This window comes from Jaculus jaculus, chromosome 6 (genome assembly GCF_020740685.1).
Source record: "Jaculus jaculus isolate mJacJac1 chromosome 6, mJacJac1.mat.Y.cur, whole genome shotgun sequence".
NCBI lineage: Eukaryota > Metazoa > Chordata > Mammalia > Rodentia > Dipodidae > Jaculus > Jaculus jaculus.
The window spans coordinates 64271488-64401622 of NC_059107.1; the positions used below are offsets into that span (position 1 = coordinate 64271488).

General features: G+C 45.5%; 4 protein-coding genes and 2 pseudogenes across 7 annotated transcripts; 3 read left to right on the forward strand and 3 right to left on the reverse strand.

Moving 5' to 3' along the window:
- The first annotated feature begins 11342 nt into the window (after positions 1–11342).
- Positions 11343–12941, forward strand: LOC123461717 (annotated as a pseudogene).
- Positions 12942–29034: 16093 nt separating this feature from the next.
- On the forward strand, positions 29035–63235 carry Paip2b (poly(A) binding protein interacting protein 2B). 3 transcript variants are annotated; one of them, XM_045153404.1, is made up of 5 exons: positions 29035–29225; positions 29555–29614; positions 55592–55740; positions 58821–58997; positions 61088–63235. In XM_045153404.1, exons 3-5 carry the CDS (start codon positions 55600–55602, stop codon positions 61142–61144), a joined length of 375 nt encoding a protein of 124 aa, XP_045009339.1. In that variant the 5' UTR covers positions 29035–29225; positions 29555–29614; positions 55592–55599; the 3' UTR covers positions 61145–63235. The 3 variants fall into 3 exon arrangements, with proteins under 3 accessions (XP_045009339.1, XP_045009340.1, XP_045009341.1); XM_045153405.1 differs by lacking the exon at positions 29555–29614; XM_045153406.1 differs by lacking the exons at positions 29035–29225; positions 29555–29614 and adding an exon at positions 49039–49164.
- On the reverse strand, positions 48929–49615 carry LOC101607484 (annotated as a pseudogene).
- Positions 63236–70517: 7282 nt separating the features above from the next.
- On the reverse strand, positions 70518–81431 carry Nagk (N-acetylglucosamine kinase). Of its 2 annotated transcripts, none has more exons than XM_004668307.2 (10): positions 81339–81431; positions 79565–79649; positions 79318–79416; positions 78502–78643; positions 75655–75765; positions 74952–75064; positions 73773–73860; positions 72518–72615; positions 71844–71922; positions 70518–70815 (listed from the first exon to the last, which is right to left on the reverse strand). In XM_004668307.2, exons 1-10 carry the CDS (start codon positions 81365–81367, stop codon positions 70625–70627), a joined length of 1035 nt encoding a protein of 344 aa, XP_004668364.1. In that variant the 5' UTR covers positions 81368–81431; the 3' UTR covers positions 70518–70624. The 2 variants fall into 2 exon arrangements, with proteins under 2 accessions (XP_004668364.1, XP_045008447.1); XM_045152512.1 differs by lacking the exon at positions 81339–81431 and adding an exon at positions 80628–81010.
- Positions 81432–112089: 30658 nt separating this feature from the next.
- On the forward strand, positions 112090–121026 carry Tex261 (testis expressed 261). Its single transcript, XM_045152579.1, has 6 exons — positions 112090–112222; positions 112859–112938; positions 115849–116002; positions 117630–117697; positions 118404–118506; positions 118626–121026. Exons 1-6 carry the CDS (start codon positions 112153–112155, stop codon positions 118739–118741), a joined length of 591 nt encoding a protein of 196 aa, XP_045008514.1. The 5' UTR covers positions 112090–112152; the 3' UTR covers positions 118742–121026.
- A 447-nt stretch (positions 121027–121473) lies between these two features.
- On the reverse strand, positions 121474–126601 carry Ankrd53 (ankyrin repeat domain 53). Its single transcript, XM_012951098.2, has 7 exons — positions 126583–126601; positions 126120–126390; positions 125869–125998; positions 125433–125632; positions 124343–124507; positions 123836–123956; positions 121474–122231 (listed from the first exon to the last, which is right to left on the reverse strand). Exons 1-7 carry the CDS (start codon positions 126599–126601, stop codon positions 121542–121544), a joined length of 1596 nt encoding a protein of 531 aa, XP_012806552.2. The 3' UTR covers positions 121474–121541.
- Between the last annotated feature and the right edge of the window lie 3534 nt (positions 126602–130135).

The window sequence follows — 130135 nt, forward strand, 5'->3', positions numbered from 1 at the left end:
AATTAATGGTAGTAAAGCCTGAGAGTACTCTATATAGTGTGGTTGAAGCAGCCACCACAGTTTCCTATAATAGGGATCTTAGGGCTGATCAAAGAAGGAGGACTCTGGCTCTAATAACTGCTTTACAAAAAAAAAAAAAAAAAACCTGAAAAAAAAGAGCTCTTGGTCAGCCAGGATATTTCAAGAGAAACTTTCTGGAGAGGAGACCTCCACCTGTGTCCCATCCTTTATGCCAAGGAGACTACTGGAAAGCCAACTGTTCCTGAAGGCAGAGACCTCCAAGGCCAGAGCCCATCCCACCAGTGGTCTAAATGGAATAAAGGGGCCCAAGGCTTCGCCTCTGGCTCCCACAACTCAAGCCTCCATCACCTTGCAGGATCCTCAGGAAATTCCAAAGATGGAGGGGAATCCCAGTATGTCCTTCTAGCCACTAGAGCATCAATATCAGTCTTAACTCTCTAACCCTGGCCAGCTCTCTTCCCAAACAGTGACGGTGGCAGGCATTTCTGGCAAAGCCCATGACCAGACACTTCTACTTTTCTCTCAGTTGTAACTAGGAAGAATTACTTTTCTACCATGCTTTTTTTTTTAAATTTATTTAGTTGAGAGTGACAGACACAGAAAGAAAGACAGAGGGAGAGAGAGAGAATGGGCGCGCCAGGGCTTCCAGCTTGAAAACAAACTCCAGACGCGTGCGCCCCCTTGTGCATCTGGCTAACGTGGGACCTAGGGAACCAAGCCTCGAACCGGGGTTTTTAGGCTTCACAGGCAAGCGCTTAATCGCTAAGCCATCTCTCCAGCCTTTCTACCATGCTTTTTAATTATATCAAAATCTTCCCACTACTGGGGTGAGATCTCCTAGCTAGGTCAGAGACTTTTCCTGGCTCCCTGGGGCAATGATATGATTACCTCTAATGGAAGTAAATATAAATTAGAAACTGAGGGCCACTGAGGGAAAAATCAGTCTAGCTAAGACAGCCAAACCTATACAGGTTCATCATAAGACCTAGGCTACTATCAAGAGGCTTCTTATGTAACAAAAAAACTTAAAATTCCTTTCAAACAAGAAAATAAATCTCTCAATAGATATTGTTTCTGATTTCCTTTGCCAAGTTTCCACTTAATCTTCTGCCTTGTTCTAATGGCACAAGACCACTTCCTATTGCCTTGAACCATTATAATGCTATTGTTGTTCCTAAATGGTTTTTTGTTTGTTTGTTTGTTTTTTCAGGGATGGGGAAAAAAAACCTACACATTGATGATGATATCCAACTGGCTCTCAGGTTTCTCTCTTGGGCCTCTAGAATAGTGCCTCCCTCTGAAGGAGACTAACTGCTGCATACATCCTATGGCCCCACTCAGCCTGAAGAAGTTAGTCTGTGTGTTCTGTTCCCTTTAACAGTAGTTAGAGTTTCATGTCAGGATGGGGGAATGAAGGAAGATAGGAGAAAGCTAGCTTTTTTAAGCAGTTTCAGTTAGGGATTAAGGCTCAAAGAGAACCAAGAAATACCACTCCACATGCCATTTCACCCTGACCCAAGCTGTCACAAAAATGGAACACAATGTCTGATCAAGACTGATCTACAGCGCCTCCTGCTACCCAGTCTAACATGTTACCTAGACAGACACGTTAAAAACCTTAATGCATAGAAATCAGTAGCCTTCCTAGATACCAAAAACAAATGTATGGAGGATAAAATCAGGAAAACATTCCTATTCATAATTGTGTCAAAATAAATAAATAAAAAAGTATCTTGGAATAAACCAAACCAAAGAAGCAAAAGGTCTATACAATAAAAACTTTGAAAGACTCAAGAGAGAAATTTGCAGAAGACACTAGGAAATGGAAAGACATCCTGTGTTTATGGGTTGGAAGAATCAATACGGTGAAAATGTCAACCTTCCCAAAAGCAATCTACACATTTAATGCAATCCCTAGCAAAATTCCAATGGGATTTCAATAAAATAGAAAAAAAAATCCTAAAATTCATTAGGAAGCACAAAAGACATCAAGTTGGCAAAGTAATCCTGAGCAATAAAAATAAGGCTGGCAGTATCACCAGAACTGATTTCAAGATACATTACAGAGCCATAGTAACAACAACAGAATGGTACTGACACAAAAACAGACATATAGATCAATGGAACAGAATAGAGAACACAGATGTAAACACAAGCAGCTATAGACACCTGATTTTGACAAAAATGCAACAATCTTCACTGCAGAGATGACAGCATCTTTAACAAATGTTGCTGGGGAAACTAGATATCTATATGTAGAAGGATGAAAATAGACCCCTATTTCTCTCCATGCACAAAAATCAGGTCCAAATGGATCAAAGACCTTCATAACAGACCAGAAACTCTAAAACTGCTAGGAAAAAAGTAGGGGAAGCACTTCAACATATAGGAATAAGCAAGGACTTTCTGAATAGAACCCCAGTTGCTCAGAAAGTAAGATAACTAATCAACCCTTGGGATCTCATAAGATTAAAAATCTTTTGTATTGCTGAAGACTCCACATGTTTGGACTGCAGGTCACTGAAAAATGAAGCTGGAACTGAGCTGAAAACCTCGGCCCTGTGGACCAGCTGACAGAAAACTGAAAAAAGCTATGCCGCATGCAGCTCCATGGGAGAGAGACATCATCAATGGTGATAAACAGCAGTAGACATTGCAAGCCTTAGGACTGGCCAGTAAGGCCAAATGTTCCACCTAGTGCAATAGTGGCACATCTGTTATGGGGAAAACCAACAGCTCTCTGATTGGACTAGAGGCATATACTGAAAACCTAATCAAAAGCCTATGGAAAGGGATATCATGAGCTCTAGGGGAGTAATGCCTGCTGTTGTCTGGCTAAATGCATATATTATGCCCACCAAAATGCCCTGCAATCACTTCTCTTAGAATTCATACCAATATATTAATGCTACTCTCACTTTTGGTTAAATAATCTTCTCTTTTCAGATGGCAGTGACCACTAGGAAAACTCAAAAGCCACCATAGTGCTGAGAAAAAGTGACAGTGGAGTGTTCAGCACTGAGCCATCTTTATCACACCTTCCAAGGCTCAGACTCCATTGTGGAAGAGGTGGTGGAAAGAATGTCAGAGCCAAAGGAAGGGTAATAGTGCTCACACTGCAATCTTCCACACAAAATGGCCTGGATATATATGACCTTGCAGTGACTGATACTACCTACACAAGACCCTCATACTAGGAGGAAAAGATAATGACATCAAATTTAAAGAGAAAGTAATTGAAAGGGGAAGGTGATATGATGGAGGGTGAATTTGTGTGGAGGAAAGTGGGGCAGGGGAGGGACTTAATATGGTTTATTGTCTAGAATTATGGAAGCTGTTGATTAAAAAGTTAAAAAAGGGAGAAAAAAAAAAAAGCTTTTAAGCCAGGTATGGTAGTACACGCCTTTAATCCCAGCACTTGGGAGGCAGAGGTAGGAATATTACCATGACTTCAAGCCTACCCTGAGACTACATAGTGAATGAATTCCAGGTCAGCCTGGGCCAGAGCAAGACCTTACCTTGATTTCCCCCCCCCAAAAAAAGGCATTTTGCTTTTGTACAGCAAAGGGCACTATGATTAGAGCAAAGAGGCAACCGACAAAATGGAATAAAATCTTTGCCAGGTATATATCTGACAGACGATTAATATTTGGGGTGTATAAGGAGCTTAAAAATGAAATATTAAAAAAGCAAACACACAACCCAATAAATAAATAAGTTACAGAACTGAACAGACAGTTCTGAAAAGAAGAAACACAGATGACATATAAACATCTAAAAAAGTGTTCTATATCCTTAGCCATCAAGGAAATGCAAATTAAAACTACTTTGAAATTCCATCTCACTCCTATCAGAATGGCTATCATCAAGAAAACAAATGACAATAAACATTGGCAAGGATGCAGAAAAAGAGGAACCCTTCTATACTGTTGCTGGGAACATAGTCTGGTATGGTAATTGTGGAAATCACTGTGGAGGTTCTTGAGACAGCTAAAAAGAGATTTACCATATGATCCAGCTAAAACACGCCTAGGCATATATCCTAATGACACTTCTCAGTACCTTAGAGATATTTGCACAACAATGTTTATTGCTGCTCTATTCACAATAGCTAGGAAATGGAACCAGCCTAGATGTCCCTCTGCAGATGAATGGATAATAAACATGTGGTGCATTTACACAATGGAGTTCTATTCAGTGCTAAAGAACAATGAAATTATGAAATTTGCAGGAAAATGGATAGATCTGGAAAGGATTATACTAAGTAGGTAACCCAGGCCCGAAAGCCAAATGTCACATGTTCTCCCTCATATGTCAATCCTAGCTACAAATGAGTAGATTGAAATCAGTAGCAGAGGCCAGCCAGCTATAAAAGACTATAAAGGAGGTAGGAGAGGGGAGGATTTGAGGAGATGGCATTGTATATATGTAAATAGAATAACAGATTACAGGGAGTGGAATGGCCTAAGTGAGGCCAGGGGAAGAAATTGAGTAAAAAGAGCGGGGGGCGGGGGGGGGGGAGTGGGATGAGGGTCAATCAAAATTCCAGATATTTAGAATAAGACACATGAAAGCCTACTTTTTTGGATAATAGCACATCCAGAAGCCATAGATTTTTACTAGAAAATTTTCAGTGCCAGAGATGGGATACCTTCCAGTGAGTTGTTGGCTAGGGAGCTCTCTGCTGCCTCCAAGGCCCTTGGTTTCCTACAAGAAACAGATGGTAAGAGCTACATGCCTGGGCAGTAAGATCACTAAGAAATCAAGCTGGGACTGAGCTGAAAACCTCCTCCACCAACTGAAAGCTGGAAAAAGCTGCACTGCCTGCAGTCCTACAGGAGACAGAAGTCATCAGGGTTGTAAACATTGGACACCGGAAGCCTCAAATTTGGCCAACTAGGCCAAATGACCAAATGGATGCAATAGTGGAATGTCTGCTCTAGGGGAAACCACTGCTCTCTAACTGGACTTGAGGCCTGCTCTATGGGTACTGAGAACCTAATGAAAAGCCTATGGCAGAGGAGGTCATGAAACTTAGGAGTATAATGTCTGCTCTTGTCTCATTAAATGTATATATTATGCTCACCAAATTGCCCAGTAAGCACTACACTTGATGACATCAAAATAAAAGAGAGACTAATGAAGAGAGGGAGGGGATGTGGTGAAAAGTGGAGTTGTAAAGGGGAAAGTAAGGGAGGGGAAGGAATTATCATGGTTTATTGTCTGTAAGTATAGAAGTTGTCAATAAGTGCTGTCAGTGTGGGTGGGTGAGGCAGTCTGGAGTGAGTAAGCTGGACCCATTTCTGCCCCATCCCACAGCCCAGGTCTGCACTCCCTGCCCAGTCAGTGTGTAGGCTCCTCCCACCTCCCCTATCTAGGTTGCCATGCACTGGTCCATGTCCTGGAGGGCTCAGCACAAAGTAGGCCAGATCCCTCTTACCTTATTCCTCCTAGTCCCCTGGTCCTAGTAAGTCCCATTGTGCCTTGCTCAGGGAGTCCTGACTCCTGTGTGAGCTGTGGAATCAGGCCTTTTGCTCTGGTATCTTGACTGGACACTAAGTACCAACATCCCTGCTCACCTGAGTCAGAGGGTGAATGGGCCAAAGGACACAAATTTGCTTCCTCCTCAATAAAATGAAGAGTCTTCCTAAAATGGGTAGACAACAACACAAAAAAGCCAACAAAAGTCAGAAAACTGAGAGATATTCCCCAACGATGCCTAGACCTACTATGGAAGCCTCCAGAGAAATCAACAGAAATTCATTCCCAAAATGAAAACAACAACCAATGAGACCCTGATTTAAAAAAAAAAAAAAATCACTGATTTCGTAGTAAACTATCAAAGAACCAACAATTCTATCAATGAAATTGAACAGAATCATCTCCTAGAGCATTCATCTTTTAACAGTAGGCTTAACTTGATGGAAGAAAATATTATAACCCTCCAAAGAGCTATGAATAAATTGAAGGTAAGTCAAGAAATGGAAAACCTCAACAACCAGATGATTAAGCTTAATGAAGACATGATCAAATGCAAGAATGAACTACAAGAAGCATCAAGAAAATCAGAATTTGAACTGAAATCATATCTCAAAAAAGAGATGGACACTATGCAAAACATTACAACAGAAAACAAAAAGCAAATAGAATTTATGAAAACATATCTAGAACCACTCACCAACAGAGTTAGTCATCCTGTGACCTGGCAGATAGGACAGAAGAAATTGATTGGGAGGCCAAAAACTTTGCTAAGTTCAAAAGATCAGGTGAACAGATTATGAAGGAACTATGGGACACTCTAAAACCACCAAATATCCAGATTATGGTCATACCAGAAGGAGAAGAAATCCAGACTGAGGCATAGAAAACATACTCAACAAAATTATTGAAGAAAATTTTCCAAATCTTGCGAAACAGAGACCCACCCAGATACAAGAAGCCCACAGAGATTCCAGTTAAGATGGCGATGTAGGTACCACGCCACAGCAGCCTAGGGGGGAGAAAGAGCAAAAAAACTCAACAAAATACACACTTTTACTAAAAAGTGAGGTGTGTAGGAAATTGAAGCGGCAACGGAGAAGTAGGAGAGATCCAGAGCATCCAGACCCTGCACAGGCCGGAAAAAGCGGCCCCAGGAGCTCTGCCAACCGTGGCTCAGTTCGAGCCACAGGAAAACCCAGGTGCAGGGAGATTCCACTCACACCGGTGCTCTCTACAACTCAAGAAATGTGAAGGGAGAATGGCAGTGAGCAACGGTGGAGAAGACCACAAGGTAGAAGAACACATGGAACAGCGAGAGAACCATAGCAGCTGCGGCTCCCTCCCCTCCCCCACTGCCTGTGCCCAGCTTCAGTGAACAGAGCAGTGGTCCCGGGACCCGGCCACGCCAACTTGAGCCGACAGTGGGACCCAAGCAGGGGCAGAGTACGGCAGCAACATCAGCAGCTCCAGCACCGGTAACAGCGGCCCCAGCAGCAGCAGATCCAGTAGCGGCAGCAGCAGCAGACACAGCAGCAGCAGACACAGCAGCAGTAGCTTCAGTGGCATCAGCGGCAGTGCACCCAGAAGCAGCAGCTTCAGCAGCAGCAGTGGCTCCAGCAGTGGCAGCTACATCAGCAGCAGCACAGGCAGCAGCAGTGGTGGACCAAAAAGCAGCAGCAGTTCCAGCACTGGGGGTGCTGATCTGCAGGGCCACACTTGGCAGGCTTGGTTTGCCCAGCAGGAAAAGCCAGTGCCCAGCTCCAGAAATCAGAAAAGCAGCCCAACAACCCAGATAGAACTTGACTGAGACCAAAATCATCCAAGGTAACTGGGATTGCACCAGGGAAGGGTCTCACTTAGTCACAAGCTGACTTGGATCCCTCAACAGACCAGAAATCTTAACCTCTTTGTTGATAGAGGATCTTGGTTGTTATAATAACTACTCTGGCATACATACTTGGGGCTGTTTTTGATTGAATGTGTACAGTGTTTAGTTAAATTTTAGAATCTACCTGTATTTTATTCCACTCAGCCTACTTGAATATTCCCACAAGCAGGGAAACTCAACCCCTAGGAACACCTTTGTAGATATTCTGAGAGTCTTAAGAGCCACACCAAACACCTTAAGCTCCTACCCTGAAAATATATAACATCAAATCAATTGATACAGCTAAGAATACCCACCTAGCTAGAAAATCCAAGCATTAACTTAATCCAAGATGCAAAAGTATACACTATAACACAAGAAACACTAAAAAGCAAGACGATATAATACCTAACAGTATTAATGCATCAGAAATGACCTCCAGTGAGAACGAGTTAGATGAAATGCCTGAGAAAGATTTCAAAAGGATGATTATAAATATGTTCAAAGAAGTCAGAGTACAAATCAAAGGAATCAAAGAGGAAATCAAAGGCATCAAAGAGGAAATCAATGAAGACGCAGGACAAAAATTTAATGAAATAAAGAAGGCTAGACAAGACATAAATAAGGAAATAGAAATAATAAAGAAAACCAGGTAGAATTACTAGCAATGAAGAATAGAGTTAATGAAATAAAAAACTCTGTAGAAAATCTCACCAGTAGAATGGATGAAGGAGAGGACAGAATATCTAAGCTAGAAGACTAGGTGGCAGATCTAATACAGTCCAACAAAGAGAAAGACAAACTTATAGAAAAGTATGAGTGGGAATTTCAAGATTTCGGGACACTATGAAAAGATCAAATATAAGAATTCAGGGCATAGTAGAAGGAGAAGAATTCCACTCCAAAGGCATAGTAGGCACCTTAAACAAAATAATAGAAGAAAATTTCCCCCAAATTGGGAAAGAGGTGCCAATGCAGATACAGGAAGCCTTTAGAACCCCAGCCAGACAAAACCTGGAAAGAACCTCTCCTCGCCATATTATAATCAAACTACCAAACACACAAACCAAAAAAAAAAAAAAAAAATTGAAAGCAGTTAGAGAGAAAAATCAAGTTACCTACAAAGGCAAGCCCATCAGGATTACAGCAGATTATTCAACACAAACTTTAAAAGCAGAAGGGCTTGGCGTGATATATTCCATGTTCTGAAAGATAACAGCTGTCAACCAAGGTTACTTTATCCTGCAAAGTTATCCATTCAAATAGATGGAGAAATAAGGACATTCCATGACAAAAGCAGGTTAAAGGAGTATTTGAAGACAAAACCAGCTCTACAGAAAATACTCGATAGAATCCTCCATGCTGAAGAAAAGGAAAAGCACACATATAAGGAACCTAGAAAAAACAAGCAATACTCAAAAACTAGTTAACACAAGAAAGCACAGGTAGAACTGGAACCACAAAAAAAAAAAAAAAGGTACAGCCATGTAGCAGGATACAAAATAAATACACAGAAATCAGTAGCCTTCATATATGCTAACAACAAACACACAGAGGGTGAAATCAGAGAATCGCTCCCATTCACAATTGCATCAAAAAAAATAAAGTACCTTGGAATAAACCTAACCAAGGAAGTAAAGAATCTCTACAATGAGAACTTTAAAACACTCAAGCAAGAAATTGTAGAAGATACTAGAAAGTGGAGAAACATTCCCTGTTCCTGGATTGGAAGAATCAATATTGTGAAAATGGCAATCTTACCAAAAGCAATCTACACATTTAATGCAATCCCTATCAAAATTCCAAAAGCATTCTTCATGGAAATAGAAAAAACAATTCAAAAATTCATTTGGAATCACAAAAAACCTCAAATATCTAAAATAATACTGGGCAACAAAAATAAGGCAGGTGGTATCACCATACCTGATTTTAACCTATACTACAGAGCCATAGTAACAAAAACAGCATGGTACTGGGACAAAAACAAACATGTAGATCAGTGGAACAGAATAGAGGACCCAGATGTAAGTCCAGGTAGCTACAGCCACCTGATATTCGATAAAAATGCCAAAAATACTCATTGGAGAAAAGACAGCCTCTTCAGCAAATGGTGTTGGAAAACTGGTTATATATCTGCAGAAGGATGAAAATAGATTCTTCTCTCTCACCATGCACAAGAATTAAGTCCAAATGGATTAAAGACCTTAACATCAGACCTGAAACTCTGAAACTGCTAGAGGAAAAATTAGGGGGAACCCTACAACATATTGGTCTTGGCAAAGACTTTCTGAATACAACCCCAATTGCTCAGGCAATAAAACCACAGATTAATCACTGGGACCTCTTGAAATTACAGTTTTTGCACTGCAAAGGACACAGTGAAAAAAGCAAAGAGGCAACCTACAGAATGGGAAAAAATCTTTGCCAGCTATATATCTGATAGAGGATTAACATCTAGGATATACAAAGAACTCAAAAAGTTAAAAAATAAGGAATCAAACAAGCCAATCAAAAAATGGGCTATGGAGCTAAATAGAGCATTCTCAAAGGAAGAAATATGAATGGCATATAAGCATCTAAAAAAAATGTTCTATGTCACTAGTCATCAGGGAAATGCAGATTAAAATTACATTGAGATTCCATCTCACTCCTGTCATATTGGCCACCATCATGAAAACAAATGATCATAAATGTTGGCAGGGATGTGGAAAAAGAGGAACCCTTCTACACTGCTGGTGGGAATGCAATCTGGTCCAGCCATTGTGGAAATCAGTGTGGAGGTTCCTAAAACAGCTAAAGATTATCTACCATATGACCCAGCTATAGCACACCTAGGCATATATCTGAAGGAATCATCTCATTTCCTTAGAAGTACATGCTCCACCATGTTTATTGCTGCTCAATTTATAATAGCTGGGAAATGGAACCAGCCTAGATGTCCCTCAACTGTTGAGTGGATAATGAAGATGTGGCACATTTATACAATGGAGTTCTACTCAGAGGTAAAGAGAAATGAAGTTATAAAATTTGTAGAAAAAAATAGATGGACCTGGAAAGGATTATAGTAAATGAGGTAACTCAGTCCCAGAAAGCCAAGCGCCACATGTTCTCTCTCATATGTGGATCCTAGCTACAGATGATTGGGCTTCTGCGTGAGAAGGAAAATACTTAGTAGCAGAGGCCCGTAAGTTAAAAAGGAGACATAACGGAAAGGGAAAGGAAGGGAAGAGGGTACTTAATAGGTTGATATTTTATATATGTAAGTACAATGATTGAGATGCGGAGGTAATATGATGGAGAATGGAATTTCAAAGGAGAAAGTGGTGGGGGGGGGGAGAGGGAGGGAATTACCATGGGATATTTTTTATAATCATGAAAATGTTAATGAAAATTTAAAATATTAAAAAAATTTTTAAAAAAACACAGTGAGAAACCAAAAAAAATAAATAAATAAAATAAAAACCCAGATAGGTGTGATGGCACACACCTTTAATTCCAGCACTTAGGAAGCAGAGGTAGGAGGATTGCCATGGTTTTGAGGCCACCCTGAGACTCTATAGTGAATTCCAGGTCAGCCTGGACTAGAGAGAGACCCTACCTCAAAAACCCAAAATAAACAAGTTAATAAATAAATATAAAAAGTCAATAAATAAAACCCAGCCAGACATGACAATAGAAGTTTGTAATCCCAGCACTCCAAGGGCTAAGAAAGGAGGATTGTGAATTCGAGGCCAGCCTGGGTTACACAGTGACAGCCTGTGCTAAAAACTGAAAAATGAGCTTGGTGTGAGATGCCCGCCCTGCGCCCTGTTCTGGCTGCGCTGGACTCCTGGGGGCGCCGTGGCGCCGGCTCGGAGTGGAAACCTACTGCGGTGGCGGCGGGACGCATCGGTGAGGGGACCGCCCGGCTTCCCCCGTGGAAATTCGTGGCAGTCAGACCCTGCGCTTCTACTGGAAGGAGTTTGGGGATGAGATGGATGTCCTGGAGTTTACAGTGGACTCAGGTGACCGGCTGCGGTCACCCTTCGCCCTGCAGGAGCTGCACAAGCTGCTGGACAATGGCCCTGACCTGCCTGTCGTCGAGGTGACCAACAAGCAGGACCTGAGAGAGGCCATGAGGCTGGAGCCTCCTGCTTGCTGCCCAGTACTGGAACCACAGTTTTGAGGCCTGTTGCTTCTTCTCACCGGCCCCGGCCTTGGGCAGGAGCCTTGTACCAACCACACTTCCTTCTCTCCTCCAGAGCGAGGCTGAAACAGTAGGCGCCTTCCTAATGAGATAGATGACAGAGGAGACTGTTCAAGTTTGCAGCTGGATCCAGCCTCTCTTGCCTTTCCCTGCACAGTGAGCTCACTCTTCCCTCCCTGCAGGCTCTAGTGGTTGAAACACCAGAATAGGTGTTACAAGTACTTTTGGAGGCTCCAGGTGTCCCGTTCACAGTTCTCTCCTGGCGACTACATGCATTTCCAGTGTGGGCCGGTACTGGGTGCACAGTAAGTCCTTGCTCCCAGGTCTAAATTGTCCTCCAGCCCCTGCTCTGTCCAACTTAACGTGGCCTTGTCCAGTCTGCTTCGGTGGCCCGTAGTCACCTCTTTTAAAAGGTGAGCCGGGCGCTCGCTGCGCGCCGGCCGTGGGGCTCGGGCTCTCCGAGGGGAGCCGCGGGTCGTGGGCGCCGCCGTCCGTGTGCGCGGGTGCAGCCGCTGCGCTTCCTCGGGCCGCCTCGGCGTCTATGGAGGTGATGGAAGCGCCCCCCCCAACCTGGCTCACCAGAGAGCAGGCAAGCAGACCGGTTGTTAGCTGCAGGGAAGTACGAAGAGGCAATTTCTTTTCACAAAAAGGCTACGGCGTATCTCTCTGAAGCCATGAAGCTGGCCCAGTCTGAGCAGGCTCACTTGTCACTGGAACTGCAAAGGGACAGCCACATGCAACAGCTGCTCCTTATCCAGGCGAGGTGGAAGCGGGCGCAGCGTGAGGAGCGGCTGAAGGCGTCGCAGAGCGCAGACAGAGACGCTGCTGCCGCGTGTCCCAAGCGCTCTGCGGAGGCGGCGGGGGGCCGGGGCCTCCATCTGCCTCAGGAGCACAGCCCTGCCACAGAGCAACACCTCCCTGAAGTCCAGCGGGTCTTCGACAGGGATCCAGCCACACTGCCATTTTTACTTCAGCAAAAGAGTGCGCCAACAGAGCCGCGTACTGGCAGCAAAGCCCCCAAGGAGGAGAAAACCATCATAGAGGAGCAGCCCACCAAGACTGCAGACTTGACGCCATGGAGCTCCTGGTGGCTCAGAATGAAAGGCTAGGGAGCGAGAACAGGCAGCTCAAGGCCAGACTTGTGAGAGGCGCTGTGGAGAAGGAGCTGGACGTGGACGCCGACTGGCTGGAGAAGTCGGAGCTGTGGAGCTGCCCCCCCACTCAGAGCCATCCGCAGCCGCCTCCACGTGGCAGAAGTTCGCCACAAACACCGGGAAGGCCAAGGACATTCCGATCCCCAGTCTTCCCCCACTGGACTTCCCATCTCCAGAACTGCCACTCATGGGACTCTCGGGGGATATGCTGAAAGGATTCATAATCAATTAAAATGGGAGGCGGTTGGAGAAAGAGTTAACAGTTAATCCAGGAAAGAGGAGGGGAAAGCCAGAGGGTCATCCCGGCAGTGCTCACGGCTGCATCACGGCAGTGCTCGGGAGAGGAGGCTGCCAGGACCTGGGAAAGTCACTGTGAAATGCGACGCCACTGAGGCGCCACTCAAGCTAATGACTCCAACCTGGCAGATGATAAACTCTGGGAGGTTTGATTTCTCCTGATGCAAACCAAATGGCTACCTGGAATAATTTTTTCAAACTTATTTTTCTTCAGGGTTAAAACTGTATAAAAGTATGTCATATGTAATTAATCGATAATGCCATGAATGATATAATGCAGAAGCCCACTGAGGTGGCCCTGTAAGGCTGCCTGGGACTCGAACATGCTTTCTATCATGCATTGACTGTGCTGTGCACATTTTGTTTGTTGAAACAAAGGTGTGTCGGAGACCTTTCTAGAAACTACATGTGCCACACTTTGCACTACTCTTAACATAATGATAACCTCAAGACTATCAGGAGAAATATTTAAATTTCCATTTTATGAAGAAAGGAACCAAATTATTAGTTATGCATTTTTGAAAATATTACCAGTTTACATAATTAATCAGGGTGCATATTAGTTCTAACTCTGTGTGTTATATGACGCATCATTTGAAACTACAGAAGTGTCCTGTATTTTAAATGATGCATGAGTGAGAGTAACACTAGCTAGCAACATTTGATTGTAAGATATCAATAAAGTCATTGTGTTTCAAAAAAATAAAAAATAAAATAAAAGGTGAGCCGGGCATGTTGGTGTATGTCGTTAAGCCCAGCACTTGGGAGGGAGAAGTAGGAGGACCACTGTGAGTTCGAGGTCACCCTCAGATTCCATAGTGAATTAGAGGTCAGCCTGGGCTAGAGTGGGACCCTACCTGAAAAAATCAAAAACTAAAAATAAAAAAAAAAAAAGGATGAAGTGGTTGCTTTCTAAATATCAGCACTGGCAATGTAAAGTGAGGATAGACCTGAAGGCCCACCTGGCCAGGAGCTTGCTGGATATCTCTCTGCCTCAGTACCTGAGTATCCCCCTGCTTTGAAGGCCTGGAGTACCCCCCTCTCCTGACCACAAAAGTCCAGTTCCCCAAACAAGGCAAAAGATGGGCTTTCCCTGCATCTGGAAAGCTGTTGCTCTTATAGTAACTGTGCTAGTGTCCATGTTACACAAGTCTGGGGAAGAAAAGAGCCGTGTCTGGGAACAAAACAAGCTGGAGTGCACATCAGGCCTACATTTTATTTATTTATTGATACATTTATCAAAGAAACAGACTAAAGTTCTAGGTTCTGTTTCTAGGTGCTGTCATCAGAACCCCAGGCTGGGGTGATGGCTCAGTGGATAAGAAAGAGTGCTTCCTGAACAAGCATGAGGACATGAGTTCCACTCACATAAAAGCCAAATATGACCACGCGTGCCTGTAACCCCAATGCTGAGCTTGGTGGAGACCCGGGGGGCTTAGTGGTCAGCAGGTCTGACAGAGGCAGGGTGGGGTGGAGCAGGTGATTATCATAGAAAATTGGAAACTTATCATGGAAAATGTTAATAAAAATTAAAAAAAAAAGAAAATTGGAAACTTTAAGGAAAATAGCTGCACTCATGGAGAGAACTCATTCTTACACAACCTGGAGACCAGTACTTTATAAAGACTGACAGGTACTCCATTCTCCACATAGCCCAGTATATTGAGGGGACACAAACCTATCCTGGGCTGTCAACAAGTCACTCTGGAAGAGGAATTCTCTACCGGCTGAATACCAAGGACAGACAGCCATCAGCATGGCCTTAGGCACATCACTGAGCCTTCTGGGACCAATTATTTGCTACTAAAAACAAAATCAGACTGAATTTCTGGAGTTTCCTCCCCTGAACATTCCATGATTCTGTGTGGTGATCAACTCACTTAAGGCCCATCTTCATATTGACAGGCATGGCACAAACAAAAGGAGCTTTAATCTGTCAGAGGCCACTGAAGGATAAGTGAACAACCAGCTACAAATGGACCATTTGTTTCTTTTTTTATATCCCACAATTTTTTTTTTTTTTTTTGAGATGGTCTCACTCTGTAGTCCAGGCTGTCCTTGAACTCATGGTGATCTCCCTGCCTCAACCTCATGGAAGTGTTAGGATTACAGGAGGCATGAACCACCATGCCTGGCTTTCCATTTGCTTTTATAGATTGTATGCTGCTGACGGCTTGATATTTGGTCAAAGGTGCTTTAGTGCCACCCTGTGGCCATGAGAGAAGTCTGGGGGAGGAGAGGGAAGCTTGGAGGTCAACAGAGAGGCCCACTGTGCCCTTGGGCTGCAGGCACATCAAAATAATTGGCACTGAGATGCCAAATCACTGCCTGTGACAAGAAGTGGAATTTCTGCTTTTATGTTATTTAAAGAATGCATCTGGTTTTAAAGTGACGTTTAAATGTTTTAAATTTATTTATTTATTTATTTTTTAATTTTTTTTGTTATTTATTTATTTGAGAGCGACAGACACAGAGAGAAAGAGATAGAGGGAGAGAGAGAGAATGGGCGCGCCAAGGCTTCCAGCCTCTGCAAACGAACTCCAGATGCGTGCGCCCCCTTGTGCATCTGGCTAACTGGGACCTGGGGAACCAAGCCTCGAACCGGGGTCCTTAGGCTTCACAGGCAAGCACTTAACCGCTAAGCCATCTCTCCAGCCCTAAATTTATTTTTTATTAGTATATAAAGAATTAGCTCTCAATTATTGTGTTTTCAAAGTTTTTGTTTCCATTCTGGAATTTTGTTGGCAACTTTTCACTTTATCAAAGGAAAGGTGAGAAGCTGTCTGTTCTGTGAGCCCCTCCTTGATCTCCAATGTTTGAAGGCTACCTTGGAACCATGAGTATCATGTAGTACAAGGGTTTCACTGCCCTACCCTCCCCCAAATGAGGATGAACTTGAATAAAGAGCTCTATTGTGTCTATTGAAAAAAAACCCTGAAAAATGAAAAGAAGTGGCTACACACAGGATAAAATATTTGCATATTAATCGAAAAAGGATTAAAATGCAGACTATATAAAGAATTTCTACAACCCAAACAACCCATTTCAAAAGCAGGCAGAAAGTCAGGCATGGTGGCACACACCTTTAATCCCAGTATTCAGGAGGCTGAGGTACGTCCAATGTTCACACAAGAATTATTCACAGTAGGTAAAAATGGATGAAAGTGCTATATTTATGCAATGGCATACTATTAGCTTTTTTTCCAATTTTTTTTATTAGCAACTTCCATGATTATAAAAAAAATTCCATGGTAATACCCTCCCTCTCCCCACTTTCCCCCTTGAAACTCCATTCTCCCCATCTCAAACAGTCTCTCTTTTATTGTGATGTCAAGATCTTTTCCTCCTATTATGATGGTCTTGTGTAGGTAGTGTCAGGCACTGTGAGGTCATGGTTATCCAGGCCATTTTTGTGTCTGGGGAGAGCATGTTGTAAGGAATCCTACCCTTCCTTTGGCTCTTATATTCTTTCTGTCACCTCTTCTGCAATAGACCCTGAGCCTTGGAAGGTGTGATAGAGATATTGTAGTACTGAGCACTCCCGTCACTTCTTTCCAGAAACATGATGCCTTCTGAGTCATCCCAAGGTCACTGCCATCGGAAAAGAGAATATTCACTACCAAAAGTGAGAGTAGCATTAATATAAGGGTATGAACATTAAGAGAAGTGCTTACGGGGCACTTTGATAAGCATAAGGAATACTGTTAGTTTTTAAAAATGCTGGGCATGGTGACGCACGCCTTTAATCCCAACACTTGGGAGGCAGAGGTAGAAGGATCACCATGAGTTCGAGGCCACCCTGAGACTACATAGTGAATTCCAGGTCAGCCTGAGCCAGAGTAAGACCATACCTCGAAAAACAAAAAAAAGAAAAGAATGAAATTCTGACACATGAACTTTTAAGTTATTAAGATATTAAGTAAAATAAGCCCAATACAAAAGAGCACATGCTACAGTATTCCATTTACATGAGATACCCATAGTACTTGAATTCATAAACAAAAAAAGTAGAATGGTGATTGTCAGGTGGATAGAAGAGGGGAATGGTGAATTGTTAGTGAATAGGATCAGAATTTTAGTTTGGGATGATGCAAATATTCTGGAGATGACCATGGTGACTGCACAATAATGTGACTCTACTAATCTCTATAAATTGCATGCTTAAAAGAGTTAATATGGAGCTAGGTGTGATGGCTCATGTCTTTAGTCCCAGCCCTCAGGGTTAGGGTAGGAAGATCTCCAGGAGTTTGAGGTCAGCCTGGGGCTACAGAGTGAGTTTCAGTTAGCCTTGAGAAATACAAAAAAAAAAAAAAAAAAAAAAGTTGCAGGTGTGGTGGCACATACCTTGAATCCCAGCACTCAGGAGGCGGAGGTAGGAGGACCACCATGGGTTTGAGCCACCCTGAGATTACATAGTGAATTCCAGGTCAGCCTGGGCTAGAGTGAGACCCTTCCTCGAAACCCCCCCCCCGCAAAAAAAAAGCTAAGATGGGGTTGGGAAGATGGCGCTCAATGAGTAAAGTGCTTATGTCCCAAGCATGAGGACTTTAGTTCAATCCCCAGAACCCATGTGAAATCCAAGCAAGGTGACACATGCCTATAATTGCAACACTGAGAAGTCAGAGGACAACAGAACACCCTAGGGCTCACTGCTCAGCTAGTCTAACCCAACACATGAACCAATGAGAGACTCCATCTTGAAAGAAAGGCTTCCTATCTGTGGTCTCTACATGTACATACACTTGTACACCGACACAGCTGTGTTTGCACACACACACAACACACACACGTACATGCAGTTATGAAGGTAAGTTTTGGGGCTGGGCAGATTGTTCAATGGTTAGAGGCACTTGTTTGCAAAACCTGCTTGTCCTGGGTTCACTTCCCTAGTACCCATGTAAAGCCATATGCACAAAGTGACACATGCATCTGGAGTTTGTTTGCAGTGACTAGAGGTCCTGGAGTGTCCATTATCATTCATGCTCATTCTCTCTTCCATTTGAGTACTAACCAGGCCCCACCTTGCTTAGCTTCAGGGAACAGATGAGATCAGGTGCCCTCAGGCTATTTCAGGACCCTGCCTCAAACAAACAAACAAAACTGAATGTACAATGTGAGCAGAGATCCTTAAAATGTGCATGTTAGGGGTCCTGCTTATGTGACCTCTCTCCCTTTCTTCATATTAATTCCATGCTGTTTCCATTCTATGGTCTTTCTTCAACCATTCCACTTAAAATAGCCATTTCCCCAACCATTCATTCTGTGACACACAGTCATAACATAATACTTTATTTATTTATTTAAGAAAGAGAGGGGAAGAGGGAGAGAAAGAGAGAATGGGTTTGCCTGGGCCTCTAGCCACTGGAAACGAACTCCAGATGCATGCACCACTTTATGCATCTGGCTTATGTGGTTCCTGGGAAACTGAACTTGGGTCCTTTGGCTTTGCAGGTAAACACCTTAACTGGTAAGTCATCCCTCCAGCCACATAATACATTAAAATCAACTTATGAGAAAGAGATAGAATTGGCACACCAGGGCCTCTATCCACTGCAATCAAACACCAAACATATGTGCCACCTTATGTGCATGCATGACCTTGTGCACATGTGTCCCTTGTGCATCTGGCTTAAGTGAGGTCTGAGGAGTCAAACCTGGGTCCTTATGCTTTGCAAGCAAGTGCCTTAACCATTAAGCAATCTCTCCAGCCCACAACATAGTTCTTTTAACATCTGTTGTTGTCAGCCATCCTCCATCTCCCACGGAGAAAAAGTCATCAGTACCTTTTCCTTTGTTTTAGTCATATCATGGTCTTAGAGCTTGGAACATCTTAGCAGATGTTAAATAATATTTGGTGAATCAATTACAGAATTATGTATTGATTATGTTAGTTACTACATCAGACAGGTATTTAATACATTTAGGCTTTAGGCTTTTTCTTTTTCTTTTTTTTTTTTTTTGGAACAGTGGTAGTATTTAGACAAGTTAAATCATAGGCAAATTAAGGGGGAACAAAAAGACTTCAGGGTGGATCATTTTACATTTGTCAGAAACTCCACTAGGCTGTTGTAAATATGGTTCTGGGTTGCTTGATTGGGCCACTGTCCTGTAATTATAAATATTGACTCTTAGCCAGGTGTGGTGGTATACTCAGGAGGCAGAGATAGGAGGATTGCTATGAGTTTGAAGCCAGCCTGAGACTACATAGCTAATCCCAGGTCAGCCTGGGCAAGACCCTACCTTAAAAAAAAATAAAAAATAAAAAAAACATAGAAACTGACTCTTGGATTCATTTACCAAAGAGTTGGCCAGCTGTTTATTATTTTTTTTTTTTTTTAAATTTTTATTAACATTTTCCATGATTATAAAATATATCCCATGGTAATTCCCTCCCTCCCCACCCCCACACTTTCCCGTTTGAAATTCCATTCTCAATCATATTACCTCCCCATTACAATCATTGTAATTACATATATACAATATCAACCTATTAAGTATCCTCTTCCCTTCCTTTCTCCACCCTTTATGTCTCCTTTTCAACTTACTGGCCTCTGCTACTAAGTATTTTCATTCTCACACAGAAGCCCAGTCATCTGTAGCTAGGATCCCCATATGAGGGAGAACATGTGGCGCTTGGCTTTCTGGGCCTGGGTTACCTGACTTAGTATAATACTTTCCAGGTCCATCCATTTTTCTGCAAATTTCATAACTTCATTTTTCTTTACCGCTGAGTAGAACTCCATTGTATAAATGTACCACATCTTCATTATCCACTCATCTGTTGAGGGACATCTAGGCTGGTTCCATTTCCCAGCTATTATAAATTGAGCAGCAATAAACATGGTTGAGCGTGTACTTCTAAGGAAATGAGATGAGTCCTTTGGATATATGCCTAGGAGTGCTATAGCTGGGTCATATGGTAGATCAATCTCTAGCTGCTTTAGGAACCTCCACACTGTTTTCCACAATGGCTGGACCAGATTGCATTCCCACCAGCAGTGCAGAAGGGTTCCTTTTTTTCCACATCCCCGCCAACATTTATGATCATTTGTTTTCATGATGGTGGCCAATCTGACAGGAGTGAGATGGAATCTCAATGTAGTTTTAATCTGCATTTCCCTGATGACTAGTGACGTAGAACATTTTTTTAGGTGCTTATATGCCATTCGTATTTCTTCCTTTGAGAACTCTCTATTTAGCTCCTTAGCCCATTTTTTGATTGGCCTGTTTGATTCCTTATTAGTTAACTTTTTGAGTTCTTTGTATATCCTAGATATTAATCCTTTATCAGATATATAGCTGGCGAAGATTTTTTCCCATTCTGTAGGTTGCCTCTTTGCTTTTTTCACTGTGTCCTTTGCGGTGCAAAATCTTTGTAATTTCATTAGGTCCCAGTGGTTAATCTGTGGTTTTATTGCCTGAGCAATTGGGGTTGTATTCAGAAAGTCTTTGCCAAGACCAATATGTTGGAGGGTTTCCCCTACTTTTTCCTCTAGCAGTTTCAAAGTTTCCGGTCTGATGTTAAGGTCTTTAATCCATTTGGACTTAATTCTTGTGCATGGCGAGAGAGAAGAATCTATTTTCATCCTTCTGCAGATATTTATCCAGTTTTCAAAACACCATTTGCTGAAGAGGCTGTCTCTTCTCCAATGAGTATTTTTGGCATTTTTATCGAATATCAGGTGGCTATAGCTACTTGGGCTTACATCTGGGTCCTCTATTCTGTTCCACTGATCTACATGTCTGTTTTTGTGCCAGTACCATGCTGTTTTTGTTACTATGGCTCTGTAGTATAGGTTAAAATCAGGTATGGTGATACCACCAGCCTCTTTTTTGTTGCTCAGTATTATTTTAGATATTCGAGGTTTTTTATGATTCCAAATGAATTTTTGGATTGTTTTTTCTATTTCCATGAAGAAAGCCTTTGGAATTTTGATAGGGATTGCATTAAATGTGTAGATTGCTTTAGGTAAGATTGCCATTTTCACGATATTGATTCTTCCAAGCCAGGAACAAGGGATGTTTCTCCACTTTCTAGTGTCTTCTGCAATTTCTCGCTTGAGTGTCTTAAAGTTCTCATTGTATAGATTCTTTACTTCCTTAGTTAGGTTTATTCCAAGGTATTTTATTTTTTTTGATGCAATTGTGAATGGGAGTGATTCTCTGATTTCATCCTCTGTGTGTTTGTTGTTAGCATATATGAAGGCTACTGATTTCTGTGTGTTTATTTTGTATCCTGCTACATTGCTGTAGGTTTTGATTAGCTCTAACAGCTTGCTAGTAGAGTCTTTAGGGTCCTTTATGTATAGAATCATGTCATCTGCAAATAGTGATAACTTGATTTCTTCCTTTCCAATTTGTATCCCTTTTATGTGTGTCTCTTGCCTTATTGCTATGGCTAAGACTTCCAAAACTATATTAAATAGAAGTGGAGACAGTGGACACCCTTGTCTTGTTCCTGATTTTAGTGGAAAAGCTTCCAGTTTTTCCCCATTTAGTAATATGTTGGCTGTAGGCTTGTCATAAATAGCCTTTATTATATTGAGATATGTTCCTTCTATTCCCAGTCTCTGTAGGACTTTTATCATGAAGGGATGTTGGATTTTGTCAAATGCTTTCTCTGCATCTAATGAGATGATCATGTGGTTTTTGTCCTTCAACCCATTTATGTAATGTATTACATTTATAGATTTGCGTATGTTGAACCATCCCTGCATCTCTGGGATAAAGCCTACTTGGTCAGGGTGAATGATCTTTTTGATATACTCTTGTATTCTGTTTGCCAATATTTTGTTGAGAATTTTTGCATCTATGTTCATGAGGGAGATTGGTCTGTAATTTTCTTTTTTTGTTCTATCTTTGCCTGGTTTTGGTATCAGGGTGATGCTGGCCTCATAGAAGGAGTTTGGTAGGATTCCTTCTTTTTCTATTTCCTGGAAAAGCTTAAGAAGCAATGGTGTTAGCTCTTCCTTAAAAGTCTGGTAAAATTCAGCAGTGAATCCATCCGGGCCTGGGCTTTTTTTAGTTGGGAGATTATTGATAACTGCTCGGATCTCCATGTTTGTTATAGGTCTATTTAAGTGATTAATCTCATTTTGATTTAATTTAGGTAGGTCATATAGATCAAGGAAATCATCCATTTCTTTCAGATTTTCATATTTTGTGGAGTATATGCTTTTATAGTATGTCCCTATAATTTTTTGAATTTCTCTGGAATCTGTTGTGATGTTACCTTGTTCATCTCTGATTTTATTAATTTGTGTCTCTTCTCTCTTTCTTTTGGTCAGATTTGCTAAGGGTTTATCAATCTTGTTTATCCTTTCAAAGAACCAACTCTTTGTTTCATTAATTCTTTGGATTGTTCTTTTTGTTTCTATTTCATTAATTTCTGCCCTAATCTTTATTATTTCTTCCCGTCTACTACTTTTTGGTTTGCCTTGTTCTTCTTTTTCCAAGGCTTTAAGGCGAAGCATTAGGTCGTTTACTTGCGACCTTTCTAATTTCTTAATATAGGCACTTAAGGCTATAAATTTACCTCTTAGAACTGCCTTCATTGTGTCCCAGAGATTTTGGTATGTTGTGTTCTCATTATCATTTGACTCTATAAATTTTTTGATTTCCTTTTTGATTTCTTCATTGACCCACTCATCATTTAGTAGTGTATTGTTTAGCTTCCATGATTTTGTGTATGCTCTGTAGCCTTTCTTGCTACTGATTTGTAGTTTAATTCCATTGTGGTCAGATAGAATGCAAGGAATTATTTCAATTTTCCTGAATTTGTTAAGATTTGCTTTGTGTCCTAATATATGGTCTATTTTAGAGAATGTTCCATGTGCTGCTGAAAAGAATGTATATTCTGTAGCCTTTGGATGAAATGTCCTGTATATATCTGTTAGGTCCATATCTTCTATGACCTCATTTAGTCCAGATGCCTCTCTGTTTATTCTTTCCCTGGATGACCTGTCAATTGATGAGAGTGGGGTGTTAAAGTCACCCACCACCACCGTGTTTGGTGTTATCTGTGACCTTAGTTCTAATAGTGTTTGTTTGACGAATTTGGGAGCCCCCATGTTAGGTGCATATATGTTTAGGATTGTAATGTCCTCCTGTTGGAGTGTGCCCTTAATCAATATAAAGTGACCTTCCTTATCTTTTTTGACTAACTTCGGACTAAAGTCCACCCTGTCTGATATTAGGATAGCAACCCCTGCTTGTTTTCTAGGCCCATTTGCTTGAAACACCGTCTTCCAACCTTTCACCCTAAGATAATGTCTATCCTTTGTAGAAAGGTGAGTTTCTTGAAGACAACAAATTGTAGGATCCTGCTTTTTAACCCAGTCTGCAAATCTATGTCTTTTCGTTGGGGCATTGAGACCGTTGATATTAAGAGATATTATTGAAAGGTGTGTATTTATGGTTGCCATTTGTGTGTGTGTGTGTGTGTGTTACTTGTTCTACCTGTGCTCTCTTCTGTTAACTGGTATTTGAGTATGGCTGGTTTTTTCTAGGTTCCTTATATGTGTGCTTTTCCTTTTGTTCAGCATGGAGGATTCTATCAAGTATTTTCTGTAGAGCTGGTTTTGTCTTCAGATATTCCTTTAACCTGCTTTTGTCATGGAATGTCTTTATTTCTCCATCTATTTGGATGGATAACTTTGCAGGATAAAGTAACCTTGGTTGACAGTTGTTATCTTTCAGAACTTGGAATATATCACTCCAGGCCCTTCTGGCTTTAAAAGTTTGTGTTGAATAATCTGCTGTAATCCTGATGGGCTTGCTTTTGTAGGTAACTTGATTTTTCTCTCTAACTGCTTTCAATATTTTTTCTTTGGTTTGTGTGTTTGGAAGTTTGAGTATAATGTGGCGAGGAGAGTTTCTTTCTGGGTTTTGTCTGGCTGGGGTTCTAAAGGCTTCCTGTATCTGTATTGGCACCTCTTTCCCAATTTGGGGAAAATTTTCCTCTATGATTTTGTTGAAGATGCCTACTATGCCTCTGGAGTGGAATTCTTCTCCTTCTACTATGCCCTGAATTCTTATATTGGATCTTTTCATAGTGTCCCGAATATCTTGAAATTCCCACTCATACTTTTCTATAAGTTTGTCTTTCTCTTTGTTGGACTGCATTAGGTCTGCCACCTGATCTTCTAGCTTAGATATTCTGTCTTCTCCCTCATCCATCCTACTGGCGAGATTTTCTACAGAGTTTTTTATTTCATTAACTGTGTTCTTCATTGCCAGTAATTCTGACTGGTTTTTCTTTATTATTTCTATTTCTCTATTTATGTCTTGTATTGCCTTCTTTATTTCATTAAATTGGTGTCCTGCCTCTTCTTTGATTCCTTTGATTTCCTCTTTGATTTCCTCTTTGATTTCTTCTTTGATTGTTTTCATGTGTTCTTTGACCTCTTTGAACATATTTATAATTATTCTTTTGAACTCTTTCTCAGGCATTTCCTCTAACTCTTTCTCACTGGAGGACATTTCTGATGCATTAATACTTTTAGGTGGATTTATATCGTCTTGCTTTTTAGTGTTTCTTGTGTTATAATGTATATATTTTTGCATCTTGGATTAAGTTAATGCTTGGATTTTCTAGCTAGCTGTGTATTCTTAGCTGTATCAATTGATTTGGTGTAATATATTTTCAGGGTAGGACCTTAAGGTATTAGGTGTGGCTCTTAAGACTTTCAGAGTATCTACAAAGATGTTCTTAGGGGTTGAGTTTCCCTGCTATAGGAGTATTCAAGCAGGCTGAGTGGAATAATATACTGGTAGATTCTAAAATTTAGCTAAACACTGTACCCATTCCATCAAAAACAGCCCCGAGTATGTATGCAAGAGTAGTTATTATAATGACCAGATCCTCTATCAACAAAGAGGTTTAGATTTCTGGTCTGTTGAGGTATCCAAGTCAGCTTGTGACCAAGTGAGACCCTTCCCTGGTGCAATCCCAGTTACCTTGGGTGATTGTGGTCTCAGTCAAGTTGCTGCCTGGGTCGTCGGGCTGCTGTTCTGATTTCTGGAGCTGGGCACTTGCTTTTCCTAAGGGGCAAACTGAGCCGCTGTCGCCGCCTCTGCAGCTGTTGTAGGCGCCACCCCCAGAGCCCCCACCGCTGCTGAAGCTGCCGTTGCCGTGTCCACCGCTGCTGCTCACCCCGAAGCCGCTGCTGCGGGATCTGTCACCGCTGCCGCTCCTGGGTCCGCTGCTGCTGGGGCCACTGGTACTGGTGCTGGAGCCGCTGAAGTTGCTGCCAAATTCTGCTCCTGCTTGGGTCCCGCTGTCAGCCCAAGTTGGCTTGGCCGGGTCCCGGGCCGCTGCTGTCTGTTTATTATTTTTGAAGACTTTAAAGAAATTTTTTTTTAGCCGGGTGAGGTGGCGCATACCTTTAATCCCAGCACTGGGGAGGCAGAGGTAGGAGGATTGCTGTGAGTTCAAGGCCACCCTGAGACTTCATAGTGAATTCCAGGTCAGCCTGAGCTAGAGTGAGACCCTACCTTGAAAAACCAAAAAAAAAAAAAAAAAAAAAAATTTTTTTGTTTATTTATTTTGAGAGCGACAGACAGAGAGAAAAAGAGAGAATGGGCGCTCCAGGGCCTTCAGCCACTGCAAGCGAACTCCAGATGCATGCACCCCCTTGTGCATCTGTTAAGACTTTAAATTGACAACTTCCATAATTATAGACAATAAACCATGATAATTTCCTCCTCCCCTTCCCCTCCCCTTCACAAATCCACTCTCCATCATATCCCCTTTCCCTCTCAATTAATCCCTTATTTTGATGTCATCATCTTTTCATTCTATTATGAGAGTTTTGTGTAGGTAGCAGACACTGCGAGGTCATGGATAATGAGGCCATTTTGTCTGGAAGTGCCTGGAAGACTACATTGTAAGGAGTCCTACCCTTCCTGTGGCTCTTACATTCTTCCTGCCACCTCTTCCACTATGGACCCTGAGCCTTGGAAGATGTGATAGAGATGGTTCAATGCTGAACACACCTCTGTCATTTCTTCTCAGCACTATGATGCCCTTTGAGTCATTCCAGAGGTCATTGCCATCTGAAAAGAGAAGCTTCTCTAACCCTAAAGTGAGAGTACCATTAATATATGAGTATGAACATTAAGAGAAGTGCTTACTGGGTAGTTTGGTGAGCACAATATATCCATTTAGCCAGTCACCAGCAGGTGTTACACCCCTAGGGCTCATGACCTCCCCCATCATAGGTTTTTAGTACCAGGCATGTATTCCCTCCCATTGATCAGGCTTCCAGTCCAATTAGAGAATGGTTGGTTTCCCCCATGATAGAATAGTCATGTCACTATTACACCCATGGGCTCATTTGACCTGGCTTGACCAGCTGTTTTTTAGAACAGAGCGTGAAAGTGAGGTGGGGTACAGTTAGAGTGAATGCCCCCAGAAGGTAAAAAAGGGCAGGAAAGTTTTTATTATCTCTTGCCTCATTCCAAAGAACTGTTTTTCCACAGTCAGGACCCCTCCTGGGACTTTCATAGGATTTAAACACTGTGGTTGGTCAAGTTCAGCCCTAGAACTTGGTGCTAGAGCTAATCTCTTCCTGAGACAGCCCCTAGCCTAACCAACCAGCTGGCCCTCTGGTTCACCTGGGCCAAAAGACAGCCCACCTCCCTAAAGTTATAAATACATTTGCAAGGGGAGGGCAAGTTCTCTGTGATCACTTGGGAACTTCCAGCTGTGAGTGAGAGAGAGAATGGGAATGCCAGCACCTTCAGCTACTGAATATGAACTCCAGATATGTATGCCTCCTTGTGGTTCATGTGCAACATTCTCGCTTGCATCACCGTACATCTGGCTATGTGGGACCTGGTGATTCGAACATGAGTTCTTGGGCTTTGTAGGCAAGCACTTTAACTGCTAAACCATCTCTCCAGCCCATCATTGGTCTTTTTATTGAACAGCAAAAGTTGGGCATGGTAGCACATACCTTTAATCCCAGCACTAAGGAGACAGAGGTAGGAGAATCACTGTGAGTCAGGTCAGTCTGGAGCTACAGAGTGAGTTCCAGGTCAACTTTGGCTAGAGTGAGACCCTACATTAAAAAAAAAAAGCTGGGCGTGGTGGCACATGCCTTTAATCCCAGCACTCAGGAGGCAGAGGTAGGAGGATTGCTGTGAGTTCAAGGCCACCCTGAGACTCCATGGTGAATTCCAGGTCAACCTGGGCTAGATTAAGACCCTACCTCAAAAAAGTAAAAACAAAAACAAAAAAACAGCAATATGTAAGGAATTAGTATTATGTGGGCAGAGGACAGGCCACACATGGGTAACAGCATTACATGAACAAGGAACAAGGAACTTTGATTCTAAAAATTTCTTTAAATATTTCCTCAAAGGAAAGGACTTAGGGGCAGGACTGGTAAACTTTGCTGACCCAGAACTCTGCTCATGTATGCTGTTTCTCTAAGCCCATCCTTTGCTTTCAACATTTCTGTGGTCAATTTGTCACTTTTAACATCTATTGCTTTCAATAGTAGTTAATATATCTCATGCATGCACATTGTTGTAGGCCAGGAGCAAACCAGGTCACTGAAGAAATAGAGCAAAGTGTATAGCTTAAGGTTATATCATCTTGTGTCAATATTGGTCACCTGTGCTGTTCAGGGCAGAAGGTAGAGAGCCCATGTTCTCCTCTTCTCAGGACAGCTGGGCAAGACAAGGGGAAATTCACCAAAACTTGCATGTACAGGAGTGGTCAGGAAGCCTGGAGAGCTTGCCCTCCCCTGACAAACGTATTTATAACCTTACGGTGATGGGCCTACCTTGGAGCTCAGTTGAGCCAGAGAGACAGCTGATTAGTTTGGGCTAGAGGCTGTCTCTGGAAGGGATCACTTTTGGGCTAAAGAGGCGGCTCAGTAGTTAAGGCACTCGCCTGCAAAATGCCTAAGGATGGGAGAACAATCCCCCAGTACCAACATAAAACCAGACGCACAGGTGGTGCATGCATCTGGCTTGTTTGTTGCAGCTAGAGACCCTGGCACGCTCTTTCTTTATCTGCCTCTTTGTATGTCTCTCAAATTAATTAATTAATTGATTATATTTTTTAAATTGCACTGCCTGAAGAATATAATTGAAAGTTCTTCAAGTGAAGATCCTAAAACCAAGGGACAAAACTAGTGGGTTTGTTGTTTATTTCAAATAAAAAAAAATTATAAGCATACAGAGAGAGGGAAGGAGAGAGAGAGAGGGAGGGAGGAGAGAAATAGAGGGCCTCCAGCCGCTGCACACGAACTAACTCCCAAGATGAATGCCCCACTGTGCCTTTGGCTTTCCGTGGGTCCTGGGGAATTGAACCCCGGTCGTTAGGCTTTGCAGGTAAGTGCCTTAATCGCTGAAACATCTCTCCAGCCCGTTTTGTTTTTTGAGACTTGGTGTCACTGTGTCGCCTAGGCAAATTTGATATCCTCCTGCCTCAGCCTCATGAGTGCTGAGACAGTAGGTGTTTGCTAACCATACTTGGCTTAAGTTTTCTTCAAAGCCCTGAAGAAACTAAGTTTGTTTATAAAAACTGGGAAACGTCCTGGTGCTTCCTCTGGTTTCCCAAGGAGTCCAATTCCTTAACTTTTTGCTTCCTTACCTAGAGCAAATTCCCAGTAAATTCTGCTCAGAGATCTTCCCTGAATGGGGGAAATCCCAAAGGCCTGGCCCCAGCCTCCTCCCGCCTCTACTGGCTGTCAGCTCAGCCAATAGACGAGCAGACGTCAAAGCTTTGGAAACAAGCGCGCCCCTCCCCCACGCGGGCTCAACGCGCTCCGGGCCTAGCGCCGCGTCCTCTCTGTCAATCAGAATCTTGAGCAGAAGGACAGACATTAGGACCAATCGCAAGATGGAACTTCTGAAAGGGAGGGCGGGAAACAGTTCACATTTAGACCAATCAATGCCGCATATACCTTGTGGGCCAAAGAGAGGCAGCCGGTCTAGCCCAATAGACCCATGGGGCGGCGCCCAACAGCCAATACCTGAGCCTCGGGGGCGGGGTGGAGCGGCAGGCGAGGAGCCCGTGCGCAGCGGGAGGTAGCCGGGCGAGTTCCGTGGCGCTTCTCCCGGCCGCGGCGCACGCACGTTTTGGTACCTTAGGCCGACACTGTTTGGGTGTCTGCGAGCTCCGCGGTGACAGCTTGGGCTCTGAGCGCGTGGCGGAGTCCGCACTGGAGAAGGAGCTTCTGGGCAGCGGAGCCCCGGATGTGAGGTACCCTACGCCCCTCTCCGCCGTCGTTCTGTCCGCGTGGTCACCGCCTCTTGGGCCCGGCGGGGGCTGGGTCCCTTTCTCTGCGCGCCCAGATCAACCGCGCTCAGGCGCTTCAGCCCCATCCAGCATTCGGGTTCTGGGTGCGAGTCCCTCGTCTCCCGGGATGACCCAGCTCTCTCCTCCTCCTCGTTCTCCAGTGCTGTTTGTCCTACAGACCCCCGTCCGCCACCTCTGTTCTTCCCTGTCTCCGCCAGTGAGCCTGGCACCCACAACCGCCCATCTGTCATCCTCGTCTTGGGAACCTATATTTTCCATTTACCATCTTGCAGGCAGCTGGAAGTTGAACGCAAGAAAGGCCGAAGGGGACGCGGAACGGGCCGTTTGTCAAGGTTGGGAGCTCGAATGGGTTTTGTTAATGGTATACTGTTGCTTTCTTCCTTCAGATGATTTCACCCTTCTAGAATCTTTGCCCCAATAAAGTTTTTGAGGTGATAGCTGCTAAACCTGCAGGATTAAAGGACATGGGCAGCAAGAGACTAGAAATGATATAATAAAGAACTTAACTGAAGCATGAATTTCCACTGTAAGGAAAGACTGGGCCATCCTATATGACCATAGAATATAAGATGTACTTTAACTGGACGGCGTGATCACACAGCCAACTTCTGAATGAACAGTACCAGCACTTGGTGTATTGCAAAGCAGGCTTCGATATTTTCTTTTTACACGAAATTTGTCACCTTTATAGCATAGATGGTACAGGTTTCTAGTAGTAGTGGTTCTAGCCATATGTTTCTAGATAATGCTTCACACTGTTGTGCCAGTTTACCGGAGAGAAACTAATCATTCTTAGTTGTGACAGTTCAGAGGCTTGAGAATATTAATTTAGACACCAGACAGTAAAAGTTTTTTTTTATTTTGGAAGTTAGAGGAAAGTGAGTATAGGAATAAGACGGATAGGTATCTAGTAGGAAGGGGAGGGCAGAGAAAGAGGTAAGTGTATGTGTGTGTACACAAAACCATGTACCTTTTTCTAGTGTCAGTTTCATAACTATATAAGCTAGAATTGTTTTCCCTAGTTTTCAGTGAGGAAATATAAACTGTGAAGTTAGCATATTCACTGTGCTTTGGCCAGATGTTGTAAGCTTTTGTGAAAAAGCCTTATTATTTTCTTAGCCTACTTGTAATATATGCACCAATATGCTCCCCTGTATTTTGTTATGTAAGTTTTTATTTGCAAGCAGAGAGAGCTAGAAGAAGAGAGACAGAGAGAGACACAGTGGGCGCACCAGGGTCTCCAGCTATTGCAAATGAACTCCAGATGCATGTGCCACTTTGAGCATCTGGCTTTACATTGGTATTGGGGAATCAAAACCAGGTTGTTAGGCTTTAAAGGCAAGCATCTTAACCGCTGAGCCATCTCTCCAGTCCTGTTATGTAAGTTTTTTTTTTTTTTTTTTTTTTGAGATAGGGTCTTGCTGTAGCCTAGGCTGACCTGTAGTTCACCATGTAGTCTCAGGCTAGTCTCGAACTCATGGCCCTCCCCCTATCTCTGCCTCCCCCAAGTGCTGGGATTAAAAGCGTGCACCACCATGCCAGCACCTGTTATGTAAGTTTTTATCTTGTTTACATAGAAATAAGTATATCAGAAAGAATTAAAAGCAGTCTTTACCCTGAGGTGACAACATTGTGTAATAGACCATATGTTTGGAACTTATTAATCACACTAAAAAAAGAAAGATCTTAAAAGTGTTCTAAACAATGCCCAGGTATCTGGAATAATAAAAATAGTGTCAGGCTGGGCGTGGTGGCACACACCTTTAATTCCAGCACTTGGGAGGCAGAGGTAGGAGGATCACCATGAGTTTGAGGCTACCCCGAGATTACATAGTGAATTCCAGGTCAGCCTTGGCTAGAGTGAGACCCTACCTCAAAAAAACAAAAACAAAATAATAATATTAATATTAATAATGTCAGTTATATCAGTCATCAAAGTCTTGGCCAAATTGTATATCACTGAGTTGATCATCATTATAAATTAGTATAAAGTCACAGCAGGAAATAATGCCTTCATAGACAGATGCAGAGGGGTTTTCCATGATAATTCGAAACCCATTTCATTTGATAGTGAAGATTAACCATCACCATGAATAACCTCAAAAGCACCACAAATATTAATTTTGGAGTTATGCAGTTACTATAAGCTGTATTCTGCTTTAGATGATAGATGCTAGAGATCAAGATCTACACTATAGGTTTTATATTTTGAGTAAGAAAGACAGCTAAAACCTGGGCGTGGTGGCATTCAGGAGGCAGAGGTAGGAGGATCTGATCCCAGTGAGTTCGAGACCACTCTGTGACTACATAGTGAATTCCAGGTCAGCCTGAGCTAGAGTGAGACCCTACCTCGAAAAATTGAAAAGAAAGACAGCTAAAGACCATAGGTTAACTCATCCAAGCTGAAACGTGATATACTTTCCAATGCTGCATAGTTCCCAAAATACTTCCATTTATTTTATTTTTTAAAAATATTTTATTTAGTTATAGAGGGGAGAGAGAGAGGCAGATAGAGAATGGGTATGCCAGGGCTGCTTTTAGCTGCTACAAGCAAACTCCAGATGCATGTGCCACCTTGTGCATCTGGCTTATGTGGGTCCTGAGGAGTCAAACCTGGGTCCTTTGGCTTTGCAGGCAAGTGTGTTAACTGCTAAGCCATCTCTCCAGCCCAAGGATACTTCTAGAGGGCTGGAGAGATGGCTTAGCGGTTAAGTGCTTGCCTGTGAAGCCTAAGGACCCCGGTTCGAGGCTTGGTTCCCCAGGTCCCACGTTAGCCAGATGCACAAGGGGGCACACGCGTCTGGAGTTCATTTGTGGAGGCTGGAAGCCCTGGCGCGCCCATTCTCTCTCTCCCTCTATCTGTCTTTCTCTGTGTGTCTATCACTCTCAAATTAATAAATAAAAATTAAAAAAAAAAACTTCTAGAACACTCTCTTCTGCTGTTTTCTATACTCTTCCTTTTGTGATTTTCTTCTTGACCTGTGTCAATTTCTGTCACTGATTGATTTATTTCAGAGCGACAGACAGAGAAAGAGGCAGATACATAGAGAGAATGGGCGTGCCAGGGCCTCCAGCCACTGCAAACGAACTGCAGACACATGTGCCCCTTGTGCATCTGGCTAACGTGGGTCCTGGGGAATCGATCCTTGAACCGGGGTCCTTAGGCTTCACAGGCAAGTGCTTAACCACTAAGCCAAATCTCCAGCCCTCATTGATTTTTGAGGCCATTTTCCCAAGTATCTTGTGAACCAAACTATGCTGACCTGATTTTTAAAAAATATTTTATATATTTATTTGAGAGAGAGAGAGTGGGTGCTTCAGGGCCTCTTGCCACTGCAAAGGAACTCCAGATGCATGAATCATCTTGTGCTTCTAGCTTTACATGGGTGCTGGGGAATCGAACCTGAGATCTTCGGCTTTGCTAGGAAGTGCCTAAATTTCCAAGCCATCTCTCCAGCTCCTGAAATTTTGAGTTACTGGCTCTGTTGTCTACCAAGTGAGAAACTGTGTTCTAACTCTTTTTTTTTTTAATTTTTATTAACATTTTCCATGATTATAAAATATATCCCATGGTAATTCCCTCCCTCCCTACCCCCACACTGTGTTCTAACTCTTGGGTCATCATTTGTTTGCCTATAGTTTTGTGAATATCGGAGTGGCCACCTGTGTGCCACAAAATGCATATGTAGGTAAGAGGACAACATCAGGTGTTAGTCTTTACCTTCTTCCTTCTTTGAGACAGGCTGTCTGTTGTTTTGCTGCTGGGGATGCCAGACAAGCTGGTCCACAAGCTTTGGGAGTCTCCTGATTCCTCTTCCCATTGCCATAGACATGTTGGTACTATAGATGTATGTGCCACTATACATTTGGCTTTATGTGAGTGCTAGGGATCTGGAGTCTGTTCTTCAGGCTTGAAAGTAAGCGGCTTGAAAGTAAGCACCTTTAACCACTGAGCAACCTCTTCAACCCCAATAACTCTGGCTTCTGACTGTGCTTCCTAATCTGAAAATTGGTGATTTGGGGCTGGAGAGATGGCTTAGTGGTTAAAGTGTCTGCTTGTATAGCCTAAGAACCCAGGTTCGATTTCCCATGTAAGTATTCATGTGAGCCAGGTACACAAGGGTCGCATGTTCCTGGAGCTTGCAGTGACTAGAGGCTCAGGTGCACCCATTTTCTCTTTCTCTCAAATAATAAATTAAAAATAATTAAAACTATTTTTAAAACAATTAGTGATTTGTGTTAGACATTTTTGAGTTTCTAGGAAGGAAAACACACATAGCCTGTGGTGATGAAGGATAAACATGAGTATGAATGGAAATCATTTAGAGCTGGGTGTGGTGACGCACGCCTTTAATCCCAGCACTCAGGAGGCAGAGGTAGGAGGATTGCCATGAGTTCAAGGCCACCCTGAGATTACATAGTGAATTCCAGGTCAGCCTGGGCTAGAGGGAGACACTACCTCAAAATAAAAACAAACAAGAAAAGGAAGTCATGTGTGTGTGTGTGTGTGTGTGTGTGTATACACATATATGTATATATGTACATATATATGTAAAACATAGGAACCCTAGTGTTTTCAAAACCTTCCATAACAACTTGACAATATTTAGGATAAATACGAGCTCCTGATACCTGCCTTCTTGTACTTTGTCCACCCAACATTCTTTTTGTTTTGTTTTGTTTTTCAAGGTAGAGTCTCACTGTAGCTCAGGCTGACCTGGGATTCACTGTGTGGTCTCAGGGTGGCCTCAAACTCATTTTGATCTTCCTACCTCTGCCTCCCGAGTGCTGAGATTAAAGGCGTGTGCCAACACACCCAGCTTCACCCAACATTCTTATTTCTCAAGGGAAAATGTTTAGCTGGACCAGTTAGTCACTTTTTAAAATGTATGATCCTGCCAAGTGTGGTGGTTGGGTAGAATGGTGCATGCCTTTAATCCCAGCACTTGTTTAGGCAGAGGTAGGAGGATCGCTGTGAATTCAAGGCTAGCCAGGAACTACAGAGTGAGTTCCAGGTCAGCCTGGGCTAATGAAACCCTGCCTGGAAAAAGCTAAAAAATATAAAGATCCATATTGGGCAGGATTTTGAGTCAAGCCAGGCTCTTGGTTAGTGATCTCCCTCAAATTCTCCCTGTGTGCTGCCTTTAGCTGAGGCACTGAGTCCTGGCCTTATCTCTAGTGGCCAAAGAAATAGAGTAGGTCTTATGTATTATTTGTGTCATAGACAAGGGTTTTATGAAAGTAACTCTTTAAAGGAAGTTACTTCACATATGGAGGGGGGTGGCTAGGAAAATGGCTCAGCAGTTAAAGGTGCTTATTGGCTGGGCTGGAGAGAGGGCTTAGCTGTTAAGGCACATGCCTGCAAAGCCTAAAGACCCAGGTTCAATTCTCCAGGTCCCACATAAACCAGATCCGCAAGGTAGTGCCTGCATCTGGAGTTCATTTGCAGTGGCTCTCTCCCCCTTTCTCTGTCATTCATAAATAAATAAATAAGAAAAACAGCAAAGCCAGGTGTTATGACATATGCCTTTAATCCCAGCACTTGGAAGGCAGAGGTAGGAGGATCACCTTGAGTTTGAGGCCACCCTGAGACTACATAGGAATTCCAGGTCAGCCTGAGCTGCAGTGAAACCTTACTTTAAAAAACCAAAAGGAAGAAAAAAGAAAGAAAGAAAGGTGCTTACTGGCAAAGCCTACTGCCCCATGTTCAGTTCTCTGGTACCCACATAAAGCCAGATGCAAAAAGTGACGACACAAGCGTCTGGCATCCATTTGCAGTAGCAAGAGACTCTGGAGCACTCATAGACAGACATCCCCCCCACACACACACAAGTATGAGAGAAAACATTTTAATTCTTATTTATTTGAGAGAAAGAGGTAGAGGCAGACAGAGAGAGTAAGAGTATGGGTGCCCCAGAGCCTCCTGCCACTGCAAACAAACTCCAGATACATATGCCACTCTACGTCTGGCTTTACATGAGCATTGAAGGACTGAACCCAGGCTGTCAGACGTTGCAAGCAAGAGCCTTTAACCTCTGAATTATCTCTCCAGCCCCCCAAATGATTTTTTCCCCATGGTTTTTGAGGTAGGGTCTCACTCTAGCTCAGGCTGACCTGGAATTCACTATGTACTCTCAGGGTGGTCCTGAACTCATGGCAATCCTCTTACCTCTGCCTCACAAGTACTTGGGATTAAAGACATGGCAAGGTTTTTGACTAGGTTTTCAATACCAGGCATATATTCTCTCCCGTGGAGGGGGTATCCCAAAAGGCTGCATGTTGCATAGCTCTTTCCAGCATTCTGACACAGTCAGTGGGGAGGAGATTACCATTTAGTTCTGGTGGGAAACCAATAGCCTTGACAATGGCCTGTAATGTTTTAGAAGCATCAAGGACCTCCCTAGCCAACAACTCTGAAAGATATCTCATCACAGGCACTGACATTTTTCTAATAACCATCTATGGCTTTTGGGCACACCATTATTCATGTCCATAGGATACTTCTGCCAAACCTTTTTTTTGTTTGTTTGTTTTGTTTTTTGAGGGAGGGTCTCACTCTAGCCCAGAATGACCTGGAATTCACTAGGTAGTCTCAGGCTGACCTGAATTCAACATTTGTTTTCTTGATAATAGCCATTCTTTAAGGAGTGAAGTGGAATCTCAAACTGGTGTTAATTTGCATTTCCCTGATGCAAAGGATGTAGAACATGTTTATTAGCCGTCTGTATTCTTTTGACAACTGTATCCAGCTCTATAGCGCAGTTAAAAAATATTTTATTTAATTTATTTATTTATTTGCAAGGAGAGAGAGAGAGAATATGGGGTTGCCAGGGCCTCTTTCCCTGCAAACGAACTCCAAATGCATACACCACTTTGTGCATCTGGCTTTACATGGGTACTGGCGAATTGAACCCAGACCACTAGGCTTTGCAAGCAAGTACCTTTAACTACTGAGCCATCTCCAGCCCCCTCCAGCTCACTTTTTGATTCAGTTGTTTGATTTTTTGGGGGGGGGGGCGGTGAGGTAGGGTTTCACTGTAGCTCAGGCTGCCCTGAAATTCAGTAGGTAGTCTCAGGTGGCCTCAAACTCATGGTGATGCTCCTACCTTTGCTTCCAAATTGCTGGGATTAAAGGCGTGTGCCACCATGCCCAGCTGTTTGATTTCTTACTAGTTTTCTTAAGTTCTTTGTATATCCTGCATATTTATCCTCTGTCAGATGTATAGCTGGCAAAAATTTTCTCTAGGTTGTCTCTGCTTTATTCGCAGTGTCCTTTGATGTACAAAAGTTTTCCAAATTCATGATATTGAGGTCTTTGATGCATTTGGACCTGAGTCTTGTGCATGAAAAGAGATGAGGATGTTTTCATCCTTCTAATTTTCCCAGCACCATTTGTTAAAGTGGCTGGTTTTTCTTTACTAAAAGTTTTTGACATTTTTGTCAAAAATCAGATGGCTGTAGCTGTCTGGGTTCACATCTGGGTTTTTCTGTTCCATTGATCTACGTGTCTGTTTTTGTGCCAGTATCATGCTGTTTTCGTTTCTATGGCTCTGTAATATATTTTAAAATCCAGTGTGGTGATACCACTGGCCTTATTTTGTGGCTCAAAATTGCTTTGATTAGTTAGGAGTGGTGAAGCACACCTTTAATCCCTGCACTTGGGAGGCAGAGGTAGGAGGATTGCCATGAGTTCAAGGCTACCTGGAGACTACATAGTAAATTCTAGGTCAACCTGAGCTGGAGTGAGACCCTATCTCAGGGAACAAAATGAATTGCTTTGACTGTTCAAGCTTTTTTGTGCTTCCAAGTGAGTTTTAGAATTGTTTTTTCTATTTCTGTGAAGAATGTCATTGGAATTTCCATGGGATTGCTTTAATTTTGTAGATTGCTTTTAGTAACATAGACATTTTCATAATATTGATTCTTCCAGTCTAAGAACATGGGATATCTTTCCATTCCTTAGTCTCCTGCAATTTATCTCCTGAGTGTTTTAAAGTTTTCATTGTAGTGATCCTTCACTTCTTGGTTAGGTTTATTCCAAGGTACTTTATTTATTTATTTACTTATTTTGGGCAATTGTGAATGGGAGTAATTCCCTGATTTCACACTAAGCATGGTTGTTGTTAGTATATAGGAAAGCTACTGATTTCTGTGTGTTTATTTTGCATCCTTCTATGTTATAAGTGTTCATAGGCTCGAACAGTTTTCTGGTAGAGCCTTTTGGGTTCCTTCTTGATAGAGCTATATCACCTGAAAATAATGATAATTTGACCTTTTCCTTTCCAATTTGTGTCTCTTGTCTTATTGCTATAGCTAAGACTACCAGTACTATATTAAATAAAAGTGGGGTGGGTGTGGGAGGCAGAAGTAGGAGGAGCAATGTAGATTCAAAGCCAGTATGGGACAACAGAGTGAGTTCCAGGTCAGCCTGGGCTAGAGTGACACCCTACCTCGAAAAAAACCAAAAAAAAAAATCACTGCATAAATAAAATGCAGACTAGAGGAATGTTATATAGTGTAAGTTTGAGTTGATTCATTTCATTTTCTTTAGAATTTTTAAAAATATCTTTATTTATTTATTTGAAAGCAGAGAGAGATACATGGACAGAATTGGGTACACCAGGACCTCCAGCCACTGCAAACAAACTCCAGATGTTTGCGCCGCTTTGTACATCTGGCTTTGTGTGGGTACTGGGGAATTGAACCCGAGTTGTAAGCTTTGCAAGCAAGCGCTTAACCACTGAGCTATCTCTCCAACCCCTCATTTTAAATTTTATAGTACAGTTATAGTACATATTATTGTCAAAATCAGAAAGCAATGGTAGGCAAAAAGGAAGGAAACCACAAAACCCTTTACAGATCCATCATTCTTGGAAAACAGTTGACATTTAATGGATATATTTTATACTTGCTATGTATATTCCTATGTATACATCCTTATATATATGTGTTATTTGTAATAGAAATGTGTTCATCCTGGGTGTTCTGTCTAGTCATTTTCATTTGATAAATCCCCTCAGGGAAATCTTTGGTACGTAATAAGAACTAGAATTTGGCCTAGTGAACATGTGGACATGTGATGATCAAATCTGAACCATTTCAGAGGCTTCATTAGGTATAGTTAGCATGAACTCGAGTATGGGCAGGTGATTATGTTTGTCACTATCATTCATGATAGAGGTGACTCATTGCCCATCAAAAGTAACTGGTTAAGTAAACCATAATGCACCCAAGCCATGAGATATTGTGTAGTTACAGAAAAGAAAGACCTATGTACTAATGGAGAAGAGTTCTGGATAGTGATGGAGAAGAGCTCTGGATAGTGAGTTTTATTATGCCAGTTATCAGGCTGAAGAGATGGCTCAGCAGTTAAGGGCACTTGCTTACAAAGCCTGCAGGACTGAGTTTGATTCCCCAGTATGCACATAAAGCCAGACACACAAAGTGGTGCATGTGTGTGGTGTTTGTTTGCAGTGGCACTCTGGTATGTTCATACTGTCTGTCTGTCTCAAATAAATAAAAATATTTAAACAAATTTAAAAGTGGAGAGATGGCTTAGTGGGTAAGTGCTTGCCTGTGAAGCCTAAGGACCCAGGTTCAAGGCTTGATTATCCAGGACCCATGTTAGCCAGATGCACAAGGGGGGTGCACGCATCTGGAGTTCGTTTGCAGTGGCTGGAAGCCCTGGCGTGCCCATTCTCTCTCTCTTTGTCTCTCTCTCTCTCTCTCTCTCTGCCTCTTTCTCTGTCACTCTCCAATAAAAAAAAATGAACAAAAATTAAAAAAAAAATTTATTTAATTATTATTTGAAAGGGGAGAGGGAGAGAATGGGCACACCTCAGGGTCTTCTGCCATTGTAAATGAACTCCAAATGCCTACCACCTTTTGCATCTGGCTTTATGTAGGTACTGGGGAATTGGACCCAGGTTGTTAGGCTTTGCAAGCAAGTGCCTTTAACCGCTGAACCATCTCTCCAGCCCTAGCCTCAGGATTTTGTGATTAAGCCTCATGCTTAATCCCCAGCTAGTGGAGCCTTACTGGAAGAGGTCCTTTGCTTAGGGTGGGCCTGCGGGTGTTATAGTCCAGTCCCATTTGCTGCATTCAGCTCATTCTACTTGCTTCCTGTTGTAATGTATGTAATACCTGGCTGTCTTCCTGTGCCATGATGAAACTTCTTGAAACTGTGTGCCAGAACTAACCCTTGCTTTCCCTGCCATTAGACTTAAAGCTGTGGGCTGAAACAAACCCTTCCCTTTTTTTTGGGGGGGGGGGGCAAAGTCCTATATAATGTTTTCTTGAAAAGACTGTGATTATTGCAAATTCTTTTAAATTTTTGACATATATGTACAAAATGTTTCTTTTTCATATTTCCTTATGTCTTTGAGAGAGAGGCAGAGAGAATGGGCACGCTCCTTCTGTCCTTCTCTTGTCTCCATTCTCACTTTCCTCTTTATCCCTTTCTTTTTTGGCTGGCCTCCAACTCACAGTGATCCTTTTACTTCTGCCTCCAGAATGCTGGAATTAAAGGTGTGAGCCACCAAGCCAGGCCCACCTACTATTTGAATGCCTTTTTCTTTTTTTGGCCTTCCTTTATTACCCATGACCACATGTTGATGGGCTTGTTGTTAACTGCTCCAAATCAAATCTTGTTTGTTTGTTTTTTGGTATGATGTACGTCTGTGTGACGTATGCTTGGCCCATGCAGTGGCCAGAGGAGCACATGAGGTACCTTCCTCCGTTGTTCTTCTACCCTGTTCTTACTTGAGCCAAAGTCTCTTACTGATCCTGGAGCTTGTGGGGCCCCTGCTCTACCTGAGGACCACAGTGCCTCTCCAGTCTTTGCTCCCAACATGACTATGGTTACAGATGTGTGTGGCTACAACAAGCTATTTATGTGAGTCCTGGGGATAAAGATTGAGAGATCTCTCAGGCCTCTTCAGGTCCTCATGCTTATAGGGGTACTGCTCTTAACTGCTGAGCTATGCCTCCAGCCTCAAATTTTGTCTTTTAAAACATGGAAATAAATAAAAGGTATTATGTTTTTTAAAACACAAACACACACACACACCATTCCTTTCTTAAGCTGCTTCTGGTTGGGTGTTTTATCCCAGCAGTGAGAAGCAACTGCTATAGACCCACTTGAGGTTTCATTATAGAATTCTTAGTGTTTGAGTTTTGCATTATGAAGATTTGAACTTTGTATAGTAGAGTATAGAAATGATATTGTGTGGGATTAGGATGAATGGGAACTGAAGCCAATAAGTACTCCTTTCAGACTGAATTATTTATTTGCAAGGGGAGGTTGTAGAAAGAGAGAGAGAATACGAATGACTCTGAATGGGCATGCCAGAACCTCTTGCTACTGCAAATGAACTCCAGGTGGATGTGCCACTTTGTGCATCTGGCTTTATATGGGTACTGGGGAACCAAACCCAAGTTTCCAGGCTTTGCAAGCAAGTACTTTAACTGCTGAGCCATCTGTCTTGCCTGTGGCTTGTATTTGTTTGAACTCATAAAGATAAAACATTGGGTGTGAGAGTCGTAAGTGGATGTCTGTGTTTCATGTCAAGATAGAATACACAGGACCCCTGGCTGTCCTCAAACTCACAGTGATCTTCCTACCTCTGTCTCCCAAGTGCTGGGACAAAAGGCATGTGTCATCACTCCTGGCTTATAGCTACACGTTTTTTGGGTTTTTTTTTTTTTTTTTTTTTTTTGGTGCTGACAACTGAACCCAGGGGCCTTGCCCTTGCTAGGCAAGTGCTCATCCACTGAGCCAAATCCCCAAACACATAGCTATACATTTTTAAAATTATTATTTATTGTTAGCTAGAGACAATACTAGTGTTGAGCTTAGGCATCATGTGTGGAATCTTTGAAGAATAAGGAAGCTCTGTAAGCCACACCTTTCCACAGAGGAGTTTTGCTTCAACAGGTTTTTCTGGCTTGTCAACTCTAGTTTCTATCCTTCTGTTGCTCATAGTCTCACCTTTTCAGTTACCAGCTGGTTCACATGGACAGTTTGAAGAAGTAACTGTATTCTGTACTCTTGAGTTGGGCACATTCCCTGCTTTGTTTCCTTCACCCTATGGACAATCGTTTGAGGAAAGGGAGGGAAAATTAGATTCCATAGATTAAGCCATTGGTTCTGAATTTTTGCTGCACATCAGAAACAACTAATGTTATGGGGTCCAGTGTTGCACTAAGACCACTAAGACTAAGTTATACTTGGTTAAGACCACTGACTCATGGAGTACAAAGCAAAGTTTTATTGGGCAAGGCTGATGTATCAGGACTGCACCCTTGAGGTCGGGATCTCTGAGTGTACCCTCTACTTCTCTCTCAGGCTCGTTTTAAAGCTGAAAACTGCAAAAGTGGAGGCGTGGCAGTGGTGTGAGGGACTGTCCAAACAGTTTATGCAAGCAAGCAGATGTGTACAGAAGTGAAACTTGCTCATGGCCCCAAGGTGGCCCTGATGTCAGGAACCAGGCACTCGGGATAGTTCCTGGAGCCAGGGAGGGCCTGGTGTTATCTCATGAGAAAGGACTAGCACACATTTTCTCAAGATGGGGCTGCTGAGGTGTTTTTCTTTCAAAATGATTGCCCTGTAGCCAGTGTTTCCTATTTCCTCTCCCCGTCTCACAAGATACTTAGTCAAATCGTTGACTTTTTTTTTCTGTGGGCAGGAGATTGTATTGTGTTCTCAGAACCATCAGTATTATAGCAGAGAGTTTAATACACATGGGCCTATGGTGAAGCCTAATATCAGAAGACCACTTATGTCAGTGATGAGGGTCGTCAACCATAGGCCACTAGAGAGCAATGACTGATACCAATTCTGGGAGGCATAGTGTTGCTTTCCCTCTTTTATGTTTCCTCAGACTAGTGCCAAGTGTGTCATGGGTAATGTCAGATTGATTAGTGTAGAAACAACAAGTTTCTTCTAAGGCCATACATAAGCCTCCCTGTTTCATAAAAAGCAAATCCAATCCCCTCCTGTTTTGTAACACTACTTCAGCTAGGGAGTCAACTTGTTGTTCTAAGCGACTAGTAGAATTTTCCAGGTGTCCCAAGTCTTGATCTGTCTGTTTGCTGAGCATCCACAGGTTCTTTTCTCCTATGATTAGGGCCACAGTCCCTAAGGCTTCTGACCCTGCTATCCCCATTCCTATTACCAGGGGGATTAGTATGGGATGTGAGTTTTCTTAGTTGGAGGGGGCTCAGGGAAGTTTCTGTCGGCTGTCCCATCATATAGGTAGACTTGGGGCATAACATGGACCAGGACACATAATTCTGTTGTGTTTGAAATGACTGAATTTGATATACGGTGTAAATTCTGCTGTACAAGCAATCCAGGTGGTAGGTGGGCTCTTTAGCCAATCTGTGCCTTCAGTTTGGTTAATAAAGAGTGGACTGGAGGCTGATGCCTTTATATGGGGACTCATCAAGGTTGTATTGTGTAGAAAGGAGACATAATCCTTGTCCTTGGAAGTCTCCTAATGTGACAGAGGGATGTTAAACCCAAGAGCATACCTGTTCACCATGTGTCTGGTTGATGGTATTAACTTTGTGTGGACCAGTGCCCAAGGTCCCATTGGCCCCTATGTCTGCATAATAAGGGGATGGGATCTAGGTAGAACCATCAGTCTCTGGTAAGAGCTGGATTTTTCTGGTTAGCAGAGGAGAAAACTGAATCCAGCATGCTGAGAAGGGAACCTTGGAGAGACGGAGGTTTCTTAGTGCTGTGGTCTGAAGCATTAAACAGGGGCTCATTCTGGAAAAGGGGGGTTAAGGTGTCCAAGTTGGCATTTGGTTCGATGAGGACAGATGGATGGTCTCTGTGGAGACGCCTCTGAATGGTAATAGTGGTTCCTGGGTCAGTCTCTGTTATATATAGGCATATTCCCCAAGTACGCCCTGTATCGCAATCATTTGTGGGATAGCCTAGGATCATAGTCTTTAGTTTAAAGGATGGGAAATAAACATCAATTACTTGGGCAGAAAGAAAGTTGTCTTTTTGGGTTCAGGAAGCTGTTGTCTCACAGCCCCACTTAGCACAGTGAAATTGTTGGCTATCTTGGCAGCATGAAGAGCTGGAAGCAGGACATGTATAAAACTGTAATTTCTCTGTATAAAATTGCTAGTTTACTTGGCAGGGGTGGCTCTAGGTTGGGGTTTGGGATATTCTAGGGAAAAGAGCACATATAGTATCAGAGAGGGTAGGGGCCTCATCATCATGCTTAGTTTGGGAAGCAAGGTCCTGGCCAGTGACAGTATCTCTTAGTTCCCATATATGTTTTCTTGGGGCATACATAGCGGTCTGGCTATGAAAGTGACACATACAAGAGCTATGTTAAGCATGTAAGTCTTATGTTTAGTGGATCTTCTGGATATTTCAGGATCTACCGTCTCTTGTCTTCCTTCAGTCCTTTCAGTGAGTCCTTGGGAATTGTTGCTCTTTTCACTTGAGAATGGTGAGTCCAGGTGCATATCCCGTCCACTTTCGCGGCCATTGGAGTGGTCCGGATGACCTGGTAAGGGCCTTCCAGTGGGGGTCCAACGTCCCAGTATGGTGTCTTTTGATCCAAACTCTGTTGCTGGGCTGAAAGGGTTTGGGGGCAAGCATTGTGTCTGAAAAGCAGCCTTGACTACTGGAAGAATTGATTCCTGGACTCTCTGCAAGGCTTGGGTAAAGTGAAGAAGTCTTTTATTAGTAAAGTCAGTTATCTGTTCAGGACCCATCCAGGGCAGGATGAGAGGGGGTTTTCCATACATAAGTTCAAATGGAGTGATTCCTTTTACGTAAGGGGTACATCTGACACTTAATAGGACAAAGGGAAGGAGTCCCACCCAGCCTCCGCCAGTCTCCAGGGTTAATTTAGAGTCTCCTTTAAGGTCCGATGCATCCTTTCTACCTGTCCTGATGAACTTTGAGGATGATAGGCACAATGTAATTTCCAATTGATCCCCAGTATCCTAGTCAATTTCTCAGTGAAGGCAGGGCGATTATCAGGTCCTATTTTTAGGGGCAGCCCATGATGGGGGGTTATCTTCTCAACAATATTTTAGCTTCTATTTGGGTTGTCTCAGACTTGGTAGGGAAGGCTTCTACCTATCCCGAAAAGGTATCAACATAAACAAGTAAATATTTATATCCATACTGCCCTGGCTTTACCTCTATGAAATCAACCTCCCAATATCTACCTGGATCTGTTTTCCTTTCCCACATCTCCATTGGTGGTACCTTTCCAGAGGAGGCATTTGTCTGTTGGCAGGCCTGACAGCAGGTGGTGATGTCCTTGATGATTGAGTCCATACCTGGGAAGAAAAACTCTTTTCTTATTATTTCAGATAACTTGTTGCTTCCCAAGTGAGTCCCTTCGTGTAGTTGCTTAGTTTTTGTCCTAGGGCTTGGGACAATAACAATTGTCCATTCTCCAGTTGATACCATCCTTGTGGGGTTTTTTTCTTTGTCAGATGGGAGGTGAGCTATAGGTCCTGCTTTGTGTATGTTGGTCTCTCAGGAAGAGTAGGTGCTGGGAGAGTGACCAGACAATCTGAAGGATGCTGAGAGGCAACATTCTTTGCTGTGAGGTCTGCCAATCTATTTCTTCTTGATTCTTTCTTCCCCTTTCTGATGGCCTGGACAGTGTATAAGGGCCACCTCGGTAGGTGCCCAGATGGCAGCCAATAAGTCCAGAATCTTGTCTTTATTTTTAATGTCTTTTTTTAATGTCTTTTTTAAATGTCTCTGTGGTCAATAGTCCTTGTTCCTGATAGATGGCCCGATGGACATGAGCCATGGCAAAGGCATAGTGGCTGCCTGTGTAGCTATTGACTGCTTTGTCCCTTCCCAATATCAGGGCCTTGGTTAAGGCTGTCAATTGGGCCTTTTGAGCTGATGTACTCTGTGGTAGGGTTGCAGCCCGCAGGGTTTCCTCCAGTGTCACCACTGCTGCCCTAGCATACCTGGTTCCATTTTGAACAAAATTGCTGTCATGTGAGAACATTACCAGGTCTGGATTCGGCCATCTATGTCCGTCAGATATGGGTGGAGTCCCTGGAAGGTGGACGTAATCTTCAGACAGTCATGTTGTGGAGCTAAAGCCTCATCAGTCTCTGGCAGCAGGGTAGCTGGCTTCCGGGCTTCAGTTTGACAAAATTGTATCCTTGCTCGGTCTAGGAGCAGGACCTGATAATGAGTTATGCATGAATTGGAGAGCTATTGGTTGGGCGGGGAGGCTTTTCAAGAGGATTTCAGTTGAATGTGGGGCTGTAATTGATAAAGACTGGCCCAAAGTCAGTTTATCAGCATCTCTAGTTAATATGTCAGTGGATGCTATGGCTCACAAACAGAGGGGTCCTCTAGCTGCTACAGGGTCCAATTTCTTTGACAAGTAGGCCACAGGGCATTTCCATGGTCCTAACTTTTGGGTTATGACTCCACTGGCTATACCCCTTTTTTCATCTAGATATAAATAAAGCCAGGCATGGTGGTGCACGCCTTTAATCCCAGCACTCGGGAGGCAGAGGTAGGAGGATTGCCATGAGTTCAAGGCTACCCTGAGATGACAGAGTTAATTCCAGGTCAGCCTGGACCAGAGTAAGACCCTACCTCGAAAAACCAATAATAATAATAATAATAATAATAATAATAATAATAATAGGGCTTGGTTAGATCTGGGAGAGCCAAGGCAGGGCCTATTGTTAGGGCTGACTTTTTAATTCCTGGAGTGCCTGTTCCTCAGTTTGAGTTTGAAGTCCTATTCTTGCCCCCTAGTGGCTTCATATAAGGGGTTGGCTAATTCAGCAGATCTAGGGATCCAGATTCTACAGTACCCCACTGATTCCAGAAACACTCGGGTCTGTCTCTCAGTTTGAGGCTCAGTGATTTGGGGGATGGCCTGAATCCTAGAAGCTGACAACATTCTCTTACCTGCTTGGAGTTTACATCCCAAGTAGGTTGCTTTACATGCACATAGCTGGGCTTTCTTGGCAGACACAGGGTAACCCAAGCTGTAGGTTGCCCAGAAGGAGTTCTGTCCCTCTCTTGTTTCCGCAGCCAGCAGGAGTTCATCTACATATTTCAGGAGAATAGCCTCTGGAATTTCCTGCTAGAAGGCCTGTAAATCCTTATGAAGAGCCTCATCAAAGAGGGTAGGAGAATTTTTAAAGCCCTGTGGAGGCCTAGTCCATGTTAATTGTCCATTTTTGCCTCTCTCCAAATCTGTTCATTCAAAAGCAAAAATTGGTTGACTCTCTTTCGCTAGTAGGCTGGTGAAGAAAGCATCTTTGAAGTCCAGTACAGTATATATTTGTCTTTCAGGAAGAAACATATTAAGCAGAGTATAAGGGTTGGGCACACTGGGATGTATATGTTATACCCACTTGCTTACTTTCCTTAGGTTTTGTACAGGCCTATATCCCATGTTTCACTAGCAGGAGAGGTTTATCCCAGGGGGGACTGGCAAGGTACTTAAATGCCAGACGGTAATAATTTATTGATAGATCTTCTTTTTTTTCAGTTTTTTTTTATTAATATAACAAAACATTTTCCACAATGACAATTGTGTGCAAACTCCAGCAATATTAGCCAGCCTGTTGGCATACCCTAGATCTTCTAGCTAATGCAGTACATAGACATTATACTCCAGCCAGAAGCAACTAGTAAATTCTGCTTGTCAGGAATACAATAAATAGTTTGCTTTCCCCTTTCCTTAAATTATTCTTATACTCATGCATCTCAGTTATTGGTTTACTAGACTCTATTAAACTCTGGAAATAAATTCTGGATTTAAATACAGCTGCCATCTCCCCAACCCAACAGCTAAGCAGAAAATAAAATAGAGAAATAGAGCAGGGTGTCTACAAAAAGCTGAGGTGTGTTTCTTTCTTTTCTTTAAGGAAGGGTATTGCTCTTGCCAAGGCAGACCTTGAACTCACCTCAGCTTCCCTGATGCTAGGGTTAAAGCCATGCGCCACCATATCCAGAATCCTAGCTGAGTTTCATCCGTACCTAGACCACTTAAAGCTATTCACTAGAAGAAAAGTTATCCAGCATAAGGCAAACAAAAGCCAGATTTGACTTTTAGATTCTTCACAGTTCGAACCATCAAGTCCACAGGAATATCCATGACCCCTCTGAAGGTCCTTGGACCATAACGTTTTGTGTCACCAGGGAAATGCCCAGCAGGTGGAGAAGGACTCCTAGGATGTTCAGCTTCACAAGATGGGGAGTTCAGAGTGGTATGCAACCAGATAAACAAGGTTTTAAGACCTTGTCACATAAAATAACACTATACATAAATACCATTCTGCAGGGATCTTTTAGTTTAAATTATATTGTCTATCACTATGTGAAAAAGCGGGCTAATAGTTCTACAATCTTAAGTAATTAAAAGGATAACCATTTAATCAATTTTCATCAATAAATCATTAGCCTAACTTCCATCTTGAGGCTGTCATAGTAATGGCCACTACCTGACGTGCATTCCTCTTCAGTGACAAAGGAATAAGCATAAACTTTATAACATTTAAGTGGTAGGTGGAGTCAGTGTTGAATAACCGCATAACTTTTCCTTAAATCCCTTTATTTCTACTAATAAATCCAGTTACTTTAGGCAATTCCATTTTATTCTCCATTGAGGATGAGCCATGTTATCACCACTATAGAACTTACTCCACATCCAGGCCGATTTCATCTAAATCATTCAGTCTTATCAATTTTAAGGTTTTTTTTTTTTAATTACCTTTTTATAACACTAAAACAGTATGTAAAACTTTAAAATGTTTTTCAAATATAGTAATATTCTGATATGTTAGATAATTAAATTACTGGGCAAGTGATCTCAATCAATTTTGTAAAGAGGTTCAACTAAATTTTTATTTAGCGAGGTGAGTTTCAACTATTCAAAAACTGGTAAATGAACCTATTACTGTGTGTCACCCTGAAATTTTTCCCTTATGAGACCATCTGTAAATCAAAATAAAAGTTGGCCAGATAACTATTAATGTTAACAGGTATATTGAGCAATAAACAACCCTTTTCATCTGATTGACATCTGTTCAGTTTTTATTGGTTTAGTATGAAAGCCCATTAAGTGACTCATTGGACTGGTCAAGGTAGGACACCTGCACAACACAAAAGGATTTTTAATGCACTTGGTTTTGTAGTAGTTTTCTGGTAGTCACATGCACATGCACACTTGCACACACACCGGTGGAGTACACTAGATACTGGTTCTGCCTCATTATCTGGTATATGTACTGTTCACAATTTGTGGTTTTGAAAATGGTATAACTGAACATGGCCAAGTGACACCCACTCGCTTCTTACAAAGCACTGGGGTTCAGCTGCCTTCTCAAGACGACAGGCTTTCAACACAAACTGAATGCAAGCACAAAAGACTGACATCTGGAAAAGATCAGGTCTTGGCTCCATTTTCTATCTTCTCAAACATGACTAAGAAAATGGTCACAAGTAATAACATCTACATGTGCAAAAGGAAGGCCTGTGAACTGGGGAGTGGGCCTGTATAGTATTATTGCCCTCAAGGAGTGTGCACAATCTAGATGTGCCAGCATGGAAAACCATCCTGCATTGAGGTTTTCCAAGAGGTCAACAAGACTGCCAAGAAGCCTCTGGTCTGTACCAACAGCTCGCTGTCTTCAGTACAGGCCTTCATGTTGTCAGCCACGCTGCTCCTGCAAAATCCTTAATGTAGAAGAGTTGTCAGTGCTGACAGTGGGCTACGAGCGGTGATGAAGGATGGAATCCATATGCACATGGAGCTTCATTTCAGTGTCAAGAATTTGAACAAGTTGATGCATGGATGGAAGATGGCCAGATTCCAGCTCGGACCACACAGGCACATCATTTAAGGTGATCTCAAATGCACCTGTTGACATGCACTGGTTCTCTTTCATGTTGCTCAGGAAGAAGACCATCATACAGGCATAGACCTTGTTTTCTTGGCCCCGCTGCCAGATGCTAGGAGCTTGTATGCCAAAGAAAACAAAAGGATCCTTGCCAACAATTATTAACCCTATTAATACTAGCTTGAAGATTGACAGGAAAGATGCTATGTGTCTATAAGTTGGTTGTGGAAGGTAATTTTCTCCTTCAATGTGGATGTCTGGATACCGCTGGCTAATAACTCACATGTATTCCTCAAACACCCGCCTATACCCTCAGGACACACAGATCTGGAACTTGAGCAGTGGGCCGTGGCACACTGCATCTTTAACCTCTTGCTGGGCACACTGCCCAGGTTGGCCGAGGCCTCGCTGCGGACCAGTGCCAACACTGCCACCAGGACCAGCAGCAGCCTCATCTTTGCTGACACATGGCAGCCGGCCCGAGTCTCTGTCTTCTTTTTTCAGTATTTATTTATTTTATTTATTTGAGGGAGAGACTAAGAGGCAGAGAGAATGGGTGTGCCAAGGCCTTCAGCCACTTGCAAATGAACTCCAGACGCATATGCCACCTTGTACATCTGGCTTACGTGGGTCCTGGGGAATTGAACCTGGGTCCTGTGGCTTTTCAGGCATGCGCCTTAACTGCTAAGCCATCTATCTCTCCAGCCCAATTGTCTTATACCTTCTTTTGCTTCCAGTGGCATTGGGTACTGTTTGACTCTCACTGGGGTTGCCATGCTCTTTAGTTCAACCACGATTGGGGTTGGTGTTTAGCCAACCTAGGGCTGTTAGTTTCAGCCCATACTTCTGGGAACTTGTCTTATAAAGAGGACAGGAGGTTTTGGTCTCATTCAATGTTAGGACCCCCTAATAGGAGGCATTCCTCTCCTAAAGGTACTATGATCAGGATCTCTGGTTTTTCCATCAATATCTCTACATTCTGACTTCCAAATTATATTTTAACTTTCATCTTATGTAATAAGTCTTTTCCCAGTAATGCGTAAGCAGACATTCAGGAATGACAAGAAAAGTATGTGTCATAGTACCTTTTCCGAGGTCCACTTGTCTTTTGGTAGTCTGGGGTTATGTTTTGACCCAGTTGTACCTTGTACCAGCATCTGTTTGCCCAAGAGGGATCCAGCTGCTTCCTGTAGCACTGGAAAATATGCCCCAATATCCACTAGAAACTCTACAGGCTTTCCCTTCACTTGCAGGCTCAGGGGGGAACTTCAAGCCCTGGCCCCCTCAGAATACATTTGCTGTGGGGTGTGGTGGTACATACCTTTAGTCCCACCACTTAGGAGGCTGAGGTAGGGGATTGCTCTGACTTTAAAGCCAACCTGGGGCTACAGAGTGAATTTCAGGTCATTCTGTGCTAGAGTAGTTAGTCACTGCCTTGAAGGGGAGGAAAAAAAAAAGAATGGACTAGGGAGATAGGTCTTTAAATAAAGTGCTTGCTATACAAGTGGGAGTATCTGAGTTTGGAGCTCCAGAGCCCACATGAAGCTGGATGATATAGTGTGTCTATAATCCCAGTGTACTTAGGGCAAGAAGGGAGGTCAGGACAGGAGTATCCTACAGAAGTTTGCAGGCTGGCTAGCACATTGGTGAAAAATGAAATACGCTGCCTTAAGGTGCAGGGTGAGGAACAGCACCCAAGGTTGTCCTCTGACCTCCACGCATGTGCTGTGGTGAGCACATGCTTTCACACATGGACACACAAAAATAAAGACCACATTTTCTCTTCCTATTTAAAAAAATATTTTATTTATTTATTTTTTTGTTTTTCAAGGTAGGGTATTACCCTAGCTCAGGCTCACCTGGAATTTACTATGTAGTTTCAGGGTGGCCTAAACCCACAGCAATACTCCTACCCCTGTCTCCCGAGTGCTGGGATTAAAAGCGGCGCCACCATGCTCAGCTTTTTAAATTTACTTATTGGAGACAGAGAAGGAGAGTGAATGGGCATGCCAGGGGCTCTAGCCACTGTAAACGAAACTCCAGATACATGTGCAAGCACCTTAACTGCTAAGCCATCCATCCCTCCAGCCCCTTTCTTCCTATTTTAATGTTAAGAAGACTGATCTATAGTAGGTTTAGAGCAGGGGTGTCCAATCTTTTGTTTTCTCTGAGCCACATTGAATGAAGAATTGTCTTGGACACACATTAAATGAACTTTTAGAAATTTGGCATGGGGAAGTTCTTATCCTCATCCTACCATATGGGTCTGGCCTAGAAATACTAAGCCTTGACATTTTTATCCCTCTTAACCTCCCCCCCCCCCCGCCATTTTTGAGATGGTTTCTCATTCTCTAATTCAGGCAGGCCTGGATCTCACTATGTAGCGCCACCTGACCTCAGACTTTCAGCAACCCTCTTGCCTCAACCTCCTGAGTTCAGGGATTATAGGTTGAGACACCCTATGCATGTGCATAGTGTGTGTGTACATATCTGTGCTGATGTGGCACCCTATAGGCTTGCCTGTGGTGTCCAGAAAACTGTCAGGTGTCTCCCTCTCCATTATTCACCCACATGTTTTTCCTTGTAAAAGAGTTTCATACTGATTTTTGAGCCCCAGTGATTCTACAGTCTCCATGACCACAACCAGCTATTTGCCTGCCTTCTAAAGAGGGAGTAACGTGCTTATACAGGAAGTGCCCTTAACTGCTGAGCTAGCTCTCCATTCCTCTTATTAAATTTTTTGCTTTCTTTTTTTTCTGGTTTTAACTTTTTACTGATACTGACAACTTCCATAAATATAGACAGTATACCATGATCATAATCCACTCCTACCACCCTCCCTTTTCTTCCTCCCAAATCCTCTCCCCAGTAAATCCCTTCTTTTTTTCGAACCTAGTCTCTTGTATTTTGATACCATCATTTTTTCCCCTCCTGTTACACAGTATTTGTGTGGGTAGTATCAGTCACTGTGAGGTTGTGAATAACATGGCCGCTTTGTGTCTGGAAGATAGTATTGTAAGCAGGTATACCCTTCCTTTGGCTCTTACATTCTTTCTGCCATCTCTTCCACAATGGACCCTGAGCCTTGGAGGGTGTGATAGAGATGTCTCAGTGCTGAACACTCCACTATCACTTCTCAGCACTATGGTGAGTTTTGAGTCATTACATCTGAAAAGAGAAGTTTCTCTAACCAAAAATAAGAGTAGTATTAATATTGTTGGTATAAACGTAAGTGTTTAGAGGGTAGTTTGGTAGATATAATAAATGCATTCAGTCAGACAGCAGCAGGTATTACTCCCCTAGGGCTTATGACCTCCCCAGCTTTTGATTAAGTTTTCAGTGACAAGCATGAATTCCCTTGTGTGGAGTGGGCGTCAAGCCCAGCATTCTGACAGCTAGTCAACAGGGAGGAGGCTTCCAGCTCAGCATCAGTTTGATTTCTCCATGACCTGCAGCCCAAGCATGTAGATTCTTCAACAATAGAGTCTTACCGTCTACTTCTGGTGGGCAATAAAGAGCATTGGCAATGGCCTGTAATGTTTCGAGTGCTACAAGAACCTCCTTGTCCAACAACTTGCTGGAAGGTATTCCATTCCTGGCACTGACATTTTTAGAATAACAATCTGGCTTCTGGGCACAGCATTATTCACCTCCAACCAGGATACTTCTGCCCACACTTTTTTTTTTTTTTTGTATTTTTTTTCTTTTCAGAATTTTTTTTTTTTTTTTTTTTTTTTTTTTGGTTTTTTGAGTCAGGGTCTCACTCTGGCTCATGCTGACCTAGAATTCACTATATAGTCTCAGGGTGGCCTTGAACTCACGGCGATCCTCCTACCTCTGCCTCCCAAGTGCTGGGATTAAAGGCGTGCGCCACCACGCCCGGCTTCAGAATTATTTTTAATTAACAGCTTCCATGATTATAAAAAATATTCCATGGTAATGCCCTCCCTCCCCCCACTTTCCCCTTTGAAACTCCATTCTCCATCATACCTCCTGCCCCTCTCAATCAGTCTCTTTTGTAATTTGATGTTATGATCTTTTCCTCATAATATGATGGTCTTTTGTAGGAAATGTCAGGCACTGTGAGGTCATGGATATCCAGGCTATTTTGTGTCTGGGAGAAGCACATTGTAAGGAGTCCTACCCTTACTTTGGCTGTTATATTCTTTCTGCCACCTCTTCCACAATGGACCCTGCGCCTTGGAAGGTGTGATAGAGATATTGTAGTACTGAGCACTCCGGTCACTTCTTTCCAGCACCATGATGCCTTCTGAGTCATCCCAAGGTTACTGCCATCTGAAAAGAAAAGATTCACTACCAAAAGTGAGAGTAGCATTAATATAAGGGTATGAACATTAAGAGAAATGATTACTAGGCAGTTTGATGAGCATAGTATATACATTTAGCCAGACAGCAGCAGATGTTACACCTCTAGAGCTCATGACTTAACCCTGTTTTAAGTTTTTAGTATCAGGGATGTATTCCCTCCCATGGATTGGGCCTCCAGTCCAATTAGAGAGCAGCTGGTTTCCACCGACCAATGTGCCACTATTGTACCCATTGACTCATTTGGCCTGGGTAGCCAAATATGAGGCTTGCAGTGTCCACTGTTGAGTATCTTCACTGGTGATTTCTCTTTCTCCCATTGAACTGCATGCAGAATGGCTTCTTCCAGCTTTCTGTCAGCTGGTCTACATGGAGGAGATTATCAGCTCAGTTCCAGCAGGATTTCTCAGTGGCCTTATAGCCAAAGTATGTGGAGTCTTCAGCAATAGGGTCTTAACATCTATTCCTGGTGGGAAACCAAGGGCCTCGGCAATGGCCTGTAATATTTTGGAGGCATCAGGGACAACCTCTTTGATAGGTCTCCCTCTGTCAAGATAACTCCTCTGATGCTCCTCCCGTAGCCTTGAGATGAAGGTTTACTTACGGAGCATGGAGACCCCAGGGTGCTGTACCACCAAGAAGTCTCATCCCACCCTGAATGAAGATTTCCCCATAGCTGTTTCCAGAAGCTCCTTGTCCCTGTCCAGGAATATGATACCCCAAACAATACTTCCATGGAGTTCACTATGTTGCTTGGGATTGTTACCCCTGCCTATTGATCCTCCCTCAGTGAGAGTTTACTTACAGAGCATGGAGACTTCAAAGAAACCACCTTGATGGAACTCAATGTTCCTTGATCTTTTTTGTATCTCCCCTTGAGACCACAAGATGTCATGGGGGTACCTGAGATCCCAGGTAAGGATCTCATGATCCTCCCCACACCTTTTCCCATGAGTTCACCCAGCTGCTTTTGATAAAGCTGGCAATAGTTGTTCAGTGCAGCTAGTAAAGTCGATGTCCATATGGCTTATTCCTAGCATCTTAAATTTTGATTAGCTCTCCTCCCATCCACTCCTCTCTTCGATCCCTTCCCCTAATCCCACTTAGACCATTCTATCCCCAGTATTCTGCTCCTCTGCTTACATATGTACTATACCCTCCCATTAATTCCTCCCCTTCTCCAGGCTCCCTTCTTAGCTTCCTGGCCACTACTACTGGTTTTTACTCCAACTCATGTACAAATATAAACATTTGAGGGGCTGTAGAGATGGCTTAGCGGTTAAGGCATTTGCCTGCAAAGCCAAAGGATCCCAGTTCAATTCTCCAGGTCCCACTTAAGCCAGATGCACTAGGGAGCACATGCATCTGGAGTTTGTTTGCAGTGGCTGGAGGCCTTAGTACACCCATTCTCTTCTTCTCTTTCCCTCTCTCTCAAATGAACGAATAAAATGTATTTAAAAAAACAAATATAAACATTTGAATCTAGGATCCACATATGCAAGAAAACATGGGCCTCTTCTTAATTATTTATTTGTTTGCAGAGAGAATGGGCACTTCACAGCCTCTTGCCACTGGGAACAAATTCCAGATGCAAGTGCCACTTTGTGCATCTGGTTTTATGTGAATACTGGGGAAACAAACTCAGGCCATAAAGCTTTGCAAGCAAGTACCTTGCCGTCTTTCCAGCCCTCTTCTTATTTATTATTATTTTTTTAAATAGTCACTTTTTTATTTAAACCATGCCTGGATTAAATACTTTTGAAAATTTATTTACAATCAGAGAGAGAGAATGGATGCACCAGGGTCTCCAGCCACCATGAAATGAACTCCAAACGCATGTGTCACTTTGTGCATCTGACTTTACGTAGGCACTGGGAGTTGAACTAGGGTTGTTGCAGCCCTCCTCTTATTAAACAACTGTACCTGTATGTAGTTGATAATTACAAAGTATGGTTGATTTTTCTAACAGTTACAGACTATCAGTTCCTGTTACTTTAAATTAAAGTCTTTGTCTTACAACTTGAGAAGCTTCTGAAAAGTTCTGAATATTTTAGGTTTATATTTCATCCTATATATTCACTTTTGCCTCTTTTGTTCTTGTTTAGATTTTATCATGATGAATGGTTCCAGTGTGGCAAATACATCATCCAATGTGAAATCCAAAGAGGACCAAGGGTTAAATGGGCATGAGGAAAAAGAAAATCCATTTGCCGAGTATATGTGGATGGAGAATGAAGAGGATTTCAATCGGCAGGTAAATAGAGGTGGAGGATGGGTCATATTTTCCCAGTATGCTAGAGTCCTTTTGCTCTACTTACATGAAATAACAAGTAGTAGTAAGTGGCCCTGGGCTCTTGAGTGCTAAAGGCTTGGGTAGGCTGACATACTCAGAGAACTATTGAAACTTCTGGTTCCAGGCCTTAGCCAGAGGTTCATAGCTGCAGGGGCTCAGGTTAGCATGTACTGCTCTGGGTTCTGGTTGCAGGAGCATGACGCTCAGAAAGTGGTGAAGTCCTCAGCTCTGGCAGCAATAGTCAGGGTGGTCTACCACACATACTTGGCCTTTGAGGTAGGGAAGCTGCCAGCACCCAGGACCAGTACTCACTGTTTCTGCCATCTGGTTCCCCAGCTTCCACCCCTACCATCCCATGTTGTCTCTGCTCCTTCCCTGGAGTTCTTCAGCTTTCCTCTTGCCACTACTGCCACAGCAACTGCCTTTGCTAAGGTCATGGCTCCTGCCACTCTACTGTAGGGTCACTGCTGCTCCCCTTTGTGTTGCTTTGCCACTCAGCATGCAGAGACATAACACCTGGGAGCAGCCTTTCCTTGGGCCTAGTGGTGCAGTACCAGAAGCAGTGCAGGCGAGTGTCCTGTTTGGCTCAGAAAGTGAACTGGACGTCCTGCTTTTTACAGACAGGGAAGGCAAAGGGATGGTGTGAGTGTAGCATGTAAATAAAGGGTTGTATTTGCCCAGTCACAAACATCTCACCGACTGATGGCTTCATACTGAATTACTGAGGAAGTGTTCCCTTCCCAACTTGAGTGAGAATAGCTGTGGGGTCATCTGAAGCTCATAGTTCCAAAGCTGGGCAGATTGCAAGGGTGGTTGTGACTGGAGAGAGGATGCAGAACAGTTATGCTTAGAGTAAAGTCTCCTGGAGCAGGAGCCAGGGCTTCGGGTTCATAGTCCTTGCAATTGGAATGTTCACGGAGTTGTCAGAAAGTATACAGACCAGCGGGCTGCCATGAAGCTAGTTCAACCAGTGGTCAGAAAAAGGGCTGTTGGGCTGGCAGTTCTTCAGGGCCAGGCTGCCAGGAAGAAGGGAAAGTCTTTTCTGTTTTCTTGCTCAAAGTCCTAAGCAGCCCCTTCTCAGGGCTTCTCTCATTCACAGAGAAAAACATTGCAGTAGGTCTGGCTGCATAGTGAGTTTGAGGCTAGACTGGTCTACATGTGAGACACTGTCTCAAAACAGCCAACCAAGATCTCAGAAAGAATAACTCAGGAGAGAAAGGAAGAATTCTTTTTTGGTGTTTTTTGTGATGTGTGTATATGTGTGTGTGTGAGAGATTTGGTGTGTTTGTTTGGTGAATGCATACATATGTTCCACTGTGGTGACACATCTGAGTACCTGTGAGGGGAAGGGTACCTGCAGCGGCCTAAGCAGAACATTGGATATCCCACTCCATCATTCTTCTGCCAGTTCTTCTTCTTATTATTTATTTGCAGATACAGAGAGAAATAGTGAGAAGGAGAGAGACATAGAGAATGGGAACACCAGAGTCTCCAGCTATTGCAGATGAACTCCGGACACATGCAATACTTTATCTGGCTTTTACATGAGTACTGGATAATTGAACTGGGGCCATTAGTCATTGCGAGCAAGTGCCTTAACCTCTGAGCCAGACAGACTGCAGGAAAGGGGATTGGAGGATGGTGAAGCAAGGGCCTTTATACTCGCTCACATCTGCAGAGTAAACAGCATTTGTGAAAACATGTAAAGATCCTAGTTACTATTTAGGGGAAATGTTTAAGGAATATGGAGTTGTTTAAATATTCAGGTTGTTTGTTTTTTTCTGAAAGAATACTGTGCAAATGACACAATTTTCTAGTGATTTTTCTATATCTTTCTAAGGCCCTGAAAATATTTATCTGCCTTGAGGGTCTTATTACTAGAATAGTGGGCCAGGAGCTGAATTGGTTTTGATTTAATTTCTTTTGTGGGCCTAGAGAGATGGCTTAGTTGTTAAAGCATTGCTTGTGAAGCCAAAGGACCCAGGTTCGATTCCCCAGTACCCACATAAGCCAGAGGCACAACTGGCACATTTGTCTGGAGTTTGTTTGCAGTGGCTAGAGGCCCTGGTGCTTCCATCCTCTCCCTCTCTCACTCTGTGTCAAATAAAATTTTTAAAAAAAAAAATCTAATCCCAGCACTCAAGAGGATCGCTAAGAGTTCAAGGCCACCCTGAGACTACATAGTGAATTCCAGGTCAGCCTGGGCTAGAGTGAGACCCTACCTCAAAAAGACAAACAAACAAACAAAAAAACCCAAAATAAATGAAATCTTTGTTGTGGGGGTAGGGTTGTGGTTTTTCAAGGTAGGGTCTCACTCTAGCCCAGGCTGACCTGGAATTCACTAAGCAGCATCAGGGTAGCCTCAAACTAAAAACAGTCCTCCTACCTCTGTCTCCTAAGTGCTAGCACTAAAGACGTGCACCACCATGCACAACTTTGATTTAATTTCCAATATCCAAGTAGTAGACTGATTACATGCCTCCCGTATCTTTTGCATACTGTCTGTAAAATGGGAAATTAAGGAAGATTGCTTTTTAGCAAATCAAGAAAACAGTATTTCCTGGAGGTCTTTCCATAAGGCTATATAAATGGAAAATACTTTTGTCACATAAAGGTCTGTGAAGACTGAAGTTTCTGCCATTTTGCATAACTATTTCCTTAGTTTTGTTGTTGATACAATTCATTTGAAAAAGTTTTAAAATCATGTTTTAGGGCTGGAGAGATGGCTTAGCTGTTAAGGTGCCTGTGAAGCCTAAAGACCCAGGTTTGATTCCCTAGTACCCACGTAAGCCAGATACACAAGGTGGCACATGCATCTGGAATTCATTTGCAGCAGCTGGAGGCCCTGTTGTGCCCATTCTCTCTCTCTCCAGTAAATGAATCAATAAATAAAATATTTTAAAATCATGTTTAACAGTCATTAGAAGTCTCTATATTCTGAGGTATAATGAGAGCCTCTGAAGGGCCTCAGGATGGGGAAAACTTTGAGTACCCCCCACCCACACACACACTCTGACACTCTGAGTTGTCCCCTCTGCCAGGTGGAGGAGGAGCTACAGGAGCAAGACTTCTTGGACCGCTGCTTCCAGGAGATGCTGGATGAAGAAGACCAAGACTGGTTCATTCCAGCACGGGACCTGCCTCAGGCTATGGGACAGTTGCAACAGCAGTTAAATGGACTGTCTATCAACAGTGACCATGATTCTGAAGATATTTTGGTAAGAGCCACAAATAGTGCCCATGTGACATAGTAAAAGAAAAGTGTTTGGTCTATAGTCTCCATTCTGCATCCTTTCTTTGTGGCCCTTCATCCTTCTCTCACAAGTCACTGAGACCTGAGTTTATGTGTCTTTACTCTTCAGAGCAGAGGGAAACATGTTGTCAGTGTCACCAGCTTTCATATCCCTCTAATGTACTAAATTGGGGCAAATTATACAAACCTGGGAACTAGAAAGGTTTGGTTCCAAAGAAGATTTGCTATTGTCTTATACTGTATTTAATACACTCTAGTTTTGAATGGCTCCTGTACAAAAAGCCTGTTCCTATTGGGAGAAACATGCTCCTGACTTACCTTCCATGCTGATGCAGTGTCTGAATTCTGTGAGCACTGTGGTTCCTGCACAGCTTGTGATCTGATGAATGGGTCCACAATGTACAGAGATAGGTACATGGACAGAGGGCAGACCACCAAAGCCTATGGGAAGATAGTAGTGTCCAGACTGGATTCATGAATTACTGCCTCTCACAAAATTAAGCTGTTCAGTGAATTGAAAAGCTTTTTGTAGAGTCAAACTTAGAAGCTTTGGATGAGGTTTTTAGAAGCCAAAAGGAGCAAATGAGCTTGGTTAGTACTGAGTATGTCTGGAACCTTTGAGAACAGCCCCTCAATGGCAGCCTGAGCTATAAGAAATTGTCTTCTTATGTTTAGGGGAAGAATTCTGGGGTAGAGCTTAGGGGTAGAATACTTGCCTAGCATGTAGGAGGTCTTGGGTTTAATCCCCAATACTGTAAAAACAAACAAAATACAAAAATATGTATATACACACATATATACATGAAAATAAGTTTTGTTGCTGGAGAGATGGCTCAGCAGGTGAAAGTGTTGATATGCAAACATGACCACCTGAGTTGGATCCTTAGTACCCATGTAAAAAGCCAAGCATGGCCTTGCATGCCTGTAACCCCAGTACTGAAACTTTCTAGGGTTTGCTGGTCAGCCAGTGTAACTGAAAAAGGGAACTAAGGCAGAGGGTAATAGAGGAGGAGCCCAGCATCCTCCTCTGGCCTCTATACACATGTGCAGGCACCATATGTACACACCACAAACACACCAAAAGTATAAATAACAAAAATAAGAAAATGAATTTTTTAAGGGTCACATATTCATATGAGCCTTTTAAAAAATATTTTATTGATTTATTTGAAAGAGAGAGAGAACATGGGTATGTCAGGCCCTCTAGCTACTGCAAATGAATTCCAGATGCATGTGGCCTCTTGTGCATCTGGCTTTATGTGGGTACTGGGGAATTGAACCTGGGTCCTTTGGCTTTGCAGGCAAGTGCCTCAACTGGTAAGCCATCTCTCCAGCCCCTTTATTTTTTTTTTTAATATTTTATTTGTTGATTTGTATGTAAGAGAGAGAACGGGCACATGCTGGGTCCTCTAGACACTGCAAAGGAACTCCAGACACATGTGCCACCTGTGCATCTGGTCCACATGGGTACTGGGGAATTGAACCTGGGTCCTTAAGCTTTGCAGGCAAGTGACTTAACATATATATTGTTGTTGTTGTTTTCGAGGTAGAGTCTTGCTGTAGCCTGGGCTGACCTGAAATTCACTATGTAGTCTCAGGGTGGCCTCGAATTCACAGCAATCCTCCTACTTCTGCCACCCAAGTGCTGGGATTAAAGGCCTGTGCCACCATGCATGGTAAATAAAATTTTAAAGAAGAAAACAGAAGGGAGATTTTGAGGGGAGGAAGGACAAGAGAGAGGAAGTACAATGATGCATATACATAAAATGTCATGAAAGTTGCTATTTTATATGCTTTATATGATAATTAAAAAGTCACAAAAAATATGATAAAGAATGCCGGGTGTGGTGGCGCATGCCTTTAATCCCAGCACTTGGGAGGCAGAGGTAGGATTGCCGTGAGTTCAAGGCCACCGTGAGACTACAGAGTTAATTGCAGGTCAGCCTGGACCAGAGTGAGACCCTACCTCGAAACCCCCCCCCAAAAAAAAAATATATATATATATGATAAAGTACAGCTGCCTTGAGATTTATTTTCTCTTGGTTCTTGTTTCAGAGCAAAAGTAACCTGAATCCAGATGCCAAGGAGTTTATTCCTGGAGTGAAGTACTAAGCCGACAACAGTTTTGAGAACGACCCGTCTGTCCCCACGTGGGACAGTGACGCACAGCAGTGTGCAGCTGAGGAGGGTGGCAAGGGTATATAGCTGGCTAGGAGAGGTGGCCTGACAGGATACTGTGGCTCTGGATAACCAGTGTGCTCAACCATACCCCAGAGCCTCTGAGCATTTCTCCTTAGTTTACTGACTTGTTTTAGAGCAGCTTCCTGCTTATTGTGTTACATTTTTAATCCACTCTCTGGAGTTAAGGAAATTGCAGTGGTTTTGTTCCCCATTGTTAGGAATGTTCTGCTGTCTTTAAGCAAAATAAGCTGACCAAGGGAAACTGGGTATTTTAAGAAATTACCCTTCTTACCCTGATGCAGGTCTGTCAGAAGCAAGGGACACTTGGGAGCTACTTATGGAGTTTATTAAGCTAGATAGCAAGAGGGAGAAACAGGAGGACCCAGTGGTACAAAGCCCAGCTCCCCTGGGCCCTGTTGTTTCCATGATGAACTTGGATCACTGATGGCCCCCAAGCCACTATCTTCCTGCCCTGAACTCAAGAAACAGACTTAAAGATTCATGGCTTATGGTGACTTTTGGTGATGGACTTACGAAGTTGTACCTCAGAAGAGGAAGGCTTGCCAGTGATTGTCACCACAGTCATTTAGCTACTGTTGTGCTATTGTTAAGCCTCTGTATGTACATACCACCACTCACCATGTGCCAGATGAAAGACATGCAGAGTTCCTTTGCCTTCTCACCCTACACAGTGTGCATACTCTGTGCATTCCTTTACATGCAGATCAGCTTTTTAAAAATATATTTATTTATTGGAGAGAAAGAGAGAGAACACTAGAACATGTGATAGAGCCTCTAGCCACTGCAAACAAACTCCAGATGCATGTGCCACTTTGTGCATCTGGCTTACGTGGGTCCTGGGGAAATTGAACCTGGGTCCTTAAGCTTTGCAGGCAAGCACCTTAACCATTAAGCCATCTCTCCAGCTCCACCAGACCTATTTTTTTAAAGAAAATGGTGTGTTAAACAAAAGCTTGGGAGAGTCCTTCTGTTCTGCCATTAGCTCAAGTCAGGATATTGCTAGTTATTAGTCTTAAGTCTCTTTGGACATGTTTTGTTTTGTTTTCTCCAGTCCAAAGAGTACTTTTTCCTTGATGTTTTAATGCCCTCAGAAATATTTCTGTGCTTTTTCAAGAAAATATCTTTTTCCCCTGGACACTAATAAGCAACTCAGTTTGCAGTTGGGATGTTTGTTCCTATCCCTACATATCCAGATTGTCAGTTTCTAAATGTTAGGTTTGGAATTAGAAGACCAGCAAGACAGATTTCTTTAGGCACCAATTTTTTTTAAGTATTATTTATTTATTTGGAAGTAGAGATAGGAAAGAGAGAATGGGCACACCAGGGTCTTCAGCCACTGCTGCATACAAACTTCAGGTGTATGCGTCACTTTGTGCAGTACCCACTTTACATGGGTACTGAGGAATGAAACCTGGGTCTTTACACTTGGCAGACAAGCATGCCTTAACCGCTAAGCCATCTTTCCAGCCCATAGGCCCAAATTTTTAGTAACGCCAATGAGGGAATGGCAGAGTTCAGAGCAAGAAGTTGGAGAGGAAGCTGTGTACCACCTATTGTGAGAAAGAAAGAAGGTTTCAAAGTCGTCTTGTTGAGAACTAGCAAGGGGTGGTACACACACTGCTTTGTAGTGGCTGTCTGATTCGCTGTGAGGTGGGAATTTTGCAGCAGCTTCCTTAACAGGAGGTAACCTTCTTGGTGAGTTAGAGCAGGGCCACAGGGAGAGGGAAAAAGTAGGGGCAAAAGAACTTCTGAAACCTTTACCCTGGGTTTTCGTCTCTGGGTGTACTCTTTTTGTTTCTCCTGCCTGTAACTCGCTGGACATCTTGATAGCTGGACACAGGGAGCTGCTTTTGAGACTGGAAATAATAGTCAGCAGTGTTATGAGTGAGAGACTTCCAGAGGCCTGGTGATGGTGTGGCTTCTGTGTGATTGCCACTGTGCCATGTGATAGGCCTGGAAGTGAGAGGTCAGATAACTTGAAATAAAGTTGGTGTAAATTCAGTATGTGGATACGGAACAGAGGTTGGAAGAAACGACTAGGGTCTGGAAAGCTGAAAAAAATGCTTTTTTTTTTTAAACTATCCTAGACAAGTTTGGCAACTATTTTTTTAAAATAGTTTATTTTTATTTATTTATTTGACAGAGAAAGAGGGAGAGAGAAAGAGAATGAGTAGGTGTATGTACCAGAGCCTCCAGCCACTGCAAAGGAACTCCAGGTGCAGTGTGCCTGCTTGTGCATCTGGCTAATGTGGGTCCTGGGGAATCGAATCTGGGTCCTTTGGCTTTGCAGGCAAATTGCTTTAACCACTAAGCCATCCCTCCAGCCCCAAAATTGTTTTTCTTTTGAGCTCCCTTACTGATTTTTGTTTGTGACTCCTGCATGCTAGGTAAGCATGTTCCCCTGAGCTGTGTTGTGTCCTCACCCGCCCTTGTTGGCATTTGGAAACTCCCAGCTGATTTAAACAAACATCCACTTCTTTCCTCATTTGAGTCTCATGGGTGGCTCACATGTTATAAAGAGAAGCTTAAGGAACCCGTACTGGCAGACATTCACATTAATTCCCAAAGCCTTTTGAGAGAATGGAGTGGGAAACTTTCTGAGAAGACTTTTATTTCTGTGTCAGCTTTCAGCTGGTGGTACTGGCTGAGAGTATCAATAAAAGAAATCTCTACTGCTTCTCCCAATCTCCCAGAAAGCCAGTTGGAGCTTAGAGTTCTGAAGGCTGTTGGAAGAGTATATGGATTGCAGGAAGAGACTTTGGGTATCTCCATCATTTAGTGCAATGCACTGTTGTCTGGCTATCCAGCTAGAAAGACTTGTCCAGATTCAAAAGAATCCTGAAGCTTTGCTTTTTAGAAACCTGGAGGCTCAGCTCTCAGACTTGATCTCAGAGGCTTCTCCCAATTCCTGCTGGCCCGTTGTTTGTGGATGTTAGTCTTGAGCCTTGAAACTGAGGGCTGGTGTTGCTAGTCCTCGGACTCAGTGTTCTTACTCCAGGCTTGGGAAGCAGCACACAAGGTGACCCTTATTTAAAGCGTAGGATACCCATTTTCCTCCTGTGGCCTTTCACTGTCTACTTAATGTTGCAGGGTGGGAGCAGGATTGTGTATCAGAGTACAGGCCCAGCTCTGGAGTTTGCTATCTGCTTAGCAGAAAAGTTGTGGGGCTTGCTAGCCCTTCACTGGACACAGGCTGGGAGCAAGCCTCTGTGAACAACTTCGCAGAGGTTTTGGGTGTATGCAAGGCTGCATACAATTACCTTTCAGTGGGGAGAGTTGTCTATAAATGATCTTAATGTTCAATTTAAATCACTATTCTGTACGAATTTTGGGGGGAGTTTAGGTATGGTCTTACTCTAGCCCAGGCTGGCCTCGAACTTAACCTCTTACCTCTGCCTCCCATGTGCTTGGATTAAAGGTATGAACTACCATGCCTGGCTTAATTTTGTTTTTTATTGGCAACTATGAGTTTGAAAATTTGTATGAAAATGAAACATTGTATTTATAACAGTTGCTAGTCTGGCTAGTGCCAGTATTAGTTTAGTAGTGATTGAGTTTTGATTTTTGTTTAACTCTGAAACACCAAGATGGAAATAGTTTCTCTTTTTCCCTTCAAGAGAGAAAAAAAAGGAAGGAATGCCTCTTTAGGCATTTTGACTATAGCAGAAAATCTTAAAATATAGTATAGGCCTGGACATTGCAGCTGTGGGTCAGGGGCCAGTTTTTGTCTAGATTACTTGACTTTTGAAAGTGATCAAGAGCAAAACAGAAAAGATTGTAAAGAAAAAAAAGCTATTTTTTTTTCTTTGCAGTATTGGGAATATAAATTTAGGGCCTCACATAATAGGCAAACATGCTACCACTAAGCTACATTTCCAGCCTGAAAAAGGCAGTGTCTTTGTAGCATCTTTAGTTTCCAAAGTCACAACAGCTAATCTGTCTGCATTAAGGCTGTAAGACTGTGACTTAAAATAAATATATTTTAGTGAAATGCTAAAGAGCATGTTCTAAGTTGCTGTGCCAAGCTTTTGTTTTGACTTTAGAAAAAGAGGCAGGCAAATCCATCCTGAGAGTCAGCACATTGGAGTGATGAAATGGGAAGGGAAACAGCCTGCATGTATCTCGTTGGTCGGTCTGCACTACATGGATGTGTGACTGCCTGCCTTCTTGAGTCTGGCACCTCATGGTTGGAGGAGACAGGCCTCCAGTAAGGAGCTTGGTATTTCATGCTAGTAGAGTTTTATAGTTTTGGTGACACTAAGGATGGGATCCAGGAGAGCTCTAACAAATTATACTAGGTTGGAGGTGTGCACCTGATGTGACAGAACTTTGATTCCCTTGGTTGTCTGATGGAGAGAGAGCAGGCTAACACTGACTTGATGTGTGGTGGAGACCTTACTATCTACAGTTCCATAGGATTGATTGTGCCCTTGCTGCCACCAGGGGTGGTCAGTCCTGGGGGTTGCTTTGTGTGAATGCCTCCCTCAACTGTTGCTCAGCTGTTTTGTGGATTTCATCCAAGATTCGGCCAGCCACGACTTGGGATTTTCCTTGTTTTAATTTTTTCCCATGCAGAGGCTGGACTGGTGGCAGGGACAGAGAAGCAGGAATCCACCCAAGGAAACATTAAAGGTGACTGAACAGTACCTGCCCTCTGCCCTGCCACCCAACCCACTGTTGGACTTTGGGCTCCTTTGGAGGGAGCCATGGGACAAGGACAGCTGGACTCACTACTTTATGGGGTGTCAGCCCAGAGAGCTGCATGTCCTGCTCCTGAAAAGCAGTAGAGGGACCTGTACTGGGACAGGTGGCATTGTCTTCATTTTAAAACATTGAAAACGAAAATGCCCCTTTAGATTTTGTTGCTAAGAATGTCATTTGTATGACTGGCTGAGTTTTCTTCCCTTCAAACTGACTACCTTTTGCTTAAAATGAATAAACATTCTAGGTTATTCAATATTATAACAAAATTGAAATAAATTTTTCCTGTTTTTGTAGTTCTCAGAATCAAATTCAGGGCCCTGTGATGCTAGGCAAGCACTCTATTTATTTATTTATTATTTGAGAGCTATAGGCAGAGAGAGAATGGGCATGCCAGGGCTTCCAGCCACTGCAAATGAACTCCAGACGCCTGCGCCCCCTTTGCATCTGGCTAACATGGGTCCTGGGGAATTGAGCTTCGAACTGGGATCCTTAGGCTTCACAGGCAAGTGCTTAACTGCTAAACCATCTCTCCAGCCCTGTTTATTTATTTAGTTGAGAGTGACAGAGAAAGAGGCAGATAGAGAATGGGCAAACCAGGACCTCCAGCCACTGCAAACAAACTCTAGACGCATGCACCCCCTTGTGCATCTGGCTAATGTGGGTCCTGTGGAATCAAGCCTTGAACTGGGGTCCTTAGGCTTCACAGGCAAGCACTTAATGGCTAAGCCATCTCTTCAGCCCTGAAATGACAAATTTTTAATTTTTTTTTAATATTTATAAGCAGAGAGAAAGAGTAAGATTAGGCACACCAGGGCCTCCAGCCACTGCAAACGAACTCCAAATGCATTCGCCACTCTGTGCATCTGGCTATACTGGGGTATCAAACTCAAGCCATCAGGCTTTGTAAGCAAGCACCTTCCCATAAACTATATGGTTCATCCCAGCAGTGTGGAGCTGATGACAACCACGGAGCCATTTCTTTAGCCTTTAATGCATTTCTTAGAAAGTAGTGAGTAAATGTCTCACTTTGTAGATCCATGCTAAGGGAGACTTTTGTCTAGTTGATTGTGAGGTTTTAAAAATGTTTAAAGAGGCAGGAAAGATGGCTTAGCAGTTAAGGTGCTTGCCTGCAAAGCCCTAAGGACCCAGGTTTGATTCCCCAGATCCCACATAAGCCAAATGCATATGGTGGCACATGCATCTGGAGTTTATTTGCAGTGGCTGACATGCCCATTTTCTCTCTTTATCTGTATCTTTCTAATTAATAATTTAAAATGTTTAAAGCCAGAAAAGTGGTTGAAGATAAGGAAGCCCTTTTTAAATTAGTAGAGCTGTTACCTGTCACTCACAAGGCCCTGGTTCAGTCCTCGTACCACAAAAACGTCTTTTTAATAATGCATATTTTACATGTTAAATTCACTGATTTCATGTGTACAAACCAGTGATTTTAGTAACTTGCTTCAGTGCTAAAGGTATAACCCATATCATTTTCATCCCTCCTGTTGCAGTCAGCTTCACATTGCTTGGACAGACATCCAACCAGAAACAGCTTAAGGGAGGAAAGGGTTTATTACAGGGTTACAGCATCTAAGAGAAGTTCCATCAATGGTGGAAGAAACCTGGCTCACTCCATCATATATCATTTTAGCAGAGAAAAACCAATCCAGTAGGCACAAACCGCCAGAGCTGACTCTTCTGAACACACCTACTAGGGGTGGACTCTAAGATCCACCCCCAATGACTTGTTCCCTGTAGCAGGGATCTGCCTACTAGGGCCTGAAGTAGGAAGTTTAGTCCAAAAATGACTGAGTTGGGCTAGAGAGAAGGCTTAGCAGTTAAGGTGCTTGCATGCAAAGCCTAAGGACCCACATTTAACTCCCCAGATCCCACATAAGCCAGACACACAAGGTGACGTGCAAGGTCCACAAGGTGGTGCACACATCTGGAGTTAGATTATATGGGTGGGAGGCCTGCCAATTCCCAGGCTAGTCTGTTGGGCTTGCCACAAAGAAGGGCCGGGGGGTAGGTTGGAGAGATGTCTTAATGGTTAAGGTGCTTGCCTGTGAAGCCAAAGGACCCAGGTCCAAATCCCCAGGACCCACATAAAGCCAGATGCACAAAGTGGCACATGGGTCTGGAGTTTGTCTACAGTGGCTGGAGGCCCTAGTTTGCCTGACTCTATTTGCTTCTTTCTCTCAAATAACATTTTTAAAACAACTGACTTTGACTCTAGGAGCTGGAGAGATGGCTTGGTGGTTAAGACACTTACCTGCAAAGCTGAAGGACCCAGGCTCAGTTCCCAGTGCCCATGCAAAGCCAAATGCGCAAGGTGGTACATACATCAGGAGTTCCTCTGCAGTGGCTAGAGGAACTGGCACACCCATATTCTCTCTCTCCCTCTCTTTGCCTTTCTGTCAAATAAAAAAAAAAAATTGGAGGGGGGTGTGTTTCAAGGTAGGGCCTTGCTGTAGTCCAGGCTGACCTGGAATTCACTTGGTAGCCTTAGGGTGGCCTTGAACTCAGTGATCCTCCTACCTGTGCCTCCCAAGTACTAGGATTAAAGGTATGCATCACCATGCCCAAGTAAAATATTTTTTAAAAATGACTGAGTATGTAGGGCCATACATTCAAACTATCACATGAAACTACCACATCCTAAAGTAAGATCCTAGAGATTACTTTGGAGAAGGAGTTCTGGATGATATCTCAATAGATCCTTCACATTGATGTTGGACCAGATTAAATGAGTCTGTTCAACAGAAACAGGTGCACATCATTGCTGGTCACCTTATGTGACTACTGTTCATCTTCAAGTTCCATTTACAGCCATCAAAAAGTTCTGTATGCTACACAGGCTGATTATTTTTAGTTCAGTAGAATTTTAGGTACATTTCTACAGTGCTTGACAAAAAAATTATTTCTAGAATATGCTTGACAGTATATTCTAGAGGTAGCTTTCACTTGAGATTAGGTTCATCTTCTGAGAATATTAAAAAGTTGGGCTGGAAAGATGGCTTAGTGGTTAAAGCACTTGCCTGTGAAGCTAAGGATCTAGGCTTGATACCCCAGTTGCATCCTGTGGTGTATATGTTGAGTTCATTCGTTTGCAGTGGCTAGAGGTTCTTGTGTGCCCATTCTCGTTCATAAATTTTAAAAATACGTGTATTTTAAAAGTTAATGGATTTGTTAAAATACTAAAATATGAACATTTTTCTACCTTTTCTTTTTTCCCCCTTCACTTCCTTCCTTCTTATGTTCAGATTCTCATGTAGCCCAGGCTAGCCTCAAACTATGTAGCTGAAGCTGATCTTGAACTCCCAACCCTCCAGTCTCCATTTCCCATATACTGAAAGTAGGCACTCTTTCAAGCATTAAAGTTTCTTATTCTGGCCAGGCATGGTGGTGCACATCTTTAATCCCAGCACTTGGGAGGCAGAGGTAGGAGGATTGTCAAGAGTTTGAGGCCACATAGTGAATTCCAGGTCAGCCTGAGCTGCAGTGAGACCCTGCCTCAAAAAAAAAAAAAAAAAAAAAAAAGTTTCTTACTCTGTCTTAACTGGCACCAACAAAAGTCAATAATTACATTTTCTCGAAGCACCCTTCACTAGTATGAATCCTTCACTGACAAATGTCACTGACTCTACAGTAGGCAACCAGTATCCTTTTACATCAGTCATAAAACTCTGCTGAACAGATTCTGGGAAAGATGAAGTATTACAAGTAGGCTCTGAGGCTTGGTTCTTTTGTTTTTTCAAGGAAAGTTCTCACTGTAGCCCAGGCTGACCCTACCTCTACCTCCTGAGGCTGCAAATAAAGGCATGCATACCAGTACATAGTGAATTCTAGGTCAGCCTGGGCTAAAGAGAGACCCTACCTTGAGGAAAAAACAAAAACCAAAACTGTACTTCAGGACTGATACCAGACATGATCCAGGCTGACAGCACCTTCACAGCAGCCAGTGGTCCACTTGTCTCCCATCAGGACAAAGCTGCTTTAGAATTCTCCCCAGACTACAGCACTCAGTATCTTAACCACCTTGTCTGTGTCTTCCCACAGCTGCTCTAACCAGAGCCAGGTGAGCAGCCAGAACAGGTGGTCTAGCCATCTAGTCAGGTACTATGTACTTGGCCTTCTTGGTTCCCAGCAAGTTTCATAAATTTTATACTTCAGAATTCACTCACAGAAACTACCAAATGTCCTGCTCACCTCCAGTAACCAAATCCAATAAGGTAAAATTCTGATGAGAATCTTACCATCTCCTAAAGCCTATTGAGAGTCTCAAGAGAGGGTAATAAGACCTCAGAGCACTCATGGGAGGCACTGAGTTCTACCATGTGTACCAATTCAGGTCACAGGTTTCTGGCAGCCACACAGCATGGGTGGTGTGATGATAGGCATTGGGCAGCACAGGTAAGCCATCTGTCCAAGAGAATTATTGAGTACATGCAGGTCATAGACCAAGCCCCTGGGGCAGAGCTTTATGTCACACCTCACCCTGGAAAAAACATTCCCATGCTCACTGGGATAACTGCTAGAGGTGCCAAGGATGTGAAGAGCAAGAGGGCTTGAGAACCAAAGAGTGAGTAAAGTGCATTTATTTTTTTCTCTATGTATTTTTTTAAAAGAAAAGACTCCTCCCAGCACCCAATGTCCACTAGGCTTGGCACAGTGGGGCAGGACCAGCCCCTAGGAGAATGTGTAGGAGTAGAAGGCAATGGCGTTGACACTGTAGTCCATGGGGAGGACATGGCCAATGTGCCTGGCCCCCAGGCTGGCGCCCCCCAGCGCAGAGGAGTGCCTCAGCTTCATCAGGGTAAAGCTGGAGAAGGAGTTCTGTGCCTGCAGCTCTCGGCCGTGGGTCAGCGCCAGAAGGAAGCCTGGAGGGAAGCACACAAGGGCGGCATGAGCAGAGGTCAGCAGCTTGTATGGGGACCAGTGGGGAAGGCCAGAACACACATGCCAAGCACTTTAGTGGAGATGCTAAAGGGGCCCAAATACCAAACCCCCAATATCAGGGCTGGTGTGGATCTTGGCGCCAGCAGCCAGAAGGCCCTGCCTTCTTCTCAGTTCCAGAGCAGATGATGTGAGATGGGGGTCCAGTGGAGACCCTTTCACCATTTCAGAGTCGCAGAAGGCGTGCCACTGGCTGGCATTACTATTTTGCCATGCTTATCTTCCAATAATGGCAGTGCCTAGCGATGTAACCACAGGGGGATCATATGCTGGCTGAAGCTCCAAGTTAGACTTTTTTTTTTCCCCCAAAGTAGGGTCTTGTTCTCTAGCCCAGAGTGACCTGGAATTCACTATGTAGTCTCAGGGTAGCCTCAAACTCAAAATGATACGATCCACCTACCTCTGCCTCCCAAGTGCTGGGATTAAAGGTATGTGTCACCATGTCCAACTGGATTTTATTTTTTTTTTAACTTATTTGAGAGATAAAGGCAGGCAGACACACAGAGACAATGGGTGTACCAGGGCCTCCAGCCATTGCAAAAGAACTCCAGGTGCATGCGCCACCTTGTGCATCTGGCTTACATAGGTCCTGGGAAATCAAACTTAGGCTTTTCAGGCAAGCACCTTAACCTCTAAGTCATCTCTCCAGCCCCAGACTTTAATTTTTTTAGTGGTTATTTGTTATATCATTTAGAACAGGACATCTTTTCAGGGTTTGAGGAGCTGGGGTGTAGCTCAATAGTAAAGCCCAGGGTTAGCATGTATGCACTCTAGGATCAATTTCCAGCACCAAGGAGAGCTCAAGGAAGCTAGATGGGACACAGTGGGGGGGGGGGGGGGATTCAAGGCAGGAGGAAAGCCTGGAGCCTCAGCCCAGGCCTCACTCAGGGTGTAGGTCCCAGGTCCACTCTTTTACAGCCATTATCCCTGCCCTCCCCCAAGCCAGACTCACCTTCCTTCAGCAGCTCCCAGCTCTTCCACACGGAGCCCACACACAGAATAGGGAGGCCAATCTCCCCTTGGAACAAGACCTGGGCAGAGGGCAGAAAGTGGATGCTGTGACCAACCCAGCCTCTCAATGCCTTCCACTCCAGATACTTTCCCTCTAGCCAGGAAATAGAAGGTGGACTCAAGAAAGATCAGGGAGGAAAACAAGAATAAAGACAAGGTAGCAAAGGGAAAGATTAAACTATGGAGGGTGGAAGGGATGGACAGTACAGCACAGTACACTAAAATACTACATCAGATACAGTGGACAGGTCAGTCAAAAGAGGTACTGGGCTGGAGAGATGGCTTAGTGGTTAAGGCCTGTAAAGCCTCAAGACCTGGGTTTGATTCCCTAGGACCCACATAAGCCAGATGTACAAGGTGGCATATTCATGTGGAGTTCATGTGCAGTGACTAGAGGCCCTGGCATGCCCATTTTCTCTACCTGCCCCTCCCTCCCTCCCTTTCCAATAAATAAAGTGAAAAAAGAGGGGTGGTACCCTATCAAAGGACTTGTGGTATGCAGTTTGCTCATAGTGTGATGACATAGCAGGATGTGATATGACAGTACTGTAATCCAATGGTAAGGATCAAACCTGGCCAAGCTACTGCCCACTATCCTGTCCCACCTCAACTCACCGGGTCAATCTCCGGCAACACTGCTACGACATGTCTGCCCAACATCTCCCCAGCCTTCCTGAAGATGTACCGGGAAAGGGGGTCTCCCTGCTGTGCACCTGGGCAGGGAGAAGGAAGAAGGTGGGAAGATACAGGGGCAGCCTGCCTTGGACCACTCACTCCCAGAGGTAGGGTGGCAAGTTCAGGAGCACCTAGAGCTAGTGAAGTCCCTGTCTGGATGGGCTGTCCCCTACATGCAGTAAAGCAAGGCTTTCCACCACCCCTCTCCCTGTATCCCAGACATCTTTCCCTCCATGGAGGTAGCCCACCATGCCCTAGGAAGAGGCCTTCCCCCAAAGTACCCTGTCATCGGGGCAAGAGCATAAAGACACTTGTAGGACGTTACTGTGTCATCCCTGAATCTTGGCCCCATGGACTTGGGACTCTGCCTAAGATGAAGCTCCCTCTTGGTTCCCCAGCACTTCAGCAGTCTACCCCTTTCCTGTCCTGGCTGGGTGCTGGAGTTCTCAGTTCTAGGATAAACATGCCCTTGCTAAGGGGGAGTGGGGCTTGCAGTGAGGAAGCTAGGTACAGAAACATAGACCCCATGTTCAGCTTCTCCTGAGCCCACGAAATATGTTCTTTCAACCCCTCATTCTCTGGTGTAAATGGTTTTAAAGGGAGGTTACAGGTGCTTGCTTACAAAACCTGCAGGACTGAATTCAATTCCCCAATGCCCACATAAAGCCAGATGCACACTGTGATGCATGTATGGAGTTGGTTTGCAGCAGCAAGAGGCCTTGGCATACCCATTCTCTCTCAAATTAAAAAAAAGGGGGGGGGATGGCTGGGGAAATAGCAGTTAAAGAACTTCCTTGTAAAGCCAATTGCATAAAGTGGTGCATGTATCTGGAGTTGATTTGCAGTGGTAGGAGGCCTTGGCACACCCATCGAATCTCTTGCTCAAATAAATAAATTTTTTCCTTTAAAGGTATAGACTTGTCCAAAGGACAATGGCTTCATAAGGTTCTCAAATCCAGGCCTGTAGGTTACACAAGCACTATGGCCATTAGGGAGAGAAACATCATCACTGTGAGCACAAGTCTGCCTTTGGCCTTCGCCCTGGCCCTCCCCACCAAGGTGAGGGCAGAACATTGAGGTTGGTCACTTGCTGAAAGGGACACAGTGTCCAGACCTACCTTCACTTCACCCTGTCCCTTAATCAGACACAACTTTGGGGAACAAAGCCAGATATAGCCCTGACCACCACCAGTACCTTCTGCAATTTTCCGGCAAAACCCAGCAAATGTGCATTTATCAAAGTCCCTATACAAGTGGGTGAGGATTCCTAGCCGATCTGGCACCTGAGAGAGACAGAGGGCACAGGACAAGTATTGATAACAAAGAAACACCAAGTCTCAACCATGCTGGCCTTCCTGATGTCTTTTTGGATAAACAAGTTTGAGGTAGTTTTTTCCTCCACCACATGTAGCAATTTGAGATTTCTCATTTGAGAAGTTTTGTTTGTCCAACATTGATCTCATTGTTTTCAATTTAAAGAGGTTATGCAGTTCCTTAAGGAACTCTTGTAAGGAATTCTTCAGTTGGAAGAATCTAAAGACTATTGCATGCTGAAACTCTCTTTGAGTCACAACACACATAAGCAGACCAAATGCTGGTAAGTTTAAAGTACAACCAAGAAGGGGATAAGTAGATTAATTTCTCCCAAATTTAGTTGACCTTAACTTTTCTAATTACCAACGAACCAGGAACATACTAATTTTATACAGTCTCAGCCTTGCTGGCAATTCTGTAAAAGGAACTAGTTTCTAAGAGGTCACACCAGGAATGCTAGTGGAGTTCACAGCCAACTGCATTGACCAGTAGCTTCACTGCACCCCATATCTCGTACTACTCAAGTGCTTTCTCCCTTGACCCTGGTCCTTCCCTGCTCCATTTTAATCACAATCCCTCAGCCGTGAGAAGACAGGCCCTCCCATCTAGCACCTTAATCTTCCTTGCCTAAACAGCTGGACAGAAAGATGGCCCAGCTGAGGCCCCAAACAAACAGATCTTCCTTCTCTCCTTTCCACCCCTCCCATCTTTCACTTCTGCCCCTGGAGTTAAGCCAAACAAAGATGTAAATTCCCAGTGCATGGGAGCAGGCTGCCTTTGCCCAACTCATGCAGGCCAGAAAGCAGGGCAGGCTCCAAAGCACTTTCACAGATCCTACCTATATCCTTTGTGCCAACCTCCCCTTCCTTTTTATCCTTGTTCATAATGCTATCTGCTCTCCTCAGCCAGCAATTTCAGGATGCCAACACCCTTCCTCATAACCCCTCTAGAATGCATTGCCCATACCACTCTGAACCCTGTCTTTACCTTCTCCAACTTCACCTCACAGATCCAGCCCACCCTGGCCCAGACATGCATGCTCACGGGGGTTGGGAAATACCTGAAAGTAGTTGAACATGGCCTGCTTCACATAGCCAATATCATGAGGAGCTGCCTCTAGGTTGTCAATGGAATCAAACACTATTTTCACGGCCTGGTGTGCGATCCAGTAGGCTGCCAGGAGCAGAGAGTGAAGAAGTTGCCAGTCTCAGAGGGAGTCCCCTCACCAGGAAGGACACTCAAGCAGAGGTTGGGTCAGTGGTCAGCTGGGGCTTACTGCAAATTAGGTTTCCTGGTTCCCAGCCGTGGGAGGGAGGAGGCTTTTACTCACATTGTATCTGACTGACCCACATAAGGGAAAGCTGGAGGGGGAGACCGAACAGGTAAGCCTAAGTCAAACAAACTCCCACTCAAAGACAAAGTCAGGCAGTTGTCACACACACCAGCAGTCACAGCATAAGCGGAACCCAAAGGCCCTATAGAAATGTACACATGCTGCACCAAAAGAGATGAACGTGAGAGATGTTTCCACACCCCTTCCCACCAGCAGCTACAGCCTTACCCTTCTGTTTCAACCATTCCCTAAGGTCTCCAAAAACCAACAAATGTAAGCCACACTGCTGTGCTGAGACATAAGTCTGAATTGTGGGTTCAAGACACTGCTGAGGAGCAAGATGGGCAGTTCTGTGAGGTGCCAACCACCATCATGCATTTGGGCTAGTCCCTAGGGGCTTCAGCAGGCAGGGAGGGAGGGAAGCACTCACCTGAGCCCTCGTCTCCCATCATGTGGCCCCAGCCACCACAGCCACTCTCAGAGCCATCGGGGTTGATAAGCCTACAGTTGGAGCCTGTCCCTGAAATAAGCACGATCCCACCTGGGGAGAAGACAGCAGAGGGAGGTCAGCAGGGGACATTGAGGAAGATGGGAGAAACCAGTCCCCCAGGCAAAGGATCACCACCCAGCCTCCCCAAGAAAACAGCACAACTAGCTTCCAGCCTGAGGAAGGACCAGGTTTCAGAGAAACTTGGTCACAGGGAACCCTTCTCCATAGACAGTGGAATATGGGAATATGAATCGGCACCTCCTCTAGCAAATGTGGCTCCCTGCCATATGGGCTTTACTGACGAAAGGAATCCACTTCAATCACCTGTAGAGGCCTGTCCACGCTGTTTTCTAGTCTGCCTGCCTTTCCTCACCCTGGTCACAGGGATACATGTGAGTCCGGCTCCCCCCACACCAAGCCTAGCCGGGGGTGGGGGAGAGCAGTACCATGCTTCTTGGTCTGGGTGGTTTTTCTGCTTGCCTCTACTTTATAGTTTGGGGTAACTTCTCACTTTAATTACATGTATGATTTTCCTCTGGTCTCTGAATGTACCACATGCACATTTCCCTGGCACTCCAGATCCACCATGTGGGTGCTTTCTCTAACTCTAGGCCTGCTACCTGTGTAATTTCTCTAAACTTGAAGTAACCATGAGTGGAACTCTACTACTTATTTTGCCTCCAAATTTCTTGGTCTCTGCTTTGATATTTTCTCTTCTTCCTTAACTCACCACCATTTTCCCTCTTCACTTTCTTCCATGGGGAAACTCAGGGTGGGTACTATGGGTATTCCTTCTAAATCTCCCTCATAAGCAGGTAGATTCTATCTTTCATGTGTTTATGACTCTATGCCTACCATCTCTCTTAAATGAATCTCACAGGCTATGCTGTGCCTTCCACACAAGTGTGTGTCTCTTACTTCCACGTGCTTCAGACTCTGCTCTACACCTTCTACCTAGATCCCAATTCCCCTTAAAGAAACCCTACAATTTGTGATTTCTCCCTAAGTAAACTTAATTTATCCTTCTTGAGTCTGTCTTCATCAATTCTTTGTTAAAGGTAGGATAGGACCCAAAACTTGGGTTCATAAATTTGGGGGACCCCTCCTGAACCCCAAAATCTTGCATCATTTTGATCATCAGCACTGGAAAACAGGCACATGACTATTCGCATTTCTAATGAGAAAACCAAAACTAAAAGACTTTCCACCCATGAATTCTCCAAACCAGAGAGCTGCCAAACAAGCTGAGCTTCCATTTTTTCTGTGTGCCTGTATATGGTAGGCACAGGTATGTGCAGATGCACACCCCATGCACATGCTTTCAGAGGCCACAGAACATTGGGTGTCTTCTTACTGCTCATCCACATATTTCCTTGAGATTGGGGTCTCGCCCTCAACCCAGAGCCATCAATGAATCCCAGTGACTCTCCAAGTGTTCCCCACCCAGAACTAGGGAGAAAAACATGCATGGATCCATGTCCAGATTTTCTTCCTTATTTTTTTGAGGCAGGATCTCACCCTAGCTCAGGCTGACCTGGAATTCACTCTGCAGCCCCAGGCTGGCCTCAAACTTATAGCAAAACTCCTACACCTCAACCTTCTGAGTGCTGGGGCTAAAGGCATGTAGCACCACACCAGCTTTTTTTTTTTTTTAAACGTGGGTCCCAGGGAGTCAAACTTGGCAGTGGCCCAAGAGACCCTCTTTAGGTGGCAAGCACTCTTTTTAAGGGCTGAACCATATCCCCAGTAAGACACTGTCTTGCTAAATAACCATGGCTAGCCTGTAGCTATGTAGCCAACAGGTTAACCTCAAACTTCCAGTAATCCTCTTGCCTCTGAGTGCTGGGATCACAGACAAATGCCACCGTGCCAGGTGAGATGCCAGGGTGTGTGTTTTAGTGTACTTAGTGTACTCATGCACATGTGCTCCTGCAGAGCTTCATGCTTGCAGCAGAGGGCGCCCACTTGTAGCGGCTGGCAAAACTTTGTCCTGCTCTATTGCTCTTCTACTTTCGCATTTTAAGCTGCAGTCTCGTACACATGCCAACTTATTTTTCACAAACCTGGGGCCTCTGCTCCCCTTTTGCAGGGCAGAAGTTACAGGTACCTGATATGTGGGATCTGAAGATTTATATTCTGGAAGTTTCAGGTTCCCTGAGGCACTCATGTTTGTGCAGGAAATGCACTTAATCTCTGAGCCATCTCTCCAGTCCAGGATTCAGTTTTGACTTGTTTTGCAGTGCTGGGATGGAACCCTACTTGCCCAGATTTAAACACCAATGTTATGATGACAGCACTCTTAGGCTATTACAGAATCATCCACTTTCTCCTTAGTGCCCCTAGATTCTGGCACACCCTCAGGGCTTCTGCAGTGAAGTCTTATTCTTAGTTCCTAGCCAGGCACCTTTCCTGCCCTCCTGCCTCTGTCTCCTGGACCTTGATCTAAGCAAGGAATTATGCTCAAGAAAGGAGAGTTGGGGGAATGTGAAAGCAGCTGCCTTTTATATATTTGCACACAACTTTTTTTTTTTTTGAGAGAGAGAGAGAATGGGCACACTAAGACCTTTTGTCACTGCAAACAAACTCCAGACACATTTGCCACTCTGTGCATCCAATTTTGCTTGAGCACTAAAGAACTGAATGCAGGCCAGCAGGCTTTGCAAGCAAGTGCTTTTAACCACTGAGCTATCTCCCCAGTCCATGCAACACAGCTTCCGCCAGCTCTCTAAGAAGCTTTCCTGCCAAGAAAACCAGTTCTCAGCCTTACAGCTCCCTCCACCTCCTCACCATCGGGCGTGGCTGTGGCAATCGAGCCAGCAGCATCAGTGGTGATTAAATAGCTTTCACTCAGGTATGGAAATCGGTCCCTCAGCTCCTCCATCAGGATCCTCACCGCATCCTCCTGCTCCCCTCCACTCAGGGACAGACCCTAGGCCATGAGGGAGAGGAACAAGGTAAGCAGAGGAGCAATGGAGCTGGCAGAGCCCCAGTCCTTTTCTCAATTCCCTCCTTCGCCAGCTCCTGTTCACCACATGAGACCATACCCTGCCCATCCAGCCCCTACCTGCATAGACGAGGGACAAACGGAAAAGTGGGACTTAGCAGTGGCATATTTGGAAGACACAGTGCTTAGAACAATCAGGCAGAGAAGCAAGATGAAGAGAGGTTGAGAGGTATGTCTGGTTTGACATACATAAAGATTTGGCTGTGTCTGCACATGCCTCTTGCATGTCCAGGGAGTAGCCAGAGCCACAGCAACCCAGGTGGAAGATCTGACTCTGTGTTGACCATGTTAGAATAATTCAGGTTATTTTACTTTCTCAGCAACTCTTAGTATTCACATTTTCTAAATGAGAAAGCTGAGGCTTAATGAGTGACAAAGCTGAGATTCAAATCAAGACACAAATGGTTCTCTGGAGCCCTGTGCTCCTGCAATATACTCACAGTCTATAAGTGGCCAATGAAGCTATGAGAATGGGCATGATCATAAATTTTGACAGCAAGAACCTGGACCTGAACATAGTCATCAAACACATCCAGTTCACACTGACCACCCACCTCAGAATTGTTGCTGGCTTAATGCCCAGGCTCCACTGGACTCACCAAACTCCTCAGAGGTACCAGAGGATCCACCCCTGCTTTCCGCTTGGCTCTGTTCACCATCTCGTTGATCCTCTCCACACACTTGTCTGTCCCAATCAGCTGGCCCCAAAAGGGAAGGGGGAGTTACAAAGGCCTGCAGAACCTGGGTTGCCCTTCCAGCCACAAGGAGCCCCAGCCACCATTTCAGTAAGAATTACAGAACATAAAATCAAAACCAAGCCCCATGGGGCCCCACAGTAGCTTTTACCCAGTGGTTTGTGCTCAGTCCATCTGCTTCTGCCAGGATCTGCCCATCCTCTGACAGTAAAAGAACCTTGGACCGCGTGCCTCCCCTGCAGAACACAAGAGGACAATCAGTCTTGTTCAGAAAAACCTGCAGATGGAGCTAAGCTTGTGCATTCCTGTGGCAGGAGAGCCCAGCCTGAGGCAGACAGCTTCAGCCCATCACTCAACCCACAACTGGTTTTGCTCACTCAACCCACAACTAACTGGTTTTGCATCTGCTGTGCTATGGAAACAGAAGTGGTGTGATGGTGGGGGGAGTTCTAGCTCAGAGCCCCCTGCAGTGTCCTCCTTATTCGCAAGACCTTATTCATCACATGGACCTTAAAATTTCTCTGATATGGCCTCCTGTCACCCCAAAACCCACACACACAAACACACTAAGCCCTCCAGCTATCAGTGTTCTCTGTATCAAGGGGACATTTCAGTTGTCTACTGTCTGTTTCTCAGCAGATCGTGGGCTCCACTAGCTCAAGCTCCAAATTGGCTATCTAGCTTACTAGCCCAGATCATGGCTCAAGCACCCCATGGTAAACACAGTGGGGGAGAACAGCATGTGTCTCCACTCCTCTCACAATAGCGAACAGATGCTTCCAAGATCCAGCTCCAACTGCCACAGTCTTCCAGGTACCCTGTGAGAAATGCTGACGGAACTGTGGGAAGGGGGTTATTACATATATATATATATATATATATATATATATATATATATATGCAAACGAACCAACCCTCCAAAGCTGAATCGTGGGGAAAATGGCAGTTGAGAGACATGGTGGAATGTATGTGCCCTACTGATCAGTAACTAGTACCTTTTAGAAAGTCTTAGGACACTGAAGACCCGCTGATAAAATTTAAAGGCAACAAAGTTACCTGTAGGAAGTTGTTTTTTGTTTGTAAGTGTACAAACACAGGACTGAGGAGATCCATCTTAACCACTCAAAGACTAAATCGTTAGCAGTGAGCAGAGCCTGCCAGTAAAGTGACTCCAACCTCAGATTGAAAAGTAAAGTGCTCTGGGTTACACCCACCTTCTAGCAGGTCCTAGTTTGACACACCCAGATTTACAGAATGTGTCCCTGGCAGGAGGCTTGCAAGGTAAGCAATCATCTTGCACATTCTTGTCTTCACACATGTGGCAACTAAAGGCCAGACCTTTACCAGTCATGGCCGTGCCTGGGAGCAGAGCTACTACAAAAGCCCAAAGGACAAGCTTCTGGGCAGGGAAAATGCAAGAACAGAGGGTTAAATCCAAAAGGAGAGGCCTGTTGTGCTGACAGCGACGGCGGGTTCTCGGGCATGAGGACAAGCGCTCAGGCTGGCAGCTGTCAGCCCGCCCGCGGTTTTCCTCTAGAAACACGCTGGCCCCGCAGCTTCGGCCTCGGGCCCACTTCCCAGCGCGCCGGGCAACTTCCCACCGGACACCTGTTCAGCAAACTCTCAGAGATAAGACCCGGGAAACCCACCGCGCGGCTCTGCCCGCGGGGCGCCGCGGGGGCGCAGTTCCCGGCAGAAAGGGGCGTGGCCCCGCCGGGAAATACAAAGGGCCTCGGGTGGGGCCGAGCCGGGCGTGGGGTGTCTGCGGGGCGCGCGGCTCCGCTGCGCGTGCACACGACCCTCGCGGCGCAGGCCCCGCAGGGGCGCGAAGCCGCCGCCCACCCACTTGCGCCGCTACCTCCCACGCACCCCGGCCGGGACGGCCACGCCGCCCGCTCCGGGCGCCAGCGTCGGGTCGGACTCACCCCTCGACACCCCCGTAGAGCGCGGCCATGCTGCTGCAGTCGCCGCCACAGCTCCCGCGGCGGCCGCCTCCCCCGCGGCAGCAGCTTCCCTCTCGCGCGCCGGGCGCCGCCCACGTCACGTGACCCGGGCTCCGGCGCGCGTGCGCGGGGCGTAGCCTGGCCGCCTCCCTGGGCCCGGGTTGGCGGGAGGTCTGGCCCTCGCTGGGCTCTCCTCCGTCGCCGCGCTTCCGGACACCGCACGGGGGTCGGAGCGGGACTCGAGGGCGCCGGAAGCTACCCGCAGCCGGGTGTCGGCTCGTGGGTGATGCGTGCCCCGCCGCCTCTGGAGCCACAGGCGCGCTGGCCGGTCTTGGAGTTCTGAGCAGATGAAGTTTGCAGGGACACAGACTGCCTGACAAACAAACAGCAGATGGGGTTTGACAGGGTCTCAGGCGGACCTCTAACTCTTGACCCTCCTGCCTTAAAGATGGCATCTGCCCTGTCCTACAATGATCCGGGGAATAGAAGGAGGAAAATACTAGGAAGACTGGGAGACAAGTTTGGTTCTAGGCCCACCTAGAGCACCTTTGCTGGCCATGAGAGTGGTGAACTACCCTTAGCATTTCTTCAAGAACATCAGATGCCTTCATAGACAAGGATGCATACTCCTCCTTTTTTTCTTTTTTCACTCTAGCCCATGCTGACCTGGAATTCACTATGTAGTCTCAGGGTCTCACTACCATTCTTCTACCTCTGCCTCTAGTGCTGGGATTAAAAGTGTGAGCCACCACGCTTGGCCAGTAACATTATTTCTAACCACGTATTACAACAGCGGAAATTGAAACTCTTGAAATCAAATTAATTAGCCTTAGTTTCCACAAATAATACACGTTTCTTACTACAGTTGTGGGTACTACTATATTGATAAGGAAGTAAAGATGTAATGCAGGAAGGTGTTCATTATCCTTTAAATAGCTTTGTAGGGCTGGAGAGATGGCTGAGCGGTAAGACATTGGCCTGCAAAGCCTAAGGACCTGGGTTTGATTTGCAGTAGCTAGATGCCCTGGTGCTCCCAGTCTCCCAACCCCCACCCCTTCAAATAAATAAGATATTTTAAATAGCTTTGTAAAGTATAATGCCCCTCTGCCCTGCCCTGCCCTGCCCTGCCCTGGGCTTGCAACCTCTCAGCATCTGTCCCTATGATGCTCATGAGGTTGGTAATGTCCTCATAATAATTTGCAAGCCACACAGCCTTGTTCTGTACCCTACTTTGTCCTCACTGCCCCACAGAGGCCATAGGCACAGGAGAAACAGAATGGGTGGGAAGAGGAACAGTGGAAAAATTTGCCTCCCAAATCCATTTATGATTTGGAAGCAGAGGACATTTGCCCCAAGGTCCTTGACAGATTGTATTTCTTTAGTTCACAAAATACAACCACATCTGGTTTTGCTCATTTCTGTTCTCAGAGCAAACCTTCCTACCAGACACATAGAAGCTCCTTCAATAGTTTGTTTTTGTTGGTTGGTTGGTTCCTCCCCCTCTCCTCTCCGCTCAAGGTAGGGTCTTACTCTAGCCCAGGCTGACCTGGAATTCACTAGGTATTCTCAGGGTGGCCTTGAACTCATGGTGATCCTCCTACCGCTGCCTCCCGAGTGCTGAGATTAAAGGTGTGTGCCACCACATCCAGCACAGTTGGTTGGATTTTTGAAACAAAGTTTCATTCCAGTCCAGCCCTACTTGAAACTCACTATGTAATCCAGGCTGGCCTCAAACTCGCAGTAATCCTCCTTACCCTTCCTTCCTCCTGAGTGCTAACCTGAAATTCCCTATATAGCCCAGGCTGGCCTTGAACTCATAGCAGTCCTACTACTGCTGCCTCCTGAGTTCTGGGATTAAAGGTGTGTGACAACACACCTGACCCTTCTATAGTTTTGAGCATGCAGATGAACTATAAATTTCTACTATGACTGTGTCCAGTGGTAGATGTCCCATTCTAAACTGAGGAATAAGCAAATTTCGTGACATAGATGAATTTCATCACAGACTGGTGAGAGAAACACACGGAAAAATAAGGAGTGAAATTGTGGACTAAGGACCAGGAAAGACATGTGATACTGGAGCCTTAAAAGGGATTGTTCTAATGCACTCCAGTACATGTACCTCAGCTTTGTGCTTTGAAACATCCTAGCAGGTTCCATAGAGCAGGACAAATGAGAGGGGAGATCTTGAAACAGGGAGACACTTTAAAAGCAAGAGATGAGAGCCGGGCGTGGTGATGCACGCCTTTAATCCCAGTACTCGGGAAGCAGAGGTAGAGGATTGCCGTGAGTTCAAGGCCACCCTGAGACTACATAGTTAATTCCAGGTCAACCTGGGCCAGAGTGAGACCTACCTCAAAAAAAAAAAAAAAAAAAAAAAAAAAAGATGAGCAATAACATGATAAAGGATGAGACTGACTGGGGACGGCGGGAGATTCACGTGGAGCTCATGCTGACCCGCTAATGGGATAGGGAGAAAGAACAGCTGCATTCGCTTTCCACAGTGAAAGGGTTTGGGTGGGGGAGGGGTTATACAGGTAGCTGCAGAGTAAGGGAAGGGCTCTTCCAAAGAAACCCAGAGGGCAGAGTGCATGCTGGATTCTCAGAGAGCAGAAGCAAGTGGAGATAAATGGCTTAAATACCTTGTGAAGTCTGTTCAGCCCCACAGAGATGGAAAAACACTGGACATGGGAGCACACGCCTGTAATCCCAGGAGATGGAAGACATAGTGAGTTTGAAGCCAGATGCAATACTATATGCGTATAAACAGAAAGGCCTTGTCTACCTTGATCTGATGAAGTGATTCTGTAGGTCATAGGGGCTTCAGGCCAGAGCAAACCAGATTGGCTTGTGTCTTCTTCTCTAACCCTGTAGGTACATGTATGTGGATTTAGATAAAGGTGTCAGTCTACAAGTAGGTGTGCTCATATTTATACATCTGATCTTGCATATGTTTTTGAGGGACCAAGTGCATCTGAAGATGTACCTGAGGTAACATCAGTATGTACTGTTCAGTACTAAGGAGTTTATGGCATTACAACAAGCATATTGATCCTTGAGGGAACCGAGGCTGTCCTGCACACCTAGGCATCTTTGGGCAGTGCTTGACTTGCAAGCATAACCAGTGTTGGTGGAGCTGGTTTCCACCAGATTACAAAGACCCACTCACGCATATTGCCTCCAGCTTGGATTCCACTACATCATACTGGTAGCACTACAGCACTGTGGGCAAGTGTTTGGACCACAGACATTGGTGGTCATTGCAGATCAGATAGTTGTTATGATTATTTTCAAGAAAAGTGCCTGACACACATTTACTAGCATGCCACCAGGTACAGGGCTATTTTGGTTGTTGTTTTATTTTAGTTTCCCCCCTCCCCCAGGCTGACCTGAAACTTACTCTGTAGTACCAAGATGGCCTAGGTGATCCTCCTACCTCTGCTTCCTGAGTGCTAGGATTAAAGGTGTGCACCGCCATGCCCTTTTTAGTTGTTTTTTTTAAAGGTGTGCACTACCACACCTGGCTTCTTTCTGCTTGCCGCTCGCTCTCTTTCTTTCTTTCTTTTTGAGAGAGAGAACGAGAATGGGAGCATCAGGGCCTTCAGGCTCTGCAAATGAACTCCAGACGTCTACACCACCTTGTACAGCTGGTTCACGTGGGTCCTGGGAAATTGAACCTGGGTCCTTTGGCTTTGTAGGCAAGCACCTTAACTGCTAACCCATCTCTCCAGCCCTAGTTTTGTTTCTTTGTTTTTTGAGGAAGGGTTTCATTCTAGTCCAGGCTGACCTGGAATTCACTATGTAGTCTCAGGCTGGTCTCAAACTCACAATGATCCTCCTACCTCTGCCTCCTAAGTGCTGGGATTAAAGGCGTATGCCACCATGTTTGGCCCTAGTTTTGTTTTTTGTTGTTGTTGCTTTTGGTTTTTCGAGGTAGGGGTTTCACTCTAGCTCATGCTGACCTGGAATTCACTATGTAGTCTCAGGATGGCCTCGAACTCAAGGCAATCCTCCTACCTCTGCCTCCTAAGTGCTGGCATTAAAGGTGTGCACCACCATGCCCAGCTCCTAGTTTTGTTTTTGAGACAAAGATTTCATTATGTAACCTGGGCTAGTCTTTAACCCACTTTGCAACCCAGACTAGCCTGAAATTTGTGGTGAACCCCTTGCCTCAGCCTTCTGAGTGCTTGGATTATATGCATGTGCCACTATGCCCAGATTGAACTTTTGGTTTTCTTTTTTTTCCTATCTATCTGTCTGTCTTTCTGTTTATTATTGTTGAGGTAGTGACCTAGCTGTTTACTCAGGCTAGCTCGGGACTCTTGGGCTCAAGTATTCCTCCTGCCTCAGCCTCCCAAGTAGCTGGGACTAGGTGTATAGCATTATGCCCGGACTGTTTCATTTTTTAAATATTTTATTTTTACTTATTTGAGAGAGCGAGGGGGAAGAATATATGCACCAGGGCCCCCAGCCACTGCAAACAAACTCCAAAAGCATGCATCACCTTGTGCATCTGGCTTACATGGGTCCTGGGGAATTGAAGCTGGGTCCTTTGGCTATGCAGGGAAGAATCTTAAGTGCTTAGCCATCTCTCCAGCCCCTGTGGTTTTATTTATTTATTTATGAGAGAGAGAGAATGGGTGTGCCAGGATCCCCAGCCACTGCAAACAAACTCTAGACACATGCAGCCCTTTGTGCATCTGATTTACGTGGATCCTGACAAATTGAACCTGGGTCCTTTGGCTTTTCAGGCAAGTGCCTTAATGGTAATTCTCCTACTTTTGCCTCCCAAATGCTGGGATTAAAGGCATGTGCCACCACTCCCTGCCCCTTGTTTTTAAAATTACTGCAATTTTATTGAGACAATTATGGATTCATGCAGTTGTGAAATAATGCAGACATCTGTTTCTCTCATGGTAACATCTTGCTCCACTGCAGTATGATAGTTCAACTTTTAAGGGGTAGGCAGGGACAGGCAATCCCTAGTGATCACAGAAGTGGTTGCCTCCAGCCAGACAGAACACAGCACAAGGCAGGCAGTGATTTTAACTGGCCCCAGCGGGACCACTGCTTGCACTGAAGCTCCATATACTGTTAAAAGCGACCACTGTCTGAGAGCTGGGACTACTGTGGCTATGGCCTACAGCAGCCTGCCCCCTCAGGTGACTGTCCCTGGCCAGCAGGGCAGGCTCTGGCAGTGTTTCTAAAGCTGGCAACCCTCCCTGGCTGCAGTGTGGGCCTCTGAGAATTGGAGAAGTGGAGGAAGCAGGACCCTGTGGCTCCACCAGGACCGCATGGGAGGGGAACAAGAAGCTGCCCTACATCAAACAGACTGGCAAACCCAACATTACATGGATGGGAACACACTCCACCAAAGGGCAAAAATCCTTGAGAGGAACTGATAAGATGAGGAACCAGATCCATCCTTTGCATAAGGGGAGGGAAGAAGAAAGTTGGTGACCCTATAAATCCACAATCCCAAGGCTCACTGTGGTGGTTTGATTCAGGTGTCCCCCATAAACTTAGGTGTTCTGAATGCTAGGTTCCCAACTGATGGAGATTTGGGAATTAACACCTGCTGGAGGGAGTGTATTGTTGGGGGTGGGCTTTTGGGTGTTATACTCAGTTTCCCCATGCCAATGTTAGGCACACTCTCTTGTTCCTGTTGTCTACCTTATGTGGGCCAAGGGGTGATGTCCACCTTCTGCTCATGCCATCATTTTCCCCTGTCATTGTGGAGCTTCCCCTCGAGCCTGTAAGCCAAAATAAACCTTTTTTTTTCCCACAAGCTGCTCTTGGTTGGGTGATTTCTACCAGCAATGTGAACCTGATTGCAACACCCACTCAAACAGATTCCCAGCTCTGGGACCCCTTCCACCTAGTGGGAGCTTTTATTATAATAAATTAATTATCTTCACTGCCTCTCCAACTTTCTGTCCTGGGGCACCCCATTCTTTGTCCCCCTTAAGAAATGAACCCAAAACATGTAGATGGCAACAGAGGATCCTCACCTCACCCTGATAGTGACATAGATATTGTTTTTTTAAATGTATATTTTTAACCTTTTTTTTGTTTGTTTATGTTTTTCAAGGTAGGGTCTCGCTCTAGCTCAAGCTGACCTAGAATTCACTATGTAGTTTCATGGTGGCCTCAAACTTGTAGCCATCCTCCTACCTCTGCTTCCCGAGTACTGGGATTAAAGGTGTGCGCCACCACAGCTGGCTATTTTTAACTTTTTTTGTTTGTTTTTCAAGGTTGGGTCTCACTCTAGATCACCTGGAATTCACTATGTAGTCTCAGGGTGGCTGTGAACTCACAGCAATCCTCCTACCTCTGCCTCCAGAGTGCTGGGATTAAAGGTGTGTGCCACCATTCCCAGCTTATTTTTAATTTTTTAAATTTTATTTTATTTATTTGAGAGAGAGAAAAAGGGCAGAAAAAGAGAATGGACACGTCAGGGCCTTCAGCCACTGTTAAGGAACTCCAGACACATGTGTCACCTTGTGCATCTGGCTTATATGCGTCCTAGGGAATCAAACCTGGGTCCTTTGGCTTTGCAGGCCAACGCCTTAACCACTAAGCCATTTCTCCAGCCCAGAAAATAGATATTGTTAATCTTTCAGATTGCTCTACTTTACCTGTGCTTGTTTTTCTATGTGTGTTTGAGTATTTTTTTAATTTTATTTTTATTGATTTATTAGAGACAGAAAAGGAGAGAGAGAGAATGACACAGCAGGGCCTCTAGCCACTGCAAACGAACTCCAGATGCATGTGCTACCATGTGCATCTGGTTTACGTGGGACATGGGAAATAGAACCTGGGTCCTTAGGCTTCATAGGCATATGCCTTAACCACTAAGCCATCTCTCCAGCCTGAGTATGTTTATTTTATCACACATATAGGTTTATGTATCCTCTACTACATCCAAGATAGAGAAATTCTGTTTGTGCCAAGATCCCTTGGTGTCCCATTATAAACACACTTCCTTCTTTCCCTCCATCTCTGCCTAATCCCTGGCACACACATGTGTTTTCCATTTCCAAACATTGTTCATTTCAAAAATGCTTATAACCCAGGGTGGTGGTACATGCCTTTAATTCTAGCACTTGGGAGGCTGAGGTAGGAGGATCACCACGACCTCAAGGCTAGCATGGAGCTACAGAGTGAATTCCAGATACTGCTTCAAAAAAGACCAAAAATAGGGCTATCGAGATGGCCCTATAGTGGTTAAGGCGCTTGCCTGAAAAGCCTAAGGAGCCAGGTTTAAGTCCCAGTACCCATGTAAAAGCCAGATGCACAAAATGGTGCATGCATTTGGAGTTCATTTACATCCATTCTCCATTCTTTCTCCCCCCCCCCCCCTCTCTCTCCTTGCAAATAATTTTTTAAAGGCCAAAAATATAAAAAATAAGAAAAATGCTTATAAATGTAATCCCTCCATGTGTAGCATTTTTTCTCACCAAGTATAATTCCTGAATATTCACCCAATCCTACATAGCTCAGATTTTATTCCCTTTTCATTGTTAGGTAGCATTCCATGGAATGGACATAGTGTGTTTCTTCTTAGTAAACTAATCAAACACACAGTGTATCAGTTCTACATCATGTACCGAACAGAAACAAGGGAGGAAAGATACGTTTTGCCTCACAGTTAAAGAGTTTTTAGTCTACACTTGTTTGGCTATATGGGCATGGGCAGGACTTGCCAATGGCAACATAAAGTGGAAGAGTAGAATGCAGACAGAGACAGCATGCAGGTGCTGAGGAGATGGCACAGCAGTTAGAGATGCTTGCAAAGCCTACCAGCCAGTTCAATTCCCCAGTATCCACAAGAAACTGGGTGCCCGAGGTGACTCAAATGTCTGGAGTTCATTTGCAATGGCACAAGGCCCTCATGTACCCATTCTTTCCTCTCTCTGTTTGCAAATAAATAATTTTACAAAAAAAAAAAAAAGCCAGGTGTGGTGGTGCACACCTTTAATCCTAGCACTTGGGAGCAGAGGTAAGAGGATCCCTATGAGTTCGAGGCCACCCTGAGACTACATAGTGAATTCCAGGTCAGCATGGGCTAAAGTGAGAACCAACCTTGAAAACATAAAAATATAAATGAAAAAAAGAGGGAACTGGAGAAATGGCTTAGCAGTTAAGGCACTTGCCTGTGAAGCCTAAGGACCCAGGTTTGATTCCCCAGTACCCATGTAAGCCAGATGCCCAAGATGGCACATGCTTCTAGAGTTCATTTGCAGTGGCTGGAGGCCCTGTGTGCCCATTCTCTTTCTATCTGCTTCTTGGAAGTAGACTGAAGAGATGGCTTACTGGTTAAGGTGCTTGCCCATAAAGCCAAAGGACAAAAGTTTGATTCCCAGTACCCATGTAAAGTCAGATGCACAAGGTGGCACCTGTGTCTGAAGTTCATTTGCAGTGGCTGGAGATCCTGGTGCACCCATTCATTCTCTCTCTCTCTCCCCCTGCATCTTTCTCTCTCTCACACAAATAAATAAAAATAAAATATTAAAAATAGGGCTGGAGGGATGGCTTAACAGTTAAGGTGTTTGTCTGCAAAGCCAAAGGACCCAGGTTCAATTCCCCAGAACCCACGTTAGCCAGCTGCACAAGGGTGCACACGCGTCTGGAGTTTGCTGTGGCTGGAGGCCCTGGCGTGCCCATTCATTCTCTCTCTCTGTCTCTATCTCTCTCTCCCTCTCCCTTTCCCTCTTTCTCTGTCATAGTAAGTAAATAAATAATGAAATATTTATTAGAAATATTAAAAATAAAAATAAAGAAGCCAAGTATGGTGGGGCACTCTATTAGTCCCAGCACTCGGGAAGCAGAGGTGGGAGGATCACTGTGAGTTTGAGAGTTAGTTTTAGGTCATCCTGGGCTGGAGTGAGATGTTACCTTGAATAAAACAAGAAGAAAAAAGAAAGAAAGAGAGAGAGAGAGAGAGAGAGAGAGAGAGAGAGAGCAAGCAAGCAGGGACCAGAGTAACCTTCAAAGGTCCACCCCTAGTGTTCTACTTCCATCAGCAAGCCCTGACCTCCTAAAAGTTCTACATCCTCCCTAAATAGTGTAGCCAGCTAGGGTGCAAGCATGTAAAATATGACCTATGGGAAACATTTCATATTTAAACCATGACAGACAAAAATTTATATACTTTACATTAAAGGTTATAAAGTAATAGTTTCTTGGCATTGAACCTTGAGCTTCACAGAAGAACCTGGGAAATGAGAAACTTTGGCACCAAGCCTGAACATCCTCCTTTGCTGAAAAGGGGGCAGCCAGCTGGGAGATCCCTGCTGCTTGGACTGTGTATGGGGGCCTCAGAATGGCTGTAGGAATGGTAGACCAGGCTGAGGGCCGTCTCCATCTGTCTGGGACTGAGGATATATATCCATATTTTTTTAAGTAACCTAAGCTGATATGGAACTCATTCTATAGCCCTGGCTAGCCTCAAAGCCACCATGCCTGACACTGGGAATGGAACTTTTCTGATGTTCAGCCCGTGGTGGAGACAGACTAGGGTTCATGGCTTCTCACAGTAAGGAAGCAAAGAGACCCTTCTTGGAGAAGATCACCACCACTTGGAGTGTCACTCTTCCCAGCACCACTTCAACAGTATAAAAACCAAACCATCATGGAAGTTGTTAATAAAAAAAATTTTGAAAAGAAAAAAAAAAAAAACAGCCAACCAAAGGCTTTTCAACCCTCCACATGCCTCACATGGAGACTTCAGACCTGAAGCTCTATGATGAATCAAAAGCAGCTATGGGACCATCCCCCGGGAGCAGAAGTTCACCGTGCTTAGTGGCCCAGGGCATGAGGGAGAAGGACAAAGCTGAGAAAGAGAGATGAGACTGGTTCCCTCCATTCCTTCTTCCCTGGAGCAGCCAGAATCACCCCAGATTCTGTTTCAGCAAGATCTTGGCCAAGCATTATCTGGCCCCCAAGATGGCTTTCAGTTCTCCAGATCCAAAGCAGAACCAGTCTAGACCTAGAAGGTATTACCCATGGCCTCTATTTTTTTTTTTTTTTTGAGATGGGATCTCTGGTAACCCAGACCAGCTGAGGATGACCTTGAACTTCTGATCCTGCCTCCACCTTCCAAGTGCTGAGATTACAGATATATACCACCATACCAACAAATGCAAAGCTACATTCTGGACACCACAAACTCAGTGATTTTTCTAACCTATCCCCACTGTGTACTCACTCAGCAGATGTCCAGTGAAGCCACTGGGTTTGTTGTCCCAGTGGTGTGTTTTGTTTTTATTTGCAATTCTTTTTTTTCCTGATTTTTTTAAAATTATTTATTTATTAGAGACAGAGAGAAAGAGTGAGAATGGACACTCCAGGCCTCTAGCCACTGCAAACGAACTCCAGATGCATGTGCATTTGGCTTACATGGGACCTGGAGAATCAAGCCTAGGTCCTTAGGTTTCACAGGCATGTGCCTTAACCACTAAGACATCGCTCCAGCCCTTTATTTGCAATTCTTGTTAGAATCAGAGTATCTCTATTGTTTGAACTCTGATTGCCATCTTATAATGTGTAAGTTACTATTTCCCAGAAATGGTCCAGGTCACCTATCTCCATTGCAAATAAATTGTCATGTCCCTGAAATGGCCTAAATAGCCTGTCTAATTATTTCCCTAAAATATCCCACCCTCACCAGGCAAGACTGAAGCCCTACAGTGGAGGAATTCCAATGACCCACTGTCCCAACACAAACTTCTAGTTTGTAAGGGAAGTTGCTTCTGACCTGCCTGGCCAGAGCCCTTTTCAGGCTTCCCCAAATACAGCCTGTCTCAGCTGGTGAAAGTCTTCCCTCTCACTTTCATCTTCTGCTTTTTTTCTATCAGGTATGCCCCTCTTACCCTAAACTGGGGCAACCAGGAAAGAGAGGCATGTTGCCACTCACATATGTTCTGAGCTCTGCAGGCTTTTCTGATTGAAGCAGAGTTGGCAGAGGTTGCCACAAGTTACAAGACCAGGTAAGGGTAGCAGAAGAAAGGATACCCTTTATCCTGCGGGAAAGAAGTTGGGGGAGGAGGCAGGATTTGAGGATGGTTTAGAGACTAAGTGGCAATTATTATAATCTCAAACCGAGAGATGATTCAGACCCTTAACAAGCTTGGACTCCAGAGGGGTGGGCTGATGCAGGCCTGGAATCCCAGCACTGAAAAGAACTGAGCTGGGCGGAACACTACATAGTGAATTCCAGGTCAGCCTTGGCTAGAGCAAGACCCTACCTTGAAAAATGAAAAAAACAAACAAACAACAACAACAAAAAAACCTGATGGAGGAGCATCAAGAGTTTAAGACCAGCCTGGGCTACACAAACTGCCTCAAAAACACATAAGGAAGAAAAAAAAAGGACTCTGATAAGACTGCAAATGGCTACATGTTGGGCTATGGGACTTGGAAAGTGGGAAAGGACATGCATTCCCCACAGTCATTCAGATCTTGAGATCTCCTGTACCCCTGTGCACCCGTAAGCTCCCCTTGAAGGAAAGTCAAAGCCAGTACCCACCCAGGGTTCCAGCCAACTCTGGATCAGGAAAAAGCCACTTCCCCAGAGTCCTAAGATCTTAGAGGTGGATGTGGGAGGCAGACATGTGTTGCAGCTGTTTCTAATCTGAAGGCAATCCACTGAAAGTCTAGTTAGTTTCCTCTTTCCTACCTTTTCTTCCCACTCCCTGGGTGGTCCAGGACATGCACTTTAAGAAAAACCCTGAGCTGGTGTAGTGGCACACACCTTTAATCCCAGTACTCAGGTTAGCTTGGAGCTACAGAGTGAGTTCTAGATCCACCTGGGCTAAAGTGAGACCCTACCTCAAAAAAGAGTGAGAGAATGAACCTGAGGCCTGAAAATGTAGCTCAGTTTATAGAATGTGTGCCTAGCATGCAAGAAGCCCTAGATTTAGTCCTCAGAGCCAAATAAACCAGGCATGATGGTAATGTACCCCTAATGCTGGCATTTGGGAGGTGGAGGTAAGAAGATCAGGAATTCAAGATCATCTTTGGCTACATAACAAAGTTTGAGGTCAGCCTGGGGCACATGTGACCACGTCTCAAAAATAATAAGTAAATAAATAAATAAATATTTAGAGGGCTGGAGAGATGGCTTAATGGTTAAGGTGCTTGCCTGCAAAACTGAAGGATCCTGGTTTGATTCTCCAGGACCCATGTAAGCCAGATGCCCAAGGGGACGCATGCATCTGGAACTCATTTGCAGTGGCTGGAGGCCCTGGTGCACCTTTCTCTTTCTCTCTCACTCTCCACCTCTTTCTCTCTCAAATAAATAAATAAAATATAAAAAATAAATAAATACTTAGAGAGAGGGAGATCCTGGGGAAGAGCTAGAATTCAATGTTGTCCTCTTAACATTGGCTTTTTATGAACTTCATTGGTTTATGCACAGGTAGTCTGGCTTAGGCTCTTATCCCCTGCTACTGTATTGCACCCAAACCTCTGAGGCGGTTGCCCATCTAAGGCCAGCCCTATTTGCTAAGGTAGCTCTGTGCCTCTGAAGATGGAGTGGGGCAGGGGCCACCATCAGAGGAGCTTGCTGGTCCTGATGGTCCCACATGGCCAGGCATGTGCGGTTCAGTGGCCTGCTGAAGACCAAGTGAAAGGGACAGCAGTGCCTTTCCTGAGACAAGTGGGAAGAAGGTATCAGCCACGGCTGACTGAGCGGTGACCCAAGCCCCAACACAGAGCCAATTAGCAGTCACCACTATGGTAGTGGGCTTGCCACAGCTTTCACAGGAGGCCCTGTGTGCAGCCAGTGTGTCAGAGTGAGTTAGCACCAGGAGGCTGAGTGGCTGGAGTCCAGCTGCCTGGATGAGGGACTGTGGATTACAGTGCTTCCTTCAGCTGGGCTCTGGGGGGGACCAAGCTGGGGAGACCTTTAAACAGGTATGTTTCTACTCACAATTACACAAGTGGACATGTGCCAGATAGCTTGTCATGTAGGGCTTGGGTGTCTGTGCATGCCTGCTGCGTGCACCTGGAACTCTGAGACCAAGCAAGCCCCTGTCCTTGCCCTTGTAGAGTCCACAGTGCAGTGGGACACAGAGGAAGTGGACACACACCTACTGTGGCATCTGGTGATAGGTTCTATGGGGAAAGGCAAAGTGGGTGGGATGCAAACTGCTCTTTAGCTGGTGTATCAGAGCAGAGATGTGGGCAGGAAAGAAGTGGGCAAGTTGGGGATCTGGAAGTGGAGGACAGTATACCAAGTCAGAGAGCAATGCCAGAGTGGGAGGATGGGACAGGAGGGAAATGAGAGGTCATATATGGGGTGGCATCTGACAGTCAGGAAAAGGGAAGAAGCCTCAGGAAGAACCTACTTACCCAGCTTTACTTTGATGGCCAGCGTTGACCCCTCCCTGAGCCTACTCCCATGGCCTGGCACACATGGCCTTTCTCTCTCTAAATATAAACGGTACCTGGGACTGATCCCATTAGGTATGATATACAGCTCCAAGTGTACCCACTTGATGACTGGCTCGAGAAGGTGCCTAGGAAAGCCAGGCAGAGTCCTTATAGCCTGGCACAACTCTGGGACCAGAGCTGGAAGCTGACCTTAAAGTTGGGTCCTCATGGCCAGAGGTAAAGCTACCAGTGGTTGCCCTGACTCACAGGACAGATGGTGGGTGGTGGCTCACAGCTCTGAAGGGACAATGTAGAATGCAGGCTAGGCTTTCTCAGTCCAGAATTTCCCAGGGCCCAGAGGCCTGGCATACTGCCCAGTCTCAGGCACAGGCAACAAGGAGGTATGGGCCTTGGAAAAGTTGGGAGACCTTGTTTGCCATCTCTTGCATATGGGAGGGCAGGCTCCAGACCCTGGCAAAACTGCGCAAAGCTTATGACTTTGACCCCTATCTCTGAAGTCCCTCGGCCCATGAGAGAGAGAGTTGGCCCACCTTAGGTGGCCTCAAAGAAGGGCGGATGGTACAAAAAAGGGAGACGTCACGAAGGGAAAATGTCACCACACCAAACAGCCCATCTTCCTCCAACTTCGGAAGGTTGATGTGCATGTCCAAGCAACATCAGGTCTGTCTGGGTTCTATGTCTGTAGGTCTGCCTGTATGTGTGTGTGTGGGGGTTTAGATTCCAAGTCAATCTGGGACCATCTCAACAGCCTCCATGTCTGAGTGCCTCCCATAGACCTTTGTGTCTTCGTTCCCCGTTGCATCCCACTTGACCCTGCCCTGCTTGCTGGGTGTGTACCTTTCTGGGAGACCACATGGATCAGTGTGTTTCTCGAGGTTTGTCACCTGTCAGCTTCTGACGTCTATAACTCTCCTCCCTAGCTGACCTAGAGGCTCTCAGGAGAGAAGCTGCCGGTTCCACTCTCATCAGGGCTGTCCATGGCCACAGCAAGGAGACGAAAGTGGCTCTCTTGAGATTCCATTCTGTGCTGTTGGTTGGCAGCTTTGCACTTATCTTCACACACACACACACACACACACACACGCGTGTGTGTGTGTGCGCGCGCGCGCACCAGGCTTCTTACTCCTTGTTAATATCTCTGGCTTTATCTTCAGAGTCACATGCTCCTTGGTACAAGGAGGGTGGTGGTTTTAACAGAGGTTTGAATAAGAGAACTGAAACCACACATTTTTTGGGAAATGGGGAGTTTATTAATGGCTTGAGGAGTCTTTAGACAAAGGGACAAACAGCAAGAAGGCAGAGCTATAGCCCTTCTAGCCCAGCATGCAGTTGATCACCAGGGGGAGGGGAGCCAGGTGCAAGCCAAGGGAAGAGCGAGAGACAAGAGAAGGAGAAATGGGCATAGATGAAGGAAAGGCAAATGAGCCAGATGAGAGAGATACAGAGAAGATATACACACCTTATGTCAGGAAAAGGGTTAGGAGAAAAGAGAGAAAGAATAGGACCAGGCCATTTATGTCCATGCCCCTAGGGCCTGATAGAGCAGCCAGTGGGAGAGGAGTGCAGGTCAGTACTCAGGGAAGGAGACAGGCTGGCTAGATCCCTGGGTGAGTAACTGGGTCTTTTGAAGAAAGACTTCAGTTTGGTCCATTTAGAAGGGGAAGGGGCTAACAGTGATGAGGGAAGAATGACTGGCTGGCTGGGATAGACAGTGGATGTGGTGAGCTAGGCTCTGAGCTTTTAAAGTTGGGAAGGAATTAAGAGGTAGTCTAGGGCTGGGGATGTGGCTAAGTGTGTAGAGCCCTTGCATAACACACATGAAGCACTGAGTTCAATTTGCAGCACCACATAAACTGGGCATGGGAGCACACATCTTTAACCCCAGCACTCATGAGGTGAAAGCAAGAGGATCAGAAGTTCATGCTCCTTCTCAGCTGCATAGGGACTTGTAGGCCAGCCTGAGCTACATGAGATCCCAGTCTCAAAAAAAGGTAACTTAGGCTGGGCCTGGTGGTGCATGCCTTTTATCCTAGCACTCAGGAGACAGAGGTTGGAGGATCACCATGGGTTCAAGGCCAGCCTGAGACTACATGGTGAATTCCAGGTTAGCCTAGACTAGAGTGAAACCCTACCTCCAAAAAAAAAAAAAAAAAGGTAATTTAGGGCTGGGGAAATGGCTTAGTGGGTAAGGCATTTGCCTGCAAAGCCAAAGGACCCAGGTTCAATTCCCCAGGACCTACATTATCCAGATGCACAAGGGAGTGCATGCATCTGGAGTTCATTTGCAGTGGCTGGAGACCCTGGCACATTCATTCTCTCTCTCTCCCTCTTTCTTTGTCAAATAAATAAATTAATTAAATATTAAAAAACAAAATTAAATTAAAAATGGTAATTTAGCTGGGCATGATGGCACATGTCTTTAATCCCAGCACTCAGGAGGCAGAGATAGGAGGATCACTGTGAGTTCAAGGCCACCTGAGACTACATAGTGAATTCCAGGTCAGCCAAAAAAAAAAAAAAAGAATAAGAGGTAATTTAGTTCCCTTCTCTTAATTCATCAACTCCATTGGACACAGGTGCATTTGTATGGTGTGTGTGTATGTGTGTGTGTGTGTGTGTGTGTGTGTGCGTGTGTGTGTATGTGTGTGTGTGTGTGTGTGTGAGAGAGAGAGAGAGAGAGAGAGAGAGGGAAATTTCTGATCATCTCCCTGGAGCCTAGCCTGGGGGCTGGCCAACCTGTGGGTGAGCAGACATGAGGCCTCCTACATAAGCTGCTGTCACATGGTGGAAACTCCTGAAACATTAACTAAGAGCAAGAGAAGTCACAGAAGTATATGAGAGGGCCCAGGGAGGACTTGGGACTTCTATGCAAACAGGAAGCCAGGGGAAAAAAAGGCGCTACAGTGGTTTGGAGCTGATAGAAGTTGTTCTGGAGGCAAGGATGTTAGCTGGAAGTTCAAAGATCTGGAATAGGAGGGCTGGGGTGTGCCTCAATGATAGAACAATTTCCTGGCATTCAGAAGGCCCTGTATTTCAACACCAGCATCAGAAAAATAAAAGAAAAAAAATTTTTTTGTTTGTTTTTTCGAGGTAGAGTCTCACTCTAGCTCCAGCTGACCTGGAATTCACTGTGTAGTCTCAGGGTGGCCTTGAACTCACAGCGAGCCTCCTACCTCTGCCTCCCAAGTGCTTGGATTAAAGGCGTGCGCCACCACGTCCCACTGAGAAATAAAATTTTTTTAAAAGGCTGATAAGAACTGGGTAAGGCAGAGAGAAGGGCACGCTGAGTAAAGGTTTTTGTGGGAGGTAGGGACGAGATAGGTGGATTTCTGGCAGAGGTGAGTGGGTCTGGGAAAGGTCCAGGGGGCTGCCTTTACTGGGTAGTCTGGAAGAAGGAGCAAGGGTAGCCTGGGCAGGGCAGGCCACATGTGAGACCCACTCTTTTGTAGTACTAGGAACAGGTGGCAGAGCACTCTGCACCCTCTTTCCCTAGGGTGCCATTTCCCTTCTATTTATATTTATCCTGTGGAAGTTGTGAAAATGGGGACTTGAAAATGTGATGTTGGAAAGTCTGCTGGCGTGAGGTAGATGGTACTAAAGCACCTACACTGTACAGACACACCCAAGAGCTGCAGCTGCGTCCTAGGAGTGCCAGCCTTGGAGCTGGAGTTGAGTCCAGGAAACAAGTGGAGCCCATTGAAGCCCTAGAGCCTCTCCCCGCAGGTAACAGAAACTCAGATATATTAGGGAGCGCCCAAAGGTGGGAGGCAGCTGGGACAGGAAGGACCTGGAACTATGACCTCTAGGGTGCAGCCTGCACCCACAACCGCCTCTGTCCCCTCACACACACTCAAAGTGCAGCTCACACTTTCCCAGTGCACACTGGCTTCTACTGTCACTCACAAAGCATAAGATACCTGCCCTAGGGCTGGCAGGCTGCCCCCATGACGGTTCAGGGGTTCTCTCACCCCACTTTCCTGCTGTGGGAAAGAGAATCTGGTGAGTTTGGGTCAAAGATCCACCCCTCCAAGGACCTAGCTGAAATGTAGCTGCAAAATCCAGCTAACTGCAGGAGGATGACTTGTACCTTCTTCTGTGCACTAGTCTTTGTGGGCAATGGGTCATGGCCATCACCTTCTCAGGAAATACTTGAGCTCGTTAGGTTTTTGTTTGTTTGTTTGTTTGTTTTGAGGTATGGTCTCTCTCTAGCCCAGGCTGACTTGGAATTCACTCTGTAGTGTCAGGGTGGCCTTGAACTCAACATGATCCTCCTACCTCTGCCTCCCGAGTGCTGGGATTAAAGGCATGCACCACCATGCCTGGCCCAGGTTTTTTTTGTTTTTTTTTTTTAAATATTTTATTTATTTGAGAAAGAGAGAAAGAGGCAGGAGAGAGAAAGAGAGAGAGAGAGAGAGAGAGAGAGAGAGAGAGAGAATGGGTGCGTCAGGGCCTCTAGCCACTGCAAACAAACACCAGGCTCATGCATCCCCTTGTGCATCCAGCTTTAGGTGGGTATTGGGGAATCAAACCTGGGTCCTTTGGTTTGCTGGCAAGCACCTTAACTGCTAAGCCATCTCTCCAGCCCTGTTTTTCTGTTTGTTTGTTTGTTTTCAGGCAGGCTCTCACTCTAGCCCAGGCCGATCTGGAACTCTCTCTGTAGGCCAGGTTGGCCTTGAATTCATGGTTGTCCTCCTACCTTAGCTTCTCATTTTAGCCCGGGGGGAGGGGGAGGGAGGGACACACAGAATATCGCTTCTTGGCCTAGATGGTTTTTCTGCTTTCCTCTGCTTTATATTTTGGGATAACTTCTTATTTCGATTACATTTTCCTCTTATCTCTGATCTACCATGTGGGTGCTCTCACTCACTCCAGGCCTGCCACCTGTGTAGTTTTCTTAAACTCGGGGTAACCATGAGTGGAACGCTCTTCATTATTCACTTCTGCTCTGAATTTCTTGGTCTCTGCTCTGGTATTTTCCCTCTTCAGGAAAGCTCATGGCAGATGCCATGTGTGTTGTAAGTCTCCTACATACACATCCATGTGCTTATGCTCTACTCCAGCTTTGCCTAAAGAACCTCAATTTCTCTTAAGTAAACCTTGTAAACTATATAGTGGTTCCATATGGCAGCATGTTTCCTAAATCCCGCAATTTGTGATTTCTTCCTTAAATAAACCCCACAATTTGTGATTTCTCTCTAAATAAACTTAATAATTCATAGTTTATCCTTCTTGATTCTATCTTTATAGATTCTTTATTAAAGATAGGACAGCCAGGTGTGGAGACACACATCTTTGATCCCAGCACTTGGGAGCCAAGGTAGGAGAATCACTGTGAGTTTGAGGCCACCCTGAGCTTACAGAGTGAATTCCAGGTCAGCCTGGACTAGAGAGAGACCCTACCTCAAAAAAAGCAAACAAACAAAAAGAGAAAGAACAGAATCTAAAAATTAGGGTTCATAAATTCTGGGAGACCTTTCTTGAACTCCCAAAACCTTTAACATTCCTGCCAGCATTCACTTCCCTGAAGTCATATTTCCTGATGCCAATGTCTGGGCTGAGGCTGATGATGGAGAATCATTTAGGTGCTCTGTGCTTTGTTTATTTTTATGTTTAATTTTATGTTTGGCCCTGGCTGGACTCAAATGTATGTCCATGTTCCTGCTCACAACAAGACAGAGAGAGAGGGAGAGAGAGAATGGACACAACACAGGGCCTCTAGCCACTGCAAACTCCAGATGCATATGCCACCATGTACATCTGGCTTACGTAGGACCTGGAGAATTGAACCTGGATCCTTAGGCTTGGCAGGCATGGACCTTAACTGCTAAGTCATCTCTCCAACCCACAAAGGATGATATTACAGACATGTGCCATTATGCCCAGCCTTTAAAGCAAACATACTGTTACCATCTACAAGCTCTGTTCTCTTAGAAAGAAAGGATGGTAGGCACTGGCAGCATTGTCCCAGGCCATGCCTGCCTTTGATCCAGTACAAGTGCCCTTTAGGGGCTAAATGAGGTGTGTGGAGGTGTGCATAATACATGCTGATGTGTGCGAGAGAGGAGGATAAAGGGTGAATGTTTCTTCAAGGAGTTGCTGAAAGGTGGGTCATGTGGTCTGGAAAGAAGAGACTGGGAGGAGTATGTGTGTGCAGTGTGTGAAATTTTTGAAGAGTGGATTTAAAGTTTTTTTTTTTAAGTGATTTGGAAAGCCAGGCATAGTGGTGCATGCCTTTAATCCCAGCACTCAGGAGGCAGAGGTAGGAGGATTGCCATGAGTCCAAGGCCACCCTGAGACTACATAGTGAATTCCAGGTCTGCCGGGGCTAGAGTGAGAACCTACATCAAAAAACAAAAACAAAACAGAAAAACACTGCAAAGGAATCCCAGACATGTGCACCGTTTCTTGCTTTTGTGACTGGCTTTACATATGTACTGGGGAGCCAAACAAGGCTAATGGCTTGGCAAACAAGTGCCTTAACTGCTGAGCTATCCTTCCAGCCTGAAGAGTGGCCATTTGAGGTAGTGTATTTCAGTGGCTATAAGCACGGGACTGGGAAGATAGCTCAACAGTTAAAGGAATTTGCTTGCAAAGCTTGCCAGCCTGGGTTCAATTCCCAAACCACATATAAGCCATAAGTGTCTAGCATTTGTTTGCGGAGGCAAGAGGCCCTGGACATATGCGCATGCGCGCGCACACACACACACACATGCAAATAAATTGTAAAATTTTATTTTAAAAGAAAAGAATGTGGCAGGGCATGGTGATGCATGCCTTCAACCCGAGCACTTGGGATATGAAAGCAGTAGAATCTGAAGTTCAAGATCATCTTGTTTTATATCAAGTTTAAAACTAGCCTATGATACATGAGACTGTGTCCCCACCTCAAAAAAGGACAAACCAACCAACAAACAAAAGATTGTGGGTACATGGGTACCAGCGAGGAGACACTATAGAGGGAGATAGCTTCTTTGGTTGGGCAGAGAGAGAGGGAGAAGGGCTCTTGGTATGTGGCAACATTTGTTTCTGGAGTACTCCAAGACGGCCACCTAGAAGGGCAGGGAGGACCACTCCCTTCCTAGTTCTTCCTTGCATGAGTGTGGGGGGCTTACTTTCAGAGTCATGCATGGTGGTGGATGCATTGTGAGACAACCAGCACCTTCCTCTTTGTTTAAGCTGACCAATCATATACTCTGGGCAGGAGGGATTCCATCACTCAATAAAATTGCGGGTGGATTCTGGTTTGCTGATCCTCTCCCCCAGCAAGGATTTTATTTCCCTCAGCCACTTTACCTTTGCTTCTGAATAAATACTGTTCTGCTGTGCCTTTTACACTCTTTCTGCCTCATATTTCTTTTCTTTTTCTTTTCTTTTTTAATGGGAGAGAGTGAGAGAGGAGAGAGGGAGAGAATTGGCATGCCAGGGCCTCTAGCCACTGAAATTGAACTCCAGATGTGTGCAGCACCTTATGTACATGTACGACCTCGTGTATCTGGCTTACATGGGACCTAGAGAATCAAACCTGGGTCCTTAGGCTTTGCAGGCAAATGCCTTAACCATTAAGCCATCTCACCAGTCCTTTTCATAATTCTTTATTTGGCAGAGAAAACAAACCCCAACCTGGTAACACCAGTGCCAAGAAGACCAGGAACTGGGATGATGAGCTTGCCACAGTTTGCTAGTGGCTTTTCCTGGTTTTAGAACTAAAGTCCAATGTCCTGGCACACACTTGTCGTACAATAGTTGTCATATTGTCATATGGGCACAGAGTCTTTCTCTGGGTAATGGAAGACCCAAGGGGCAAAACTGGCCAAATGTGCTCAGGACAGAAGACAACATTCTCACAGATCTTGGCGTGGTGAGAAGCTACATGTTCATATGTAGATTAACACTGGGCCTGGCCCAGGAGGAGGAAGGTAGTTCAGAAAGTTCTCATCTCTCAGAGCTATTCAGCATCTTCCTCTTCTTCTTCTTCTTTTTTTTTTTTATTCCTGAGGAAGCATACCAACTTGTCAGAAAACTGTCCCTTTTCTTCTCATCTTGAGTTCCTTTCTGTCTGGAGAGATACACATAGCTGCTTGAATAAAGGCAGAGAGAGCCTCAGGCCAGGGTTTAGTCATCTGTGCTGTGTTAGGGAATGGCTGTGCTATCTGGGTTGATGGAGGTGCTGCTGTGGAGCCCCAAGACTGTGCCAGCTGGGTCTTCATGGTCCAGCTGCTCCCACCCACCTCAGTTCACCCCACCAGCCCCAAGACCAGGACAGCAGCCTGGCTCAGGAGACAAAGGGCAGGGGTGGGAAGGAGAGGGAGTATGCTAAGACTGCCTTAATTAGCTACAAGCCTCTGAAGGCTTGAAGCCTCTGAGAAACTCTCCTCTCTTATGCGCTGTACTGCTCCCAAACTTTGCCCTCTTGTCTGGTCCCACCCCTCTTATCTATAGGTTTGTGAATTAGGTTTCTAGAAAGAAGACACACCTGTATTAAAGCATTCACAGCTAATTAGAACTTCAGTGATTGTGTCAGAGGTTAGAATGTCCACAGCCAAATTGTCTTGGTCTACTTAAGGTGACTATTGCACACCTCTGTGAGTGACTTAATTTACTACGACCACTAGGAAAATCCTTTGGAATATACAAGCTTTAGCTAAGAATGTCAGGTAGCATGTGAGACCTGTAGTAGAGATCTCCCCCACGTTGCTATATTTGAAAAATGTTCTGATTTTTTTATTTTCTGCATACTGTTACTATCAAAACTTCTTGGAGGGCTGGAGAGATGGCTTTGCAATTAAGGCATTTGCCTGCAAAGCTAAAGGACCCAGGCTCCATTCCCATGTAAGCCAGTAGTACAAGGTGGTACATGCATCTGGAGTTGGTTTACAATAGCTGAAGGCCCTGGAATATCCATTCTCTTTCTCTCCCTCTCCATCTTCTTTTCTCTCTCTCTCTCTCTCTTAAATAAATAAAAAAATATAAGTTAAAAAAAAAACTTCAGAGAGATGGCTCAGTGGTCAAGGTGGCTGCCTTCAGAGCCTAATGACCTGCATTCTATTCCCCGGTACCCACATAAAGCCAAATACAAAGTGGCACATGCATCCAGAGTCTGTTTATAGTGGCTAAAAGCCCTAGCATGCACATTCTCTCTGTCTGTCTCCCACTGTCTGTCTGTCCTTCTATCTATCTCTCTATCATCTCTCTCTGCTTGCAAATAAATTATAAAAATTTAAAATTAAAGAAACAATTTAATGGAATTGTTACTACATTGGATCATGGAATTTGAGATAACCTTAGCCTATGTTTCCAAGTCATGGTCACTCATATTTGGCTCCAGAATAAACTATTTTTTGTTCCCTTTAAGATGAGAGCTGTTGTGGGGGTGGGGGGAGGGAGGGAGATATCAGGTTTAATGTCAGCAATTTATGCTTTGCTTGCCCAAATTTTCACAATTAAATACTCTGGCAAAGGGCCAGACATGATTCCAGCAGCGAGGCTTGTTCAGGATTGATCAAACCCATCTCACCTCCTGCATATGGTTTTCTTGGGTCTGGAGGCTAGCTGAAAACAATGTTAAAACAAGGGGATGTCACCTGGTAGCATGGAGGCAACACGCCTTTAATTCCAGCACTCAGAAGGCAGAGGTAGGAGGACTGCTGTGAGTTCAAGGCCAGCCTGAGACTACACAGTGAATTCCAGGTCAGCCTGGGCTAGAGTGAGACCCTACCACAAAAAAAAAAAAAAAAAAAAAAAAAGAGATGTCACTAGAAACTTCTATAATTCATGGCCCTAACATGTGAAAGGGATGAGGAAAAGGTGCCAGGAACATGGGAACTTCCATTTTATGGGAGCAGAGCAATAGTATGGAGATGGGGTGGGAAGCCTGAGTGACCTTGATAACAGATTTCACGTGTGCACAAGCAGCAGTCATCACTTCACACGTGTACTCCTTGTTCCTTATAGCTAAACCACTACAGCAATAATCCCGCTGACATCATGGATTGTCACAGGGAAAATTTGCCCCCTAGGATGCAGGGGTTGTCAAAAGGGGATGTCTGCATATGTGTTTGGAGTAAATGGGTGGGACTGTATCTCTTAAGCTTCTTAACCTACTACAGTGTTTCTGTGCAGCCTGACAGGAAAAGGAGGCCAGGGCAGTCTGCTGGTGTGCGACTTCTGGGTGCCTCTCCCACTGCCACCACTGTTCATAACCTGGTCAGGCAGAACAGCAGAGGTCCAGCACCTGTTCACAGTGTGTATGTGGCAGGTGCTCTCGGGCATCCTTATCTAGTCTGTGCTCTAAGACTGTAAACATGGCCCCATCATGTTTAAACATTCTTTTTGGGGGCTGGGGAGAAGGCTCAGTCAATAAAGCACTTTCCACACAGCATGAGGACCTTAATCCCCATCCCAGCATATCGCTGGGCATGGTGGCCAGCATCTGCAATCTCAGAGCTGGAGAGGTGGAGACAGAAAGATCTCTGGGGCTTGTGACCAGCCAGTCTATTCAAATCAATGAGCTCCAGTTCAATGAATGATTTTGTCTCAAAGGGTAGACAGCATTCCTGTGAATCTACCCTAGACATTGACCTCTGGCCACTACATATATGCTGACACATTGCACACATACATGTTTGAACACATGCAAACATGCACATATGCATGAGCATCATACACATGCATGCAAACATAAACTGACAAAAAAAACCCACAAAAAAACCTCCACAAACTTTCAAAGCCATACCCTGTTCGTGGTTGTGGTCCTTTGCAGCTCTTCTCGTTTCCACTAGATGGCAGCAGTCAACAGATCCAGGTGAAGGAACCTTGCCCTCAATCTCCCCTTCTGGTTTAGAATAATGCCCACGATCTATCTGCAGGCTCCAAGCAGGGTGAGCCACTGGGACTACAGATCCAAGTTAATGTCTGTCCTTGGTTTTGGGCTCAGTATAGGTGTAAGTCTGTGAGAGTGTGATGAAGACGAGTTAATAAAGACACTGCAAGGGACCAGAGGAGACTGGTTCCCTCTGTCCCTGCTTCTCTGCAGCTAAAGCTATGAGGTATGTTCAGTGGTCCTTGTGAGGACAAAGCCAGAGGTGAAAGAGGAACTCTGGAGCTAATGCAGGCTCCAGCTTGTTTGCCAAAAAGAGGAAACACAGAACCACTCTGACCAGTGAAAAGTGCCTGGTTTCTGGAGTCAAGCTGCTCATATTCAAAGCCTGGCTCCTCCAAGTATTAGCTGTGTGGCCTAGGGCAAGAATTTATGCTTTGTGTCTTAGTTCCCTATCTATGAGACAGAGACAGTGATGGTGCTATTGAGGCAGGTTATAAAGAAAAAAAATTATGAGGACTTGGGAAGGTAAAGGAACCCCTCAGCCTGGAGTCTGGTTGAAGCTTCTTGCCTCAAGAAATCAACATGACTAATATTTGGTTAATGGGGCTGGGGAGATGGCTCAGCTATTAAAGGTGCTTGCTTACAAGGCCTGCTGGCTTGGGTTCAATTCTCCAGTACCCATGTAAAGCCAGACATACAAAGTGGTGCATGTACCTGGAGTTTGTTTGCAGTGGCAAGAGTCCCTGGAGTGCCCATACTCACTCTCTTTCCCTCCCTCTGAAATAAATAAATATATTTACAACAACAACAACAACAACAACAACAAATTTGTTGGGGCTGGAGAGATTGCAATGCAGTTAAGGCACTTGCCTGCGAAACCTAAGGACCAGGTTCAATTCTCCAGTACCCTCATAAAGCCAGATGCATAAAGAGGTGCACGCATCTGGAGTTTGGCATTGTCTAGAGGCTCTGGCACACCATTCTGTCTGTCCCTCTTCTCTCTACCTCTCTCTGCTTGTAAATAAATAAATAAATCTGTTTACAGTCTATCTCCCTTCCCAGATGTATACTTGCAATTGTCTAGTAATCTCACTAAAATCCCTTTTACAGTAAAAGGGCATGCTCTAAACCCCCTTGCAACACTAGTGGTTCCTGATTTTTACCTCACCATATTGTAACCCCATGCAAGGGACTTCTGGAGCTACTCTATAATTTCACTTTTCAAAAAGAGAAAGAAAGGGCTGGAGAGATTGCTTAGTGGTTAAGGCTCGTGCCTGAGAAGCCCAAGGATACAGGTTCAATTCTCCAGGTCCCACGGAAGCCAGTTGCACATGGTGATGTATGTGTGTGGAATTTGTTTGCACTGGCTAGAGGCCCTGACACACCCATTCTCACTCTCTCTTCCCCTCCCTCACTTTCTCAAATAAATAAAAACGATCCTTTTAAAAAAGAGAGAGAGAAGCTGGGCATAGCGGCTCATGCCTATAATCCCAGCACTCAGGAGGCTATGAGTTTGAGGCCAGCATGGGACTGGAATGAGACCCTGACTCAAGGAAGAGAGGTGGGGGAAGTTTCTTAGCAATCATTTGAGATGTAACAAGACATCCATCAAAATGGTGTGTGTGTCTACTACTAAGACACTTAGGCACACCACTATTTAATTTAATTATTTATTTGAGATAGGGTCTCACTGTAGCCCAGACTGACTTGGAACTTACTCTGTAGTCCCACGATGGTCTTGAACTCGCAGTGATCCTTCTACCACTGCCTCCCAAGTGCTGGACACCACACCCAACTACACCCCTTTTTAAAAGTGTGTGTATCAGGCTGGAGAGAGGGCTTAACAATTAAGGCATTGCCTACGAAGCCTAAGGACCCAGGCTTGGTAAGCCAGATACACAAGGTGGCACATGCATCTGGAATTTGTTTGCTGTGGCTAGAGGACCAGACGCGCCCATTCTCTGTCTCTCTCTAGTAAATAAATAAATAAATAATAAATCAGAAAAAATTAAAAATATAAATACTCTTAAATGTGTGTATGGTGTGCGTACGTGTATGTAAACATGCCTGTGTGCGGAAAATTGCATGTGCATGTGTGTGGAAGATAGAAATTGACGGTGGTGTCTTCTTCAATCACTCTCCAGCTTTTTATTTTATTTTCATTTTTTGGCTTTTCGAGGTAGGGTCTCACTGTAGCTCAGGCTGACCTGGAATTCACTATGTAGTCTCAAGTTGGCCTTGAACTCATGGCGATTCTCCTACCTCTGCCTCCCTAGTGCTGGGATTAAAGGTGTGCACCACCCCAGCTTATTTTTTGACACAAGCTTTTTCAGTGAACCTGAAGCTCACTGACCAACTAGACTAGCTAAACAGTGAGTCTCAGGGATCTTCTAGTCTCTGCCTCCTCAGTTCTGTGACTATAAGCATGCACATGGATGCTAGGGACCTGAACTTGGCACTCATGCTTGTGCCACAAGCACTATACCCATTTCCCGTACCCTAGGACTCCTTGAAAAGCCCATGTCCATGCTCTCATGTGTTTTTGATTCTTTCCCTGAGCACCTTCATTTCCATTTTTAAAATGTATTTATTTGCACCTCTGTGTGTGTGTGTGTGTGTGTGCACGAACATCTGTCTGTCTGTCTACAGATATGCCAGCACCTTGTGTAGCTTCAAAGGAACACCAGATTCTTGTGCCACTCTTTATCTAGCTTCTGTGGGTGGCTTAGGAACTGAACTCAGGCTTTGCAAGCAAGCACCTTTAACTGAGCTATCTTCTTGGTCCCCTTTCTTTCTATTTTTCATAAGCTTCACCTCTGCTTCATACTGCCTTGTCCTGAAATTCTTTTCCATATCTAGGCCAAAGATCTATTTTACCTGAGTCAAGGTCCTTAAAAGGCCAAAAGTCTGCTGTGGGTGACAATGTGGAGTTGTGCCTCTGTCCTTGCCATTGCTGACACTATCTCCTGCCATAGATGTGATATTAAGTGGGTCAGTTCATCCAGTTTACTTAGAGCAGCATCTGGCACAGAGTAATAACATGGGAATTGCTAACAGTTAGTGTCTTCTGTCCTTGTTCTAGACAAAAGGCCAAGAAGCAATTTAGTCATTGATTTCTGAAGAAGAGATCTATATGAGGTTGAGTCCCCCAGACTTTTCTCATAAGATAGATTGGAATTGGTCTACATTTAGGCATTAAATCAAAATGACACACTAATTTTCACATGAGTAAGAGGACTGTAAGATGTTTGCTGACCAGGGTCTGTGCATGACTAAATCAGCAATCTGCCTTAGACTCTTCAAACTCTTGAAATGAGTCCCTGGCATGACTGCCCTACCTCACTTCCATTCGTCCTTCAAGGAGGACTGGGTTTGCCTGCTTCCCACCCCTCAAATGGTATGTTACTTTCTCTTTGCTAGGACAAAACACCCGATCAGAAGCAACTTAAGGGAGGACAGGGTTTATTTCAGTTTACAGTTTTGAGGGGAAGTTTCATAATGGTGGGGATAGCTTGGCAGAGCAAGCAGCCAGGGTGTCATAACTTGTTATGGCAGCAGGAAGTAATCTCAAACTACCTATCAACACCCAGTGGGATGGACTAATAAACCTCAAGATCCACTGTCAGTGGCACACTTCCTACAGCAAGGCTTTACCTCCCAAAGACTCCACAGCCTTTCTAAACTGCCACCAGCTGGGTACCAACTATTCAAAGCACATGAGGCTGTGGGGCACATTTCACACTCAAAGCACCATGGTGAATAAATTATGTCAAGAGCAGACAGTTTCACATCAGCAGAGGGAAAGGAGAGCACAAGCCAAGCTTGGCCATAATGCTGCATGGCAATATCCTCATTGACATACTTCCCCCAACAGGGCCATACCTCCTAAAGGCTCCAGAACCGCTTGAATAGAGCCACCAACTGCGGATTAAGCATTTAAATTTATGAGTCCATGGGGCCATTTTGCATTCAAATGACAACACTGACCCCAGTTTGGCCTGGTCCCCAGGACTCCTGAGCCCTGCCCTTCCATGTTGGGCTGCGTGGAACAGTGGGGCTGGGGCCTTTTACTTCTTGCAGTTTTTTGGCCTTGAGTTTCCCTTATCTTCAATTCTGGAGAGGGATGAAGAACTCTTACATTTCCTCCATTGCTAGACGGCTTTAAAAATATTTTTATTTGGGGCTGGAGAGATGGCTTAGCGGTTAAGCGCTTGCCTGTGAAACCTAAGGACCCCGGTTCGAGGCTCGGTTCCCCAGGTCCCACATTAGCCAGATGCACAAGGGGGCGCATGCATCTAGAGTTCGTTTGCAGTGGCTGGAAGCCCTGGCGCGCCCATTCTCTCTCTCTCCCTTTATCTGTCTTTCTCTCTGTGTCTGTCACTCTTATTTATTTGACAGAGAAAGAGGGAGGGAGAGAGACAGAGAGAGAGAGAGAGAGAGAGAGAGAGAAGGAGGAGGAGGAAGAGGAAGAGGAGGAGGAGGAGGAGGAGGGAGGAGGGAGGAGGAGGAGGAGGAGGAGGAGGAGGGAGGAGGAGGAGGAGGGAGGAGGGAGGAGGAGGAGAATGGGCATGCCAGGTCCTCTAGCTACTGCAAACGAACTCCAGACGCATGCGCCCCCTTGTGCATCTGGCTGATGTGGGACCTGGGGAATGGAACCAGGGTTCTTTGGCTTTGTAGGCAAACCTTAACCATTCCTCCAGCCTGGCTTTTTCGATTATAAGTGATTTTTCTAGGTAGGGTCTTGCCCTATAGCCCAGGCTGACCTGGATTCACTATGTCTCAGGCTGGCCCCAAACTCACAGCCATCCTCCCACCTCTGTCTCACAAATGCTGCTGGGATTAAATGGAATTCACTATGAAGTCTCAGGATGGCCTTGAACTCACAGTGATTCTCCTACCCCAGCCTTTAAAAAAAAATTTAACAATGATTGAGATGGGGAGGTAATATGATGTAGAATGGAATTTCAAAGGGGAAAGTGTCAGGGGGGAGGGAGGGAATTAACATGGGATATTTTTTATAATCATGGAAAATGTTAATAAAAATTTAAAAATTAAAATTTTAAATATTTTATTTATTTTTATGAGAGAGAAACAGAGAGAGAGAATAGGCATGCCAGGGCCTCTAGCCACTGCATAGGAACTCCAGACACATGTGCCCCCTTGTACATCTGACTTACGTGGGTCCTGGGGAATCGAACCTGGGTCCTTAGGCTTCACAGGCAAATGCCATAACCACTAAACCATTTCCCCATCCCCTCAGCCTTTAAACATATTTTTTATATTTTTATTTATTTATTTGAGAGAATGAGGGGAGAGAGAGAGAGAGAGAATGGGTGTGCCAGGACCTCCAGCCACTCCAAATGAACTCCAGACACATGCCTTGTGCATCTGTCTTATGTGAATCCTGGGGAATCGAACCTAGGTCCTTTGGCTTTGTAGCCAAGGGCTTTAAGCCATCTTCCCAGTACCCCCTCCCCCAACACTTTTTTTTGAGATAAGAAAGTCATTTAGCTCAGGCAGGCCTTGAAATGTCCATGTTGCCAAGTTCGGATCCTCCCTGGCTCAGTGGAGCAAGTGCTTGCTGAGCAAGCATGAAGACCTGAGTCTGAATTCCCAGTATCCATGTAAAAAGACTGGCGTGGTGGCATGCACCTATAATCCCAGGGCTGGGGTAATGTAGACAGGACAATTCCTGGATTTGCTGGCTAGTTTATCTAGCTGAAATGGTGAGCTCTTGGTTCAGTGAGACATCCTGTCTAGGCAAATAAGGTGGAGAATAATTGAGGAAGATACTTGATGTTGTCCTCTGGCCTCCAATAATCCCAGCACTTCGGAAATTGGAGGAGGGAGGATTAGAAATTCAAGGCCATCCTCAGCTATACAGTGTGCTGGAGAACACCTTGAGTCCTGTCTCAAAACAACCGATTCTGAGATAAGAAGCACAAGGTCACACCTAACTTTATTTTGAATGCCTATGCCGCCCACTAGATGGAGACTTTTCACAAGGGCTGGATCCTTCCCGTGCGCCCCACAGAAGCGTGGTACGGTCAGTGCCTACTGGGTGCGTCTCGCGTAACCCAGGCCTTGACAAAAACAAAACAAAACAAACAAAAAAACTCCGACGTACTCCAAAAGAACTCAGAATCGTGGGAGAGTCAGGCCCGAGGGTGCCCAACTAGGGGCACCCCGGTAACCGTGAGGTTCCTAGATGGTAACCTCGCTTGGACCCAGCTTCCTTGCCCTGAAGAAAACCACCCGCGGCTGTCACGCGCGGTGAGCCGGTCTTGAGCACCCCTTGAGCCGGCGCGGTCCACACCGGGGCGCTCCAGGACGCGGGCCGCGCGCTCCGCGGCGGAGCGAGGGCCGGGCGGGGCGGCGCCAGCGCGCTCGGTCCTCCTCACCGGCAGGCGGCGCTCGCGGACGCCCGGGCGCGCGGTGGCACGCGGCCCCGCTCCTTTCGCCCGTGGCTACAGGCCGCGGCGTCCGTGGGGCGGGGACTCCGTGGCGGCGGCGGCGGCTCCGGGTCGCCGGTGCCGGAGCGCGCAGGCCCGTGCCGGCGGCCGTGGAGCGGCGGGCGCCATGTGGTTCATGTACGTGCTGAGCTGGCTGTCGCTCTTCATCCAGGTGGCCTTCATCACGCTGGCCGTCGGTGAGAGTGCGGGAGCGATCGGGTTCCCGGTGCGCACCCGGTTCCTTGCCGCCTGCCCTGGCTGAAGCCCACGTCCAGCCTTCGTGCCGAGCCCGGCGGCTGGGCGTCCCGGCGCGCCCGTGCAGGCGGGCCCAGGCCCGGTCGCGCCGGGGCGGCTAACTGCCCCCACCTTCCCGGCCGGCTGTCCTCGGCCCTCTCCGCCTTTGACAGAGCTCGGCCTCGGCCTCAGTGCGGACCTGGTCTCCTCCCGGAAGTCCTCCGGAGGCGGTTCTTGGCCCGGGAGAGCATTCTCGCCCGGGAGTCAACTGGCGCCCCGTTTGCCTGTTCCCACCCCCGTGCTCCAGCTAGGGCCGGAGGAGGGACCTTTCCCTCTTGCCTAGCTGGCGCCTGACCCACACTAATGAATGAGTGAAATTAAACTTTCTGGTCAGACGTTAGGCTTTACTTTTTTTTTTTTTTTTTATGAAGTCTTCCCGTAGTTGTCCTGACGAAGTTTTACTTCTCGGGGCAACCCAGCAATCCAGCGGCACTTTGGTTTTTCCTTGACTTTCTGGAGTCTGGGAAGGGTGGACGGGGACCTGGCTGCACAGAGTGGCCCTGGTTGATCTTCCTGCTTGTTCCCTCCCATCCCTGCAGCGGCCGGACTCTACTACCTGGCCGAACTGATAGAAGAGTACACCATGGCCACCAGCAGAATCATAAAATACATGATCTGGGTAGGTAGCAGCTTTCCCCAGGAGACCACTAGTCTTGTTGGGCCACAAAAGCAGAAAGTGGGTATGACTTGGCCTGCATGCTAAAACCCAGGCTCTGTTTTTTGCCTATCTCCTTAACCTGCACCTTGGTTCTTATTCGTGCGGTGTTTGCACGTATGTGTGCAGATATGCAAGCCCCGTACCTATGTGGAAGAGGACATCCTCTAGTTGCCCTTATGTCTCTGAGACGGAGGCTCCCACTTATCTGGAGCTGCTTGTTTTATGGCTAGCCTGCTTGATCCGGGAGCCTGTCTTCTACCCACTTCAGTGCTGCGGTTATAGCCATGCTTGGCTTTGTTTCCCTCTATTCCACGTGGGGTTCCACTCTAGCCCAGGCTGATTTGGAATTCACTCTGTAGTCTCAGGCTGGCCTCGAACTCATGGTGATCTTCCTACCCCGCCTCCTCAGTACTGGGACTAAAAGCATGCGCCACCACGGTTGGATTTTTTTTCTTTTTCTTTCTTTCTTTCTTTTTTTTTTTTTTTTTTTGTGGCAGGTCTCCTTCTAGCCTTTGACCTGGAACTCTGTCACCCCAGACAGGACTTGAACTCAGTGATTCTCCTACTTCAGTCTCTAGAGTGTGAGAGCTGCCACCATGCTCTGCTTTTTACCGGGTTGCTAGGGGTTAAACTCAGACCCTCATGTTTGTGCAGCAAGCACTCCGACCTACTTGAACCACCTCTTCAACCCTAACACCCTGGCTATTGTGTCTCACTCCAGGGCCCAGGTCTCCCCTGGCCTCCTTTGTTAGGAGGCATTGTTTAACTGCAGACTCCATTCCTTAAGGTAACAGTGGGGTGTGCCTGCCCTGTTGACAGGCTTTGCCTTTGAATCGCTGTCTCTATAGTGTCTGGCCCCAGCCTGGCTCTGCAGTCACCATTTAGAACCTGCAAGAGCCTTAAGGAGAGGGAGCTTTGAATGCTTATTCATCACCACCCCCTTCTGTTTTTTTTTTTTTTTTGTTTGTTTTTTGAAGTAGGGTCTCACTTCTGGCCTAGGCTGACCTGGAATTCACTATGGAGTCTCAGGGTGGCCTCGAACTCACAGCGATCCACCTATACCTCTGCCTCCCGAGTGCTGGGATTAAAGGCATGCACCACCACGCCTGACACCACCCCCTTCTTAATCAGATCCAGTCATTCATCTAAGGGAGCACTTCTGTAGGTTCTGGCCCTGCCTTTGGCCTTGTGAGAGATGTCTCTTCTGTGGATGATGTCAAGGCCATAGACAGATTCCTGGCAGCTATAGGGGAAGGCTGTGATGAGAGTGCATCTAGCTAGGAAAAGTCCATTGCCTTTCAACTCAATTAGTGCTTGCTGTCTCTTGCACCTTTTTTAAAAAACATATACTTTTTAAAACCAGGCATGGCGGTGCATGCCTTTAATCCCAGCACTTGAGAGCAGAGGTAGGATTGCCGTGAGTTTGAGGCTACCCTGAGACTCCATAGTGAATTCCAAGTCAGCCTGAGCTAGAATAAGACTCTACTTCGAAAAACCAATATATATTTATTTTTAAAAAAATATTTTATTTTTATTTATTTGTGAGCAGAGAGTTAGAAGAGAGATAGACAGAGAATGGGCACACCAGGACCTGTAGCCACTGCAAACGAACCTCAGACGTATGTGCCCCTTGTGCATCTGGTTTATGTGGGTCGTGGGGAATCGAACCTGAGTCCTTTGGCTTCGCAGTCAAGGGCCTTAACCACTAAACCATCTCTCCAGCCCTATATACTTATTTTCAAGCAGAGAGAGACAGAAAAGAGAACCAGAAAGCATAGGCACTCCCCTCTAACCACTGCAGATGAGCTCCAGATGCATGTGCCACTTTGTGCATCTGGCTTTACATGGGTACTGGGGAGCCAAACTTGGGTCATTAGGCTTTGCAGACAAGTCTCTTAGTTACTGAGCCATCTTTTCAGGCCACTTGCACCTTTTTATTGAGCATAGCCTGGGGCTGTAGTTGGTGGTGAAGATGAGACCCTAGCCCTCAGGTCTGGGTTCAGAGGCTCAGCCTATGGAGGTAGTTGGTTCAGCAGTTAAAACAAGTAGCACTTGTTAAGAATTGACAACTACACAGTCTTCAGAAGTGCTTCTCAGCTTGCAAGCCTGATGCACTATTGAGCTATGCTATCTGTTCAGTAGGTCATGTTCAGCATCTTAAGTAAAAGGGAGCTGGAGAGATGGCTTAGTGGTTAAGACATTTGCCTGCAAAGCCAAAGGACCTCAGTTCAATTCTCCAGGACCCACACTTAAGCCAGGTGCCCAAGGGGGCATATGCGTCTGGAGTTTGTCTGCAGTGGCTAGAGGTCCTGGTGTTCCCATTCCTTCCCACCCCCGTGTGTGTCTGCCTGCCTCTTTCCCTCTCTTGTTCTCTCAAATTAATTAATAAAATAGGTCAGGAGGCTGAGGCAGGAGGATCATGGTTAGTTCAAGGCCTATCTGGGACTACAGAGTGAGATCTAGGTCAGCCTGGGCTAGAGTGAGACCCAACCTCAAAAATAACCACCAAAAAATCCAAAAATAAAATAGGGAGTGGGGTATAGCCCAGTAGTAGAGATACGGTGAGCATGCACGTGGGCTTTGGTTTGAAAATAATAATAATAGAATAAAATTGAATTTGAACTCTGGTTACACATATGCATGTTTGTGTTGGTGTGTGTAAGATGTTTTTCCTTATTGTGGTTCGCTGTCAAAAACCTCCTGAGAAAAGATCTTCAAAGTTGATTCCCTTTGGGAGCTGAGAGGCTGGGGAGCCATGTGACTATGAAAGTGGGAGAATGAGGCACAAGCCAAGTGCTGTGCAGAACAGGCTGTCCCAGCCCAGATAGGTTGCCTAAGGGTCACTTGCAGCAGCGCATCTGTTTCTTGCAGTTCTCCACGGCAGTGCTGATTGGCCTCTACATCTTCGAGCGCTTTCCCACCAGCATGATAGGTGTGGGCCTCTTCACCAACCTAGTTTACTTTGGCCTGCTGCAGACCTTCCCCTTCATCATGCTGACCTCACCTAACTTCATCCTGTCCTGCGGTAAGAAAGGATCCAGAGGTAGCGAGGCAGTTGACATGGCTGGGTGTGGCCAGCTGTACCCCAACCACTGAAGAGGATTTTGAGAGGAACAAACCACTGAGTTCCTCTAGAAGGCTGAGTGCTTGGGAGATGTCTTCTCCTTCTTGAGGACGACCCTGGAGCCTGCCTTGGCTGGCCACAGGGCTGGCATGCATTGGGTGGGGGCTTACATTCTAGGGGGCCCTTCCCAAAAAGGCAAGTTTGAAGGTGGTTTTGGGAAGGGAGAAATGGTTGTGGGTTGGCAGAGTTATGGGCTGAGTAATTCCCATCTCTAAGAAACTCCTTGGTCCAAAAAGCATGAAGCCCTTCCTTGTCAGGTAGACCTCATCTGTAGCCCAAGCTACAAAGAAGACTGGAGTTTTAGGGACTGCCTTTCCTAGTCTCAGGCTCAGCCTTAAACCCTAGCCCTCTGCCTTGACCCTGCCATGCTTTCCCTCCCCGGAAGTTGTTTCCCCTCTCTAGGCCTTAGCTGTTCTTCCTGTTCAGAGGTGATGTTTCCAACAAGATTGTTTGGCTCAGTAGGCCTGTGGTATGTGATTATAGATAGGCATAGATGTTCATGGTAAAGGTGGTGTCAGGGCTATTTTAGTGCTGTGTTTGCACAACTGTGGGAGACATTAGAAAGAGCATATTTTCAACAAGGAGGGTAGAGTGTTAGAGCAAGGGCCAGTTCCTCAGTGCCTGGGTGTGACTTCATCTTAGAATCTGTTCAACAGGCGCTTGTGTTTGAATCCTTAGCTGGAGAACAGGCCCCCTGGGTGTCACATACCAGAAAGGAGCCCCTTGCCACCAACAGACTCCCCTGGCTTCATTCTGTCATTCTCCTTGCCTGCCCTTTGGATTCCTAGAGACATTCAAGCAACACTGTAGACACAAGGCGTCACCTTTGCTTCAGTGGCCCCCTAGTTTTAGTGTGTGGCTGGGTGTAGCAGACCGGCCATCTTCATCTTAGAATGGGGGAGGCAAGAGGGGAGAAAAGAGGTAGCTTCTGTGAGATGACATGTTCTCTGGTACTGCTCTTCATCCTGCCAGAGTAGCGGGTAGGGACGTGAGCCTCTGAGCAGTAGTCTTCCAGCTCTGCTCATTGGCTTGTTCTGTGCCATAAACTGTTGTGTACTAAGGAGGAACGTGTGGGGCCAGAACATAACCAGAGCAGACTAGTGTGGTTCTCCTGGCAGGGTGGGAAAGGACCCCTCCCCAGAATTCTGAGGAACCTGCCTGTGCTTGTATGTTTCCATACTGGGTGTTTCACTAAAAAACAGATGCCTGTCATGCTGTGGATTACGTAATAGAAGTCTTGTTTGTATAAGTTGCCAGCACTTTCACTGCCTTACACTTTTACTGGTACTGTCCTCTACAGTGGTCAAGTTGGGGCTGATCATCATTTCTCTGTCTCTTTCTCATAGTGATAGATGAGGAATGGAGGTCTACATAGCTGTGCACTTGGCTCAGAGCTATGCTCCTAGTTGGCCACAGTCAACACTTGGGTTCCCAGCCCCCAGGGTGGTGGTTGTTTTTGTTTTTTTTTGTTTGTTTTTTTGTTTTTTTTTTGTAGCACCCCCACTGATTGACTCTCCATCCCCTGCAGGGCTAGTGGTGGTGAACCATTACCTGGCCTTTCAGTTTTTTGCAGAAGAATATTACCCTTTCTCTGAGGTAAGGAGTGTCTGTGTTTAGCATATATGGCTGATGGCAGGGACAGGGCAGTGGAGGGGACTTGAATTAGCTATGATCTGAAATTAACTCCATTGAAAAAGCATGTGGGGTTTTTTGGTTTGTTTTTTTGAAATAGGGTATTACTCTGGCTCATGCTGACCTGGAACTCACTCTGTAGTCCCAGGCTGACCTCAAATCTATAGCACTCCTCCTACCTCTGCCTCCCTAATGCTTGTGATTAAAGGCATGCACTGCCATGCCCAGCTTAGTGTGTATTTTTGAAAACACAAAACATAATATGATTTTTGAGAGCAGGGTGTTAGGGAAACAGAAGAATCCCTTTGGCTGAGGTGGAAGGACACTGCTCTCCCCAGTAAGTCCTTTGGGTGCTCCACAGGTCATCCCCAAACCTAGAAGTAGCACTGGTCTGGCCTCTGGGGCCTAGATCTTATGGGGCAGGGATGGGCTTCAGCCTTTGGCCCTAGCTCCCTCCAGCTGCCTGCTAAGGTTGCTTCTTCCTGAGGCTTCTCCAACGAGAAGCACCTGGGCAAAACAGGGTCACTTCCTAGAGGACATTCAGTCATTGTGCACTTCCTCCCACCCCAGTGAATTGTCTCTGAGAATATCTTGGGGGTTGGCTCTGCAGAGATCTGGTGGTCCTTCCAGGCACCTATAGGGTACCGCACTCAGTTTCTCTTGTTGCCAGGTCCTGGCGTACTTCACATTCTGCCTATGGATAATCCCATTTGCATTCTTTGTGTCTCTTTCGGCTGGGGAGAATGTCCTGCCCTCCACTGTGCAGCCGGGAGGTGAGGATGGGCTTTGGGACCAGGTGGGGGGACTGGCACTCAGCTCTGTAATAAAACAGGGCCTCCAAAGGTGAGAACTGTATACACACATTAACTTAACTCCACCTATGTTTCCACAGATGACGTGGTCTCCAATTACTTCACCAAAGGCAAGCGAGGCAAACGCTTAGGGATCCTGGTTGTATTCTCCTTCATCAAAGAAGCCATTCTACCCAGTCGTCAGAAGATATACTGACCCCCCTAGGGGGAATGTGGGGGGAAGCAAGACCAGCAGAGTCAGGCCCTTGGGCCTCTGGACTAGCAAAGCCCAGGAGCCTGGAGGGAACTTTGCCAGCCTTGGCTTCCTCCCCTCTGTTCTGAAGCATACCCACCCTCTGGAGGCTTGGGTGCTGCCAGGGACACTGTGGCAGATCTGACATGGCCAGGAGGCAGTGTCTTCAGCCTCCCCCCCACTGCCCCCAAGGTGGGCTGGGAGGTTCTGGCTTAGCTGGGGCAAGTAGGGCTGGGTCTGTGAAGTTGGAGAATAGTCAGTGATGTTTTCTGGACAGATGGCCATAGAGAGGGGCCAAGGCTTGGTACTCCATGAGCAGTGGGGTTTGCGCTTGAACTGTGATTTTTGTCCAGTTGCTGATTCCTATTTGAATAAAGGTTAGAGGTGGCACTGTTTGCCTTAACAGCCTAGGAGTTCATCTTCTTCTCTGCCTGCTAACCTGCTGCCTGAGCTGGCTAGTCTTCTGCTCCAGGGACTCCTTCTGAAGAGACTGTTGGGGTCCTAAATGAGAAGGAAGTAGAGGTGAGGAGGCTGGTGAGGCCTTTTTTAGGCTTATCCCTCTATCTCTTCCTTCTCTGAGTCTCTGATTGGCAAGTGGGGTGGGGGGTGGCGAGCAGAGACAGCTTAGGACTGGTTAGAGTTGTAGAAAAACATCTATGGTAATACTATTTATAAGTCTTCCTCTGAGAAAACTGAGTGATTTCTTGCTGAATTCTATCTCAGGCTCAAAGAAAAAAAGATGGCTTCTAGGTAGCCTGGGCTGTGTCCTATTTCTTAAGAAATGAGGTTGGGACAGGCTGTTTGTCACTCTAAGAGCACACTGGTCTCGCACTCTCCCATGTGCCCCTGATTCCTGGAGGGATGTGAGCTCTACCTTCTAAGAAGGCAGGCCCTATCTCAGACACAGACCAGCATTTGTTGACCTTGCACTCTAACTATAGTGCCTTGCAAGGGCTCAACAGAGAGCTGCCTCTGGCCACACTCTATACCTCACAGTGAGGCCACCAAGTGCAGAGATGGACTGCCACCAGGAAGACCCCTGTGCTTTGCAGCTTACTCTGTTCCATGCCCAAAGTCCTACCAGTACCCTTCATCTCATTGGCTTCTATATTTCTGTTCTCAAGGTACCAGTCTGCCTTTTCCTGAATTTTGCTTTTCACTTCAAATAAGATTGCCGGGCCTGTTTCTGCCACACAGATGGGTAGAGAAGGCAGAGAACCTGAGGCTGGTGTCTTTACCAGTGGCTGACAGTTGGCCAACTCTACTTGTTGTCTACTTTGTTCCTCCCCCTCATGTGACTTTGCACTCTTTTATTTTCTGGTCAGTGCTCTCCAGTGATGGTAAGGGGCCTTCCAGGGATAACCCAGCAGCCCACTGGTCTTGACTCATGCTTTCCAGCACTTCTCTGGGTGGTGGTCTCTTCAGTCTTGGTGCAGCCTTCTCTGCTTGCCCTATGCACACTGGAGTCTCTGGGTTCTGTTGTGGGCTGCCTGGAGGGCATTTGCACCAGCGCAGATTATGCCCCCCCCCCTGATGGTTGCAGGGACTCTGGGGAGACTGAGCCATGACCTCCAACCCCAGCTCCCCTCTTGCCCTTTGGTGGCCCTTGTGGTGCGTGCAATGGCTCCAGGGTAGCCCAGGAGGCTTTTACTGCTCTCTCTTTTTGCCCAGGTCCAATCTCTAAAGTTGCCATCTGTCTTCTTAACAACAGCTAATTGAGATCTCCCACACTGTCTTTCACTTCCAGTGTATCTCTGTCCTGTGGCCAGCCAGAGGTGCTTTTGTAAACTTCACAGCTGACCAAGTCATTCCCTGGCCTGAAACCTCCCAAAGCTCCCCAGTGCCCTCAGGATAAAGTCCAGACCACCTAGCATGGTATGTGAGGCTGTTGGTGTCTAGGTCTCTGCTGGCCTTGGCACTGTGGTTTTGCACTATGGGGCCCAGCCTCCTGGAGGCAGAGACCATGGTTCTCTTTTGTGACTTTGATCTCTTTCTACTCAGTTTGCTACTTCCTTTTGTCTTGAGTTAGATTTTACTTCCTCCAAGGAGCTTTGGATGTCCTCTCTTCTCCCCCAGACCTACCCCAGCACTCAATACAGATCCCTGTGTGCCCTCTGCTTACTATATGATCTGTCTCTTCATTAGACTGGAAGCTCCTTGAGGGCAGGGATGGCCTTGGAATTTTTGTATCAACTGCCTGGTTTGGCACCTGGCCTGTGGAAAGTACTCAATAAATGTTTGTTTAATGAGTGAGCTGTGATGTCTAACAAAGGGTCAGCTTCCTGGTGGAAGCACAGGCACTTGCTTCTCCTATGGAAGCCCTAGGTCCTCTCTCAGAGGTGCCTGAGCTCCTAGAATGACAGCTGCATACCTTAGTGGTGGCTAGGAAGAAGGGACAACAGCCACAGCAGCAAAGAATCTCGTGCCAGGTAACATTCGAGCTGCCCTTCACAAAGTGTAACTTTCCAGATGAATGTGGCCATGAGCTAGCTTCAGGAAAAATAGCAGGGGCAAATTTTCCTGAAGTCCCTCCTACCTTGGAAAACTTTGGGGCTCTGTTCTGATTTTGACTTGGTAGGGAGCGGGAAGATTGCTCTGTAGAGAAGGGTGGCCTAGAATCAGCTGTAGGGCAGAGGGAGGGAGGGAGGGCTGAAGGTGGACTCCTGACCTTGAGATTGGGAGTGGAAAAGCCAAAAACAGTCCTTTCTGGTTCTACAACAGGAATTTATACCTCAGGCTTCGCTGGGAGGCTTCCAAAACAACTTTATAGGAGATTCTTGGAGGAGGGCAGGTTGGGCAGCCCCTGGTCTCTTAGAATTGCGAGGAATGCTTCATCAAAGGTCTCACGCAGGCTCATGGATATTGAGTCGGGCCAGGTTTTGGCCACGTGTCTCTTCTGGGGCACCCTGAGGATGCTGAGGGGACGCAAGCCTTGAGGCACCTTCATCCTGTATGATTTCAACCCAGGATTCAGCGCAGTAACTATCACCTCGAATGGCAGCCGGGGCACGGGCGCCACCCAGTGGCCATCCACTGTACGCAGCCACGCGCCCCCCAGCGAATTCCGAGTCACATCCAGGAAGCTTTGGAAGTCATGCTGCTGGCAGGGCTCAGGATGCACACCCAGGCGGATGCCTTGAGGATAGCTGATGTCAATGGTAGGGGGTCTGGCAGGGTTATTGCTAAAATTCCACAACTTCGGCCGACTGATAGTGTGCTGTCTGTAGATGGGCTTAGGTGGCGGCGTGGGCTGGGGCAAGTTCAGCAGTCGTGCCTCCACAGAGGGATGGAAGATCTTGGAAACCCGGGATCCTAAGGTCTTGGAGAGGGCCAGGGACCTAGGTCCAGCAACAGCCTTTTGCTTGAGGTCAGAGCCTCGGGAGTGGCACTGGGACAGCTGCTTGGAGTGCAGCCACTTCTTGAATTCATCCTGTCTCAGAATTCTTTGTTCTCCCTGCAACAAGGGAAGGAGGGCACAGGGCAGTGGAGAGGCTGGCTCCTGTGCTGGTTTAGCACGAGGCCCAATGCCTAGCGTCCTTGAAAACCTCACATCTGATTGAAAGGTTACTGTCCTCAAAGCAAGGAGACCCCGACTTTGATGAGAGAGACACCTGCCCTAATGGGGGAAGCATCCCTCTCTCATTGTAAGATCTGGGCTGCTGCTCTAACCTGGGACAGCCTCCACCTTGAGGAGGGAGACTCACTCTTCCCTCTCTGTGGAACACCTCAAGTTTAACGGCGACAAGTCCCTGTCATTCCTGGGAAACCTTCAGTTGCTAGTGGAGGCATATCCTGCCCTAAGTGGGCAAAGAAAGGCAAACTATATATTTGACGTGGGAAGGAGAAAATTGAAAAGGGCTAGAGGGCATTTGGGTAGCTGTAAGCTGGGTAGGCTTTTTGGAAGTCACGTGGGGAAGAGCTCTGTCCTTTACAGCTGTCTCAGAAGGTCTCCACCCTTACTGTAGCACTTAGACTGTTGCTAGGCAACCAGGTACTCTGGAGATTGACCCAGCTCCCTGGGCAGCCTCTGATTAGGCTAAACCCATTGTTCTAATCCCATCAGCCACGTTCCAGACCTAAGTCTTCAGCTTCTTGGCTTTCTTTTCCTTCTGCTCACTGGAATAGTAATGGCCACATGACCCAATGGAGCACTGGAATAGTAATGGCCACATGACCCAATGGAGCACTTCTGGGAAGGGTTAGGATCATAGGAAACAGACTTTGCCTCCTCTGGGCAAGTGACTTGAGGGCTGGGTGAAATAGACAAGGACTTCTTAGAATGGGCCACAGCTGGAGTAGCAGGAAGTCACAGGGTCCTGGAAGCCCTTTGGGAGGCTTTTAAGATGCTGAATATCTTTCTGGGTTTTCTATTTTACGTGATACCTGCTTAAAATGCCCCCTTTCCCTAGCCAGAGGAGCTGGCTGGATCCTTGCCAAACTGCTACTTTTTATATCTCCAACTTCCATCTGATACCCTAAATTTGCTGTTTTCTGCATACATTGTGTTCCTATGTGCTCCCCATGCATTTCCATACAGCTGTCCTTCCATGTGTGAGCCCTGTTCTACTCCATATGGCCAACCCATATGCCTGCTCATTTTGAAGGACACCATTGAAGCATCCCTTCCAGTACGCTCTAGGACCACCTCTTCTGTGGACCTGCTCCTTAGCAGCCTCTGAGTTCCTTGAGTGGGAACCACACCTTGTTGATTTTTGAGTCCTTGGAATCTAGCAAGTGCCTAGTGCACAGTGAAGGCTAGGTGTCTGCTAAGAGGAAGACATCTTCTATTTAACTTGTGTGGGTCCTGATGGACCCATGATGGACCATGCTCTGACCCCGTTGCTGGATCTGCAAGCTTAAGGGGCAGTGCCCCAAGAAGGGCTCATAAATGCTTTCCAATTTATGCTATAACTGCTTTCTGGCAAAGGACAAGACCTTTGAAGTGATGGAAGGGTTTATAGGGGAGGATTTAAGCAGAGGGGATGGGTTTGCTCTGGATGGGAGAGCTTCCATCTATGCCTCTCACCACAACCACACCCTGTGGGGCCTCCCTCTTACTTGATACTTAATTAGGTAACGGTGCTCCATGAGGGCCAGCTTCTCCTTGAGGCTGGTCAGTTTCCCCATCTCATGGGCAAATTCCTTCTTGTCCTGTTTCCACATAGCATCCTTCAAGAACCTGGGGCCAAGGGGGAGATGTGTTATGGCAGTGAATGAGCTTCCTGGGACTAGGGTGGGGGTGGGAGGAGCTTCCAGAGTTGGGCAAAGCAAGACACCCCATTCCCATTGCATAATGGACCTGTGAGGGAAGGAAAGTGTCTGATGGCCCAAGACCCATTCTGCTTGGGCACTGTCCTTAGCGCAAGGTGCTGAGGAGCTGAGGGGCTTAGGCAAGAAAGGAGAACGGTAGTGTTCAACCTGAAGAGATGCAGACTGGAATATGTCCTGCAGGGGACCTACTCTCTAGACTTATGCCCCTGCCACTGGCTTTTCCAACCCTCCGTTTGGAAGCTCAGCCCTGGGAAGGGCCCTGCAGGAAGTAATAGGTAGTCACCATATGCTCACCGAGCACATGCTCGATGGTTCCATATTTTGCAATGGTCGATGGGCTTGCAGCATAAGGCATCTTGGGCATGGACATTGGCCCCACTCTTCACCAGGACCTTCACACAGTCCAGCAGGCCCTCTCGGGCTGCCAGGTGTAAGGGCGTGGAGCCGTTGCATGTCTGACTGGGACCCACCATGAAGAAGAGGGCAAAAAGAAGACAAAGGACATCAGATAGGCAGGTGAGCTAGCTTCTAAAGACCCAGTACTGCCACCTAAAGGTGACCTTAGCCATGTTCCTTCTCCTCTCTGGATCTTAAGTGCCTGTACCGTAGAAGGAGAGATTGAACTTAATGAGCAATGAAATTCTGACTGTAGGAATATATTAATATGACAGTTAAGATCTGCTGGGAGGAAAACTGGGTTGTTTAAAATCTATCAAGCTGGGCATAGTGGTGCATGCCTTTAATCCCAGCACTTGGGAGGCAAAGGTAGGAGGATTGTCATGATTTAAGGCCACCCCGAGACTCCATAGTGAATTCCAGGTCAGCCTGGGCTAGAGTGAGACCCTACCTCGAAAAACAAAACAAAACAAAACAAAAAAAAAAAAGAAAATTTATCAAGCTCATCTACTCTTTGTTTGAGACAGAGTCTCATTATGTAGTCTGGGTTGGCCTTGAGCTCACTCTGTGGCCAAGGATGATCTTGAACTGATCCTCCTGCTTCTACCTCCTGAACATTGGGATTATAGGCATGTGCTACCACACCTGGCTTCTTCCTGACTTTTTGGTAATGCGGGCTCACTCAGTCCTCAGCTGCAGTTTAAACAGTTGTGAAGCCTCTCCAGGTGATTCCAGTGTAAACTTGAGTCTGGGACTCAAGCACTGAGGCTGTCTGGCTTCCTTCCCGGCGTAAGTGGCAAAGTTAGGGTTCTGTCAACTGGGTCTACCCTCTTCCAAAGTCCAGTCTGTTAATCAGAACACCAGATGAACTCACTGACTGCTTTATGTAAGAAATGATTGGTTTTTGTTATCCCATTGTCCTTTGGTCTGTCTGCATGATCCTGCCTGCCCAGGTTCAGGACTTTTTCCTGGAGCAGGCTGAACTCACGAGTTGACGGCTGCCCCTTTCTTGAGCAGGTAGTGAATGCAGGGGAGGACCTCCGCCTTGTTGTCTCGGTGGATAACGAGGTGTAGTGGGGTCTGGCAATGGCTGGTGGGCAGATCCACAGGAAACTTGTATTCCTCTACCAAGACCTGAATACACCCAAGCTTGCCCTGCTGGGCGGCGAAGTGGATGGCAGTGAAGCCCTGCAGATCCAGAGTGGGCAGGAGAAAGCTGAGTAGGATGGGGCTCTGGGCCCAGTGTAGGCAGTGGGGTTACCCTCCTCCAGTGCCCCACCCCCGTCGCTCACATTCGGGGGACTCCCAAATGGGCCTCCGATGCAAGAATTCGGGCTGTCACGGGGTGGCCACTCTATGAAGAACATTTTGCAGGGCTGGAGAAGGGGCGAGTGTCAGTCCTGCCGCCACGCTGCAAGCCTTACCTTGTCGTCAGTCACTCTCTCCTTGCGCTCGCGATTCAGGCAGAACCGCAGCCAGTCCACGTTGCCCAGAGCGGCTGCGAACAGCTCGGAGTGGCTTGCGATGACCCTGTGGTCGGACGCCTCCGAGGAGCTACGGGCGACGGGGTGAGAGTAAGCCGAATGGCTGGTGCCCCGAGGGTGCTACAGGGCTCGGGCTACCACCGAGCACCTCCCGGGCGATCCCGCTCCCGCACGCCCGTGCCATGGCCCACCTGGGTTGCTGGGACTCGGACTCGCTCCCGGGCACCTTCTCCGAGACGACTGAGGCGGCGGGCCGGGGCTGCGCGTCTCCCCACGCCTCCGCTCCCTCGTCCAGGACGCCCGCCTTAGGCCGCCGGGAGGTGCGGACGCCCGAACCCTGACCGCGCGCCCAGGACCTGGGCGGGTGTGGCGCGCGCCCCGCGGCCCGCGCGGCACCTCGGCTGCGGTCTACCGCCAGGACGCTGCCGCCCAAGTCCCGGTTGGAGAGCCCAGCCCGCGAGCCTGGTCAGCGGAGGCAGAACCCGAGGCTCCGACGGCCAGCCCTGGAAACTCAGCGCATCGCTTTACGAGGAACGGAAACCTCAACATGGGAATGAGAGGCCACCATCTCTGCCCACAGAAATCCGGGCCTCCAGCCGCATGCACACACAACGCATTTGTGTCTCTTCATTTAGAGCTGCATTGTGCACTAACCTATGCTGTCGTTCCACATAGTAAATGTGCATTATGACGTCACCATAGCGCGCATAATGGACAGCTGCCACATCGCATGGACAGCCTCAAGCAAAATGGCTCCACTCTGGTTCTTCTCATGGGAAGTGCTCCTGAGGCAGAATCAGTAGGAGGGGTGCACACCTGTCAGGTCATCTCTGGGAGGCTGACGGAGGATCCAGAGTTCCAGACTAGGCCGTTTGAGGCTCCGTCTCAAAACATAAAACGTGCCAGACATGGACATAGGCTGGTAATCCTGCATTTGGGAGGCAGGAGGATTGTGGCAAGTTTGAGACCAGCCTAGTTTACATAGTCTACATACAGGCCACTCAGGGCTACATACTGTGACAGCTTCAAAAAATAAATATGAGGTGAAAGGGAATACATATGGTTAAGCTGTCAGTCTCTAGAGATTTGTATTCACCTTCCAGAAAGGTTTTCTATTCACTTTCATCCCCACCTGCACTGAACCAAGTGCTTGACGCCTAAACAGCGTGGATTTGGGCCAATATTTGACTTTTATGTCTTACTACTGCCTCAGTTCCATGGGGATCAGAGAGTCCCCACTCCATAGGACAAACACCATCTACACATTTACTGTGCAATCCATCAAACCATCACCAGTATTGGGTAGTGTGGTTCTAAATAAACACTTGCTAATTTGATGGAGGAAATGAAGTTCTAGTGTGGCTCTTAGATTAGGGAAGAATAAGCATTTTTTTTTATTCTGGGGACTTTATTCACATCATTTAAAGGTTTAATGTGTTTCTTATTGTCTGCAAAACCGATTAAAGTAGAGAATCTTTGTGTTATATTTGTTGTCAGTATTTTCCCAGTGTGCTCTCTCTCTTTTCTTCCCTCTCTACTTTCCCCCATGGTGACTTGGATATGAAATGTCCCCCAAGAAAGACTCCTGTGTTGAAGGCTTGGTCCCCAGCTGGTGAATCCAATCACTGAAGGGTGATTGTATCATGAGGGCTCGACCTAATCGGTAGATTAGTCCACAGATAGATCTATTTAATGGCATTATTGAGAGGGGCTGGAAGCTAGAAAGTGAGGAACTTTGAGGAAGTAGATTAGTGAAGGTATGCCTTGTAAGAGTATGCTTACTCAGAGAAAACTGGAGGAGGAGGAAGGATCCTCTAAGATACCAGATTTCTGCATGTGGGATCAAAAATCTGGATTCTCCACACAGGAGTACTGTTCCCTAGACCTTTCTCTAAGAACATACAGTCAGCATGCCTGCCCAAACTAGCAAACTGTGATGCTTTTCAGTCCTTGGTGGGGGCTTGGCAGCTGACTTCACATTGAAATTATTAAAATAGAGTCCTTTGTGACACCAAGTACTGGGGGCATTTTGGTGTTTAGGCAGATTCTATGACTTGTTTCTAGGGTGTTTGGATGCATAATTATAACAATATGTTCATCTGAAGACCTCTTTGAGTTCAGCTGTATGATCTTCATCTGGGGTATTTTACAGTCTCTTATTTTTTTTCTTCTTCTTCTTCTTCCTTTTTTTTTTTTCGAGGTAGGGTCTCGCTCTGGTCCAGGCTGGCCTGGAATTAGCTATGTAGTCTCAGGGTGGCCTTGAACTCTCAGCGATCCTCCTACCTCTGCCTCCCGAGTGCTGGGATTAAAGGCATGCGCTGCCACACCTGGCTTAGTCTCTTATTTTTTATTTCAGACAGAGAGAGAGTGAGAGAACATGCCAGGGCCTTCAGCTGCTGTCAACAAACTCCAGATGCATGTGCATGTGCCACCTTGTGCATCTGGTTTACATGGGGAATCAAACCTGGGTTCTGAAGCTTTGTAGGCAAATGCCTTAATCCCTAAACCATCTTTCCACCCCACCCCCTTTTTTGACACAGGGTCTCATGTACCTCAGGGTAACTTTGATCTCAATATTTAGCTAAGGATAATCTTGAGTATCTTTTTATTTTATGAGTGTGAAAGAGAAATGGTGCGCCAGGGCCTGTAGCCACTGCAATAACTCCAGATGCTTGTTCCACTTTGAGTGCATACATCACCTTATGTGCATGTGTCACTTTGTGCATCTGGCTTATGTGGGTTCTGGAGTCAAACCTGGGTCCTTAGGCTTCGCAGGCAAGCACCTTAACCACTAAGCCATCTCTCCGGCCTTTAAAAATTTTTAGATCTTAGCTGGGTGTGGTGGCGCATGCTTTTAACCCCAGCAGTTGGGAGGCAGAGGTAGGAGGATTGCCATGAGTTCGAGGCCACCCTGAGACTCCATAGTGAATTCCAGGTCAGCCGGGCTAGAGTGAGACCCTACCTCGAAAAACCAAAAAAAAAAAAAAAAAAATTATATCCTATTGATCCTTCTGCTTCCACTTATAGTCTATATGCCACATGAGAATTACTCAGGGAAAAAGACCAACACAAAGGATTTATCCTAAGTCATTCAGATTAATTGGTCTGATGTGGAGCCTAGACATTGATAATGCTCCTATGCAACCAGTGTTATCAACTTAAAAATATTCCCAGGACTGAAGAGTGGGTAAGAGTGCTTACTGAACAAGCATGAGGACCAGAGTTTAATTCCCAGCATCCATAGAAAAAGCTGGCTGTGGCTGCACATCCTTACAACACCATTACTGAGTTGGATGGAACACTTGCTGGTCAGCTAGTCTAACTGAAAAACTCCAGGTTCACTGAGAGACTCCAGTCTCAAGAAACTAAGGTGGAAGAGCAAAAGAAAATGACATTTAATATCTTCCTTTGGCCACCACATAAACGCACATCAAGCACATGCATACAATACAAAGGGGGGGGGGACAGGTAAAGTGAGACTGGGATATTATGTTCAAAGCCAGGGCTGGTTTGTCTGGGTGAGGGTCACACCCAAATGGACCTGCGGGAGGAGGCTGCCCCTCACTTTCACCGTGTAGCCTGGTATATGCTCATCCAAGGATGGAAGAGGGCAGGGGACAGAGTGACTTGGCTGCCAGCAGTGTGGAGTGCTGGTCGTGGGATCTAGTTGTGTTTTGCCTGTGGTGGCGATGGACTTTTGGGTCAACACTCAGGATGTGTGGATGAGATAATACTGTCATGTTGGGTGGACCCACCCATTTGGGGGAGAAAAGAAACTCAAAGGGCAGGTCCTAATAGGTGGGAGAACCAGACTTGGAGGAAGATAGGTATGTGGGTTGTTGACATCATGGAGGGAGAGATCTATTCCACACAGGAATAGGGGAAAGCTGGCCATAGTTCTAAAAGCACATTTCCCTCTCCCTTCTCCCCAGTGATCCATCAACACACCCAGTCTGAATGGGTCTTTCTGTCAATACCAGAGTAATTCTAAAGCATTGTGGAGTCTGTCTTCACTGGGCAGGTGTCTTCTCCCTCCAGTGGTGTTTCCCAGATTGGTAGTTTCCATGCTTCTGGTAGATCAGATGAACCTCTGTGGAGTGTGTTAATCCATATGATCCCAGGAGACACCCAAAATGTAGTTCTGATGTCTTCTGAACCCCTGAGAACTAGAGTAAGTCTGTAACAAATCTATGTGTGCAACCTCTAA

What these genes read in the sequence shown, in the direction of transcription:
- Paip2b (XM_045153404.1), top strand. Translation starts at nt 55,600, where the DNA reads ATGATGAATGGTTCCAGTGTGGCAAATACATCATCCAATGTGAAATCC. An exon ending in AAGAGGATTTCAATCGGCAG is followed by an intron (nt 55,741 to 58,820) that starts GTAAATAGAGGT and finishes CCCCTCTGCCAG; the next exon opens with GTGGAGGAGGAGCTACAGGA. An exon ending in ATGATTCTGAAGATATTTTG is followed by an intron (nt 58,998 to 61,087) that starts GTAAGAGCCACA and finishes TTCTTGTTTCAG; the next exon opens with AGCAAAAGTAACCTGAATCC.
- Nagk (XM_045152512.1), bottom strand. Translation starts at nt 80,764, where the DNA reads ATGACTGGTAAAGGTCTGGCCTTTAGTTGCCACATGTGTGAAGACAAG. An exon ending in TGGTACCTCTGAGGAGTTTG is followed by an intron (nt 78,644 to 79,317) that starts GTGAGTCCAGTG and finishes CTCATGGCCTAG; the next exon opens with GGTCTGTCCCTGAGTGGAGG. An exon ending in GATGGGAGACGAGGGCTCAG is followed by an intron (nt 75,065 to 75,654) that starts GTGAGTGCTTCC and finishes TGCTCCTGGCAG; the next exon opens with CCTACTGGATCGCACACCAG.
- Tex261 (XM_045152579.1), top strand. Translation starts at nt 112,153, where the DNA reads ATGTGGTTCATGTACGTGCTGAGCTGGCTGTCGCTCTTCATCCAGGTG. An exon ending in TAACTTCATCCTGTCCTGCG is followed by an intron (nt 116,003 to 117,629) that starts GTAAGAAAGGAT and finishes CATCCCCTGCAG; the next exon opens with GGCTAGTGGTGGTGAACCAT. An exon ending in AATATTACCCTTTCTCTGAG is followed by an intron (nt 117,698 to 118,403) that starts GTAAGGAGTGTC and finishes TCTTGTTGCCAG; the next exon opens with GTCCTGGCGTACTTCACATT.
- Ankrd53 (XM_012951098.2), bottom strand. An exon ending in AGAGAGTGACTGACGACAAG is followed by an intron (nt 125,633 to 125,868) that starts GTAAGGCTTGCA and finishes CTGGATCTGCAG; the next exon opens with GGCTTCACTGCCATCCACTT. An exon ending in AACCATCGAGCATGTGCTCG is followed by an intron (nt 123,957 to 124,342) that starts GTGAGCATATGG and finishes CCTTGGCCCCAG; the next exon opens with GTTCTTGAAGGATGCTATGT.